Source organism: Felis catus, chromosome B1 (assembly GCF_018350175.1).
Source record: "Felis catus isolate Fca126 chromosome B1, F.catus_Fca126_mat1.0, whole genome shotgun sequence".
Taxonomy (NCBI): domain Eukaryota; kingdom Metazoa; phylum Chordata; class Mammalia; order Carnivora; family Felidae; genus Felis; species Felis catus.
In genome coordinates, this window is record NC_058371.1 from 114,417,146 (window position 1) to 114,539,041 (window position 121,896).

The 121,896-nt window shown below is 41.9% G+C and overlaps 5 long non-coding RNA genes across 5 annotated transcripts; 2 read left to right on the top strand and 3 right to left on the bottom strand.

Moving 5' to 3' along the window:
- Nucleotides 1-19,852: 19,852 nt before the first annotated feature.
- Nucleotides 19,853-22,317, top strand: LOC109499034. The gene is made up of 3 exons (XR_002156142.3): nt 19,853-19,972; nt 21,365-21,485; nt 21,852-22,317. It is a non-coding gene; the product is annotated as an uncharacterized LOC109499034 (long non-coding RNA).
- Nucleotides 19,967-32,043, bottom strand: LOC123384989. Its single transcript, XR_006596879.1, has 3 exons — nt 29,679-32,043; nt 21,294-21,519; nt 19,967-20,211 (listed from the first exon to the last, which is right to left on the bottom strand). It is a non-coding gene; the product is annotated as an uncharacterized LOC123384989 (long non-coding RNA).
- On the top strand, nt 28,325-28,788 carry LOC109499035. Its single transcript, XR_002156144.2, has 2 exons — nt 28,325-28,515; nt 28,640-28,788. It is a non-coding gene; the product is annotated as an uncharacterized LOC109499035 (long non-coding RNA).
- A 4,776-nt stretch (nt 32,044-36,819) lies between the features above and the next one.
- On the bottom strand, nt 36,820-48,148 carry LOC123384990. The gene is made up of 3 exons (XR_006596880.1): nt 46,191-48,148; nt 40,372-40,525; nt 36,820-36,868 (listed from the first exon to the last, which is right to left on the bottom strand). It is a non-coding gene; the product is annotated as an uncharacterized LOC123384990 (long non-coding RNA).
- A 9,780-nt stretch (nt 48,149-57,928) lies between these two features.
- On the bottom strand, nt 57,929-121,586 carry LOC123384991. The gene is made up of 6 exons (XR_006596882.1): nt 120,587-121,586; nt 119,747-119,865; nt 117,675-117,761; nt 80,810-80,869; nt 63,059-63,141; nt 57,929-58,902 (listed from the first exon to the last, which is right to left on the bottom strand). It is a non-coding gene; the product is annotated as an uncharacterized LOC123384991 (long non-coding RNA).
- Nucleotides 121,587-121,896: the final 310 nt, after the last annotated feature.

Here is a 121,896-nt window from a genome sequence, read left to right on the forward strand (position 1 = left end):
CAGGAAATTACAAGACAAGGAGCGCCTGGCTGGCTCAGTCAGTAGAGCATGTGACTCTTGGTCTCGGGGTCGTGAGTTCAAGCCCCATGTTGGGCATGGAGCCTACTAAAAATAAAATTAAAGAAAAAAAAGGAAATTGCAAGACAAGCAAAAATTCTTGAAAATTCTGAAAATATGAAAATACTTGGTACCACCCCCCACCCCCCCGCCCCGCCATGTAAGACTTTATATCTATCAGCACTAAAGAAATTTGGTCTTGCAATTACTAAATCTAGGGAGGGAAATATATATAGAGATAGAAAAATAGATAGATGAATATGAATACATATATAGGATATACTATATTTAATATATATAATCACAAACACATTATCTGTATAAGCATTCAGTATTTTGCACCTTTATAACAGTAAATGTTAATTTGTCCTAAGAGTCAGCTCAGCCGTTGATTGTTTGATGGCAGAATCATCAACCATTTTAAAAATTATATGTAACAAACAGCTGCGAAAACAAAACAAACAAAAAATATTTTTGCCAGTTAGTGTCTGTGTGTGTGGAGGGGTGCTCTTTCACTGTAAGAAGCATTTGCTTGCAAATGTAGAAAAGTCACCGGTTGAAGATCCTAAGCAGCGAGCAAATTTATTTAAACTTTTAAAAAAATGTATTTAAAAGGCAGACTTTTAATTTTTCAATTTACTCAGAGATGTATGCAAGACTTGCAAGGCTTTGAAATTAGACATGCAGGGAGATTTCTTTCCCAGTCATTTTAGCTCCTTTCACGGATCCTTGGGCAAGCCGACTCTTAAATAACCTTAAGTTCCTCAGTTGAGGGTATTTGATTGCCCGACACAGATGGGCATTGATAACCTCAGAAGCTGTTACCGATCGCAGATGTGGCTCCTTGGAGGCTTGAAGACCCTTGGGTTAGCTGATGCCGTAGGGTGCTTTGATGAACGCTTTGCCATGTGGTGTGAGACGACAAGAGGGCAGCCCCTGAAAATGTCCGGGCCTCGAGTCCAGAAGGGAGAGGGGGTCTGGGAGCCATGTGCATCCAGTTAAGAATAGGAATAAGCACAAAACAATATTAACTTTAGAAATGAGATGAAAGCCCATGTGTGCTAGCTTTCACACAGAAGGGAGACCCAACCAACCTCCCACCCCCTTCAGCACTGCTTTTAGATGGAAATGATTTTGTTGAATACTGACACAAAAGGAAGATACAAACGCAGTGAAGAGCCTTAGCGAAGAACAATTACATGCAAGTAGGTTACATGAAAATACAGTCTCAAGTGTATGATATCTTGTGAATATTAATTAAGGAAATTATTCTCAGAGCAGCTAGTGTTTAAAACAAGATCTAATCTCTGCTGAGTGGGCCCGCCATCCTCTCTCTCAGTGTTTAACTTCAAAGGGCTTCAGAGTTGGGGCAAATGAGATTATTATTACTTCAATCTAGAGAGGAAACCTAGTCTAACCAATTTGAGAGTAAATTCTAGAATTATACAGAGTAGTTAATACAAAGAAGTAAAATATGTATATATATATGTATATGTATATATATATGCAACATTCTCACCAATGTCTACGTGCTAAAATATTTCTTAACCTTTTTCAACTGATCTATTCCATCCACCTACAAAAACTGCACATTTCAAATATAGAGCTGGAGAAGCGTATGGATCAGCTGAAGATAGAGTTTTGTTATTATACTGTTCTTCGACTTTGGGCCATTAGAAATAATAACATTGCTATTAACAATAGCTAATGTTTATATACATCTGTGATTCGGGTACTGAGTGGTTTTCTTATGTTAGCTCATTTAATCTTTATAAAAGCCCTGTGGGGGGTTACATGTAAACATATTAGTTTCCCAAAACAAAATACCACAGACAAGGTGGCATAAACAACCAAGATGTATTTTCTCACAGTTCTGGAGGCTGGAAGGTCAAGAACAAGATCAGGTTCTCCTGAAGCCTCTTTTCTCGCCTTGCAGATAGATAGCTACCTTCTTTCTGTGTCCTCACACAGTCTTTCCTTGTGTATGCACATCCCTGGTGTCCCTTTGTATGTCCAGATTTCCTCCTTTTATAAGGACACCAGTCATGCTAGAAAAGGGCCCGCCCTACTGGCTTCATTTTAAGTTAATCACCCTCTTTATGGGCCCACCTCCAAATACAGTCACAGTCTTAGGCACCAGGGATTAGAACTTCAACGTAAGGACTTTTCGGGGAGGGACGGGGGAACACAATTCAACCTGTGACAGTAAAGTAACCACACCATGCTGTCACAACATCAGACGTGGACCTGGGATTTGAACCCAGGCCCCAAAGTTAGATGACTAATCATCATGCTGCATTATCCCGTAGTTACAGCTGGTGTGAAAACAGGCAATACCTATATGTTTATTTCCTACAATGACCTGTACAAGTCAGGTAGGAAGATACAGGCAAGACATTGAAAAAACCAACAACAACCATCTTAGTAGACAGGGCCAGAAAAATTGAATCATAGTCAAAGATCATTAAAGCTATCCATAGAAATGTGCAGATGTGTATTAAAAACAAAGTCTGGAGGAAGATAACCAATTACCTAATATTGGAAGTTTCGCTGATGGTGAAATCAGTGTGGCTGCCATTCAGCTCTGGTACACAACTATAAACAGATGCCGGGTATGGATGGGCATTGAAGTGTGCACATGCTGAATGGATAGAGTTACAATGGGACCAGAAGTGCAGATGGTGAATAGAGACAGAATGGCTACAGATGTGGGCTGGATGTGGATAAAGGCAAACATATCCACGTGGGCTCCCCGACAGTCCCGCAGGCTGCTGTGGTGCCCCAGGGAGTGTTGGAGTACGTGGAAGTGTGTTCTGCCATTTTTTGATCAACCTGAGACCCAGAAAAGTTAGACCGCGCTGGCCAGAGCCAACCTCCTCGCCTGCCATCTGCCCTGCACACCAGCCCAGCAAACCCACTCGTGACTTTTCACATGTGCTGTGCAGGGTCTCGCCTACATGCCTCTGGCAATGCTTTTCCCTCTGCCACGAATGCCCTTATCACCACCACCACCCTCCGCCGTGTCTCTGGTGAGTAAAACCTCCCTTGTGATTTCTGACGACCTCCAACCTCAGAAACTCAGTTGATCTTTATCATCTCACTCTCCATTCCAGCACTTGTTATGTATTGTATCTACTTCTGCATCTCTCCCCTTCATTTCACAAAATATCTGAAAACAGGAACCATGTCTTTTGCATGTTTATATCTGCCAGCTCCCCGTAGAGCCAGGCTCACTGTAGGTAATCGGCAAATGACTGTAGAATGAATGTTCGTCTCCGAGAAATCTGAAGTCCAAGATACATGTTTGCTTTCTTAGGCACACCGCTTAAAAATAATAATAAAAATGTTGTTCATGTTGACCGCTTCAGATTTTTCACAGAAGAAAAAATGAAGGACTTGTGGCTGTCCCCACGGGGCAAGGCCTCCACTTTGCAGTTTGTCCCGGTCTCTGCCCCTCCCTCAGTGCTTGTGCCTCATGTTCTGCCCACCGCACTCACTTACGAAACCCACGTCACCCTTGTTAGGCATATTGCACCCCCGATCACCAGGGGACGGGTCCTCCTGGACTTGTGATCGCCATTCCCAGCACATGTGTGCTCCCGTGGTTTTCCATCGGCCAGTTTATACCATACCCGTGGTCTCTTCTGAAAGGTCCAAGGAGGTGGGAGACGGATGTTTCTTTTGTTTCACGGAAAGGGAGCTGAAGGAAAGATGCGTCGTCTTCTGGCATGCCATGTGTGGGCACTGGTGAGAGGCAGGAGACTGGCCAGGAGGGGCTAACCAGCCAGCTGGGAAGGGCAGCCCCTATATTTCAGCCAGCAAACACCTTTTCAAAGCCTACTTTGCATAAGACGGTTCCGCTGACCACATTCGAGTCACAGGGGAATAGTTACCTCTGGAACTTCCTTTCTGCAACAGTAGCACCCTGTTCAGGGGAACCAAGAATGGAATATGATCGTCTCATATATATGCTGCCATGAGGTTTCAGACGACGGCACTGGCATGAGCTTTCAACATTGAAAAAATAAATGAACGCTCTCTGGAAATAATAGGAGCACTGTGTCCTGGAAGCTGAAGAATAATAATTCCAGGCCATCAGTCATCCAAGCTTAAAACAGTTTCTTCCTCTCTCTTTGCTGTGCCTGGGATGGCATGACATAGACCCTTAGCCCGTGAGTGATATGAGCCCTGGTCAGGGACACAGGAGAGCTGCTCCCACCATTGCTGAAACGCCAAGAAGACAGGGGACCGGGTGAAGGTTATTTCCTATGTGCTTAGGTAAAGCATAGTTTGGGAAGACAGACTGTGCTTTATGACCCCCAAATATCTGGACTCAAGACGGACCTTCAGACCCTGTTCTGGACCAGAATAAGAATATGAACCAAGTATCGAGAATTTACATATTCAGAAGCCTACGAAGTCTTCCATGCATGGCCTCCCAACAGTCCAAAGAGGTAGGCACTATCCTTATGCCCATTTTACAGATAGGAATGCTGCAGCCAAGCAGGCTGAGCAAAGCCACCAAGCTCATGAGCAGCAGGTTACAATTTGAACCCAGGTCTGACCCTAAAGCCCTGGCCCCCAGCTATCACTATGTTACTTCCCCATTCATTCACTTCACAAACATTTGCTGAGCACCCACTATAAACCAGGCACTGGTCCTGAGTGCTTGGGATACAACAATGAACAAATCACATAAGAATCCCCACCCTCAAAGAAGTTACATTTGACCCAGTGTTATACTGCAGTGTTGTTGGGCCTGTATTCCACAGTTGTGAAGACAAATATGTAAATTTGGGGGTGAGGTATGAGCTTAGTTGCTATACATGCATTTTTTTTTAATTTTTTTTTTTTAACGTTTATTTATTTTTGAGACAGAGAGAGACAGAGCATGAACAGGGGAGGGGCAGAGGGAGAGGGAGACACAGAATCTGAAACAGGCTCCAGGCTCTGAGCTGTCAGCACAGAGCCCGACGCGGGGCTCGAACTCATGGACTGCGAGATCATGACCTGAGCCGAAGTCAGACGCTCAACCGACCAAGCCACCCAGGTGCCCCTACATGCATTTTTAAAGTAAAGTCAAGGGGCTAAAAAAAGTTCCCGCTGAACTTGAAAATGCGGTTGGGGTGTGTTCTATCAGTTTTTCCTGGAGGGAAAAAAATCCCCCAATTTTAATTCCCTTCTGAACTCAGCCACATGTTGAGATAAGGAGGGTGGGGTTATAAATCAACTCAACTCCCTTGGGAGAAAAATTAGAGTAATAAGCTTTTAAAAAACGATGATCATAATAAGCTATATGATTTCAAAGTGACTCACCACCCCCCTCCCCTTTCTTGACAACTGAAATTGATTTTGAAAGGAAAGGCTGTGGAGATTTTCATAGAATACAATCCAGACGTTCTAAATCTAAACCCTCGCACCAAAAAGACTGCGGATCTGGAGAGCCTGGGCTCTGTTGATAATGCCCTACTCTGTGCCCGACATCCTATACCCACCACCACCCGTCACTCACCAGGCCTGAGCGCTCCGAGATGAAGGAAGTAGAGATGGAGTGATATTAAGACTGAAATCAATACAGCTTTCTTTTACATCTCCCAATAGTCTCAATCACTTCAAAGAAGCAGATATGAATATAATTAATGAGCAGAACAAACAGCAAGTGGAAAATAAATCTGGACCTTGTTTTATGGGCGCTGCTAGAATGAAGGATTTAGAATTGCAGACATGTCTGTTGGCGAATGTGACTGCTCGCTCGTTTCCAAGTGGTATAGCATTTTCGAGCGATAGAAGTTACGTCAGGCCGGGTGCCCCGGAGGAAAAATACTCGTTGGAACTACTTGGTACCCAACTAAACAGAGCCCTTGTGCTGGAGGCATTCGGCTGCGTTAAAATTTACGTTTGAATCAGTATTAGAACGAATCCTTCGACCAGCTCTCCATCTGGCTGCTTCTGCAAACTAATCCTGTTTTAAAATATGTATATTCTTGGGAAACTGACCACACTGAATAACAACAATGCTCAGAGGAAATTCACAATTCTATTTGGAAAAGAAATAAGAGCTCTAGCTAGAGAATGGACACGAAAGCTATGATAAAACATGGTCTTGAGGCACCTGGGTGGCTCAGTCAGTTAAAGGTCTGACTCTTGATTTTGGCTGAGGTTATGATCTCACGGTTCATGAGATCGAGCCTCCCGTTGGGCTCTGCTGAGAGCGCGGAGCCAGCTTGGGATTCCTTCTCTCCGTCTCTCTTTCTCTGCCCCTCCCCAACTCATGCGCAAAGCACGTACATGCTCTATCTCCTTCTCTCTCTCATAAAGTAAATAAACAAACGTTTCAAAAAGGCCTTGGCTCTGGTCCTAACTCCGTCTCTAATTGTGTGGTCTGATCCTTGGTTTCCTCATCAATAGTAGTAGTAATGATAATAATAATACAAGTACATTTATTGGTATTCACTATGTATTATTAGACTGACTGTGTTCTAACAAGTTCATACACTTATCTCTTTTAACTCTGACTGTGTTCTAACAAGCTCATACACTTATCTCTTTGAAACTCTCACAACAGCCCTGAGGTGGTTCTATTATGCCCCTTTTTATAGATGGGGAAACTGAGGCTCAGAGAGGTGTAGTGACTCACCTGTGTTTCTAAGAATGTGAAAGCTGGCATTTTCAGTGAAGCGTGCTGATTCCAGAGTCATCATACTTTTTTTTCTTTTTTTTAATGTTTATTTTTGAGAGAAGGAGAGAGAGCAGGAGTGGGGGAGGGGCAGAGAGAGAGGGGGCACAGAAGATCTGAAGCGGGCTCCACGCTGACAGCAGAGCACCCAGGGTGGGGCTTGAACTCATAAACCGTGAGATCATGACCTCAGTCAAAGTCAGATGCTTAACCAACCGAGCTACCAAGGCACCATTCTTAACCATGATTTTCTTAGGACTGATAGGAGTTCTCAGGTATAACTTCATTTATACAACCCTGGCTAAGTTGATTCACTCTACGTTTCAGCTTTCTGGTCTCTAAAATAGTAATAATAATAGTACCTGCCCACCTTATATCCTGAACTTAGTATATCTGGCACATAAAAGTCAAGAGAAGAGGAAGAAATGAATGGCAAATTGTAATTGTCTTTCTATATGTGGTGGAACCAGAGGGAACTGGACAAAGTGGCCCTTCTAATTTCTTCAGCATCATGCATTACAAAGACCTGGGTATACTGGTTCCTTTGCTCCTAAACCCTCGTAGTCCGTTGTGGTCAATTTAAAAAACTCGTCATTCAGGTTTAGTGTAACAGGTCTACCTAGCAAAAATAGAAAAATTCTGGTAATTTTTCATGAGTATAAACCGTGTGGAATCAAACCAAAGTATTTAGTTGTCAGAGCAACAGTTAAAAAGTTAGGTTATTAACATCGACTTTCTATTCGGGGGTCACACTCACTAGTTGGTGCTCCACGGTTCTGGTCCAATATTTGGTCCCAGTGATGACCCTATTTCTAACATGTCTGCCCTGTAAGGGCTACAGACACATGCATTTAGCCGGAGAATGTCCCAGAAGCAAAGAAGTCTTATTACAAGACCTAACCAGAAAGAAGGAGAAATAACAATTGTTCTTTGTGATTGTTCTTTGTGAGACACCGATGTCTTAGTAGTCTTCCTTTAAACCAGCTGGAAAAAAGAGAAATTATTTGCACCCTTAACTAAGAGGAGGACAAAGCTGTGTGACTTGTGATCAGGTTGGCTGCTCAGTCTCCACGGGGCAGGAAGTGAGAGCGAGCTCCAGTTGAGTGAGGGCCCTGTCTGAGGGGGACTGGCTGTAATTCCCTCAATTCACAGGCAGAGACAAAACGTGTGCACGTCATGCTACAGCTGATCCTCGAACAACAGAAGTTTGGACTGTGCCATCCACATGCATGCAGATTTTGTTCAATCGATACAGCATAGTGCTATCCTGATTTTCCTCACACGTTCTCTCTAGCTTACTTCATTGGAAGAGTGCGTGATATGTGTATAGAGCAGTATGAAATACGTGTAACATACAAAATGTGTGCTAATCGACCGTTTATGTTATCAGTCAGTCCTACCGTCAACAGTAGGCTGTTAGTAGTTAAGTCTAGGGGAGTCTAAGTTACACCTGGATTGCCGACGGTGCAGGGGGTTCCTAACCCATGAGTTGTTCAGAGGTCAAGTGTCCTTGGCGGACCCAACTGAGGAGCCGGGCCCCAGAGGGAAGGCTCATCCTGAAAGCCCTGCATATGCTTCAGCAGCAGCTGAGCAGCGACACTTGGCCATGCAGCCCGGCAAAATTAAAAACATCAGGCAGGGCCAAGTATTGGGGGGGATGTGGGGGACAACCGCTCGTGTGAGCGAACCCTCACTCCTTTTTATGTGGTAAGGAAATCGAGGATCTAATCAGTAGCCTTAATTGAAAGGCTCAGTGAAGGGGATCTTGAAGCTCCTCTTCCTGCCACTAATTGTAATTTTAGCTCTCTCGCCGTGTATTGACAGGAGTGACGGGGATGGGTGAGGTGCCCTGGAACCCACCGAAACCTGAAAAACCCCCTGTGGAGCCAGGTCCACAAATGTACGTGGAGGTTCCGTCCCCTCCAGCCTGTTTCTCTCAAGGCCCTTAAGTCTGCCACCTATGCGTGCTCGCTGCCACACCGAGCCTCCTTCTGCCAGAGGAGGAAGACTTGGCCTGTGGCACCCCCTCTGCCACCTTCCCTGAAAAAGCCACATTCATAAAGCACGGGTAGGAGTGGGGAGTGGGGGAGGGGAGTGGGGGAGGGGCGCAGAGAAAGCAGTGGGGGGGTGGGGAAGGTTCGACAAGATTGGGAGGTGGGGAGGAAATGAACCAGCAGAGGGGTTGCAAGGAATGCCATTTAGGACCTTCAACGGGCTTCTCACGAAGGCCGCCCACCCCCCACCCCCCCGCCTTGGTTTTTGCGGTGTTGAATGCCCCTACTAAGTGCTAAATTAAAGTCTGCCATAGTGCTAAGTGTGGGACCACTGTGGTACACACGGCTTGCTCTTATACAGGATGAGCTTCCCCTTGCAGGAATTAAGGCTTTAATGGTGCCTCTTTTGTGCTTTCACCAATTGAGAGCCAGAGCAAAACACAATCATGCCAAAGGCTGTTGATGGATTAGGTGGTGGCTTTTGCCTCCTTACTGTGTGCCCGCCTTTTCCTCCGACCGGCTCTGTGCTGGCTCCTATCGTCTTCTAATGATCTGTGCCTCTTTTTGCTTGACAGCGTTAGAAGTTATAAGGGTATTATCTGAATCCAAATTAAATTTTTCTTTTCTTTTTTTTTTTTTTTTTTAAGAAAATGCAAAGAAGAGAAAGTTCTTTTTAGGGGCAGCACAATTCACTCCAGACGAATCAAACAGGAAAGACATGGAAAAGCAGCTGTGGTTTTCAAAATCTATGAAGCCGAAGAAACCCCCAATCAACTGTAGTCCTGCCTGGATACAGCGGGCATAGCCTCTTCTCTACCTCAGGATCAGGATTCCCACCTGAAAAAAGTGAAAGACTCACACTTACTAATCTCAGGGTGGCAATTGGTGGATTTAACAGTGCCCTGAAAACGAGACGCCCCTGTTTAATGAAGCATCCCATTCAAAGGTTCATTTGGCTAATAAAACCCCGCATTTCACTGGTGTTTGAAGCTGGCCCATTATTCTCCTGCGTGTGGTTTGAACCAGTTTTCCGTGAGCTGTGGTGGCTCCCGAGGATGGATGTGAATGGCACTTATTAGAAAGGGAAGAGCTCATGAATTCAGATCATCCTTAATGCTGAAATGAGCTGTAATGAAGGCCTGAGATCAAAGTGCTTGAGGAGTAACGGCAGATGAATGGGCCCCAGCGCTCCGGTCTGGGTTGCTGCAGAAAAGGATTAGGAAACTTCACTTAAGTAGCCAGAAAGGTTTCCACCGGCTAGCCTGCTCTGCAGTTAATTGTTTATGGGATTCGTGGGTGCAAGATACTTTTAACAGATATACAGAGAGTCTCCCTCAGAGAAAACCGTGTTATCACAAGCTTTCCGAGAGGGAAAGGACAGGCTTTAAGTTAGTAGCAAGAGGAACAGAAGCAAGGCCATTCTTACCTCACCGGGAGTGGGGAGGGAGGGAGAGAGCCCAGGGAAGAGCACAGAGCCAGAAAAGGGGGGCAGAAAGGGAAAGGAGGAAGGAGGGGCAACCATCAACACCCGCCACCTTCCCCTAGCCTGCAGAAGAGCACAGAACCTCCTTCCAGGGAGAAACACATCCCTGAGTGTTTTCTCAATCCTGCACGTGAAGTAAATAAAGCAGGGTGCTGGAATCTCAGCCAGGGTCCCTCCCTGCCACACATTAGAGCAGCAAGACGCAGGGGAATCGAAAGCAGATGCAGCCTAAGTGCTCCAACATTGCACTCTCCTCCTTGAAAAGATGTCAAGGATTATTTGTGTTACCTCTCTGCAAGAAGCAGAGACGTTCTCTTAAAGGATGAATGAAAGATGAGTACAAAGAGTTAATTTGAAGCCAATCAAGCCCTGTGTTCGTCTACCGCCTCAGAAATCCTTCTGTTTTAATGATGAATTTATTTTCAAAGCCGTGCCGGTCCTTTTGAGGTGAATTCCACCTCTCACAGCTGCACAATGTGCCCTGCAGTGTTGGGCTTTCTCGCCCACCTGCTCTTTGTAAACCAGCGTGGACTTCCCAGAGCTGAGAGCGTGCCAAGCTGGCTGAGCCCACAGAAGAGCCATCCTCAGCCCGCAGCCACCTAAGTGTCAGTGAATACACCACAAACCCCTGCAAAACAGGCAGAGCACCTCGGGGGGAGCCGCACGACCACATGGTAAAGCCACAGACTCCCTCTCACCTTGCAAAGGACCCTCTTGAATTTTCTATGGTCGATCTGTTAACCTAACTTGGCTTCCCCCACTGCCCTGTTCAAAGGCAACTGCGTTGAAAATATTATTTGCAAAAATTTTTTAAAACATCACACCTGGAGAACCCTAAACAAAATTCCTCTTTCATATTCCAAGTACAACTCCTGAAGAGACTAGAGGGTTCTATCTACTTTAACTGGGATAGACTTGACATGTTTGTTTTGAAATAGCACCTACCCATGACTTTAAAAGTTCCACTTAATAGCTTTTGGTTCCCTTTTTTCCTTCTTCATTCAAACACATCTAATTGTAGTGTTCTGAAATTTAAATGTGGTTGCTACACATTTGGTTATCAACAAAGAGTTTCTAGGTTAATGCAGAACCACATTTAATAGGCAGAATGCTATATCCCTTTGTGCCTTTGAGGGCATCCATAGTTCTCTTAACTAAAGGATTATGAGATCTGACCCTCACAGTGAAATGCACCCTATTGCCCTCCGTAAGAAGATTTATCTTTTAGCTCACTGAGTCATCTGAGATCCAAAATTACCTACCCACTCCCGACGTTACGGCGGACAGAGAAAAAGGGAAACATTGTTCCACGTTACCTATTTTATAATTATGGTTCCTTGGGAAAATGTACAATTTGTTCTCAACCGAGCTCAATGAAATGTATATAGCTTAAACTTTTATTCTTTTCTTGCAACCTCAACACCTAATTTTTCACATTCCTGCAGTTCTCTCAAAGTTGACCAAGAATCTCAACATAAGGTAATGGAACAATTGGTGTGTGTCTCGTTAGTGATATTGATTGTAACAGTAGTAGGCTGAAGTCAGAGGACTGGATTGTACTGAGCTTCATCGAATAAGGTTTGATATTAGCATCCTAGCTTTCTCTGGGTCTTAGCTAAAACTGTGAATAAGACAAAGATCACTGTTTATGTTACAGCATCATGTAATTTCAAAATCTATAAAATACAGCTCACAAGTCTTACTCAGATAGCAATTTAAAGATTTGCAGAGAGAGAGATCGCGCTTCAGGGAAGTATACAATTCGTTCCTGTTGAAGAGAGAGAATTTGCATACCCCCAAGTATGAAGAACGAAACTTGTAGGATACCTCCGTTAACTCTCATCCCCACTTCCAGCCTCAGTGTCACGGTGCACCCACGAGTGACTGTCCTATCACACGTGTAGGCTGCTAGGCCAGCAAACTCTGTAGAGGCGGCTAAAAATATTTGCAGACAACTTTCCTTCTCCTCTTTCCCACACACCATCTTGCTTAAGACTTGGGTTGAGCACACAGTGTAATCACCCAGATCGGTTATTTCAGTTCACTTTACCTAAATACTTAAATATATTCTTCCGATTGTGGGAGCTTCGTTGCTTCCCCCTGAAAATCTAAAGCAGAGTCTAATAAGAAGGCTATAAATCCTCGTTGCGAACGTACTGGTTGCTCTTCCCCTGATTCTGGATTTCTTACACAAAATTGACTTGTTGGGGATGTAAATGAATGAGCCCTCTGACTCCTGATGCAGTTCCTTCACTGTGCACTGTAGACTAGGCAATCCCTAGAAATATCAGGACAGTAGTTTGGAGTTTGGGCCCACCTCATATTTTAAGAATCTCAAAGCTGTGCTATGAAGGTTTTAAAGATCTGCTGATGGGTGTTTGGCTAGACTGGACGGTTCGCGGTGAAACCCTCAAAGCCCAGCACAGCGTATGCACAGTACATGGTAGGTTGAAGCAAAACTGAGCTGCCTTGCGGCATCCCTCCTGCCTCTCCTCCGTTGGGTAGCAGCTGTGCAGTTTGTATGGGATTGTCTATCTCTCCTCCAACTCCAGGGGCAGACGCTAAATAGCCTAGACCAATTTCCTATCCACGGTGATTAGTTTAGAGAAGTTTAGAGAAGGCACGTGACCCAAGTTAGTCTAATGAGTGAAGCCCAGACTTTTGTTTGCTAATTAGGAGAGAAATTCTTTTTTTACTCAAGACACAGTGCTGAGCCTTAAAGTAAGACAGGCATTTTTCTACTAGGAGAAAAACCAGTCTGAGAATAAAGACAGTACCCAGAGGGGAGCCAGCACTGAGAGAAGGTTTAAAGAACCGGAGCCCCGATCAGCCCATCCTGAAGCTTGAAATAACCCTTTGTGAGTCATATAATCCAACAACTTATCTTTATTGCTTAAGCTACCTTGAGCTTCAGTTATGTACAATCAGAAGCTTCCAATTTAACACAAGATGGCTCAATAAATATTTGCTGAATGATTGCATAGTTACATATACTATCATTTTGTCCACATAAAAATATAACATTATTAACCACCACATTTCTGTTACTAAAGTTCCTATCATCCGCAAGCTCTAGAAATGATTTGAGAATTCCGAAGTATTGTATTTTTCATCCATGGAATAGACCACTGCCTGACGAGTTAGTAGACAGAAAAAGATGCTATGGGTTCCTGAAAGGTTTCTATTTGCTTCCATAGACATAAAAGATGTTACATGTGCTCACTATAGAAATATGAAGTGAGCCACAGAGCTTAAAATTGTTAAGGTAGAAATCTTTTAAACAAACCCCCTAATGGTTCACCGTGAGGAAAACAAGAACATCTCAGAAATAGTGATGGATTTGTTCTAGACCATCCGTCCTCTCGCCTGGTCTTCCAGTGACCGATGGCTCACGGCCATAAGACAACTGGCTCTAAGCCCTCCAAATACCATCGCCATGCAAAGTTAATTCGTGCCCCCACCAATCCTAGAAGTGAGGCCTAACAGGGCAGGAACTTGACTTATTCTCCACTGTCTCCACACCTAGTATGCGACATACGATATACGCCTACATGTGATCAGTCCATGACACGTAATAGGCTCTCAGTCATTATTTGTGGAGTAAATGAATGATGACAGTTTATGACTTGCATCTCATTTTCTCTCACGTCTCATCTTCCTTCATCTTATTCTGGGCTTCGTGTAAGTAGGAGGACGTGAAAGACACAATTTAATTAATTTAGGTTTTTCCCCAAGCTGCTCTTTGATCATTTTGATTCTCATCAGGTTCCTTCATCCATCTAAACTCTCTTCAAGATACTCTCACATGCACTCAAGGCATTTTTCTCAATGGAAAATGCGCCAAGTGTGCCTCTAAGGAGAAAATCTAGTGAATCTTTAGCATGGAGAAGAGGATGTAAGTGACCATTCGTTTGCCGGCAGTGAGATCGTAGGAAAGTCACTTTCCCTCTCTGGGATTCAATTTACTCATCCCTAAAAGAAGAGAGTTCTCTTCTCTTTACAGTTTCCTGTATGAGCAGCTTTTGGAGCTGGGTTTCATAGAGCCCAAGGAATTTTGTAGAGAAGAAAGAGAAAGGGAGAAGGCCAGAGCCCGGACAGTCCTCCACTCCCACATGAGCACGAGACGATTCTGAAGCAGACTGTCCAAGTTCAAATAGCAGCCCTACTAATTACCGGCTGTGTGATCTTAGACAAGTTACTTTCCTTTTCTGTGCCTCAGTTTCCTCGCCTGTAAATAGGGATGACAATAATATTTCTTTATAGGGTATTATGAGGATTAAATAGATCAATATATAAAACTTGGTACATGAAAAATGCTATATAAATTCTAACTTTTATTTATTTATTTATTTATTTATTTAAAAAAATTTTTTTTCAACGTTTATTTATTTTTGGGACAGAGAGAGACAGAGCATGAACGGGGGAGGGGCAGAGAGAGAGGGAGACACAGAATCGGAAACAGGCTCCAGGCTCCGAGCCATCAGCCCAGAGCCCGACGCGGGGCTCGAACTCACGGACCCCGAGATCGTGACCTGGCTGAAGTCGGACGCTTAACCGACTGCGCCACCCAGGCGCCCCTATTTATTTATTTTTGAGAGAGAGAGAGAGAGAGAGAGAGCACAAGCAGAGGAGGGACAGAGAGAGACAGGGGCGGGGAGAGAAAGAGGGGGAGAATCCCAAGCAGGCTGTTCACTGTCAGTGCAGAACCTGATGCGGGGCTTGAACTCATGAACCATGAGGTCATGACCAGAGCCGGAATCGAGAGTCAGACACTTAACTGACTGAGACACGCAGGGGCACCCAAAAATGCTATATAAATTTTAGATATTATTGTCTGTTTCATATAATGGAGTTCCCCATAATGTTTAGGTTTAAAGGGTTTAAAGGTCTTCTGCCAACAAAACAAAAACTACTTAAAAATTTTAAAGCACTCAGGGTATTTAATTAGGATGCAACAGGGAATACTAATTACCAGGGCTCCAGTAGACTGATACCAATGTCTCGGCCACTGCCACTGCCCCACCATTGTCAGTAACACCACGCCGCCCCGCTGCCAGACTCCGTCCGGTGTGTTTAACTCAGCACAATGAGCCGCCGCTACTCACGTGAGCTTGCTTTTTCTTCTGAAGATTATTCTGTGGTTCCATTCAAATGGCCTCTGCGTGGCTGGGCGACTGATCCCGGGTGCTAGACAGAGAAGGGCTCCGTGGCTAATCGCCTGCATTCCTGCGAAGACTGAGGAAAAGATAAATTTCCTTAACAGGCAACATTTCAGGGAAGGCATTTTCTTAACAGAAAATGGTGAATATCTGAAAAGATAGAAACCTCAGGCAGTTTAAAATTTGCAAGGAAGAAGTGCCTGGCAGTTCAACTGCTTTAAAATTCCTTTACCAAAGATACCATATGAATCTAAATAAAACCTGAATGATTATGGTAATTATCCACACTAATAACCTTGCTCAGAAACTTCTTTATCTGGGGTTTCACTTCCTGAACGTTGTAAAGACTGCCAGGCATCTCCTTCTTTCCCTTACCTGGGGAAGAAGGTTTAAGTTAATTGACATCATTCTCCAGAACTGAGATTATGGTACAATCAGTTTTTGGACTCACCCAATCCCTTCACACCCTGACCTGGGCATTGATCCCATCTTTCAGCAAGCCCCACTTTCCTAGTTTGCTCCCCAAATGTTCAGCCCTCATCTCCTTTGATATTTGGCCTGCATTTAGAAATGTTTAATATTTGCTTTCCATCCGTCTCCCTCCCTTCTTCTCCTTCTCTCCTTGAACTCACTCAGTGTAAAGAAATTTTAAAAATCCTTCAGCCTGTTCCTCAGTCCCAAGGCTGGACAGGGGCGTCTCTGTCCCAGAAATATGCTAAGATTAATCCAATTTGCAAGGGCATGTGGGAGCTGTAAATATTTATGGGCAACAGAGAAGAAATTGACCCAAGCACACAAAGTAAAGGAACTGGGCAGAGGAATGGCCAAACATCAGTGACCCCAGATGTCGCTCCCTGGGCGCCAGGTGCAATTAGCCACCAGTGCCTCTCTTTGGGGGTGGGAAGTGGCAGGAAGGTGGGAAGTCTATCCTGGCATCAGAAGCATTCTCTCTCCCTTTCCTCTACCCCCAGCCCATTTCTAACTAGCAGTCTGCTGGAGGTTTTAGGGACCAATCTAGTAGTCAGAAACTTCCCACCCTCCAGCCCGCCTGTGCCTGGCTTCCATGACTGACTTACACTTGTGCGGAAGGAGGAAACAGATGCTCACCCTCTGCTCCCCCAACCCCCAGCCTCCAAATTTGTTAGAAGATGTCAAGGGGTTCATAGCTTTTTCCACACCTGTACCCAAGCACATGTGAATTGTTTCGAGGTCTAGGGTTTAAGACTGGAAATGTCAAAATCCACAGGAGAGTTTCGACAGTATTCTCCGTCTTTATTACAGTGTAGACAGAATAATTTAGAAATGAATACATTGGCTTATGACTAGATGACTTATTACTAGACATTTATTATTTACAGCAGAAAACTTCTACTGAAGGGGCCACGAGCCCCTTCTTGCCCTCTGCCAGGAATGGGGAACTCACTACCACCAAAGGCAACTCTGTCATGTTGGCCCAGTTTTGTTCATTAGCAATATATCTTGAAATATTTTGAATTGCTTCTTAATGGCGTATATTTACTGATCTTTGCCCTACATCTTAGGGTTTTATAATTTTTTTTAATGTTGTATTTACTTTTGAGCAAGCACAAGCAGGGGAGGGACAGGGAGAGAGGGAGACAGGGGATCCAAAGTAGGCTCTGTGCGGACAGCAGCGAGCCCAGTGTGGGGCTTGAACTCAGGAACCATGAGACCATGACCTGAGCTGAGTTGGGACCCTTAACTGACTGAGCCGTCCAGGTGCCCCTTAGGGTTTTATGTGAGTAATCACACATTGCTACTTTGTAGTGTCCATTTGCTTGTTTTACTTTTTGTTTGCTCATGCCTGCCCAGGACCTCAAGTCTTTTTTGGGAATTATTCTCCATTGTGTGCATCTTAGAGGGAGGCAGGGCCGTCCATCCCACCGTGGATGTGGAGGGGACTGCGCATTCCCTCTACTCATCCCCAGACAGCCAACATACAGTCAGATAGCCAATCGGAAGCTCTGAGTAGGATTTTTAATAAGAGAGAGGATGGGAGGGGCCGGCGTGGGCCAGAACCATCGGTGGAAGGAGGCAGGTCCAGCAGCAGTGGCCACAGCGTGCGGTGCTGGTACCAGGTGGCACCCTCGCTAGATGGCTCTGACAGCGTGACCGTGGCTCAGTCCTCTGCTGCCAGCCTCACTTGGCTCCTGAGTGTTTTCCCCACCAGGCTTTCCGGTCTTCTGATGATCCTACAGGTCACCCAGTAAACTTCCAACAAATTCCTTTTTTTGACTAAGACAGCCAGAGGCATTTTCTGTTGTTAGCAACCACCAGCCCTGACTGAGACAGTCTTTCAAATATTTGAGGATATAGTTATCATGCACTTTTTTTCCCTTTGAAGCCTCCCTACTTCCTCCAACAATTTTCTAGATGGCTCTCTTTCCTGTCCCCTCACCACCCTTATTGCTCACCTATTGACATGCCCGGTTGTCTCCACACACCCCAGGGAGGCAGGACTAGAAGCGCTATTCTCCCTCTTTCTAGATCTAGACAGGATCGTCTATTAATGTTAATGCTACCTCGAATCCTAGCCACATTACAGTGTTCACCTGTGCTGAGTCAGATAAAATCCCCAATTCTTTTTCTACATGTTATAGTTAGCCATATCTCCCTCATTTCATAGTTGAGTGTGTATGGTGGGGGGAGGATTAATTCGCAAGTCCTGGTCATTCACAGGGTCAGAATTGCTCCGCTCAGGGGATTTCAAATTCCCAATAGTTAGGTCCCTGCCCCTTTTCTCCTATGAATGAGTCCTCCTTCATGCCCCATGTCCCCAGTGAGTTTCTGGCTGTCCCCATTTCCAAATCCACCCTCTTCCCAGTGGACTGGAGAGCGTGCCCTGAACATCACATTCTCCAACACTGAGTCGTCAGGTTGTGCAGCTGAGCATCCCCCATGAAAACCACCTGTTAGTGAGGCCACCGCGCAGTCACTTGCTCAGCCCCTGTTTCACACGCACACACGCTGGGTGTCAGGCCCGGGACGTAATTGGGTGGCTTTAGGTATGGCACCCGTTCTTTTCCTCTCAAACTGGTCTTCCAGTTCATCTTGAACTTTAGGTTTATGTCTCAAATGACTGAAACGTGTGTCAGCGCCTTTTCTTAATTGGTCTTGGGCATGGGGGAATAAGGAATAAAAAGGGGGAGATTACACTTATTGGGTGCTTATCATATACCCAGCATGGTGCTAGATACCTTACAAGCTTTGTCTAATTTGTCTTACGCACCAGCTCTCTGTGATAGACGTGATTGTCACAATTTTACAGACCAGGCAACTGCGCCTCAGGAGAGATAAACAACACCCGTCGAGTGGCAAGTCTAGAATTCAAATGCAGGTTTATTTCCCTCTAAACTCTCCTGGCCCAGTGCTGCCGTGGCCCATGGAGCTGAAGCGTGGGAGGGAGAGATTAGAGCACGGAGCCCACTGAAGCCCACAGTCCCCTTCTGAATTCACTTCACCATGTCCATAGGGTATGGGGCTCCAGGATGACACATAGTCTGCGGGGGCATCCAAGAAACAGCCTGGCAGCCTCGTCAATCCCTTGTATAAAAAATGGAGTCAACACGTTCAGACGGTCATATACCCTGGGGGGTCCTAATCCTCAACCTACCTCTTAACTCTAAAGGTTATTTCACCAAGAGCATCCCACCAATCCATCATGCTGCCCGGAGCTTTGAGAGAGGACCCACGATCCCCCTGGGGACCAAAAATGCTAAAATAGGAACAGGCCTAATCCTCCTCTTGGCCTCACCGTGACTTAAGCTGAAAGGAGTGGGGAGACCTGGGACCTGGTTGGTCAAGGCTTTCCATCCCCCTCAGACTTCCTTTCAAAAGGGCAAAGCCACTCACAGGCACCCACACTCTGAAAACTCAATTTTGGTAAGTGGCCTGAATCATTACCGCAACCAAACCTTCTCTATGAAGTGTTTACAAATAGAAAAATTGTCCGGTTCTAATTCTGTTTGATTGATTCTGCCAAAGGAGAAGGGAAGAATGAAAGTCTGGGTAATCCACAAACTAGAAAATTGGTGTCTGATGAGAGCCGACGGTATCTTCTTGGAGGCCATGCAAGGCCAACAGCACTGGCCTACTTTTGTTTTGAAACCTCCCATCCCGGAGCCACAATTGCTACCACTTTGGTGGCAGAAGGAAGATGTTTATCCTTCACAAAGACAGCAAGCTTTCCAGCCCCTTCTGTAATCTCCCAGGCCACTAAGGGGCCAGCCACATGGTGTCGGCAGATGCAGAGAGGGGCTGGCAATTCTCATACCAGGAATTCCTCCGCTGTCCTTCCAGCATCAATTACAGATCGCCTCCCTTCCTTCCAGCGGCAGAGAACCTGAGGCTTCGCTCCTGACTCCCAGCTTCCCACCCAGGCCTGACAGCAATTTGTAACCCCCGCTTACACAGGCTCTCTTACTGTCTGCATTTTTGTTTGGAAAATGAGCAATTTGCTGTCGGTCGCTTGGCTCCTCTGTGAAGTCGGCAGAAAGGACGGCTCACCGAGGGGGACAGATGGTCAGTGAAAGCAAGAGTCAGACCGTCAAGCTCATCGCCCAAGCCTTGCCCCCGCCTGGATCCCGTAAGTAGTTTTGTTACACAGGGTTGCTCTCCAGAAGCCGAGCGCCAGCTCTCCGTGTGTGGTATTTGCAGCGACAGAGAAACCAACCCAGAAGGAAGCGTTTTTTGTTGTCGTTGTTTTTTTTTTTTGTTTTGTTTTGTTTTTTTGGCGAGATGTCTGGGAGGTCTGGGCAAATGCAGCGCCCTTCCGGCCAGCCACTTTCTTCTGAAAGACTGTTTTCTTCTTTGGAGGGATGAGACCTGCGAGTGAGGGAAAAGAGGTGGCAAAAATTTGTCCTAGCTCACACTCCAGGGATGAAACAAACCAACGCACTTGTCAAGTGATAAAGACACGGTGAGGAAATCAAAAACCACAGCCGAAGCTTATTGCCTCAACGGCTGCGACATTATCTCACCACTCATTTGGAACATATGTTCAACAGCAGGGTGAGGATTTGGGGTCTCAACTGTGCTCTGAACGCAGAGGGGAAGAGGAGAGAAACATTGCGTGGGAGAGGCCCCTGTGACAAATCCTGCAGAAATGCTGAGACCCGCCTTCCCCTCCCTTCTTCCTCCCGGTGCCCTCACCACCATCCCTACCAGATGCGAACTGTTTTGTCCTCGGGACCCATAGTCGACACATGGGGCACTTCCAGCTACCTGTGTTCCACGTTTGCAGAGAGGATGTAGTCTCCTCTCTGCCCCCCTCCCCCCACCTACCCCCGTCAGGGAGAAAAGGTGCAGACTCACACTCTTATCAAGCATTCAAACGATTTCATGGGAACACCACACTTTGTTCTATTCTGGCTTCCCTCACAAGGGGTGGGGGGCGGCACATCTTCAAACGCCCGCTGGCTTAAATGGTGACAGCTGCATGCAACGGGCTTGCTCACAGCCCGCCTGGTGCAATGAGAGATATAACTGGAGGGTAGGACTTCAAAGGCAGACCCACTGTGGCCATTCCAGCAGCCCGGGGGGCTGCCGCCTCCAGTTGGTGGCTCTCCGCATGCAACAAGTGAGCCAAGGGAAACTAAGAAATTAGACCTTTCCCACGTGCACTGTGAGTTATGATGCAAGGAGGCAAGAATGAGGCAGGAGAGGTGTCGAGGGCTTTCTGCAAAGTCCTAAACACATTTGTCCTAGACAGATGTTTTTGTCCTAGGTAGACAGATAGTGGAGAAGGCAGGCTCATCATAGATAGCATGTTAGTCTGGCCAACACTCTTCCTTTTATAACAGGTTATGCATCACATTTTAGAAGACAGAATTGACCTAAAATGTTTGTGTGTGTGTGTGTGTGTGTGTGTGTGTATCCCTTTCTCTGATGTCACCTAAATTACCCACCTTTGCAGAAATCACTTATTAAAAGTTGGTTTTATGTTAAAATGTCTGGTGGCCGTTGATCTTTGACTTAGGAGCCGTTACGGGAGAACTGTCACACAGAAGATTCCAGAGGTGACTTGAAATCTTCGGTTCCTTGCAATGGGTAGCACAGATGGCTGTTTAAGGAACCACATGAAAGAGCCACCGTGAAAGGTAGTCATTTCCTGTCTTCTCCATCTGGCAGGTCCTAACGAAATACACCCCAAGGAACAGACTCACTATGACATTATACGGATATATGTGGCTATTGATGCTTTGGCAAGGCTATTTATTTTGGTAAATTGCCTCCCTTGGCCCCACCACCCGGCTTAGCCCCATTACTCCTTTGTGCGTGTCAAAATCCTGACAGAACGTGGGCAAGTTTACATAAGCTCTCCGAGCCTCGGTTTTCTCATCTGTGAAATGGGAATGAAAATACTTTATGATAAATGCGATACGTTTGCTTTGCTTCAGTGAGGTTGAGTTGGTTCTGCAACTTAAAAGGAGCCTGATGATGAATAAATTATGATGTCTTCACAGGATGGAATGCACAGAATTCAAATGTGGGAATACGATGCAACCGAAAATGTCTTAAGACACCAGGAAAATATTACACTGTGATTGTTAAGTGGAAAGAGCAAAGTTTCAGAAGAATAAATGACGTAAAATTTATGTAAAATTATTAACATAATGTATGTTTTTTTAACATAATGTATGTATGTTTTTATGTATGTTTACATAAAATGTATGTAAAATTATTAACATAATGTATCACACGGTCAGTACTTAAAGTATGTAAGTCATTATCACTCTTACCTCTCCTTGGAGCCCAGATCCAAAACCATTCCCCTTATCTGATTGTCCAGACGGAGATAATCCCTCCTTACAGCTCCGTATAGCCAGCCCGACTTTAGCATGTACGACTATATACCTTGGATTATTTTCATTTATGGTATGTTTTAAATGTCACCTGATAATAAATATTCCTCCTTCTCGTTTTGCTTCAGTTAGGTTGAGTTGACCCTGCAACTTGAAAGCGAGTCTAAATAATAAATTATGGCATAGGGGCGCCTGCATGGCTCAGTGGGTTAAGTGTCCGACTTCGGCTCGGGTCATGATCTCGCAGTTTGTGAGTTCAAGCCCTCCATCGGGCTCCCTGCTGTCAGCAAGCCTGGAGCCTGCTTTGGATCCTCTGTCTCTCTCTCTCTCTCTCTCTCTCTCTGTCTCTCTATCCCTCCCCAACTCTCTCTTTCTCTCTCTCTCTCTCTCAAAAATAAGCATTAATAAATTATGGTATATTCTTATGATGGAATATAATATAACCAAGAATGTCTTAAGACATGGGGAAAATGTTAATTTGTGACTAAGTGAAAAAAGTGACATGAAAACTGTTAAAGCAATAAAACAGACTGCCCCCCCCAAAACAAGTGTGTACCACACACACACACACACACACACATAGAGAAAGCACTACTAGGAAATATACCAAATAATAACAGTGAAGGTTATTGGGGCATAAGTCTGTACCTGATATTTTATTGCTTCTCTTCATTTTTAAAAAAATTTTCCCCTTTTTACTAATTAAGAAAACAAAAATTAGTATGCTCTTTTTTAAAGGGCAGATTGTGAGGTATGAATAGGGGTAAAAAATAAAAATCAAGGGGTGAAGGAGAATTTCATGAGTTTCCAACTACTTTTACTCACCCAGCAGACATTTTTAGAACGACTAAATAAAAACGAGGAGGTTGTGATAAATACTACAGGAGAAAACAGATATAAACCAGGTCCTGCCCTCAGGAGACTTAATATTTACTTGGGGAGATGAGAGTAGTGGTACAGGGGAGCGGCAGAGGGGCAGAGGAGGGGAGTGATTTCCACAGCCAGAGCTGCCTGTAGGGTTCTGGCGTGGCCACCATGCTGGGGAATGGGTTCACAAAGAGGCGGGCCTGAGTGTTCCTTAAAGGCAAGATGGCTTCCTGGCTATGCTGATTCTCATGTGATTTTGGAAGTCGGGGATGGAAGGATTAAATTAAACCCATTCAATCCAACATTTTTATTTAAATCATTGATTTCCAATGTTTTCCCCACCCACTCTTTGTCCGGAGTTGCCAGCAAGTAGCAAAATAGCTTGAGTGTGAATTCCAACAACTTTTGGTTGCCTAACAGTAAAATGTCAAAAAGGCAAGTCGCAGAAGGCAAAAGGACGTAGGTCTGAACATCCTCAACCGGATTTTTCCCCTCACAGACCATTAAGGGTTACAAAATTTGATTTTTTTTAATGCTAAAATATTTTCAATTCTGGGTAAATTTTATGGAAATTAAGCTTTTCCTGTATTGTTTCTAACTAGGAAATTTATCTGATTTTCTCAAAGCTAATATAAGTAATTTAATCCTCTACTTTGTTCTAACCAAAAATTCCTATAGTCTCAGCAAAGCATCTTAGTGGAATTTAGTGTCAAGATATTCAAATTTACCTCATTTACAATGCAAAAAAAACACACCAATTTGACCCAGATGGAAATTTTATTTGTGTCCGAAATTTCTAGATTCTCCATTCTACTAATTAATGGAAAAGTTGATAATCTCAAACCATGGCAAATCCAAATAGTTGCTTATTCCTTTGTAACACATGTAGGAACGGTGACAAGAAAGAGGAGTGGTATCCTTTTTTCCTTTTTTTTTTTTTAAGTTTTATTTATTTTTGAGAGAGAGAGAGAGAGCTAGCATGAGAGGGGGAGGGGCAGAGAGAGAGGAGGACAGAGGATCCAAAGTGGGCTCAGTGCTGACAGCAGTGAGCCTGACATGGAGCTCGAACTCACAAACCATGAGATCATGACCTGAGCCGAAGTCAGACACCTAACCCACTGGGCCACCCAGCACCCTGAGGAGTGGTATCCTAACGATCCTTTAAAAAAGAAATCATATCAATGCTATCAGAGGTGGTCACATAGAAGCAGAGCAAGAATGTCAGTTGGTTGGAAACCCTAACTAACACAACCTACTGTATCAACTTAATCAAAGGTGGCATTTAGGCCACAGATTCACTTTCAAGATAGTAAGAGGCTACTTTGGTCAAGGCCAGAACTTTTTGATACTTCCCACTAACTCTCAAAACAGAGATTTGGGCTCTCATATGCTTTGAGAAGGTTCTCCACATCAAAAAGTTTACTACGGAAATACATATTTCTGGGTTCTGGAGAAAAACCAAAATATCAAACATAAATGAAGACATTGATGCCACCGTTAGCCACATTTTGATCAGGGTTTGATATGTAATATTTGAAGGCAAGCACTCTTGATTAATTCTCATCTTCGTGTATAGTCAGGGTCAACAATGACATTCCAGTGCTGAATTCATCCCAGCCCACAGTGCCAAATGGCCTCCAAACTGATCCAGTCTGTGGAGGCCAATACCCATAGCGACTGAATCCTGGTGGCAGTTCGGGACTAGTCCAGCCCTTCCCCCACCTCTGGGGCTTCCCCCAAATTTCTGTTTCAAAGACAAGGCCAGAGGCTGCCTAGCACTCAGCCAGAATCTTGGGCAGATGCTGGAGGTATCCCAGCCCAAGAAGGCATAGATTTACACGGCTTAATCTTATCACCCCTTGATTTACAGAACTGAAACTAGAGCCTTCAAGGCAGCTTTCCGAAAACACTTTTTCAAGTCATTAAAAATATGCATAATATTATCAGTTGCCATTTATAGCTTCTGTATTTCTAGTAACTGGCATTGTTGCTACTCGAGGCAAGCCAGAAAATAAGCGTGCCAGGAACTGACATGGTGTGTTATGTCACCAAAACAAAAGAGCTCATACTGATAAATGTCAGGTTGGCTTCTTTGTGGGTTTCCCCCTTCCTTCTGCAAGTTGTAGCTTTTGTCTTCTTTTCCACTCTCAATATGGGGTGAGGCATTGAGCAATACAAGAATCTGGAGTCTCTTTCGGAGATCTCTGCATGCTAAAGGTAGTAGGTGTATCACAACGTAAGCAGATCCAAGAACTCTACCCATTCTTTCCTTTGTCTTAGATGGAGTAATCTAGTGAGGCTTTGAAACAGCTGATATTCCTGGGAATTGTGCTCATCTGGTATATTCATCATGTGGAGAGGAAAAGACATGATCTTTTCTTGCCATTAAAGCCCTGGGTGGTCAGGGCCTCCTGAAGGAGGGGGAGACAGGAGAGACTTTCTCAAGTAGCAATGGACCAACAGAAATAGATGTTAGGAGGGCACATGAAAGCGGAGAGAGGACGGTGATAAAACTCGGAAAGATGAGGTTGCGGAAAGCCTCCCACCTACCATTCTCTCCCTCTTGGCGTCCATCTCTTTCAACGGCTGATTCAGTGCCATGACATACAAAATAGGAAAAGACATTCTCTGCTGGGGCCATTTTCCCTGGTTTTCATCTTTCCTAAACCCAATACGCATTGCTGTTTTTGTAAAAGAGGAGCTTTTATTATTCTTGTTTGTACTGATTTCTGCTCTGGGTAGACGTCCACACGCTTCTTGAAGTGTGCACATATATTAGACGTAGGCATCTACCCACAGTGATAAACACTGCTGGACGTTTACCCCGAATCTCTTTCCTTTTCTTTTCGGATACACAGCCAGAAACACTTTGGAGGAAAGCCACTCGCTGACCAGGAACACTGGCCTTGGACCCTCACATGAGTGTGAAGTTAACTCCTATTGTGTGAAACCATAATACATATTTGGGTCTACTTTCGACAACAGTTTAACCTAACTTAACAAACACAGCCTCAGTCACACTTTATATAAACACACACACACACACACACACACACACACACACACACACACCCATCATATAAGCACAGTTATCTTCAAAGATCTTTTGAAAGTTAGAAAAGCATTCAGTGGGGGCGCCTGGGGGGCGCAGTCGGTTAAGTGTCCGACTTCAGCCAGGTCATGATCTCGCGGTCCGTGAGTTCGAGCCCCGCGTCAGGCTCTGGGCTGATGGCTCAGAGCCTGGAGCCTGTTTCCGATTCTGTGTCTCCCTCTCTCTCTGCCCCTCCCCCGTTCATGCTCTGTCTCTCTCTGTCCCAAAAATAAATAAACGTTGAAAAAAAAAATTTTTTTTAAAAAGAAAAGCATTCAGTGCCCTAAGAATATATTACATCTGAAGACTATTTTCCAGTTGTCAAAGCACTTTGCCGTATAGCTCTCATATAATCTTTCTGGCAATTTTGCAAGACAGGTATTACGGTTTACAGGTGAGAAAATTTGGCCAAAATGGTAAAGTGGCTCTTACAAAGTCACACGGCCAGTAAGAGAAAGAGTTTTATGTAGGGCCTAGATCCAGATCTCTCTCTCTCTAAAGCTCTTTCCCTCTGCTTACCGGTGAACATCTACGTATCTTCCCAAAGCTCAGCTCAAGCCTCACCTCCTACAGACCTTCCTGGTCATCTCCAGCCCAGTTAACACTGACTGTTCTTTTGTGACCCACGTAGCCCTATACATACATACTCTAAGGTACTTTCCACATTTTATTCTACTTATTTATTCATGTGGATTCAGGGTCCTGAGTGAAGGAAGCAGCTTCTATTACTTCTTAAACCTACCACGATACGTGACTCTAAGTCCGACTGTCAGTATAGTACAATGGTGACTAATATGGCTCCAAAAGTATGAGAACAATTTGAAAGGAGGCTTATAATGGTGCAAAAGCAATGTTTCCTTTGATAGAATTTAAGCATGATTAACAAGCCAAACAAAATTTTAGAAGTTACATATGAATCAAGTAGGCCTTCCTAATTCTGAAAGCTAGCTGGAACACAGATGATTCCCGTTTAGGCCACAATTGTTTTCATCTGCTTAGACTAAGACAGTTTTGACAATGGGAGTGATATTAAGTGGTCCTAAATAATTCCAAAATGCAACCCTGTAAGTGAGCCTTGACATGAATATGCACACAAACACATCTAACCACGTATTAATGGGAAAAATATATATATATATATACTATGGTCTCTCCATTTTTAAAAATCTCACTCTTTAAATATGTATATCTCTGCCAAAGAGTCAAATGAAGATACCTGAAATTGAATGAGTCACATGGCCCCACAACCTGCACAAATTCGGAGCAATGATATCAACCTAGTGTCCACCTGATGGTAAACAACGCACTTTGTGGGTAGAGACTCGTTTCATCTCCATGAGCCATGTAAACAGTCAGGCTTAAATCTTGTAGGCTTAAATCCTGGCAGCAAAATGATCAGAAACGACTCCCACCTCTTTCTATCAGAGATTTAAGCCTTTGAAGTAATGCTCCAGCTTCAAGAAGGGAGCTGAAGGTAGAAGGGTACTTGTCTGCTGGAACTACATGGGAAATTCTCAAAGACCCACCATTTGTCATTCCCAGGAATAACACTGGGAAGCGTGAACAGAACTCCTGCCAATGTTAGTTTTCTAGAACGTGCCTTGGGCATAGTTAGTGATAAAGAAAGGGGGAAAATCAACTGGTGAGCATTCCTGGATGAAAGACAAGATTCAAATAAGCTGTTTACCCTTTGGTTCCAGCGTTCCCAAACATCATAAAGATTTCAGCTCTTGTAAAAGGGGAGCCATTTGTTTACAATAGACTATTCGGGGGGGGGGGGAGTAGGTGTGTCTCATGAGGCAAATATTTGACCATAGGAGGTAATAAAATTGTATTAAGCTCTCACCCCACTGCTGTACGTGGTCATCAATGTGATTAGCTCATTCGAGTCTATTTTAAGAGCCTGTCAGGCACAAACATTAACAAGAACCTGGCATTTCTCCTTAAGAATATATAATCGACCTTTCAAGTCCATAATCTCCTTTATCAAAGCGGATGGCAGGGATTTATGCAGAAGAGTTTGCACACCTCTTTGATTTCAGCCCCCTGAGAACCCAAACATGCATCCCACCCAATCCTGTTTTATTTTCGCCATATCCTGTGTTGTTGAATGGGCCTCTTGTACAAATGCAGTGCGACCCCCCCCCTCCAGTTTTTTTTTCCCTTAAGTTCTACACAAATCTTACATCAGCTTCGTGAAATGTGCAGTTCTTTTACATTCCTCGGGCAGACTTTAAAGGTCATAGTTCTTAGAGTTGGGGAAATCCGTTTGCATAGACAAGAACCCACACAGGGAAAGCACGAAAGCAGTCGCGGGACAGTTAAGCTGTGCTGGCAAACCCACGTTCCAGAAAATGATGGCGGGAGGTGAGTGAGAGTCTACAGATCTGGAGTTTCCTTAATCAATCACTCTACTTGTGTTACCTCTTTTAACTAAACCTTCTGGCAAAACAAACGCACTGGCCAACAGTAGTACTCTTTCTTCCTAAAGGCAACAGGGAAATGGAACCAGAGGACTGCTGGCTACTCGGAGGGAGGAAGCAAGAGGACAGTGGAAACGCTGGAAAATGCAAGCAGACCACGGCCCTCCTGCCCCCATCAGAGCTAATCCAGCCATTAAAACTCCTCTTAGCATTTTCACTTCTGTGCTTTTACTGTTGAGCTCAACCCCTCTCATCTCGTACTAATTCCAAACACCAGCATGTGAAATCGTTTTCTCTTTTCACATTCACAGAACAATGTTTCTCATAAACATCCACGTTTTAACTCTAAATTATCCTTCAAGTCAGTTCAGGTGCTAACAAGAATCCAAACCACTCTTTGCATGGGGCCGACTGATGCGCACAATCCAAAGAAAGACACCAAAGAAGCACTCCGGCTCTGTTGCCATAAAACGAATAAATAGTACAATGAACACCAGAATGCATTCCAGAGAAAGCCTGCGCTCAGAGGTTAGATGCATGACTCAAAGCAGCAGGCTCCCAATATCAAGAGTCGTCGGAAGATTGGGGTGTTAGGCTAGGAAAGGGATTACATGTCATAAGAAAAAGGAAATTATGTTGATAATGATTCCTGGAGTCACTGCCAGCAACTTCAGCCAACTTGCCTGCAGCTTCATCAAAATGTGCCAAATGTAGTCCAACGCTGTCAGGATTAAGAACATTCTTCACGCAGATCAAAGGAAGACCCTCAGAATGATTTTTTTTTATTACTCAATACAAATATTGTCCCCTAAATAGGAGATCTCCAGGCTGCTAGGCTTGACACATATTAGAACAACATCCCAGGTTACTGTTTTCATGTGAACCTGGGGCTAATCCTTAATATCACCTGAGACTTTGGTTCACTCATTCATTGACTCTATTTGTTGGGCACCTACAGTGTGCAAATGCATTTTGCTATTTCTGTGCAGGAGCCAAAGCTGGGACACACGATGGCATCGTGTTTAAAAATACAGACTCTGATGGAATTCGAATCTCGGGCTGGTCACTTACTAGATGTGCTACTTACCCTCTCCAGGCCACACCTACCTACTTCAGGGGATGGTTGTAAAGATGAAAAGATAATGCTGATGCACAGAAGACACTTGGCAGAGCCCCTGGCACACAGAAGTGCCCAGTCCCTGTTAGCCAGCATTTAAAACCAAGACTTCTGGAGTATGGGCAGGTCTCTGAAGAAGAAGTTAGATAAGGTGTCCATCCAAGATCCTTAACACTCAGCACCTATTCGCTCTTCATACACACACAATCCTCATAGGACTCTCAGACCTTCTTGACGTAAATATTTGCAATTAAGTTTATTTACACATTTGTGCTCAGAATGTGTTTTACTTAAACAATCTGGGAAAGGAGCGAGCAGGGTGGGAGGTTATGTGAGGCCCGCTCTGGACTGGCATTTGAGCCCCAACAAATACCATATTGTCCGTGCGGAAAAGAAACGGCCACTGGCATCTCCAGGAGAGTGTTTACTTGCCTGCAAATTAGGCCATTGTCCATCTGAGGAGAGAGTCAATCAGCTTTCAAGGGGGAAACAGAGGATAGGAAAATAGTTCTCTGTTACAGCCGAGAGGGTTCTTCCGCGCTCACCGGTGTGGTGTCCTAAGACAAATAGGAGCCCGTGGCTCTGTCCAGTAACCGATTTTCTCGACAAAGCCCTGGGCTCCCGCGCTGTGTCCTCGAGGAGCTACCTGCAAAACCTTCTCCTGAAGTGACGGACTTGTCTTTTGCAACCAGTTAGCACCTGCTCTTAAAACTTGATCCCTCCCTGGTTTGTTTCAAGTGGAGCCAGGGGATCAGGACTTAATTAGCAGTGATATATCTCGTACTGATCGGTTCCATCCAGCTTCCCCCCGGGGGCCCCAGATTTGTCTCTATTTGGAATTCCCGTGCTCGCTGGGCGGCTTGTGTTAGCAGTTATCTGGCAGGCGCGTCCCAGTGCGGCGGGGCGGTGGGAGGCAAGTCCCGGCCGGCGGCCGCCACTCAGCCTGGAGCCCTCCGCCCGGAGCCCCGCCCCTCCCCGGCTTCCACCCGCCCCGGGCCAGGCCCCCCGCCGCGAGACGGCGACCCGAGCCCAGCCACCGTCTTCCGCTAGAGGAAGGGCCAAGGAGTTTGTGCGTTTGCGAATGGCCCTTGGGCTGCTGCTGAAGAAGGGTGTTTTTTGGTGGGTTTTTTTTTTTTTTTTCCATAAGGAGAAAACGCCTCTTGCTCTGTACCAGCTTGAAGCCAAATAACATGTTTTGGCAACCATTATTTGGCAATTAGGGCTTCAGCTCACTGAAAGCATTCTTCCGTGCAAAATATGGCTTGGAAAGAAAACACTAAACCACATCTGAGTGAAAATATAGGAAGTGAACAAAGGGGTGACAGAGCAGTGAGAGTCAGGGATGGTGAGCGGCGAGGAGGTTGGGGGCCGGGCACACTTGGCAGAGGCCAGGCAATGACTGGGCGCCTGGATGTTTCCACAGCGCTAGCTCCCACTATGGCCCGGTCCAGGAAAGGCCAGGGCCAAGCATGTGGGATCCCGTATCTTCGCGGTGGGCTTGCACTTCTTTGGCCCTCAAAGGAGCCCTGGAGCAGGATTTAGGCAAAGGTAGAGTAGAGCAGTGGAGCTGGGCGTGCGGCCATGTTGTCTGGTGGGCTCACACGGGCACCTTCGCCTCCGCCTCCTAAAGGGTGTGCATCCGAGCCGACAAGGTGTGGGCACTTCCAGAATTGAAGCATCCTCCAGGGATGATAGCTCTTTTCTCCCCTTGAGCCTGGCATCCCCCCACTTGAGAGAAGGACATGGCCAGAAAAGGAGGACTCCTCTTCCCACCTTTCCAGGACACCCACATCCTTTGATAAAAACAGAGAGGGCAATTAAGCAGAATATACTCCTTAATGGTGCAATTTGACAGAAATAAAGGGAGGTTGTAACATATGGCACATTGTTTCAGATCAACGCACAGCTGTTTTCTCTGTTAATTGAGATGTCACAAACATACCGTTCTTTCTTCTCTTCCTCTGCCTAACTCCCCAATTTTTCTGGTGGAGAGGTTTAGACAGGGTAAGATCTTGGATGGGGGGAAACTGTGCCCAGCCAACCCTCCCACGTGAAAGCACAGGCTCCAGAGTGTGTTAAACAAACCCTATACTCAGGAGCAGCAGCAGCAGAGGGTGACAGAGTGAGGGCCAGCATGTCTGGTCTCACCTTCCTTATAACCCCAAAATGCCATCCGAAATTACACCAAAAGAAGTGTAAGTGAATTTCATTGGTGACTCTGACATTACCAAATAGGTTATTATGCATTACCCTATGAGTGTGCAGATATCCTATGAGCACTGTTTGGCTTAATTTTACCAGTGTAAATTACTTTTCCCTCACTCCTGGTTAATTTTCTGATAAGTTTCCTAAGAACACTGAATGTTAGCGTAGGAATTTGTTAATCCTGGGTTTTTATGCATAGCGGGTTTTTATGCATAGCCATTGGATGAGCCATTTTTAGTTTAATCAGAAAGATTTGTCCATTTCTACATGACCGGTTTCTGTACATTCACTTGATAAATATGATTTACTCATTACAATGGCATTTCTGAATTCACCTTTCATTATATATAGTGTTGGCATTTTCTTTTTTTTTTAATGTTTTATTTATTTTTGAGACAGAGAGAGAGACAGAGCATGAACGGGGGAGGAGCAGAGAGATAGACACAGAATGGGAAGCAGGCTCCAGGCTCTGAGCCATCAGCCCAGAGCCCGACGCGGGGCTCGAACTCACGGACCGCGAGATCCTGACCTGAGCTGAAGTCGGACGCTTAACCAACTGACCCACCTAGGCGCCCCAATGTGTTGGCGTTTTCAAATCAAGGTATTAGTTATTTTGGTTAGCATATCAAATTAAAGTTTCTAATGGTCATAGACTAAGATTTGAAAAAAAATTTTTAATTTTTATTTATGTATTTTTGAGAGAGAGAGCACTAGCAAGGAAAGGAAAGGAGAGAGAGAGAGAGAGAGAGAGAGAGAGAGAGAGAGAGAAAGGCACAGACTCTGAAGCAGGCTCCAGGCTCTGAGCTATCAGCACGGAGCTCAATGCAGAGCTCAAACCACAAACCGTAAGATCAGGACCTGAGCTGAAGTTGGATGCTTAACCAACTAAGCCACCCAGGCACCCCAGATAGACTAAGATATTTAAATAAAATATGAATAAGAGCCTGTGAGCTATCTTATAAATCTCATCTGATTTATAATTTTGCACAGACAATATCCTCACCTGTGTTTAAGTGTATGAAATCAGAATATTATCAGCTTTTTATCATTTGTGTATTATCCTTTCAACTTACTTAAATACAGGGTGGCAAGGTGAACCAGAGCATGCAGTCTTGGAAGAAAAATCTAGTCAGTTCAGCACTGGCCTTGCCAACTCTCTGTCCCTCTTTCTGTGGGCCCCCTTTGCTCTGTCTCAATGCCCATAACGTGGAAAAGTTAGAGACACTTGATGGTGTGCCTGCACATTTTGGCTTGCCTTTCTGTTGAAACTTTTAGAAGGAGTTCTGCCTGCAACTGAGTAGGGATCCTGAACAAAGTAAAATACGTAACATTTTCCCTCTGGGCACTTAGGAGGAAAAATATTTATCTCCAGTATTGAAATCTCAAGGTTCTAAAAGGGTTAGTGTCTTTTAAAGGCACCTATCAGGACTCTATCCCTTTTTAAGCCAGAGACCTGCACTCGCGTGGGTGTATTCTCACATAGGTGCAGTTCGCTCTTGTATCTATTGCCAGGAGTAATAGGAAAAACATATGACAGATCTAGGAATTTACTACCTGTGTGTTTTCATATAAATCTTTCTTGCCTTTAGAGATGGTAGCTATAATATCATGGTAGAATGCTGCTCTACCCCAGCAGAAATAGAAGTTGTGTCCTTTTTGCCAATATTTGAAAGGATCACAGGAGTCAAATAGACAGTCTAGATTCCTTTCAGAATCATTTTTGAAAATTCATCACTCTTTGGAATGTCAAGAGCCATATAAACCCATATTGCATAGTGTAGGAGCTAAATAAATAATTGTTAAATGAATAGATGAGTTTTAGAGTCTGACAGACCTCACATACACACCTTCCAACCAAAACTTTTGAGGTACTAGCTTTTTGTAGGAACAGAATTTCACCGTATTATTGAATACCGTTCTAATGTATTCACCATTAAATAATTCAATACATGAGTCTGAAGAAAAATGTCCCTAAGATGTCCGTCTTCTTAATTGGTTTAAATGCAGTCAGGATAGTCTAAGTTCAAGGTGCCTTTTTCTTTTTAATTTTTTTTAAGTTTATTTATTCACCTTGAGAGACAGAGCACAAGTGGGGGAGGGGCAGAGAGAGAAGGAGAGAGAATCCCAAGCAGGCCCTGCACCCTCAGCACAAAGCCCAATGCGGGGCTCAAACTCATGAACCATGAGATCATGACCTGAGCCCAAGCCAGAAACTCAACCGACTGAGCCACCCAAGCGCCCCCAAGGTGCCTTTTTCTTAACATGCTTGTTGGTGGGTTACCTGCTAGGATGTTCCTTTGTCCACATCTCACAATTAAGAACATTACTACAATCACGCGTAGCATGGATGTCATTCATCTTCAACATTCTTCCTTGTCTGAAGTCACTCTGCCTCAGGATGATGCTGTCAAACACTTTGCTAATGAGGTATTATTGTTTATATTAGGCTAGCAAAAGGGTGCAGCAGTTTAAAAAATTAAGCTAACGAAAGGAATGAAGGATGTATGCAAGACGCATCCCGAGACACATGGCGGCGGGGGGGTGGGGGGTGGGGGGGGTGGGCAGCCTTTGTCGTCTGGTAAAACTGTCTGAAGCGCAGTCAGGAAAGATTTCAGTAAAAGAGGAATCTCACTTGGAAAAGTGTCTTATCAGAACAGTCTTGGAATTTAGCTTCCAAGACTGGGAACTGAATTCCTTCTTAGGAAGGGCCACCGGAACAACGTGAGCAGAGGTGGGGATCTCTTGAAAAAATGTAATATCTCTGCTTTGCCCGGGGAAGAGCGTATTTTGCTGATCTTGGGTAAATCATTGAAACCTTTGTGGTTTGACGTCTGGATCCGTAAAGACTAATAATTCTATAGCCCTTCCCAGAGACAGAGAATGATAAGTGAGTTATCATTAAAGGCCCTGCAGTGCCTCGGGTGAGGCTGTTTGTTTGATTGGGAGGTGAGATTATTGTTTCTTTGATTGCAATCCACTTGTATGAGGAACCAAAACTGCATCTCAGTGTTGTTCTCAATTCAAAGAGGTTTGTGCACATAGTGTGTTAGAGTAGTGTTTTTAAATTTTTTATTCACTGAAAATAAATGTCTTTAATAGCGACCCATAGTGTCTTTGTGCACTACCCGAGCTTGTAAGAAGCTAGGCAGTCTCCACTCCTAAAAGCAAGGGCTTGTCTATGTCTGTATGTAGGAACAGTAGCATTTTAATTCTCTACACAGTTTGAGAGTTGTCTCCTTTATTTCCTGTTGACTCAGCTATCTTCTTCCCACATTTTGGGGTTTGTGGTAAATGAAGAATTTGTATTTGGCCACTGGAAATGAGCCTTTGAATAAGCTGAGAATCATGTGGATCCTGTGATTTTTCTAAATGACCTGAAATTCTCCTTTTCTCGCAGATTCATCAACTTTAATAAGAATTATGTACGCATCTGCTAAAAGTGGGACCGGAGTGACAGGAGAAAGCTTAGCTAAATCCTATATAAAACACAGTTTTAAGAATCCTCATTTCCTTGAAATTCCTTCAAAAACAAATCAGCCCTTGTGAATGATACACAAAGCCTTGTTTTGTTTCTATAACTTTTCTCTCTCTTGACAGGCAATAGGCCTCCGCCAAGGGAAGAAATACTTAAACTCATAACAATAAAAGTAGAAGTTGTCTGTGAAAATCCAAGGATACACTGCCAAAGGACTCAATGTACATCTACCCCAATCCACCTATTAATTCTGACAGATTTTACAAATACTTCCTTATTTATCTTCCTATGTTCTATTTCTCTCCTTAATCTTTATGCAGTTACAAAAAACTCTTTGAAATTATGTAAATGTTTACAATTTTCACTTTAAACATCCTGAATTGAAAGAATTAACTCATTTACATCATTTGCTTGCTTTCTTTCTTTTTCCTTTTCTTTTCTTTCTTTTCTTTCTTTCTTTTTTCTTTCTTTTCTTTTTACTTCAACCATTTTTAAGCACTTGGTTCAGTGTTATGCAACAATCACCACCATCCATCTCGAGCATGCCATTTTCTTTTAAACATCAAATTTCAAAACTATAACCCAAAAGAATTGTTCCTACTCCCGGTACAAGACTGGGAGTTACTGGATCTAGGAGGCTTGGTGGAGGGCCGGGACTGGTTGGGGCTGGTTGGACTCTGGGCCCTGCTGGCAGAAACCTGTCTTGGGCAAAGGGAAGAGACATGTGGGCAGACCCAGCCAAGTCTCTCTACCTAGCAGATGGATAAAATGTGTTACGTCCCAAGGACACAGCAAACCGTAATGGGAGAATAGATGGTGGAGCCAGTGGCAAAAATCTCTAGGGAGATGAAGATGTGTGCGGTACAATAGGATCAGGAAGTTCTGAAGGTAGCTTCAGCAACTCGGTACCCAGGAGTCCCACTGTCATGCTTTGTGGAGCTGCGGGACACGGGGATCTTTCAATAGGTGGTGTTTCTTATTTTCCTGCTTCACCCTTTTGACTCCCATTTCTTCCTATGTTTACTAGGGAGGGAATAAACTCCTTTTCCACCAGTCGTGATTCTATATCTCACCATATTCAAAGTATTTTGGGTTTTTTTGTTTTTCTTTTTGTTTTTTAATGTTTATTTTTATCTTTGAGAGAGAGAGAGAGAGAGACAAAGTGCGAGTGGGGGAGGAGCAGAGGAAGAGGGAGACACAGAATCCAAAGGAGGCTCCAGGCTCTGAACTGTCAGCACAGAGCCTGACATGGGATTAAAATTCATGAACCACAAGATCATGATCTGAGCCAAGGTCAGATGCTTAACTGACTGAGCCACCCGGGTACCCCCCAAAGCATTTTGAAAACAGAGCATTTGGGATTGGAAGAACTGGTACCTCAATTCCTCAGAGGCAGACAGAACTCTCCTTTCTTCTTTCTCTCCCCTGTTCCATTAAACTCATCTTTTTGCTCCTGTTATTATACACTAGTGTCTCAACGTTGCTGTTGTTGCTCGATTCCTGGAAAAGAGACAGGAGTTTTGGTGAGGGCTTGGCCAAAAAGGGGTGTGAAAGGGTGGGGTAGTGTTTGTTTCCCACCTTTTCCATGAAGCTCTTTTTCATGAAAGGAGATAACACTTTTATAAGTGTGAGGCCACAGGCATAGGAGCCCAGTGATCAAATGGGGCCCAGAACTACGAAGAAAGCTATTCTGTCTGCTTTTGCACAGGATCTAGCATTGCTGTGATATCCCAAACATGGAACATTTCGTGGCTTTGTCATGAGTGTTGCCGTCCCCATCATGGGCAGTGGCAGAAGCACTCTTTCAAAATGGCTTCGTGGTCAGCAGGTGTGGACACTTTGGAGCCAAATGCAGAGAAGAGTGGAGTGGGTATTACGAAGAAACAATATCTGACAGCCTGACCTGTGGGCACAAGTAAGGCATCCCCTAGGGATTTCCACAAATACCCTATGGACACTCCAAGGAAGGGCTAGAAACCTACTGTCACAAGGGTGGGGGCTTTGAGCTAACTGACATTTGAGTTACGTTGTATTACCCCAAAAAACTATATTACTTATTCCTCAATTTCCTCCGCCAGATGGAAAATATAGTAGTTATTGTCTAAAATATAAAATGTAACTATTCTGGGGTGCCTGGGTGGCTCAGTTGGTTAAGCATCCAACTTCGGCTCAGGTCATGATCTCCAGGTCTGTGGGTTGGTTGGAGCCCGCATCAGACTCTGTGCTGACAGCTTGGAGCCTGGAGCCTCCTTTGGATTCTGTGTCTCCCTCTCTCTCTCTGCCCCTCCCCGGCTCACGCTCTGTCTCTCTCTGTCTCAAAAATAAATAAACATTGAAAAAAAATTTTTTTTAATGTACTATTCTATGGGACAATAATATCCCAACAAAGGTGCAGAGATACTTCCAAGTAGAAGTATCTTGTAAAGACTTCCAAGCCAAAGATACAGGACACTGTGTAATCTTTTTTTTTTTTTTAATGTTTATTTATTTTTGAGAGAGACAGAGACAGAGCATGGGCAGGGGAGGGGCAGAGAGAGGGGGAGACCCAGAATCCAAAGCAGGCTCCAGGCTCTCAGCTGCGAGCAGAGTCCGACACGGGGCTCGAACTCACAGAGTGCGAGATCATGACCTGAGCTGAAGTCAGACAGTCAACCGGCTGAGCCACCCAGGTGCCCCAAGACACTGTGTCATCTTAAAGTGGCACAGATGCTGCAAAAGTTCAATTCAGTGCAGGACCCACAGAAGTGAATTCATTCAACTGAGAAACATATTCAGAGATTCAATTACGAGTCAGGCTGTGGGGGTAAAATGATAAAGCAGTCTATTCTCTCAACTCAGAACACATATATGAGGTTGATCTGTGTCAGACATGAGCAGGGCCAGGAGAGCGAGGCCTGGAGAAAACACAGGTGTTCAAGGACTGTGCACGGGAGTGCCCCCAGAACTGCAAAAGTAACTGGAGAAGAGTGTCCTTCACATCCTGCCTCCAGCTACCCTCTGCCCTTCATCTTCCCAGTGGGGGCACGTGGGCCATCGGGATATCTTCCATGCATGGGGAGGGAACAAGGCAGGGACCCAGGCTGTGTCAGGGCTCCTCTCTACTTAAAGATGGCATCTTTTCTTGACTGTGGCCACTTCATTCTGCCAGGACCACTGTGCCAGGAACAGGCTTCTTTCAGAGTCCTGGTTGAGAAGGATTACGCAAATTATTTCACTTCAGGGTTCCCAAATCTCCCCAAGGAAATCTCCACTCGCCCTCCCTTGGCCTCCGCCCCTCCCCCACTTGGGTTCAGTCCATACTCCGGTCTCAGCTCCCAGGGGTTCCTCTGCCTCTCTCACCAGGTCATACCCCACAGCCCAGAATGGGTTTCTGTTTTGTTTTGCTTTGCTTTTTCTCGTTGCCCTCTGGTATGACAGGAAACCACCATACATCAGAGTATAACAGTCATCCTCCTTACTCTATGGTTATCTCTATCAACTATGCTCTAGTTCTCTATTTTGTTTCCTTGGAACCCACAAATCCTCTCTTCTCTCAACAAAGCCTGCTCTTTCAGATGAAAATCTTGGCTCTCATGTCTATTTTCCCTGAAATGAGCTTCAAGAGCCTATTTTGGAGAAGCTCAACACTGACTCCTTTGTTATGGCTGGTTACTACCGCCTTCCCCCTGAAACAAGGGATGCCCCGGCTTCAGTGTGTGGCAGCAGGAATTACAGGGAAGGAAAAATACATCCAATAATATTTTTAAATATTGTTCTGTTATAGAAGACCATTTGGCAGCAGCTGAGGTTAGACACCCTGAATGTGTAGTATTGCTAATCTCACAGCCGTATGCGTTCCTCTAGCGACATTCAAAAGACTGACTTTAAGCAGACAGGTGGACAGACTTAGGCTGCGTTGTGGAGAGACAAGTTCTTTGAAAAGACAAGGGACAAACAGTTGACACTATTGACAAGACAGCGATCACTGGATAACGGGAAAAGTGAAGTCAGAAAGGGGCTGGAGGAGACGTAAGGGTCAAGGGGCTGGAAGCTTAGGTAAATTTGGAGATAACTTGATTGTAGTTGAGTAGGAGTGAGTGACATACTTGTATTTATCATTTTAGAGATGACACAGTTTATGGAAGTTCAGCTCCAATAGGGACATGCCCAAGTGTACAGAAAAACATTTTGCTGCTCTCCAAACTAGGTTACAAATACTAGAAGTCACCTAAAACCTAGTGCCTTATTCCTCTTGCATTCCTGTTAGAACTCCTCTGTAAACGACCCTGGCTGATCGCTGCCAGCCCGAAAAGGCTATACCTCAGGTTCCATGTCCCCGGCCTTCTGACAGCTCCCCACCAGAACTCCTTGTCCTCACCGCAAGAAGGGATCTTGAAAACAAAGCTGGGGGGCGGAGCCTGGGTGGCTCAGTCAGTTAAGCGTGACTTCCACTCAGGTCATGATCTCCTGGTTCATGAGTTCGAGCCCCAGCGTGGAGCTCTGGGCTGACAGCTTGGAGCCTGGAGCCTGCTTCGGATTCTGTGTCTCCCTCTTTCTCGCTGCTCTTCCCCTGCTTGTGCTCTCTCTCTCAGAAAAAAATAAATAAGTAAACATTAAAAATAATTAAATAATTTTTTATTTAAAAAATAATTTTTTAATTAAAAAATAATTAAAACCCAGTCAGGAGAAGAATAAAATGTTGGCAACATTGCATCAGCCCTTGCGTGTCCTACATACCACATCCTCGCTGCCTACCTTATGGAAGACAGCTGGAAGATACAAGTAATAATATATATAAAGCATTTTATATTTTGCGAAATTGCTTTATTCAACTATTTTATCAACCCCCATGTCATTACCGTACCTATTTTACAGGTGAGGAAAATAGAGGCTCGGTGAAGTCAAGTCCACATTCACCAAGCTAGTCTATCCTCTTTATCCCTCACACCTGACCCAGGTACCATCTCCTCTGCCTCGGCTCCCCATCTATGTGCCCTCTTGACCTGCACATACTCTGTCCTCACCTCTTTCTGTTGGACGTATGACACTCCATCGTGATATATTAACTCACTTGCGCGTGCATCACACCAAGCCATCACAGAAGGCCCAGCACCTGGCGCAGAGCATGGCTCCCGACAAGCCCTCCTAAGCATTTCTTCAGTGAAGAAATGGATAACTCTGGAAAGAACAGGGAAGGTAAAGAGCATCTATGAAGAACCAGTGCTTTCCTTGGCCCATTTGCTGACACCCCTCAAGCTGTTAGGGTTTTCCAGTCTGCATGCTCACAAATTGTTTTGTGAAAAGGGAAGGCCTGAGGGCTTGGGTCGACCAGCCCAGATACCCTACAGGTAGGACTCCAGGGAGGCTGGCATTTAGGAAATGGAAGTTTCATAGGCAGATAATCTCTCCTGGACCTCTGGGTTTGAGAAAGAAAAGGGCAGGAAGGAGAACAGAATTTTTACAGCCTTGTATATAAAGATCTCCTTGTAAAACCAAACTTCAAAGGGAGAGAGAATATCACTCCTTTGCAAGGAGCCTCATTAATTATCGCAGCATCTCTGCAAGGGAAGCACATTGGAAGGAATATTTCTCAAATGAGGAAACTGAGTGTGAAATAGCTTGATTACCGGTAAGCCAGAAAAATAAAACCCCATGTATTTCCAGACTCCTCTTCTACAGGGCCCGCGACCTCCACCAGGCCATTTAACCACTTATTAAAGAAACATTCATGGAGACCCTGCCTTCTGCCCAGCACCATGTCAGGACCCAGCCAATACGTCCTTAAACTAGAGGATTTCGTATTTCACCTGATCACCAGTAATGTTTGCAAATAGTCGAAAGAGGCAAACAAATACCTGTGACGCAATGTGCTAAGCGTGAGGACAGAAGTATGAACAAAAAGCAAAGACATCACAGGGAGGAGAGTGATTACTTTTGCCCGGGATGATTAAAAAATACTTCAACTGAAATCTTTAGTTCATCACAAGATTTTGAGAGCTGGCATTAGCAAAGTTCTGGATTAATACTTGCAATGAGGCGGTAAAGTGAGGACAAGCCCCCCTCCACAGTACTATGTTTGCATCATCTTACAGAAATAGTTATCCACACCCCCACCCTACCAGCTAGGGAAAGGAACTATGGAGAGTGTCCGTAATCCCTAATATTTATTCAGCACTCGCCATTTACTTTGCCAGTGTTGTTACACGAATCATCGCATTCATTTCTCACAACAAAATCTACAAGTCAACAATACTTATATGCCCATTTTACAGATGAAGGTGTTTAGAGGAATAAAGTAACTTGCCCAAGAGTTCACACAGACAGAATACGGTGTTATTTTGAGAGCAATCCATGATTGAATTAATGAGGGTATTAGTCATTTTGGTCACATTTATGTTGAGTTATACATTAGCTTTCATTTTGTGGCTCAGAATTAACAATGTTCATTTAATTAAATAAAATTACCATTGACCTTTCCTGTAAATTTTTCCCTTCTCTCTCAGCAACCCCTAAACTTCCCCTCTCCCCATACTCTCTGAATATAAATGTAGATAAAAATAACTTTCTGCATGCCATGTTATGGGCTCCGTAGTCGAGACGATGGACGATGGTCCCACAAGTTCAGAATACCTCTCATCCAAGCATTAATGGTGATTTATACTTAAAGAGGCAGCATTTCTTTTAAAGCTTCAGCTCAAAATATCCTTGACTGGGTGTGTTAAACCAAAGCACTTAATTAGAGATGACTTAGAGTAATACCTTTCTTTGTCACTTAATATCCTCTAACCACGAAAATCCAGAGGTTTTTACCTGTACCACAGAAACCTCACTTCCAAGGGCAGGATAATCACTCTGTAGGCTTTAGCCTTCTGAACTCAGACAATGGAAACTTCAGGACTCATCCCCACTTTTCTCATAATGAGAAATTCTTGATTACCTCACTCTTCCAGGAGAATAAAGTAGAGTCCGCACAACAGATATTCACTTAAAGAAAAATGACTTGCCATTGAATTAGTTATTCTGGATAGCCACCAGCAAGGATGATACTTAACTGTTCAACTTTTAGCCTCAAACTGCCTGAGTTTGTATCCCATTGCCTCTACTTAGTAAGAATGTGACATTGGGAGGGTTATTTCAACTTGCTGAGTCTGACTTGCCTCATTAGTAATATATAGATGATAACTGGTAGAGACTGCAAGTTGCCCAGGGACCCAGTGGGTTTAGTTTAGTTAGGATTTCAAAGAAGGCTGAACATCTGTAAATAAAATACTATTGTCAGTGCTGAAATCCTTTCTCCTCTTTTCCCACAGTAGTAGAATAATAGCTGAGAACATGACTACCAGCTTGACTGTATTTCCTTGTTTCCCCTGTAACCAGGTGTGGCCATAACTAAGTTATCTTAATGGAATATGAATGGAAATTAGGTGGGTCACTTCTAGGTCAGGACACAGGGATACTGAAGGAACACTCCTCCATTCATTCCTTCCCCTTCCTCCTGCTAGAAATGCTAACAGCTGCAACAATCATGAGGAGCCACCCCACTATCCTGGGACCTTAGATGACTATACGGAACATAAGTATATATTTACGGGATATATGAGAGAGACTTCTATCCTGTTAGAGTCATTACGTTTTGGGGTATTTGTAGAATAACAGTACCTAAATCGTAAAACAGTTATAGGATTGGAAAAGATAATGCATGTGCCTTTAGCATTACTGAGCATCAGCTACTAATGTGAGAAGACAGTATAGTGGTTAAAAATGGAAGTTTTTCCCCCAGAGTGTGTATTCAAGTTCTGGCTGTATTTCTTTAAAACCTCTTTAAACTGAGAGATGTTTGGGGTGGCCGGGTGGCTCAGTCAGTTAAGCGTCCAACTTCGGCTCAGGTCATGGTCTCGCAGCTCATGAGCTTGAGCCCCGCATTGAGCTCTGTGCTAACAGCTCAGAACCTGAAGCCTGCTTCAGATTCTGTGTCTCCCTTTCTCTCTGCTCCTCCCCCACTCATGCGCTCTCTCTCTCTCTCTCTCTCTCTCTCTGTCTCTCAAAAATAAATATTTAAAAATGTTTAAAAAAAAACACATTTAAACTGAGAGATGTTTTATAGTGGGGAGAGAAAGAAATGAGAAGTCTCCTTCCTATTCAGGATCTGCCTGAGAAAACTGGAGGGCAAAGCTAGGAATTCTCTGCGCTATCACTATGAGGCTGGTTCCTTTCTTGCAGGGAAAGAAAGCTATCGCAGAGTGCTAAGTCCAGTGACTCAGAGCCCTCATTTGACCCAGAAAACCTCCAGCCAGATTATAGAAGGCACAAGGTCAAATAGATAAGAATCTAAAAGCCAAACAGAAGTCTTTAATTAATGCCAGCAATCTGCCCTTTACAGCTTCAGTTTGGTCACTAGTTGACAGTCAAATTAACTATAGTTCATTTCCTAGTACAGTCAACTTACAATTAGGCATAATAATGAAGGGAAGTAATGGCACTCATGGTTTAAAATAGCGAGTACTGAGAAAATAATTTTATTTGGCTTTGGCACTGTGTGCACGTAGCATCTACACGTATACCCACCATTTTGTCATCTACACGGAGACTTGCCCCCTCCCCAAAGAACTGAGAGCAAATGGTCCATATCTCTTTTTTGTTGCTGATCTTCTATTCCTATGATAACTTGACACAGAACTAAAATAAAATCATTTGCTTCCTTGCCAGCGTTAATTTGACAAAATAATTTCTGGACTGGTATTTTATTTGCAGTTCAACCATCTTTTAAATCTTAACCAAGCCAGCAGGTTTCTGTAAAATGTTATCCCCTACAGCACCATAACAAGCTCTGCAGTGACTGTGGGTAAAAATAGTGTCCAGGATGCCGTGTTGTCCATCTACTCCTGTCTACCCCATTGGCCTCTGTATTTGTGCCCTATTGTAAAGGGAGCTTAGTCTAGAGACCTGAAATTCTTTAATGAACCCCTTTCAGTTTGGCTGTTGTATTTTTAGGAGCTTCATTTTAGTGGGGCTCTGCAGGAAGAAGAGTATTTAAAGACTCCAGGAGACTATTTGTTTCCTAACCTTTTGACCCATGTTGAGTGTCTGGTTTTCTCCAGACACATTCTATTATCAACAATGGCTATACCAGGACCATGGTACAGAGGGGTTAATTAGACCTGGGAAGGGAAAAGAAAAAAAGAATAACTTGCACTCCATAGCTACTGATAAGAAAGGAGCAATATCACCTCCTAAATCAGTTCCTGGAAACTCAAAGAAAGTTGGCTAGTAAATGTTATTTAGTATATTCCCTTCCATTTACATGCCATTGCAAAGCCTTATGTTCTGATAGTGTTAAAAGCAAGCTGGTGATATCTAGTGAGGATGAAGATGTACATCTCCAAGGACCTAGTAATTCTACTCCTAAATATACTCCACAGAGGAGCACTCACATATACACACAAGAACACGTACAGAGGTATGTTCATTGCAGAATCATTTAAGAAGGGAAAACTGGAAGTAGCCTACAGGTCTACCAACAAGAGAATGAAAACAAAAACAAAAAAACAAAACCTCATGCAATGGAAGGCTGTACTGGAGTAAAAATCTATCCATTTTGATTTATAGAAATATATAAGCATGATAAATATTAAAACATAATCTTGAATGAAAAAGTCAGTGGTAGACTTATGTGTTCAATATACCATTTATATAAAAACCAAGATGTACAAAACTAAGTATTGCTTAGGAATATTATAGCATTTTTATAGCTATACATAAGTTTTGAAATGTGTCTGGAAATAATTAAAGCTCAAATTCAGAATAGTGCTTATTGTGGAGCAGAGATGGGAAGGCAGGAAGAAGAATGGGCTCAAGGAGGGCACTGGGTAACTCAAGCAAATCTTTCATGTCTCACTTCTTTTTTTTTTTTTTAATTTTTTTTTCAACATTTATTTATTTTTGGGACAGAGAGACAGAGCATGAATGGGGGAGGGGCAGAGAGAGAGGGAGACACAGAATCGGAAACAGGCTCCAGGCTCCGAGCCATCAGCCCAGAGCCTGACGCGGGGCTCGAACTCACGGACCGCGAGATCGTGACCTGGCTGAAGTCGGACGCTTAACCAACTGCGCCACCCAGGCGCCCCTTTCATGTCTCACTTCTTACAAAACCATCTGGGTAACTAATATTAAATTATTAATTTGAAATTTAATTTTAAGTTTAAATTAATTAAATTAATATATTAATTTAAATTTAAGAGAATATTAGTATGTGTCAAGCTCCGTGCAACATCCATGAGTGTTGATGGATGGCTGTGACTGGATGTCATTGCATCATTAATGTTTACAACAGAGAATGTTGGTCATTACTTTTCCAGACAGCAATTGCTACGAATAAGCCAGCATGCGGTGGAGATAAAGTTGCAAACCATCCTCAACTGCCATGGATCTCTAAGGAGCAGCTGACAACATTATGTATTAAACATTTATTATGGGTTAAATTGAGTGCTTAACATGCTTAACCATCCCCTGCACTGCTTGTAACAACTCTAGGGAGAAGATACTCTGGCTATTCCCATTTTATAGGTGAGAAAACCAAATCATAGAGAGTAATCTGGCCAAGGTCGCATGGTGAGTGGAGAAGCCAAGAATCAAACAAGCCCTCTTGGGCTATCACCACCACTCTATACCTCCTCCTCATAATTGGTATCTATTGTCTTTACAAAGAGCTATTTTCCAGAATTGTCAGGTTCAAAGTCCCATGAAGTCGCCAGTAGAGGAGGTGTGCGAATAGCTGTGTACCAAGAGCCCTCTGATACTAGATAAGGCTCTGTGTGGAACCATCTCTCTGGCACCCCTGCCTCACCCAGATCCCACTGCATGCTCAGGACAACGCCGTGGTGAATTTGAAAGCTGTCCCATCAACAAGACCTTGACTTGAGAGGTAGGGTGGCTGGGGCCTCTCCTCAGGACAGCCCTGGAAGCAGCAACGTTCATTCACAGTGTAGATGTATTCAGCAGCAGGCCTGAAACAGAGACGTCGTAAATCCCATCAAAATCTCCCCCATTATGTGACACACTTTGTTAGAACAGAATAAGGGGTTCGGCTCTGTTGGACCAAATCAAGTTGGTCTATGTGGAGTATCACATTTTAGATTCAAATCCCTGTTAAACCCTCTGCTTAGGCTCGTGGTTAACAATATTTTTATATCTGTCTGCAGAGATGACAGGCAGCCCGGCTCTCGAGCAGGCCCAGCGGCCTCTGCGTGGCTGCTTTTAGAGGCAGGCTCCATAGATGAAAGGCAGAAATCCCACCACCCCAGTGTCTCCTGATTAGCCCGGAGAAAAGCTGAATGACAAACATGTTTCCAATCTGCCTGGCCCATGCAGGGAAATGGGGCAATCTGGACTGAAAAGGGATTTAGACTTTTGTTGTGTGCAAGGGAGGGGGGACGGAGAAAAAAGCTGATTGAAATCCATCCACAATGCTTTCCCACTTGGTGATCTCTCAGATAAGAAACAGGCTGGCTGTGGTTCAGACCCCTACCATGCCCGTGCATCTTCCCTCTGCCCGCCTAGCCGCTAGGTAATCTTGGCCCTCTCAGACAAAGTCAAATACTGTAGAGACTATTGCAATGGGTGGTTTCAGAGCACGTGCTCTTTTGGCCAGAGTGTTATGTTTGTTGATTAGTAAAATTGGCCTACAGTAAAATTCTCTATAGAACACCTATGTTAAAATAGCATCAGTAACAGTGTTGATAGGTCACCTAGTCAGCTGTTCAGTTACTTACACTAATCATATTACCCTACACTAGTTTCTTAGTCATCTAAAATGCTACACAAAACGATGGCAAAGCTCAGGTGGTAAATGCTAAGTGTTAAATATGTGACTTATTTATTGGACACACTGAATAAGACAGAATACCTTCATTTCTCTCTTCCCAATGGAGAGAAGAGCCCCACAGATATTGAAAGTATACATACTTGATGCAGGGCTTCTCTTAACTACGTTAGTCGATGCATCATTCATCACTTTCTATTACATAATTATATGTGCAGGTGGGCAGGGTTTGGGTGCTAAATATTTTTGAAAAATCCACCAACCACGCAGATGGAAATACTATCTTCTAAGAGCATACATTCTGGCTTCAAGAAAATAATCTTTTTCCTTTTACAGTGCATACACTTGGGCATTGCTAGCATTATGCTGATGGAGTGAAGGGCAGGGTTCAGGGAAATCTGTCCCCTCCAAGCGTCCCTTCGCCAGGGCGTGGGTATGAGAAGAGCACCTATAATATAAGATGGCTGCCTTCTACCTCTCCTGGCCGCCTCGGGAAGTCCAGGAAGTATCGCTCTGTTGGCATCAGTACAGTGCTTCTTCAAACACAATTATCAAGACAGTCCTCAGTGACCTCTTATTGCTGCTGTATTTGGGAAACTGCATTCAGATGCAGATTGACCTAAATCCTATCAACCCATTCAACCATGTGTGTGAGTGTGCGTGTATGCGTGCGTGCCCGCGCACGTTTGTGAACACACATCACACATGTATTTGCACTTCTATAAATTCCCCCTAGAGCATTTAAACTACCCCAATCTAAAATTTCCAAATGAGGAGAAATGCTTATTTTCCCAGGCAACTGTGTCCATTGCTCCTGTGCTCTTCTTATAAATATTTCATCACAAATATTTAACACGATTCTTTCCCCAATCGGATCAGCTTTGAAATGCTCCTCAAAGTGAATTCTCCCCTAACAATAGCTTGATGCAAAAGCTTTTTTTTTCTTCTCTTAAGCACAGGGTCTGCTGCCATAGCAGCACGAATAGTTCTTATTTAATGGAAAAGAAAAGATACTTTACATTGATTCAGTAGTCCACAAAGGTGGGGGCGGCGGGAGGCGCGGCACATGCGCACCTTACGCATCCAGTGTGGAGGCCCAGCCTACCTTGACCTCCCCTCCCCCAGCACGCCTGCGATTATTACCCAGCCTACATTAGAACTGTAATGGGAAGTGACAAGTTTATGTAAATGATCCACACACGGATTTTGCTCTTGTAAAACAGAGCAGTTACTTTGGGCTTTCTAATTATTTCATGCCTTGTGGTTCTCTGATGGGGCAGAGATGACTATACTTGAAAAGTACCTTGTGATTGACAGACTTCTGTCCCCCTGGAGCTCATTAGGGCTCTGGCTTTGGAAGATGGGAAATAACCCTACCAGGCACCAAGAAAGAAAAGAAGAATTCACCCAGCACCAGTGATTCTGTAGATTCATTTGTTCAGATTTATGTTTTGTTGGGGAAACAGTGTAATCAGAAAAGTGCACTCTTGCCTTCCTGATCCAAACAGACTCTCTGCTTTGGCGCTTTTGATTTTTAAAGCCTGCATTTAGAGTCACACAGGCTGTATGATGTAGAACTTGAAGGGTATGAAATGCCAGTAGGGTTCCTCACAAAGAAGCGGGGAAGAGAGTCAGATGAGAGAGGCAGTGTGCCATATGGGGCAGCCACAGACTCTAGGCGGATGCTGACCACAGTTGTCACTTTGCAGGCCCAGCATGACCTGTTCCAAAGTCAAATCGGCAGAGAAATCAATGAAGGGAGCAAATAAGATGGAATGATTGATTAAGAAGTTCTGTCTGCCCAGTTTAAATATGCCCTGGTGAGAAGAAGTGCTGGGATGGGGCCGGGATTGTAGAAAAATAAAATCATAAAGCTGGAAAGACTTTAAGGTTTCTTTTGTCTTCCCATTTTACGGATTAGAAAATTCAGAGAGAGGACAACCATATAGCTGGCTAGCAGTACAGCCAGAACCAGACTGTAGCTTTCTATCTAAAATCCATTTCTCTGGGGCCGAACCTGGAAGGGGCTAGGATTGGGGGAAGACCAGCTGCTAATGGATGAGGTTCCAAGAACAAGCGAAAATCTGTTAGTCTAAATACAGTAGGGTCAGGTTTTGTACGCACTACGCTTAAATGTGTAAAAGATGGACCATTCGTTGTTTGTGTAACTGACCATGCTTTCAAGCTACAGATGCCTGTGTAGTAAGGGAAACAAATACAGCTAATTAAAGTTAAGTGCAGTGTTTCTCAGTTTAAAAGTTTCATTCAGGTTCGTTTATTTTCTTTCGGATGAATGTTCAGTCAAATTCAGTGTCCACACTTCCTACCAGGGCCTTTTGTCTTCTTTCAAAAATCCCCCAGTCCCGTGCCCACTTCCCCAAGAAGGCATCTGGGCGTGCTGCGTCTTTGTAATGACTGGAGGGGTAGACTGGTTTGAGCACAGGTGGGCTTTTCTCTGGTTCTTTGATGTCTTTCCAGCTACAGGTAGCTGTGCATGCCAGTAAGCAGCCTCCCTTCCCCCCCTTCACCACACATACAGTTAAGTTCCTTTGAACCCAGGAAGTCATCTTGGAGCCTAAGAGGAAGACAGAAGGATATTTCTTCAAAATGAGATTGTATTAATCTAGAAGCTCCTCTGATGCTTTTTTTTATATTTGGCAAATTTTAGTGCCACCACGTGCCCTTATAATGCCCTTCTCCACGTCTGTCATTGTCAGTGCAGTGTCCAAGAGGAAGTCTGAGCCAGTTAGGAAAAATAAAGGAGCTACCATTAATTGCACATCTGAGCCATGCAGTATAAATGTTGGCCCCCTGCTAGATATGGAACACAGAGCCCCCAATGGAGGCATGAACCCTGTACTGGAGATGAAGCAGTAAGTCAGGAGCTAGAGGAGCAAGTAAACCAAACCAGGTAAAAGTAGATGGACATACGGGAAGGAAAAGAAGGTCAGCCTCTAACAGAAGCATGCTGCAAAACTTCTTAGTTAACGAGAAGAATAGAAAGGGAAGAAAGCTGCCCAACTCATTTCAGGAGGCTTATAAAGAAACGTTGATTCTAAAACCACTATGGACAGCACAAGAAAAAAAGTACAGGCCTCTTTAACCTATGAATGCAAATGGGAAAATCCTGTATAACTTACTTTCTATGTGAATCTAATAACATTTGAAAAACAAACCTATGGGCGCCTGGGTGGCTCCGTCGTTTAAGCCTCCAACTCTTGGTTTCAGTTCAGGTCATGGTCTCATAGTTTGTGAGTTCGAGCCCTGCACCAGACTCTGTGCAGTGCGGTGCCTGCTTGAGATTGTCTGTCTCTTTCTCTCTCTCTGTCTGCCTCTCCCCCTCTCACTCTCTATCTCTGTCAAAATAAATAAATAAGCAATTAAAAAAAAAAAACCCAAGTGAGATTTATCTCAGGAATTTAACAGTGGTGTAATACCAGGAAGCCTCTCTTAAAAGAGAAAACAAAAGAAAAATAAAGGAAAGAAAAATCTCTGAATGTGAAAGTATTTCAGGAAGTTTAGTATTTACTTATGATAAAATAATAGTCTCAGTAGCCAGGACTACAAGGGAACTGCTCTAATCTGAGGTAGCATTTTGCCAGAAGACTCAGGGCAACATGGTAGTTGATGGAGAAGCCTTAGAAACGCTCAGTTCTTTTAAGGTCTGGAACAAAACAAAGTTCTCATGATCCCTGCCCTACTTAACTTTTTCTTAGATGTCCTCACCAATAAAAATTTCCAAATACAAAATAAGAAAAAAAAGTAGATTATAAGATGCGATGATTTAAAAGTTGTCCATAAGCTGCTTTGGATTCTGTGTCTCCCTCTCTCTCTCTACTGCTCCCCCACTCTCACTCTGTCTCTCTCTCTCTCAAAAATAAATAATAAACATTAAAAAATTAAAAAAAAAGATGTCCATAAATTCTCAAAAAGTGGACCCTAGTTTCTCACTCCTTGAGTTTGGACTGGATTTAGTGAGTTGCTTCTAACAAATAGAATAAGGTGAATTAATGCTATGTGATTTCTAACACTAAGTCAGATTCCTGGATTCCTGACTTTAGAGATTATTTGCTAATAAATCTGCTCTTGTAAGCTGATAAATTTGGGGATAATTTGTTTGTTCCAATTGATAACTGCTACACAAGCATTGGAATAAAAGATATTAAGTTGTCGTTTATTGCTGACAATATGATTGTGTGCATAGAAAATCCAACAGCATTTACAAAACCATTAAAACTAGTGAGAGTTCAGCAAGTTTGCCTTAATTTAAGATCATCTTACAAAAGTCAATAGTGTTTTCTATCCCAGCAATAACTAACTAGAGAATAAGTATCATAAGTATCATTCAGAATAGCAGCCAAACTGTAATGTATCTGTGACTTAATTTTACATGGAATATACAAGACATTTTTATGGAAAAATACTAAAAGTTTATTAAAATACAGAAGATTGAATAAAAGAAACATGTACTGTATTGATGGTTACTGACTTCATATTAAAGATATTTTAATTCTTGGGGCGCATGGGTGGCTCAGTTGGTTAAGCATCCAACTCTTGATTTCAGATCAGGTCATGATCTCACAGTCTGTGAGTTTGAGCCCCACGCGGGCGCTCTGCACTGCCAGCAGTGAGCCTGCTTTGGATTCTGTCTCTCCCGCTCTCTCTGCCCCTTTCCTGCTCAAGCGCATTCTCTCTCTCTCTCTCTCTCTCTCTCTCTCTCTCTCTCAAAGATAAATAAACCTTTTTAAAAAATATATATTTCAATTCTCTCAATTAATATATAATTTCAATGCAAAGACAATAAAAATTCCAGCCAGATTTCGCACCTGCCTAGATGGCTTACCATCATCTATCACTGTGTCTTCTAAGCACCGAATACTTTAAATACCATGCTCTGCCCTTATCACTAGAATTCCTTGGGTTGCCTTCGGCTGGGTCTGTATCAAGGGCCTACCTCACCCCAGTGGCCATGTCTCTTTTCCAAGTCTCAGCCTTATGTGTTCTAGCTCACATTATTTACTGAGCTCCAAGCTTCTGTTGTGAGTTGGGCTGTGATAAGAGAGGCAAAAGAGGAAGGAGCAGCGGAAGGGGGGCACAATAACAATAATAACAACATTTGGATCCTCTGTAGGTAGGACCCCTTTCTTTGAAGGCAGTTTCATTATGAAGCCAAAAGACCATAAGACAGGAGTCTGATTATCAATGCATTTGAGCAAACCCATGAGGCATGTTTACCTGCATTAATGAAAACTATAAAAAGTGTAGACTTCTATGCAAAGTTTAGAAGACATATCAGGAGAAAAGATGCCAGAACTGTGTGGTTACTCTAATTAGCAGGTCAATACAAACAACGTTCTTATTGGCTTCATGAATGAAAAAGTAGGTTAAAACGTTATAAACTCATTTAGATTTGGTGTAGCAGAGAGCAAAGATTTGGGGCTCTATCAAAAAGAACAAAGGACCACCAAACCAGAAGTTCTTTTCATTCTTAACCCCCATTCTTGTTGGGGAATGCAGTTTTAAAAAAAAAAAAAGGACATCCTGTAGCTATGGTTTAAGAAATCATCTGAATGCACTGAACAGTGAAGTGATTCAACTGTAAAGGATTAGACTCCATGCAAAAGCAAATATTGCCCCTTTAGCTCGAATCTGCACTCTCTCTAACATATCCATACCCCACTTCTCCTGACTTATTCCTATTTGTGCTTCAGAACTCAGTTCTGAGGTCAACATCTGTGGGAGGCTTTCCTTTATACCTCTTCCTTCCACCTCAGTTCCTGCTAACTGCCCCTTCTGAGTCCACCCTGCATCACGCCTTTCATGGACTTGTCACCCCAAATTGGGTTTGTTGTGTCATCTCTTTACCCACTAGACTTTGAGTCCTTTAAGGGTAGAGACTGTTTCTTCAATTTCTATCTTCCAAAGATCCAATCCAGCACCTTAAAGATACTAGGCTCTCAATAACATTCACTCAATGAATAAATGAGTGAATGAATGTCATTGCTCTCTAGGAAAAGAGAATTAGATGTAATCTCTACAGAGGTAAAGGGAGTATGTATGCATAACAGAATAGCATCACTGAGTCAGATGTGAAGGACAAGTAAGAAGGAGAAATAACAAAAGTGCCTAAAGGCATGGAGAAAAGACTGGAAGAGAAGGAAGAGGTGGTGAGTAGGAATTTACATATAAACAACAGAGAAAACTAAAGAAGATACAGTTCAGGCTGTAATAGGGGGAAGGCAATGAAAAATATTTCCAAACGCTACAGCTAAACAAGAGGGTGCAGTGAGAAGATAGGAAGAATGAAACTTTTTTTTTAATGTTTTTATTTATTTTTGAGACAGAGAGAGACAGAGCATGAGCAGGGGAGGGGCAGAGAGAGAGGGAGACACAGAATCTGAAGCAGGCTCCAGGCTCCGAGCTGTCAGCACAGAGCCCGACGCGGGGCTCGAACTCACACACCGCAAGATCATGACCTGAGCCGAAGTTGGATGTTCAACCGACTGAGCCACCCAGGGGCCCCGAGAATGAAACTTTTTAAGAAGCAAAGATAAGGAGGGCAGGTTACAGAAGATTTCACCTTTTTTTAAAATAAAATTTATTTATTTGTTTTTTATAAAGTTTGTTTTGAGGGAGAGAGAGAGAGGGAATGTGAGTGGGGGAGGGGCAGAGAGAGAGAACCCAAGTGGGCTCCTTACTGCCAGCGCAGAGCCCGATGCAGGGCTTGAACTCACGAAGCACGAGATCATGACCTGAGCCAAAATCAAGAGTCAGAGGCTTAATGGACTGAGCCGCCCAGGGGCCCTCAGAAGACTTCATCTCATCAGGTGTTCCTACAGAGGGAAGGTGAAGGATGAAGAAATTAGTGAAACTAAGGAATGGAAAGCATGAAGAAACAGAAGACAATGAATGCCCAAGAAGCCATGTAAAGAGCAGAAATGCCACATGGAAGAATAGAATAATAACATTTAACATTTGTTGAGCATCACCTCAGCCACTGCGCTAATTTACGTCTTATTTCATTTACTCCTCATGACAGTAGGCACTATTTTACAGCTGAGGAAAACAATGACCCAGGAAAGTGAAGTATCCTATGTAAATTCACAGTTAGTAAGTGGTGGAAATGGGACTCCAATCCAGATCTTTCACCTCTGAAGCTCAGAACCTGAGACTAAAAGGAGGAAGACAAATAAACCAATGGAGGAATGACAGGAAGAAAAGACTTCTGGAGAAAGCCCAAGCGTACCAAGTACACACATCAAATACATGTGACACACAACTCCAAGTGGAATTGCACAATACACATAGTGAGAGAATGTTGGAATTAGGCCTTCTGTGCTCTGAGGGAGTAACTTAAGAAAAAAACAAAACAAAACTCAAGAAGGAATGTTTTCTTTTATGCATTAGAGTCTGAGAATTTCTCTGTAGGAAGAGACACAAACTTGTTGAGACTTACACAAGAAAATATAAGCTAAAAGCAAACTCCTGAGTCTCTATATGGGGGCCCAGTTTTATAAGGAAGTAGAATAGTTCTCTACATGATACAGTGGGGAAGAAACTTTAGTTTGGGGGGTATAAATGCATGAAAGAGGAAAAAGAAATGAGTAGGTAAGGATGCAGATCTATGGAGTGAGGGCTGGAGGAAAAAAGGTCATCCAGCCAAGAGTGCCTGAGAGAGAGAAATGAAATGGAGAACTCAAATGGCTCATTGGGTTTATGAAGGGCTGTTGTGGGGTTGTGTTAAAATTTGGGTTAGGGACCCCCACATAATCTTCAGCAAAGGCAATGAAGAATAAACCATTCTGAATATGTTTGGATTTCTTATATAAAATGTTGAGGTGTGTCAGGTTATGGCTTAGATGGCTTTATATGGAGTAGAAAAAGCCTATTGGACACAAAGAGAGCTAAATCTGAATTTCATGTATAATGATACTTGTAAAACAAACCATGAAGCATCACATATCAAAAGCCTGGAAAACTACAAGTGCTTCCTGTGTGTCCGCAAACTATACTACTTGTAATTCATCTTAAGGAAATAATAGATGATATAGGTGAAGACTTTGCCTGCCATTATTTCACTGGAGAAAGAATGTGAGGAAAATGAACTGCCCAGCAATAAGCGACTGATTTAATAAATGATGATGCATACGTACAATGGAATACTACCCGCCCACAAAAAATTACATCGTAGAGTCATTCATTTGGCAAATGTGTATTGAGTGCCTTCCATGTGGCCAGTGCTGACCTCGGCACTGATGACTCAGATGGGAATAAGTAAATGTCTCTGCCCTCCTGGAATTTACATTCTAGTGGAGGAGAGAGAAAGACAACACTCAAGTAAACCTAATAAAGAAGCAATATAATTCAAATGATGGTGATAAATGCTGGGCAGAGTAAAAAAGGAAAGAAGGTAGAGATCGACTCAAGTATGTAAGCTTATAAAGGTGTTCAAGGGAAGTCCCATTGAGCATAGAATTGGCTTCATAACAGGGCGATGTACCCTCTGGCCAGAAGTATTCCTCTTTTGGGAACCAGGATCTCTGTACCTGCACAGATCAGAGCGAGAGGACAGGAAGCACAAAATCCTCAGCATGTACCTGGGAGGGATGGTAAGCAGGACCACTCCTACTTCCATCCATTCATTACTAGATTTTGTATTTGACCTATTGAGATACTCATCATTTGGGTTTGTTGATTTACGGTGAACACGGTAATCTCAATGATGATCTCCATCCTCAAAAGCACCTCCAAGCAGACACTGCAGTTGTGACTTGAACTTGTTCCACCATTCTACCAGACTTTCTGGGTAGTGTGGTATGTGATATGACTGTGAGTCTGTAAAAGTGGGTTCCTTGGTCTAATGTGATGTTATTTGGGATCCTGTAGAGGTGGGTCAAATGTACTTTCAGCTTCCAGGAGATGGTATTGACTGAGGACCTGAAGGCAAAGTCATACTCCAAACACGTGTCTCTTCCACTCAAGATGCCCTTTCTAGGGATGAAAAGGCAACTTGCCACAAGCAGCAGGCGCTGTGGCCAGGATTCAGAGTTGGCCTCTGTTACAGAGAGCTTGGACATTTGGCAACAGGGGCTATATCATCTTTGGTTGGTGAGATTTTGTAGGGATACCTAACCCTAAGCCAGGTCCACAGTAAAACACTTTATAAATTTCAGTTCATTTCAGTTCAGTTCAATAGACATTTCAGTTCTAACATCCCTCTAAGGCTGCTCTCTTGGCTGGGGAACGCTTTCTCCCGCAGCCCTCTCTCCACTCGGCCTTATTCTTGCTTGCCCACTCCTCCTTCCCATTCTTAGCCTCCTGCTTCCAAGACTATTTGGTTCATTGTGCCAGCATCAGGTGGTGACAGACACTGGCTGGTATACTGCCTACTTAGTTCCTCTTCCATGGTGGGAGATCCCTGCTGGGATTTAGACATGCGACCTGAACGTCTTCACACTGTATGCTCATTCCCATGTCGATCCACATGCCTCGAATCCTCATCTCCTATCTTTTAATCTTTTTTTCTTCTGGGGTCTTGACCAGGCTGCCTAAGCTATTCGGTGCTGCATCCAAGTCTGTATGTTCTGACACCAGGCCATTCTCTGCACAGAGTGGGTGACCAGGAGCGCCACCCCAATATTTGCCATTGGGAGAATTTTCTGCTATCCCTGGTAGGGCAGCCATCCCTTTGCAGGTTGCACACACATATAAGGCTGGTGTATCCATAATTCAGGGAAGGCTTTTTCCTCCTCTGTTGGTCACAAAGTACCCCCAGAGGACTGTGAAGGTGAGCTGTGGGAGAAGGAGCATGGTGGATGGAGGGAGGAGAACAGTGGTGGATGACACAGGGCCTAGGCCACCTTGTGCAGCTTGCTTGTTCTCTCCAGCTTTACTCATGCTTGTTCCGGTATGTGCCACTTACGTCATATGATGGTTTGTGCTGGGCCCATGTGACCATATCACTTGGTGGTATGAAAGGGGTCAGCTCAAGATGCACCATTCTGGGGGTCTGGTCGCTTGGTACCCTATGGTCAAGCACTCCATCTCTACCAGGCATAATACCGGGAGCTGTTTCTCAAAAGGTGTGTAATTCTCCACTGCAGATGGCATACTCCTGCTCTAGAAATCCAGGGGCCTGTGTTATAATTCTCCTACTAAGACCTTCCATCAACTCCACATGGTGTCTTTCCCACCGTGACATCTCTAAAACCATAGCGTCTGCTGGATTGTAAGACCTCAGTGGCAGGGTCACTTGTACCATAGCCCGGGCCTGCTACAGAACTTATCTTGATTTCTACTCAGAGCCACTAGCCTTTTGTGTCATCTGATATATGCATCAGAGCTGTGTTTGCAGGTATGTAATATGCTACCTTCAGAACCCAAGGCAAGTGTGAAGTGTTATGAGGTGGGACATGCAAGTTGCAGTCATTTGTTCTTTACTCTGGAGAGGATGAAGGGGTTTCCCTCCCATGTCCAGACCACTAGATCCTCAAACACTTCACTAATGTGAATAGCTCTGAATCTTTGTAAGGTTTATTCCTCAGCTTTGGGAGGGCATGTGTCTCACCAAAGTCCAGCCAGTTTTTTTTTTTTTAATTTTTTTTAATCTTTATTTTTGAGAGAGAGACAGAGTGTGAGTGGGGGAGGAGCAGAGAGAGAGGGAGACACAGAATCCGAAGCAGGCTCCGGGCTCTGAGCTGTCAGCACAGAGCCCGACACGGGGCCCGAACCCACGAACCGTGAGATCATGACCTGAGCCGAAGTCGGATACTTACCAACTGAGCCACCCAGGCGCCCCTTAGCCATTTTTTGCTCATTATCTGATTAGCATAATGTCATCATTCTAGTGGAACAGTGTGACGTTTGGCATAAAGTCCCCTCAGACTCCTCAGACTATATTGTGATAGAGGACAGGGGAGTTGATATAATCCTAGGTCAAGATTGTAAATGTAATCTGTTGCCCATTCCAGATGGATGCGAATTGTTTTTTATCCTCTTACCTTATGGAGATGGGAAAAAAATATATGTGCCAGACCAATGGCCACATATCATGTACTTGAGGCCTTGTTAATCTGCTGTAGCAAAGACACCACATCTGGTACGCCATCTGTAATTGTGGCTTCTACACAGTTGAGTTTGCAGTAGTAGGTCCTTATCTGCCAGCATCCATCTGGTTTTTTCAAGGGTCAAACCGATGAATTAAATAAAGATATCATGAGGCCTACCATCTCAGCATCCTTTAGACTATAAAGGTGGCTGGAAAGTGATTTTATTTTCAATTTATTGTTTTGGCTGGGAGTGGGGGGTGGGTTGGAAGGTTCAGAGCTTCTACTTGGCCTTCCCACTATGACTGGTCTTATTCCAAAAGTGAGGAAACCAATACGGGGATTATGCCACATACAAAGTATATCTTCTCCCATGGTACATTTGGAGACAGGGAAATGACCACTGAGTGGGTCCATGGACCCACTAGACCCATGATGAACCACAGCTGGATCAGGATTGTATTTATTGCTTGGCCTCCATATGCTGTCATGATGATGCTTCAGGTCTCTGGGTTAACTTTTACCCTATGATTGGGTACCCCCCCCCATCTCCCTAGTCTGTGGTCACCAAAGTAAATGGCTGTAAGTCTCTTTGCGGGACAACCAGGCAACCATTACCATGTATACTTGCCATGATACTGTGGAATCCTTCATCCTGGGAATCGCACTGTCTTTAGTCAGATTTCTCAGAGCTAGAAAAGGAGGCAAGAGACTGTGACTATTTATTAAAGTGACTGTCCTCAACTGCCTTATCACCCACCCTTGATTTCTTTTGATTGCACAGCTTAAGTAGCACCCTTCTTGGTTACCAATCTATTTTGTCCCTAGGCATACTATGTGCTATTACTCAACTTTATAACTTTCTGTGGGGCAGGCCCCCCTGAATGCCCTCTGAGCTTGTCACTCAACACTTGGCCAAGAGGCCCATGGAAGAGGGGCCCCCCGGAAGCGGATCACCGAAGGAAAAGCGAGCTGAGCCTGCCCCTCCTGCCCCTGTGCACCTTGCTGATCCACCCCAGCTAATACACCCTTGGCCAGTTCCCATCGAAGCAGCACCACAAGCCTGGCAGTGTGCAAGTATCCCAGACAGGGACACCACCACCCCACAGTGAATCCCACCCCTAGGAGAGGGGAAGAGAAGGCACACACCGATCTGACTGTGGCCCCAGCGGTGGGCTGGGGGCAGACATCAGGTCTGACTGCGGCCCTGCCCACCAACGCAAGTTATTCAAGACAGCACAGGGGAAGTGCCCTGCAGTTCCGCACCACTCCAGGGACTATCCAAAATGTCGAAACGGAAGAATTCCCCTCAAAAGAAACACTTGGCCTCTGATGGTCGAGCCTCATCCCATTACTATCGGTGAGTCCAGTTTGGTAAGCATTTTCTACCATGAGCCTCACCTGATCGGAGAACCACCACTGAATTTTGTAGTGGTGATGGTACCCTCTCGCCAGCACATTCCTTACTGCTTTGGTAAGTGGTAAATCCTCTGAACTCTTCCATGAACTATAGTCACTTTTCATAGTCAAGGCGCTGTAACATACCCACTTTTCTGATCTTTTTAATCTCTCCTTCTAGCATCTGCCATGGCAATTGTGCCATTTCTCTCTCCGGGTGGGCCTCTCTTTTCCCATACTTCCAGGAGCCCACTTAACAGCTCATTTGCACCATCACTCAGTGTCCTTGCCAGAGTGTTAAATCCTGTATCTTGGGGAAGTACTCTCAAACCAGTAAGCTTTCCCTTATCCAACTTTATGTTTCCTTATCCCACCCCATCCACACCCAATCTAGCATACCCAGAAGCCATTTTCCTGTATACTCTTCTGATGGTACATGTTAGATAGATTCTATAGCTCCTTTGGGGTAAAGTCCCTTCTCTCCTTTATCAGACTCAGAATGTCCCTAGCCAGGTTATACTGTAACTTAACTCTTGTTGTCCTGATGACAGGGAAGTGGGGACAGATCCCAAGGAAGGAGTATGTTCTCTTGTAGGAGAAAGGCCTCTGCAGCATCTTTAAACAAGGAGGCAGTGTGTACCTTGAAGAGTGAAGAGTAGACTCCTTCTGCTATTTCAGAGTTCAGAGGAATCTAAGATCCAAGATTTTGGACATCATCAACCCAAACATCCTCATCCCATGTGTCAGGGACTCATTCTTCCCTAGCTTACCTGCCTCTGTTGCTAACCTTTCTTTAGCACTCTGAATTTTATGATTAATTCCTGGACTTGGTCTTTACCTGGACTTGGTCTTTAGCTTTTTGTAGCCTCTAGCTAGTGAAGACTAAAGTATTTTATAAGCGACCAAGGAAGTCCTCTGGCTATCACTCTTGGCATTTAACTGTCAAATAATTACTCTCAACCTTTTATTATCTTTTTTCCAAAGTAATCAGTTGAGCTTCACAATAGCCACCCATCGAACTGCCCTTATGTTATTTCTCGCATATTTATTAATACCTGATACATCTCATTAGCTAGTGCGTTTTCTTCCACCAGTATCACATCCTAGCTCACCATCAGTGAAAGCTTTAACAACGCTCTGCTGCCTTGGGCCAGGGGTTATCTATGCTCTACCTCCAGCCACTGATGGGAGCCTCACCGCCAGCTAGGGGAGTGACCCATCTCTAAACTTCTTAGTGACTGCTTTCTCAGACCACTCCCAATAGCAACTGTTGTATGTTGGGTTCCCTGAAAGAAAACCCTGAGACAGAGATGAGCATAGGGGAGGTTGATAAGAAAGTACTCCTGGGATCATGCCTCTGGAAGAGAAGTGATGGGTTGGGTAGGATTGAAGGGAGAAGTGGGGCTGCTATGTGGTCCCAACTGTAGGCCCTGATCTACCCCTCAGGAAATTCTGAAGCTGGAATAGCCCTTCAAAATTGTCTACAGACAAGTGCCCGGCTGTGTTGCGCAATGGATAGTACATTGGACTTCCAGACAGAATTGTTTACAGTCAAGGTAAGGGAGCCTGGCCTTTATCTCCTGGCACCTTCCAGTTGCTGGAGGCCAGCAGCTGATGCAAAAGGCTATGCCCTGGGGCAAGGTGAATACCTTCATCCAACAGTTCTAAGAATTGCTCCTGGCTGAGGGCTATCTGCCAGTAGCAGACAGCTGGGTAAATAGGTCTTTGGTCCTAAAGCAGAATCTGGGTAGTACCTCACAGCAGCATCTGTTACGGTTGCTTTGGATGAACCAGATTAATAATAGATTAATAAATGGAAAAGATTAATAAATAGATTAATAAATGGAAAAGAAAAATCAGGTTATAAAAGGATATATCTAAATGATCCTTTCTGCAAGGACATACCCAAGGTATTGACAACGGCCCTGTCTTGATGATGAAGGAATTCTGATTGTCTTTCCTCTTATTTATCTACATTTTCTAATATTCCTTTAATTGATTACTTATAAAATAAGAGGTTACTTTTAGCTTTAAAATTTTCTGGGGACAAAATTGGACATTATATGAGAAATTAGAAACAAAGTATTTTAAATTTTATTTAATTAATTTAATCAAATTTTTTATTTTAATTTTATTTTAATTTAATTACATTTTTATTTAATTAATTTAATTAAATTTTAAATTATTATTTTAAATTTTAAATTTTAAATTATCATTTTAAGCCATTTAATTAAAAAGATTTAAGTTGTGGCTTTTGTTGATTCAAGTAGGTGAAAGTGTAAAAGTGAGCCCAAGAAAATATATTGGATTTTATAATCAGTAAAAATATTCATATTGCCTAGTTCCCAAATTAGAAGTTATATTGCTACCATATTGTGGCTTTTTTCATCTGTCCACTCAAAAACTCTTAATGAGAAATTATTATAAGTCCTATTTAGCTGATGGACAAAATAAAATATAGAGAGGTAAAGAGATCCAGCCAAAGCTACACAAATTACTGGCAGAAGAGACACGCTCGGCTTCTGATTTGGAATCCCATTTTCTCATTATTCAGCTATCCTTTCTCCAAGTAAAGTTTAGGTCAAGGGCATTGAATACCCAACTCACTTGTTCTAAAATGGTCCTCTTAATTACCAGTGCTCATTAACTTTATATGTCATTATTAGCGCAGGGAGGTGGGGAGGGAAGTGAGAGATGTAAAGGAAACAGGAAGTAATAAATTAATTTCTAACCAAGGTCAGCCATTCCCCAGAGCACAAAGCAATGCATGGTGGATTGCTCCGGGGGCTTATATTGGCAGAAAAGTTATTTGGACAAAGTTCTTAGGAAGTAGACAGAAAATTCTGTCAAAGATACAAAATATTCATCAGCTAAAAACTACGGCGAAAAAGAGATTTGAGTTTAAACGTTTCTTCACAAGTGCCTTCTTCTATATGTCTCCTCTTTACAAAATAACTTGTAACTGAAGTAACCTACAGGGAAATGAAATGAGACAGTGTTACATGAAAGGAATCTAAAAGAGAAAGAGACAGGGAGAAACAGAGAGAAAGAAAAATGACCAAGCACCCTTTCAGTTTCCTAGGCAGTTCAGACAAGCATTGCGACGTTTGTAGTCTTCCTAAAGCAGTGTTCAATCTTTTGGAGAGTCACATATCGCTAAAGACATCAGTAAATCGGTGATTCATCATTCTTCAGTTGAAATGTAAATAAAACCTGCTTGACACAAGCTAATAATAGTTTGGATACGAGATTTTAATTACACTCAAGACTTATAAGGTTTTTCTATGTAGTCAGATGCAGAAACTTCACAGATTTGTGCACAAGGACAGAAACCACTTTCAAAAACTCACGTTGCTAAGAATGGACTTAAAATATTTTAAACAAGTGATCAAGCTTAACATCACCCCGACATGAAAAATCTCCTGATGTGACTCCGAGGAGACCTCTTACCTGGATAGAATTCTCACCAAAAGGTTTCACCTGGATCTGGTAGCAAGCCAAGTCCAAAATGTTGGTCTGGACCCTCCCAGTGTCTGTGTCATGAAAAACAAAACAAAAGAAAACAAAGAAATCAGAAATGGGGACGTGGGACTGTTCTAGATTAAATGTGACTTCAGAGACAGGACCACTAAATCTAATGAATGATATTTGAGAGGGTCCTAGATTTGTTTAAAGAGTTACAAAGAATATTTTTAATTGGGAAACCTGGAATACTGACTACATAGTAGATAATAATATTATTATTATAACAATATTTTATTACTTATCGGTGATGATGGTGTTTTGGTTATCTACAAGAATTGCTTTGTTCTGAGGGGACATGTGCTGATGTATTTAGGGGGGAAATGTCATGATATTCACAACTCTAAGTGGTTAGGAAATAAAAAAAATGTTCATATATGTATGTTTATATATAGGTACGATATATAGAAACTCTTGGTTTCAGCTCAGATCGTGATCTCACGGTTTGTGAGATCAAGCCCTGCATTGGGCTCTGCACTGACAGCATGGAGTCTGCTTGGGATTCTCTCCCTCTCTCTCTGCCCCTCCCTGGCTTGCACTCTCTTTGTCTCTCAAAATTGAAAAAAAAAAAAAAAAGAAAGAAAGAAAGAAAATATGACAAATGTGAACAATTGGCGAGGCTAGGTAATGTACTATTCTTTCAAGTTTTATATAGGTTTGACTTTTTTTTCTTTTTCAAAAAGAAATGATGAATGAACTCAAAATGGAGGCAATTACTGACCCGTGAAAAGTAATCTATCCAGCAAAGGAAGTGCAGGTAGTTTTTACACACTGAGCATTCTGCATCACCTTCTCCAGGCTTTATGTCCTTGAGTCACAGGCAAAGGGCAAAGGTTCAGCTCCTAAAAGGGTTGGAGCCCTTTTCAAAGAATGAATGTTCAAAGTGATAAATCTAACCTTCATCTTCACTCTTTGGTCGAGGAGGTATATTCTATTATTATTATTATTATTATTATTATTATTACTATTGCTATTATTATTTTAATGTTTATTTTTGAGAGAGAGAGAGCACTCTCACAAGCAGGGGAGGGGCAGAGACGGAGGACCACAGAGACTCCCAAACAGACTCTGAGCTGTCATGGGACTCCTACATGGGGCTCCAACAGACCATGAAACCATGAGATTGTGACCTGAGTCAAAGTTGGAAGCTCAATCGACTGAGCCACCCAGGTGCCCCAAGATACATTTTAAAACAACTTTTTAATCCATATGAAGTCCTCTCTGTCAGATACATTCTTAAAATTTCTTTTTATTTTAAAGAAACTAACAAAGTTTTAGCTTCACTTGTTTCCTCTAGGGACTATACAAGGAGGCTTTAGAAATACATGGCTTAGCATCAAAAGCAACTTATAATCTGGCTGTTGAAATTACTTAAAGTTTGAACCTTGAAACAAATATCTCAGACCAGCACTGTATTTAAATACATTTTTCTAATTCATGATGTTACAAAAAAAATAATCGAAATAGGATGATCATACAAACCTGATATTTTCATAGATCAAAAACAGTTGAGTACAGGCAATTTTGTATAGTTCAACTATGCATTTTCTATTTACTGTACTGTCCAATTATAATATGAGGTGCTTTTGTTTGTTCAAAAAATTACTCTTTTAAAAAGAAAGAGTTTATTCAAGTCATTGAAAATCCTCTCAATTTATAGGGAGCTCTTTAATTACTTTATTTTGAATAACAAAATATTTTGAGGGAAAGACACATTCGCCTGAATTGACCTCAAATGGTGCCTACTTTGGGTGTTTTTACTGGTTACCTGGCAGAATCAGATTTCTTTTTAATCAAAAAAATATTACATAGATCTAGTAATTACTGCAAAGGGGTTGATCCTACAATTGTAAATGTTTGATTTTGTTTCATTCCATTTTATTTTTTTATTTTTTATTTTTTTGAGAAATAGCGCACACAGGCTAGCAGGGAGGGGTAAAGAGAGAGGCAGAATGAATCTTAAGCAGGCTCCACACCCATCTCAGAGCCTGACTCGGGGCTCGATCTCATGACCATGAGATCATGACCTGAGCTGAAATCAAGGGTCAGATGCCCAACTGACTGAGCCACCCAGGCGCCTCTATTTTTATTTATTTAATCAAGGTGAAATATACCTAAGCACCCGCATTCACTTTGTTGTGCAACCATCATCATATCCATCTCCAGAACGATTTTCATCTTGTAAAACTGGAACTCTACAACTGTTTAAATCATAGCTCTTCATTCCCCACTCCCTTGATCCCTGACAATCAGCATTCTTTGTGTCTCTATGAATATGACTATCCTAAGTACCTCATATAAGTGGAATCATACAGTATTTGTTCTTTTATGACTGGTTTAGTTCACTTACCATAATGCCCTCAAGTTTCATCTATTATAGCACATGTCAAAATTTCCAATCTTTTAAAGGCAAAATAATATTCCCTGTATGTATATACCACATTTTGTTTACCCATTCACCCATCAGTGGACATTTCGGTTGTTTCCACCTTTTGGCTACTGTGAATAATGCTGCTATGAACTTGGGTACACAAATATCTCTTTGCGACCCTGCTTTTGATTCTTTTGTATATATACCGGGAAGTGGGATTGCTGGATTATATGGTAATTTTATTTTAAGTTTTTGAGGAACCACCATGGTGTTTTCACACTGTCTCTACCATTTTCTATTCCCACCAACAGCACATGATGGTTCTAATTTCCTCACCAACATTTGTTATTTTATGGGTTCATTTTTTTTAATAGTAATCATGCTAAGGGTTGTGAGGTGGTCAATTTTATTTTGAAAAGATTTTTATTTTTATTTATTTTTTAATGTTTATTTACTTATTCTTGAGAGAAAGCACAAGTGGGGGAGGGGCAGAGAGAGAAGGAGACACAGAATCTGAAGCAGGCTCCAGGCTCCGAGCTGTCAGCATCTCAGAGCCCGATGCAGGGCTCAAACCTGCGAACCGTGAGATCATGACCTGAGTTGAAGTCAGACGCTTAACCTGCCGACCTACCCAGGCTCCCCATGAACAAGATTTTTAAAGCATAACCTAGATGGTTACTTTACAAGACCACAAATATATATCTTTGAAAAGATTTGAGGAAAAAATATTATTAAATAAACAAGTACCTATGGCTTATAATAAAATATACAATGACAGCATCAATCCTGAATTTTAAAATCGACAGAAGATGATCTGCCTTGAAAACTGTATTTGAGGAATTAAAAGATGTTTTGGTGAAGAAAACACCACTGATGTCAAAGTTGCCCATGAGGAATCTGAATCAAATTGTGTCATGAAATGAGTAAGTGGAAAAAAGCAATATTTCTAAATTAATATTTTATGCACCTAATTTTAAATATGTATGTGTATCTAAATTAATAAATTATAAGTAGGCAATTGCCTGTTTTAATTATATCCCAAAAGTTTATATATTTAAATAGGCGAAAAAATTGACTGAAAAGTTTATGTATCCAAAACAGCCAAAAATATGAGCTCAACTTATACTGGGGGCCACCTTCTACCCACGTGTACGGTATGTGATGTTTATTGGTATTTGATGCATTTATGACTTTCTCTCTTTGCAGAAAGAAACTGGCAGCCTGGGCATATCCTCTGAGCAGAGATCAGAGATGATATTTGAAAAAGGTGAATTTGAAAATGACTGACTAAATTTTTAATGGAAGATAGCATGAAGAGATCCCCATGTTAGGTCCTAGGAGTCAGACTATGAGAGTATCACAATGTCATTATTCTAACCATACAATATGTAGAGTGGTAGTCGTCCTATACAGACCACAGGTCGTGGTAGACCACATCACAAGCCTCTGGGCACACCTGGGCTGGACTAGGCACGAGAAAGAATCAGTTAACCAGACGTGGTTCTTTGTTCTCCAAGAGCTCGTTAACCTTGAAATCGGTACCCACAGAGTTTCCAGAGTTTGCTGCATACTAAAAACCACACACACAACAGTGCAATAACTAAGAATGTATGTGTTTCGTTCACACAGCAAGAACTGATGGCATACTATATACCAGGGCTTGTGTCAGATGCAAGGAACACACAGCTAAACAAGACATGGTCACCAAGAGCAATGGCGCTGATGGCAGCAACTTCTCTGAGCACTGACCACGTGCTGCGCACACTCCTTTACAGTCTGTGAAACACCTTGCATGATCTGGTCCAAGGCTCCATCCTAACTTCATTTCCTGGTACTCTCTACTGCTCTTTCCTCTTCAGCCACATGGGTCTTGGATCCACTGACCACATCAGGATCTTAGTACTGCCTGGTCCCTTTGCCCGGTGAGCTCTTTCCCACGACGTCTTCAAGGCTCAACCCTTACTTCCTCTCCTCAAATGTCACCATGTCAGAGGAAGCTTCCTTCATCACTGTATATAAAATAGCACAGCCCTTCCCACTCATAGTGGATGTGGTGATGCACCACCTATACCCCCCTTCAAGACTGAAGCACTCATTCCCCCAGGTGCTGGAGGTGATGGCAGTGGGCAACGCTAAGCTCTCAGCTCTCTGGAAATTGCCCTGAGCTGAGGAGAACCACCTTTCATGTTTGGCTGCTCAAAGCATGGGTATAAGCGCCCAAACCCCTTGCCCTAACTGGGGTCAATTCTGAAAGGCCTTCTCAGCTTCAGAGCTCCCCATGGGGTCAACTGAGGCCTTTTACCCTCCTGTGCCTTTCTGCTCCCACAGGTGTTGATCCTGAGAGTACTCTCTCTTTTTTTTTTTAAATTAAATATAATTTATTATATCAAATTGGTTTCTATACAACACCCAATGCTCATCCCAACAGGTGCCCTCCTCAATGCCCATCACCCACTGTCCCCTCTCTCCCACCCCCATCAGCCTTCAGTTTGTTCTCAGTATTTAAGAGTTCCTGAGAGCACTCTCTAATGAGCCCCTTTGGTTCTAGTCTCTGTCCCAGAATCTGCTCCCTGGGGAACCAATCTGCCACACCCCCTATCATTCTCTTTCTCTTTACTCCGCTTTGTTCATCTTCAAATAACTTAGCATGTCTGAACTGATTGCATATTTATTTGTTTATGTTTCTCTAGCCCTCTATATGTTAGCTCCATGAAGGCAGAGACTTTGTGTTGTTCACTGTGGTGTCCCTAGAGTAACTAGGCACATCGTAGGTGTTCAAGAAATATTTATTGAATAAATGGATGGACAGAAGAGTTAATAAACTTCACTAGGAAATAATACATGTTGTTGTTTTTGTTGTTGTTTGCATTTTACAGTTGAGGAGACCAAGTCTCAGAAAAGTTAAGTAACTTGTCCAAAGTCTCTTTGCTGATGATTGGTGAAGTCAGTAGAAAGATATAAATGGGATATTTCAAGAGAATGTAGACAGTATGACATGTGCATTACATGCTAAGGCAGCTGGAAGCAAGCCAAATAAAAAGATACATTGGTGGGGCAAAGTAGTTTTTTCTGCATCATAACTTAGAAAGAATACTTTTTTTTTTTAATTCAAGTAAGACAAGGGGGGGCGCCTGAGTGGCTCAGGCAGTTAAGCATCTGATTCAGCTCAGGCCATGATCTCATGGTTCTTGAGTATGAGCCTGTTATTCGGTTCTGTGCTGCCAGTGTGGAGCCTGCTTGGAATTCTCTCTCTCTCTCTCTCTCTCTCTCTCTCTCTCTCTCTCTCTCTGGCTCTCTCTCTGTCTCTCTCAAAATAAATACATAAACTTTTTTTAAAAACATTAAAAATTCAGGTAAGCATAGGAGTGACTGGGTGGCTCAGTCCGTTAAGCGCCCATGTCATGATATCCACTCAGGTCATGATCTCGTGGTTGTGAGACTAAGCCCTGGGTCAGGCTCCATGCTAAGTGTGGAGCCTGCCTGGGATTCTCTCTCTCCCTTTCTCTCTGCCTCTCTACTGCTCACACTCCCTCCCTCTCTCAAAATAAATAAATAAACATTTTTTTTTAAAGTCAAGTAAGCATAAAGAAGCATTTTACCACCCTGGTGAAATGGCTAAATATTCTTGACTTCAAGTAAGACCAATCAGTGCCCAACCCAGCCCTTTACTGAGACCCAAAGCCATCTGAAAATTGGTATTTCTATCACATTTTCATTTTTTCCTCAAGCATCAGTTACTTATCATTTAGCTAAGATTTAGATCTAAATGGATTAATAAATAGTAAAATTTATGTCATTTCCCATATTCCTGGCTGTCCCAATGAGGCAGGGGCTCAGTGGGGATGAGGGAAGAGAACAATCCCTTTTCATATTGAGGATTTCAGTGATGCCAATAGCTGATTGACAACAAGCTATGAAAAATGGATCCTTAGAGAAACCTCTATATTTTGATTATAAAACTCTATCTTTAGACAACTGAATAGTTGCTTAGAAAAGTGATCAATTATTTGTCTTTTTTTCCCCTCTTGTAAGAAGATTAAAAAAAAAAAAATGTCCTGAGTTCCTGTCACAGAGAGAAATGGTAGAAAGTCACACTATTTTTTGGAAGCAAAACAAGAAGCATTGAGGACCTGAGAGAATAAGATGCTGGGGGTGGGGATGGGAATGGGGGTGTGAAGGAAGATTGGGAGTCCGAAAGCTAAAACGGAGGCCTGACTTCCTTTTTCCCAACAAAGAAACAAGTAGCCGTCACTTTGACCTTGTGGGGGATATTTCAAAGATCACAAGCGAAGAGATTTACAATACAGGAATGTGGAACCATAGAAGAAAATCAAAGAAGAGCACGTGACTTTCAGTGGCTTGCAAAAGAAAAGATAAAGGAAGCAAGGAGACAGAGGGAGCTATACCACAGAGTTGGAAAAAAAATAATGCTTTTACAAGTCTATCAAAGGGAATAAAACCACCAAAGGGAAATGTACCACTAAATAAAGAAGGAAGAGAGGAGATGAAACCCCAAACTATTAAAAATACTTAACAGACCACACTGCAAACTGAAATTCCTGTGCTCATTAGAAATGTCGGACACGATGTATTTTTCTCTAATTATTGCAATCTCAAGGTTGACCATCAGGGAATTGAATTCGACACAGTTAAACTTCACTCACTCACCATCTCCCTTCACTAAACCCTGGTTTGGAGCTGAGCTAACTTCAGATCGGAAGCACTGGGTGTTGACAGTCTGGAGCTGTCTGGAACAGTCTGGAACCAACTTTGCTCCAGTTCCTTCCAGAGGTTACTACCGCCCTTCAGCCCACCTCCCACCTCCACCTTTCCCCTCCTTCCCCACACACATATCCCAGCCAGGATTACCCTGGGCCTCCTTATCCTTCCATTTCACAGCTATTTACAGAGTGCCTGCTAAGTGCTGGCACCACGCTGGGCCTTGAACCTGCAAATGTGAGCAGAACAAACAAAGGTACCTGCTAAACATGGAATCACATGGAAACAGAGAGCTTAATCAGATGATCTCACACAGACTGTATTGCGAATCATGGCAAATGCTAATGGAGCACTGTGAGAATGTACAATGTAGGGCTCAATCCAGCCTGCTGGGTCAGGGGAACTTCCCCGAGGAATTCAAGTTTGTGCTTAAATTTATTTTTTTAATGCTTCTATTTATTTTTGAAGGAAAGAGAGACAGAGCGTGAACAGGGGAGGGGCAGACAAAGAGGGAGACACAGAACCCAAAACGGGCTCCAGGCTCTGAGCTGTCAGCTCAGAGCCCAACGCGGGTCTCGAACCCACAAACTGCAAGATCGTGACCCGAGCTGAAGTCGGTCGCTTAACCGACTGAGACACCCAGGCGCCCCTCAAGTTTGTGCTTAGAACTGAAGGATGGGCAGTAGTGAATTTGGGGGTGGGGGTGGGGCTTGGAAAGAGATTCCTGGCAAAGGGGGAGACAGCCATTCCGAAGGCACTGAGGCAACATGGAATGTGGCGCAGTTAAGGGCCACCAGAAGGCAGTGTGGATAGTGAGGAAGAAAGTGACACAATACAGGGTCAGAGAGGTGAATTGAGGCCCACCAAGTTGGGTTTTGTAGGTTATTTCGGGGGCAGTGTGTCTACTCCAAGAGTGGTCAGCAAGGCTTTTAAAGGCGTGGGGAGGGGGCTTCACATACCAGGTATTTTTTTTATCTATTCTGTTATGTAGAGCCAAGACCAGCTGGGACTCATTGCAAAATTAAAATGTGGGGCTCCTTGTTAAAAAATTATTAAGAACCTCAAGGCTGTGACAGCAGAGCATTAAACTGAGCAAGGGGCCCTCCTATGGGGTGGAGTAGACCCTGAGTATCCAGGTCATTTTGGTCATGGGTGAGTCAGGACAGCTCCGTGATGGGTCTCAGCCTCTGTGTTAGTCAGGCCTTCTCTGAGCTCCATGAGAAAGCAAGGTGGTCCCCTCACTGTGTAATACAAAATATCACCCACAGTTTCATTTCTGGTCACGCATAGTCTTTAACCAGTAAAAAGAAAGACAAGTTTAGCTGAGGTAAATCTATGAGAAGAGCAATCAAGCTGAATGAGAGACCTGGCTTGAGGTTTTTTTAAACTAACAGGATGCATCAATCTCTCTCCAGGGCACTGGGCATCTCTCTCCAGGTCAGAGCCCAGACTACAGGGAGGCAAGTGAGGCTCCTGGGAGCAAAATTTAAAGAGGCACTTATTCTCAAGGTCATGCAAGTTCAGGGTCAGTACCTGAGACTGAGCGCCTCCTTAAAGCTTTCTGCCCTCAGCCTGGCGTGCCTCGCCCCACTCCAGGCAGGTGTCAGGGCCTTTCACCAGGATGTGTGAATCTAAAGAGTCTTTGTGAGACCAGGAGGCACCAAGTCACTTCATGCCAGGGCTAGACAGAGGCCTAAAGAGTAGGAGAATAGGCCGTCTCTGGGTTGGGAACACTTTCTGGAATCCGGTGACAGGGAGCAGGCCCTCTGGACGCATAAGCTCGAGCCAAGTGAAGGCTTGGGGATCCCATTGGTATCTTCCTGGTGTTACATTCTGCACACTGGAGTGACCTGTGTAGGCTCGGGTCAGTCAGAAACAGTTGAGCTGACTTACTTGTCTAGGAATTCAGACAGTCAACTGCTGATATGCAAACAGCTCCCCACCTGTGCTAGCCCGGCCTAGCTTCGTCAACGCTGTATTCATTTCAGTCAAACCTCAACAACACACAGGCTCTCGCTCCTTTATGCGAAGAGGAACAAAAGCGATTCTGTTGATCCTGTCTTCTTTTTTCATTCCCCGGGCGTCTGGCCACTCCTATCCTCCTACCTTCCTCTTACTTCCTCTCACCGGCCCCTAATGTAGCTTCTGCACGCCCCAGTGACTGGGACAAAAGCCTCAAAAGTAATCTCATTTGTGGCCAAGTAAAGCCCTCTGCAGGTCCCACCGCCAGAGGCCTAGCTGGGCGCACAGATAGCAGCTTCCCAAGGTGCAGACCATCTTCACAGAGCAGTTTGACCCTGGAACCCTGCCTGATTTCATCTTCCTTCTGTCTATTGCTTTGTCTGGATTTTTGGTCCCCTTTTGCCTTGAAAAGTGCAATGACTCCACAGTGACCGATTTTCCTGGTAGAGGATGGAAAGGCCGTTATTAATTTGTCCTCGTGTTAATATACTTCACTTCTTTTCATCTTTATTACCCATCTGTATCTTCCTCAGAGGTCTTGTTTACATAAAACAGGACTCTTGGATGCAGAAAGTGCTTAACGAGTCTCAGCACCACCACTACAGAGCAAACACGATACACTCACCCTGTATAATTACGAATCATTTGACAGTATTAAAAAATGTCTTCAGCAAATGGTGCCAGGCAGCTTCTTTCTAGATTTTTTTTTTAAATTACTATAAAGATTAGCCATAAACTAAATTATGAGCTTGGTCTATGACATTCTGACATTAAGCTCCAACAGTAAGGGCATAGATCTTGAACTGCTGCTCAGATTACAGGCTCAGATTAATTTGACTCTTCTTCCTCTCACAAATCCCTCCCTCCCCTCCTCTCTTCCTTCTTGTTTTAACCATTTGCACATAGAGCGCTACACACAGAGAAATAAGACTTCAGGGTTCTTAGCCTCCTCGATTCTGCTCATGTCCTATTTCCTCACCAAAAGATTTCCACTTGAGCAAGACTGATATGAGAGCCTGAGTTGCTCATCAGTGGATTTGCCTCTGACTGAGACTGTATCACGAACAAAGAGCTGGGAGCAAACGGTTTCAACAATTATTTATTGAGCACCTGCTATGCACCTGTCATGGTTTTAAGTGTTGATGAAAACCATATGTGGGAGCAATTAGTTCTATCTTGGTCTGATGAGAAAGCCTATAGAGTTCAGGAGATATTTGATCTGGGCTCTGAAGGATGAGTAGGAGTTTGCTGTATACATAAGGAGGAATGACATGTCGGGCAAATGGCCCAGGATAATGAAGACATGGAAATGTGAAAGTACGCCAGGGTTTGGGGAAGCCTACCATATCCTGGTAGAACTGGTTTATGGGGATTCTAGGAAGGCATGACTGGATTGGAAGATGAAAGTGGGACTGAGGGATGGATGGCTTGTGAAGGGACTTAGGTCTGTATAGTAACAAGTTGCTCAGTCACACAGTGGTGACCTCCCTTAGTTCTTGTGAATCATAAGCATAGTTTCATGGGAAAATTCAAGGGTGAATAATGCAGGATAATTCATTCTTTTACACAGACATTTTTTGAATGCCTCCTACATGCATAGCACTGAACTAGGCACTAGAACGGAATAGAAAAAAAATGTGATTCTTCCTCTTCAGGGCTCATAATCTGCCCGAGAACACAGAGGTACATAAACAACTACATCTCAGGGCAAAATGAGACAAGGGAGTGATCAGAAATGTATAAAGAAAGCATATGAATGGGAGTAATGAATGCCATCTGGAAAGACTTCAAGAGTGTGTCTGGGAGGTACAAGGAATAACATAAGCCAAAGGCAAGGCATTCTAGGCAGAAGGAATGATCTGAGCAAAATGAATAGTATTTGAGAGATCAGTTTATGTTCAGAAAAAGGTAGAGTATAGAGACTAGTTTTGAGTAAGAACGTGATGGTAGAAAGATAGGCTGGGTGAGTTTAGGGAAGGCCTTGAATACCATAACAAGAAGTCTAGGCTTTACCCACTAGAAAATGGAGGTCAATATAAGGTTACTTAACAGTGATATTATATCAAAGGCATAGTGTAGGCATATATATTCCATCTTGAAAACCTACTTCTTTTGATTTAGTAATAGCTGCCAGGAATATTGTCTTGAGAAGGATTCTGGGCTTAGTGAGGAAAAAATAGATTCATTTATCCATTCAGTTATATAACCAGCCTAAAGAGTACTCCTTCTGTTTGAATAGTAGAGCAACTCTGGGAAAACAATGGTTTAATTGTCTTTGGACATATCTCCCTTTTATTTACCTCAATAAGATTTCAGGAATAGTGGAGCAACGTCCATCAGGCACTTTTATAAGAAAGCAATACTACCTTAATCAACTCAACAGCAGAACTGAGACATCGTTAGTTAATCCTGGCCAAGTCCTTTGAAGTCCTTTGAAACACACTACAAATTGTTATTAGTAACCAATGGAGGAGAGACATCTTTCCAGCACCCAACATAAAAGACCAACTAGCAAGTTTGAAGATCCCCTCCCTCTTTCTCATTCACGACAGCTTCTCACGGTGTTGCGTCAGCTGATGTTAAGAGCATCTCTGCCTTTCCTGAATATCAGAGGATAGAGGGAATAAGCGGGGGCAGCTGGCTGTAGAAAACGCTAGCGTTATTTGCCAAAAACAAAGAGAAAACAACCCAAGTCAGCTGGGAAACCTTCGAAGAAGATAATAATGGGACACAGCCCCAGAATCTTTGAGATGGGAGATTGAACTGAGTGTGTTCTAGAGTCTGGATAAGGAATCCTTAATCAGGGACCATAGGATCTCCTCTCCCTAAAGGATTCCATGGACAAAATTTGAGGGGAGGAACCTTTTATCTCGGATGGAAAGTAATTTACATCTTTATTTTCAGTGACCTACAATTGAAATTTAGCATTTCCTTTAATTATGAATGTAATCAAACTATAGTAGCATTAGCAGTACCTGTGACGTTTTCACTAATAGAAATCAGAGTAATTTTCATGTCATATTACAGTAGCTGCAAGTATCTCGAAATATTGTTTATGGTCATCAATATTTTGAATTATGGTAGTTAGACTCAGTACTAGATCTCATTAAGTGTTAATAAACAAGTGCATATATCACTATATCACGAATATAGCTATAGATAGATAGATTGGGTCTATTTTTCAGAGCAGTTTTAGGTTCACAAAATTGAACAGGAAGAACAGAGTTCCTGGGGTGCCTGGCTGGCTCAGTCCGGACAGCATGCAACTCTTGATCTTGCAACTCTTGATCTTTAGGGTCATGAGTTCGAGACCCACGCTAGGTGTAGAGATTACTTAAATAAATAATTTTTAAATAAATTTTAATAAATAATTTTCTTTTAAAGAAAAAGAAAGTGCAGAGTTCCCATATACCCTTGTCTTCCACCCCAACACCTATATAGCCTCCCCTACTGTCAGCATTCCCCACCTGAGTGATACATTTCTTACCATCAATAAACCTACAGTGATATATCATTGCCATCCAATATCTATAGTTTAAATCAGAGTTTACTTTTGGTGGTATTACATTCCACAAGTTTTGACAATTGTATAATGACATGTGTCCATCATTACAATATCGTACAGGGTAGTTTCACTCTCCTAAAAGTCCCCTGTGCTCCTCCTATTCATTCCTCCCCACCCCCAAACAAATCTGTGGTTTTAAAAAATATGTTTATAACTATTGTTCTATAATTGTTTTCTTTCTTTCTTTCTTTCTTTTTGATCCTATCTATTTTATGTCTTTAAAAATTCTGAGAGGGGGTCATTTGACTTCACTCGACTCCCAGAGTGTATAAGGCAGAACTCAGCTAAAGAGCCCTGTGCTCTTTCTCTCTGTTTCCATGATTTCAGGAATGGGGTTCCCTCTTTGTTTCTCCTCCAGCAAGCAGGCTTTCTTCTTAGTATCTACCCCTTAGTATGCCTCCATATTTCCATTTTTATGTAAAGCAATTTAACTTTGTCCCAGTCATTCTATCTAAACTTGCGGACTTTATACTGAGACTGAGGAACTTGTTTGTGATTAGCAAACAACAAACCCTCTGGTTACCAAGATCCACTGTCCTTAAAAGTAGTGGGGTTATACCTAATAATTCTTCTTTTGTCATATGTTCAAGTTAAAAACTAGAGATTTATTATATGTCCAGGGCAGGAGTCAGACCATTGTACATTTCACTAACTCTATAAAGAGTACAGTGAGGAAACAGCAGTTCAAGGAAGGGCACCATCTTTCTAATTTTTCCAGGGATGTTTTTGTATTCTTTGTAGAAAGGCACCTGGAAGGGCACCTGGGTGGCTCAGTTGGTTAAGCGTATGACTCTTGATTTGGCTCAGGTCATGATCTCATAGTTTGTGAGTTTGAGCCCCATACCAGGCTCTGCCATGATAGTGCAGAACTTAAGATTCTCTCTCTCTGCTCTCTCTCTCCCCTTACCCTGCTCATTCTCTCTCTCTCAATAAATAAATAAATTTTAAAAATTTTTAGAAAGGCTCCTGGAAAGTGGCAGCACCCCTTTTCTTTCCTACTGGTCTTGTCCATCTGTCTCATAAATAACATCTCTTCAAAAAGGTATTTGTTGCCTAACCCTCCAGGGACCATCTCCTCTCTCCAGACCTAACCTTACTCTATCGTATTACAACTGATTGTTCAATATTAATGGGTGAGAGTTTTCAAGTATCCATCTACCATGTGCCAGGCACTTTTTCTTCACCATCTCAAAAGTGGTTTTTTAAGTGTTTAACATGCACTGCATTATAGTAGGACTTTACAAATCTGATGTTCACAACAACCCTAATAATTTTACAATCATCCCTAGTTCACAGATGAGAAATGTGTGACCCAGAAAGTTTCCATAATATTTCAGAGGTCACACAAAGGTGATCACTTTGACTTTCTGCATCAAAATCTAAAAATTGAATACTGACCGAGCATTTACTGACATTACAGAATTATTGTTAACTGTTCTTTTAGGTGTGATAATGATACTATTACAATTTTTGCAGATAAGGACTGCAAAAGATATATGCAGCCCTTATATAAAGATATATAAAGATACACTTAGAGATATATAAAGATATATAAAGTCTTATATAAAGATATATTTAGAGATATATGCAGAAATATTTATTGATTAAAAAAGTCAAAACCAAAGTCGATATTCCACATCAGGCCCCAGTATTCCATCAGAGCACATCCCCAGGATCTCTACAGTTTAGAAAGAACCTCACTCAGTGGCCAGTGCAGGGTCTCTCCCTAACAGGTTTTGTGACTTTGGGTGAGTCATGTCACGCCTTCCTTTTAGAAATGAAGACCTGGGCATGATGCTCTCCAATGCTCTTCTCAAACAAGGTGGTAGTTATTTACCACCTTGTCCTTGTAGGACAGTTCCATAGTTAATAGTGGTTCTTTAATGGAGTATGGACTGTAACCAGAAAGGATCCAATCTGCCTAGGTTTAGACATAATCTTCACCAAGAAAATCTTCTTATTCTACACCAAAGGTCTTGAGAGTCAAACTTCTTACTTCATTTGTGTTTGTTTTAGAAGCAGTAGAACCCTTTTTTCAAATGAAATATATAGCTGCCTAATTTATAAAACCTCTAAAGAGAGCTGCTCTCACTTAAATGACAGCTAAGAATCCCCTAAAATAGGCCCCTCTAAAAACCCACTCATCTGTACCACCCAGAAACTGTTTTAATGATTTATGTTTATTTATTAACTTACTTAATTCTCCTACCATCCAAATAAGATGGATATCATTTGAAGACGAGATGAGGAAACTGAGGCACAGAGAGATTAAGAAACTTGTCCAGTGTCACAAACGTAGAAAGTATCCAAGCTGGGATTCAAACCTGGGCAGCCTGGTTATAGGACCTGTACTCTTAGTGGCTATACTATGCCCTCTCAAAGCAGTTACACACTTACCTTCCATTGTACTGTAAGTTTCTTGGGAAAGGGTAGGAGTGGGGGTGTGTGATTTTGTATTCCTAGTGCCCAACTTAGTGTCTAGTCAAGAATAGGTATTCCGTAAGCATTTGCAGAGTGAATGAAATTTATTGGACACTTTTCAGGGGATAAATCAAAGCCCAATAAACTTTAGAGATATGAATGGGTGGTAGAGATCAAGCTAAATTCTTTATTTTAAAAATAAAAAACTCGAGGCCATGAAAAGTTAAATGATTTGCCCAAGACCAGCTAATTAGCAGCAGAACCAGAATTAGGTCTCTTAACTAGTAAATCACTAAAAGAATCAAAATGATAAAGGGACTGAATTAGCCAATGCCTATGTCTCTTTTTATGTTGAAGCTGTTCTTTTTCTAACCATGAGGTATTGACAATTAGGAGAGTGGAAAACTTTGTCCTGGTCACTGTAGCACTGGAAGGGACCCTAAAGGTGGGCTTTAGGGGAGTTTCTTCGCATTCAAGTTGCCCTTAAGTGGCATCTTAAACCACAAAGTGTCTACTAGCCAATGTCATCACTAAAAATATCGCCTACTTATCCCAAGTTACCTCTTTATAGAACTAGGAAACAAGTTATCTCGTTTCTTTATAGAACTACCTCCTTTGAGGTAGGAGACAACAAATTACAGCTTTAGCCCCCATTCCAGGCCCAAGAACAATCAAAATGTAATTAAAGAGTCTCAGTTCAATATTTGGATGGCTCAAGTCAATATGTATGTCTAGTCCTTTTCTAACCTGGTTTCAGTAACTGGGGTCCTTAACTTTTGAGACCAAGCCCTCACATATAACCCAGTTCTTATTAAACTCTTAGTTTCCCCCTATTGGGCCTAAGATACATTTTTGATAATCAGCTTACAGCAAAATGCAGGAATAGAAAACACCTGCCTGGCAGGCTGCCACTCTAACCACTCCACTTCTGTAGACATCACTAATGGATCACAGCATTCCTTCCTGTAGATCCTAGAAACAGATGCAGGATCTTACTCTGGGAAGCCACTGCATTCAAGAGGAAACCTATTTGCCACAAGCTTTATTCCCTTAAAGATCTGTCATTTGCTTCATTCTCATGTTTCTCTCTTGAAGGAACTAGAGGTCTATCAGCGCACAGGTCTTGCAGCCTATCAAATGGCCTTTCTGATGCTGAGCACTGCCCCCATGCCTAAGATCAACCACACAGAAGATGTAAATTGTCCTCCCTTCCCTGAAGGAGTGGTTTAATGGACATCACTCGGGATGAAAGCCAGAGGAGAAGAGGTATCTCATTTAGAATTCAAGGAAAGTTAGAGGTGTGTATGGAGTTTAAGAATAAAAAGAGGAAGTATTAGCTGATTAATGTCAGAAGAGGAATTTGAAGAAAACCATAAGCAGAAATTGAGGGCCAATATACAGAGAAAGGGAATTAGAAAGCAGAGAAAACAAGACTATGATGTAACAGATCAAGAAAGTGGATGGGGGGGTGTCTAAGTGGTGCAGTCAGTTTAGTGTCCGACTCTTGATCTTGGCTCAGGTCATGATCTCACAGTTAGTGAGTTCAAGTCACGCATCAGGCTCTGCATTGATGGCGGGGATCCTGCTTGGGATTCTGTCTCTCCTTCTCTCTGCCCCTCACCTGCTTATGTGCTCTCTCTCTCTCTCTCAAAATAAATAAATAAACTTTAAAAAAAGGATGTTAATGGGTAGTGAATAATTAATAATTATTAATAATAATTAATAATAATAAGAGAATTAGTAATCCATCATACTTGTCCTATTACTGCCAGGAAGCTCAACTTTGCTATCTGATAACAGTAACTATATTAGCTCTTATAACTAGACCATTCTGTGCTCATCTCCTTTTGGAGGCTTAATTTTTTGTTTTGTTTAAAAAATATGAAGTGTGTTTAAATATACACACATTATATATGTGACAATTTTTGCATTTTCCTTTTACAATAAGAATTTTGAAAACCCTAGCTGATGAGGAGGGCACTTGGGATGAGCACTGGGTGTTGTATGTAAGGGATGAATCATGGGAATCTACCCCTGAAACCTGTATACAGTATATGTCAGCTAACTTGACAATAAATTACATTAAAAAAAAATACCCTAGCTGAAAGCCTATAAGACCTTAGGCACCCATCTGGAAGGAGAATTTTAAAAAATAGCAAGAAATGAAAGGTGAGAAGTCTCCTATTAACCCTCCTCAGTACAGCTAAACAAGTCTTTGTTGGGTATTGAGCGTGTATTGAGCTCTGAAATGGGTGACATGAAGGACACGAAATTGAAGAGGTGACCCATCTCCTATAGAAGGTTATCATCTTAGGGAGACTGACTATACAGAAATACAATTGTTTGTAAGAAACAAAACAAAACAAACAAACAAACAAAAAACACCAACGTGTGACTCATAATGGATATATAGTCTGAGCGCAAGGTTATACTAACCCAGTGTGGGGCCCGGGCCAGCAGCATCTGCATCACCGAAGTATGTGTTAGTAATGCAAATTCTCAGGATCCCCTCCAGACATACTGAATCAGAAACTCTGAGATCGGGCCCAGGAATCTGTGTTTTCACAAGCACTCCAGGTGATTCTGGTGTGCTAAAGTGTGAGAAACTCCACCCACAATATTCTTTGCCCGGGATACTTACACATTTCCTCCTTGTCTTCCTCCTATAGCATAGGGCCAGACCATGCAATCCGACATAGTCCTGAAGAACAGAATTCAAAACAAAGCCACTTTGCTGAAGCTCTACACTAATAGTTCCATTTACAAAAGTTTTAGACTCAAATATCTAAGCAAGAGGCCTTGTTTAAAATGACATCAGCTCAGGGCGTCTGGGTGGCTCAGTTCAGCATCCGTCTTCGGCTCAGGTCATGATCTCACAGTTTGTGAGGTTGAGCCCCGCATGGGGATCTCTGCTGTTAGCAAGGAGCCCGCTAAGGATTGTTTGTCCCCCGCTCTCTCTCTGCCCCTCCCCTGCTTGCACTCTCTCTCTCTCTCTCTCTCTCTCTCTCTCAAAAATAAAAATAAACCTTTAAAAGAAAATGGCATCAGCTCAAGTGAAGATGGCCTATGCATCCTGAAAGAGGTGAATTTCAAATGTAAAAATGACCACAGTTATTGATCATTTCCTATGTGTTAGTTGACCCACTATCCTCCAACCCCTCTATTCCCCCTCCTAAAAAAAAAAAAAAAAAAAAAAAAACTCTATAAAGAAGACAAAATTATCACTCCCAATTTACAGAGGAAAACACGGAAGCTGGGAGCAGTCAAGTAACTTTCCTAAGACTCAACAGTTTGTAAATGGTAGATCCAGATTTGAACCCAAATCTGTCTGACCCCAGACTCTATGCTCTTTGCCACCCGCCTTTATTAAAGAAATGAGCAATTTTCTGAGAGTGCCTGAGAACGTGAAGGCCCAAGCAATACATCAACCCATCATTATGTTACCAACCCCACCACCAATTTGTTGAGGTCACTTCACCATTAAGCCTTGTGTGTTTACTTGCAAAAGGAGAGATTCTGCTACTTGACCACCTACTTCCCTGTGAGCTGGAATGAACTGCGGTATGTAAAACTTTAGAGAACTAAGGACGAAAAGTGTTATAAATAGTATTATTACAAGTAGCAATAAATCAGGTAAAGAATGTAATGTGCAAGTTGGAACATAAACTGGAATTAAGCCTCGTAAATATAAAAGAACCCAAGGCATGCAGTTCTTTGAATTCTAACAGTAAAATGCTTAACTTAAATTTTAGATTAACAAGGCACCCAAATAGCCACCTCAGAAAGGTATAATTTGAGAAGGTTGGGGCAGGATAATCATCAGGAACTTTTTTTGAAAAGGTGGTTAATCTGATGTATATCTTTAATGTTTTTTAGGAAAAATTACAGTAATAAAATTTGACAGTTTATTATATGCCAGTTAGAGTTTCTAAGCTCTTTACGTTACTAAATTATTTACTCTTCACAACAGTCTTACAAAGTAAGTCATATTATTATCTCCCATTTTAAAGAGTGGGAAGCTGATAGACCGCCTGGGTGGCTCAGAAGGTTAAGTGGCCAACTTTGTCTCAGGTCATGATCTGGTGGCCCGTGGGTTCAAGCCCCACGTCGGGCTCAGTGCTGACAGCTTGGAGCCTGGAGCCTGCCACGGATACTGTGTCTCTCTCTTTCTGCTCCTCCCCCGCTCGCACTCTGTCTTTGTCTCTGTCTCTGTCTCAAAAAAATAAGTAAACATTAAAGAGGGGAGAGCTGAGAAAAAGAGTTTAATACAACTTGTAAGTGGCAAAGCCAGAATAAGAATTGAGGCAGTCTGGTTCCAGATTGTATAGTCTTAGCCGCAACGTTATGTACCAGTACTTATAGGTTGATAAATTACTATTTTTAAAATCTCTTCTTCTTCTCCCATTAGCTTGTTGTATTTATCTATCTTCTCTGTGTTTTTTACCATCATTATCTCTAGCTGGGTCATGACTCAGAATTCTACCAGTAGGTCAATGAATGTTGCAATAAACTATAATAAAACAAAACACCACAATGACCATGACCTTTTCATTCTTTTCCAGTGAAGCCATCTAGACAAGAATGTTAACCAAGCAGGTTTTTGTCAAGGAATCTCAAAACAAGTAGTGAGCACTTCTTGGAGCACCTGGATGGCTCAGTCGGTTGAGTGTCCGACTTCAGCTCAGGTCATGGTCTCACGGTTCGTGAGTTTGAGCCCCACATTGGGCTCTGTGCTGACAGCTCAGAGCCCGGAGCCTGCTTTGGATTCTGTGTCGCCCTCTCTCTCTGCCCCTCCCCGCTCATGCTCTGTCTGTCTCTCTCAAAAATAAATAAACATTTAAAAACTTGAAAAAACAAACAAACAAAAAAACAGAAGTGAACCTTCTTCTCTGGCACATAAGAACACTGAGTATGTGTGTGTATGTGTGTGCATATAGACATATATATATATCAATCATATACACACATATACAATTGATATATATCTCAATTCTTTGCATTCAGTGATAACAGTTGCTCTTCACAACCTCACATGGTTACTTCCTCTGGCAATTTCTCTTATCTAAAAACTGTGCCAAATTGATGCCTTTCAGATAACTTTCTCAAAGTAATTCTATTTCAAAGTATTTTAGAGTTGGTCAAATTCTTAGAAATCAACTGAGTTGATCCTATGAAGCCCCAAGGAGGAAGCAACTTGCCCAGTGTTACACAGCGGGTTAGTGCATAGCATGACTCTAAACCCGGCCCTGTTAACCAAGGGGCCCTGAGGCCTGGGAAACATCTCTAAATCTGAACAGGAAGTAGCACATGGGCTCTCCAACAGACCCTACTGCCAGCCCCAGTTTTACCACTTACTAGATATGCTGAAGAATAATTTAATCAGACAGTACTATCAGAAAGAGATTAAGGGGCTCCTGGCTCAGTCAGAAAACCACGTGACTCTTGACCTCAGGGTTGTGAGTTCAAGCCCCACACAGGGTATAGAGATTACTGAAAAATAAAATCTTTTAAAAAAGAGAGATTAAAATATAGTTACTTGTAAAAGGTATACGCCTATACACTTAGAAAAGCCAAAGAAATTCACTAAAATGCTATTTATATTCATGAGTAATCTTTAAATTTCCTGATGCATTATAAACATGCAAAACCTAATAAATATTCCTGTTTACCATTAATAACCAACATAATGTTTAATTGTAACTACAATGTTTAACTTCTTCTCAAATAACTACCAAAACTATAAAATACTTACAGATTTAGCAAGCGATATACATTACTTATATGTTGAGAGATTTAACTTACTTGGTTTGGTACAAGGAGAAATATTTCCGCTTCTAAATGGAAAAATTAGATATATAAAAGGTACCTGATTCTTTTCACACATGCACACACACATACTCTATAAATACATCTTCAATTCAACCCAGTCAAAAGCTCAGTAAGATTCTTACTAATATTCTGAAAAATTAAAATGAAATTCATCTGGAAAAACAAATAGGTGAAACTATAAGTAATATTTTCAAAGAGATGAGTAAGAATAAAAGACTTACTTTTATCAGAGAGTAAAATACAGTATACAGCAAAATCAAAACAGTGTGTTAGTTCTACTACAAAACTAGACATACGCACTAATGGACCTATATAGGATGTTTGTTACACCTAAGAATGCAATATATGATATGGAAATTTAAAATATTTTTACAAATGATATTGTACTGTCTTGTTAGAAACCGGGGAGAGAAATAAATTTAAGTCTATACCTCACTCAAACTCAAAAGAGTTCCAACTGCTATTAAGAATTAAAGAAAAATAAAAAACTAGCACAGAAGATCTAATAATAATCAAATATCAAGAGAAGTAATAACTTTGTAAGTTTGAGAATAAAATAGACACAGTTTCCCTATACAAAGACAACTTCCCTTAAAAAAAGCTTTAACCCATGGGGGCATCTCGCTGGCTCAGTTGGTAGAACATGCAACTCTTGATCTCAGGGTCACGAGTTCAAGCCCCATGTGGGGCATAGAGCTTAATTTAAAAAAAAAAAAAAAACTTAAAAAAACTTTAAGCTATAAATATTAAAATAAAAAGACAAATAGACTAAGAAAAATTTTCAGTAAAAATGGCAAATGCTCATTTTTGTATCATCTTCACAATATAAAAAGTCTGTTCAAATCAATTTTTGAATGATGTGGAAATAAAACTAAAATAAATTACATAAAGAACTCCCACACATAGACAAGAAAATCGTAAGACCCTCATAGAGAATTAGGCAAAAGACAAAACAGAGACAATTCATACAAAAAGAAATATGATTAATAAGCAAGTCAATGGAAAAATATTAATATTGCTATTAACCAAAGAAATGCAAATTAAAGCAACAATGGAGCACCATATTCCAACTATAAAATTAACAAACATTGTTTTTCAATAAAAATAGTCTGTGTTGGTGAGGTCATAATGAAACCATACACTTATATATTTCTGGTATTAAGGTAGAGAAACAAATACTTAAGCCATAAAAATGGAATGTCCTTGCGTAAAAAAAACTTAAAAATTTTTTTAATGTTTATTTATTTTTGAAAGAGAGAGGGAGAGAGAGACAGAGTGTGAGCTGGGGAAGGGGCAGAGAGAGGGAGACACAGAATCTGAAGCAGGCTCCAGGCTCTGAGCTGTCCACACAGAGCCAGGCGTGGGGCATGAACCTGCAAACCACGAGATAATGACCTGAGCCGAACTCGGACACTTAACCCACTGAGCCACCCAGGCGCCCCCCCCCCCAAAAAAAACTTTAAAAAATAGAAAACCTGTAAGCGCAGTGTTTAGAGCTGTGTTATAAATTTAAATTTCAACGATTATCTAAATGTCTCAGCATACACTTCTTACAGGAAGCTTTGCCTTACTCCCTGACATGCTGCTTCCTCGCCTTCAGGCACCTCAGTGTTTCTCCTGAGTATATGCCTATCACTGACATGTCCCTTGCCTTTAGCACAGGGCCAGGCACATAGTAGGGGTTTAGTAATTAGTGAATGAGTGAGTGAATGAATGAATGAATGAATGAGTGAATAAATGGATCAAATGAATCCATGTTAAAAAGCAGCAGATTGCATTAGTATGGGTCTTGATGAAATATGAACCTATTAATTTGCTAATTATGAAAATTATGTTGCAACTCGGAAAATGCTTCAGGATAGCAGTGCAAAGTGGGGGAAAAAACAGAATACATAATTGCACATATATTATGATTGTAACTAGATAATAGTTGTAGGCACATGGACAAACGCTGGAAGATAATATGTAAATTTAATAATGTTTTTTGTTGGAGTCATGGGATTATGGATGTTTTGGTCTTTTTCTTTTTTTTAAAGGCATATTAATTTTTCTCTTTTTATAATTATAAAAAGGCAGGGGGGAGTGGGGAATGCACAAGCCTTGAGTCAGAATACTTGGGTATCAGTACCAAGTCTACTACTTAATAGCTTTCTGACCTTGGATAAGTTACTGGAACTCTTTGAGCCTCAGTTTCCTCATCCATTAAATGGGACTATAATAGCTACCTCTCAAAACTGTTTGTAAGGTATAAATGACCTAATGCATGTGAAAGGATTTTATAAACTATAAAGTGCTATATAAAAGTGACACCATTATTATTAAAGTAGCCTCTCTTTCCTAAGAGAATTAAGCTTTTTATTTCCTCCAAATTGTTCACATTTAGTCGTTTACATACAATGCAAAAACAATTCCTATGTTATTGAAACACACACCATCCTAACCGTGTCTCACAAGCTAATCCTGAACAAGCCCTAAACTCTGGCCTATCGGGCACTATTGCATTTCCAATCTGGTAGAGGAGACCTATGAGATGCTAGGAATAAATTGAGACCTAAACCCAAAGTGCAAAGCTTTCCTCAGGTAATCAAATAAGGAAGGTCAGAGAAAATCCATCACCAACTTTTGAAGGTTAATTATTTAATTTTCCAAATACCAAAAAAATATAAAAGGGGAAAGTCTCCCTCCCATTTCTGTCCCTGGTGGCCCAGTCCTTTGCTCCCACATGGTGACTATTATTATTTTATTATGTGTCCTCCTAGGATATTTTATGCACATTTAAGCAAACATAAACGTCTTAATTTTTTCCTTAAAAAATGTAACTATACATCTTGGTGCTGTTTACATATTGGTGCATAAAGAGTTTCCTTATTTCATTCTTTTGCAGCTGTGCTCTATTCCATTGAATGGATGAGCCTTTATTTATGTATCAGTCCCCTTTGAAAGAACATCCAGGTTGTTTCCAATCATTTGCTCTGCCCTCTGAAAAAGGAAGATTTCATTCTGCCGTGAGCAGTGACAATGAGACATGCCGGGGAATGTGTGCTGAGTGACCCCAATCTAGAAAGCCCATTTGCTTGCTTCTCTTTTGAACAGTTAGACAGGCCTTTGGAATCTGCTCGGTTATTTTTCTTGCCTTGGATCAAAACTACATGATTGGGAGAATCTATTTCAGTTTGCCCTTTTCCTAAAAGACAGTATGATGCTGTAGTTAAGTATCTAAAGCCAGACAATCTGGGTTCAAGGGCTGGCTCTTCCCACTTACTATTCAAATGCTCTCTATCTCAAAATAGAGATAATAATAGTATACACCTGACAATGTTTTATAAGGCTTAAGTGAGTCAATATACATATCAGTGGCTCTTATTATGTCCAGCATCTTTCAGAGGGTATTTGGTAAGGAGCAACCAAAACAATAAGAGGTATCATTATCTCAAGAAATTACGCCCTAAGTCAGCGGTTCTCAAAATGTGGTCTGTGGACCAATAGTAACACCTGGAAACGTGTGAGAAATGCAAACCTACTGAATCAGAAACTCTGAGGGTGGGACCTAGCAATCTAGGTTTTAATAAGCCCTCTAGGTAATTCTGATGCATGCTATGGTTTAAAACCCATTGTTCTAAAATGTCAGGCTTGGCATCTGAGGGTAGTTTAAAAACATTCAGATCATGGAACACCTAAGAAATCATGTTCTTTGTGGGGCACCATGAATTGGTGACATAGAATTCCATGCATTTTACCGGTGGAAAATATGCCCATATTATTTGTATGCCATTTTTTTCTTCTCAAAATATATACATATAATTGTTTCCCTTTTTCTCCCCTTTTTTTATTTGAGACAGAGAGAGAGAGAGCCTGCTCGAGCAGGGGAGAAGGGCAGAGGGAGAGAGAGAATCTTAAGCAGGCTCCATGGAGTCTGACATGGGGCTTGATCCCATGACCTTGGGATCACGACCTGAGCCAAAATCTAAAGTCAGACACTCAACCAACTGAGCCACCCAGGAACCCCTAGAATTCTTTTCTTTTTAATCACATTTCCAAAGTTTTCTTTTAGCATTTGTTTGCTACTAGTTTTCTTTTAGCATTTGTTTGCTACTGATAGATTAAATGGTAGCAGGTATTAATATTTAATTAAAATACAGGGGAAACAAATTCAAAATTGAAAAAAATTTCTAACTTTTGAACTCACTCTATAATTGCAAAATGAGACTTGGCCACTGTGATTTAACTTTCGCCATTTTTTTTCATCTATGTATTCATTCAGCGAACATTTACTAAGCATTGACTACATTGTCAAAAATGTGCTGAGTACTTGGAATTCTAGTGAATAAGACAGGCAGGAGGAGGATATGGCCTATCCATTGATCTGTCATATGATCTATCTGCAGAAAATCACAGTCCCATTTGTATTATACCCATATTTTTATGCCGTTGGGGAGAGTTTCTAGAATGAAACAAACCGTTAATGTCCCTATCCATTAACGGTTGTGGACCAGCACAATGGTTTCTTCAATGAAGAAATGTTACTGTCCTACAGCAAAGACCAAGGGCATCAAATAGGTCTGAGGTCAATTCCAGCCAGTTGTCAAGGCTTCCCTGGAGCATTATCTTGAGAAAGATTCTGAGGTATTATGGCCGGGCAGGAAACAGTGCTGTGCACAAAAATGAACCCTTGGAGAGTGTAGCCTTCCTTTTCCCTTGGGATATGGGAGGCTATTTCTCAGCATTTCTTGCATTATAAAATGGTACCTTTTGCCTTGTCTCCCCCTGAGGCTACTAATAATGTTGGGTTTCTCCTTTCCCCTTGTAGTTTCCTTCTCCAAGAGCCATTGGGAATGCCCTGGTCAACTTCAGAGACAGTGAACAGTGTTTCCGATGTCAAATATATGAGCATGGGATGATTTTCTCTGTGGTGTTTGGGCTGAGGCTCAAGTGCCCAGCCCTATTGCTTTCTTCCATTGGCTTTAAGACACCTGGCTTGCTTGTGAAGCAGCGTGAAGCAGCAGGATTTGTTTTCCTGAATAAGAGAGCATACACTTTCCCCTTTGCTACTTGGTTGGCGTTACACAGATGTCAACAAATGGCCCTTCACCTTCCACCTCCATGTCAATCAGCCACTTGGAATAAACACAAAGAAGATTCCCACTACAAGCTTCGTGTTTCATGCAAGAGAATACAGAGGAGATAAAGTGGGCATTAGAGTCAGGAATTCAGTGGTTAGGCTGGTTCTCCATTTGCTCTACAATTAAAAAGGTGTGTATGGAATTTCTAGATTACTCTTTATTTGCTTACATGCCTCTCTTACCAAAAAAAAAAAAAAATCATGAATCCCTATTTAGGATCCATTAGGATCATAGCTCTAGGGAAGTCTGAACCAGATCAATCTGGTTCATTTGGTCTGCTGGAGCTATACTTTGGAATGTGTGGTTCAGAAAAACCTGTTCCATGCTTTAGGAAATGACAACGACCCTGGAACTGCAAAGATTTGTTTTTCCCCCATTCAATTTCCTTCAAGAAGGGTCAATATGGAAATATTCCCAGGAGATTTCTCCATTAGCTCTGTTGAGAATATCTGGAGATTATATTTGTCCTGATTTGCTGAAGACATTAGAAATCATTGTTCTCTTCCCCTAAAAATGTTTTTTCCTTCTCTTTCCTAATATTTTGCTTCTTTATTCAAATCCAACCAACTTCACAATGCTTGCTCATCACTGGACTCTTTGCAGGTATTATTTGGGTCTCCTTTTGTTGGCTCTCCTTTCTGAGTACTTCTGTTTTCTATGTAAGTTTATGAGTGCCTCAGACACTGTTTTTAAGCTCTTGTTTTTTTCTTTATACTCATGAAAAATATATTCTGGGGTTATCTCATTTTACCCTACCACAAAATGATGATTTTACAACCTTCATAAAGTTGCAAACTGGAAATAAAACCAATGTTTCCCATAAGATAACCAACTGTAAAAACTATTAGTTGTCCACCTGATTGATTCAAATTTTAGACCACTGGCACATCTGATTCGCAGGTGGCTGTCAACCAACCCTAATCATAATGGAGACAGGAAGAGAATTGTGTGTTAAGTTAAATCATAGATAACTGTTCTTATAGGAATATCAATTTCCTTCCCTTACCAGAAGTGACACTGAAGAGTAAAATTGACCGGCTTACTCTCATATTGTTTTTCTTCCAATCTTATTTTGGAAAACAGTGAGCAAAGACAAGAGGGGAAAAGAGAGTAAAGGAGATGTGAAAATGCCACGAACTATCCCTAGAGTAAACAAAACAAAACAAAACAAAACAAACCTGGATTTTGTTGGGACTTCCAAGACTGTGGACATAATATGCCATGTCCATTCACTGGCTCTAAGCACAGTTTTTACAGCCAGTCATAAAATGGAAAGTAAAGGTTCATTGTGAAACAGTTGGCACACATTTAACAAAGGTAAGACAAGCTGGCACCACTATAATTTATACCCATTAGCATGGGGTTCGGTGGTGATCTTATGGTAGAGGGCACAGCTAATAAAGAACTTCAAAAGAAGACAGAACAAATTATGAAATGTTGATTAGTGTAAGCAGTTTACATTTCCAGCTATGGTGAAACTAAATTTAAATCGCAAAGATCCGCAAATATCACTATTAGTTCATATAAACAACCCAGCCATTCTATAAATGGATACAGATTTCACACAATGAGTTTTGCCATAAAAAGGAATCAGTTATCATATCTGAAATCGACACTATTTAACTTTGCAAAGGAATGAAATGATAGCTCTTGAGAGTACTCAAGAGAGGTTATCTGTCAAATCTACACTGGGAAAGATTTTCCTTGTGAAGACAGAAAATAACTGGATCCCTTTGCCTTGTAATAACCCTCCAGATTTCTAAAAATGGGAACTGACTCCTTAATCCTTATTTTTACAGGTAAAACAATTCCATCCCCATCAGTTTTTTCTTAAAAAACTCATTTTCCATATCCTTTGTTACTTGGTTATTTTCCTCTGGTTCTTTTCCTCATTCCCACTTTTCTCTTAAAAAAGAAAAGGAGGGGGGTGCCTGGGTGGCTCAGTCCATTAAGCATCCAACTTCAGCTCAGGTCATGATCTCATGGTTCCTGAGTTAGAGCCCCCCCTCGGGCTCTGTGCTGACAGCAGGAGCCTGGAGCTGCTTTGAATTCTGGGTCTCTCTCTCCTCTGCCTCTCACCGGCTCGTGCTCTCTCTCAAAAATAAATAAACATTAAAAAAAAATTTTTTTTAAAGAAAAGTAGGTAGGTCTCAGGAAAGATTCTTCCAAACCTCACCCAGAAGCATTCCCACTTCTTCTAACTCGTGTGGGTTTTTGTCATTAGTTTTGATGGCAATTTCATCAAAAACATAACCAGATACTTTTAAATTCCTAAGAGAAGAGATTTGAACACAAATCAAAGATGACAACTAAACCTCTAAAATTATAATAGCCCTAATCCCTCTGTTAAGTGTACAGAGGGTCTGCAGACCACATGAGCTCACCCTGGAGAACATGCTGTATTTACCTGGGAACCAACTGCTGTACTATGACATGGGCTCTGTGCCTGTCTTCAGTCTTACACCAAGAACTTATACTCTGATGCACAGTAGAGAAAGGGGTACTCAGAATGCTGTGCTGAGGCTACTGAAATCGGTTGCTTTTTAGTACATTACTTTAGTCGTGAGAACGTTGGATAAGTCAAGCTCTTTCTGAGACCCCAGACATCAAAGAGAATTCAGTTAAGGGCAATGCTTTGAAGAGCAACAACTATACTATTCTTTACCAGAAGTTATGTGAAATGTAGGTTTGGCCCATTTATTTGTGTAATTCTTTTTTTTTTTAACGTTTATTTTTGAGAGACAGAGAAAGAGAGGGAGAGAGAGAGAGAGAGCGATTGGGGGAGGATCAGAGAGAGGCAGACACAGAATCCAAAGCAGCCTCCAGGCTCCGAGCTGTCAGCACAGGGCCAATGTGGAGCTCGAACCCATGATCCTCGAGATCATGACCTGAGCTGAAGTTGGACGCTTAACCGACTGAGCCATGCAGGTGCCCCTATTAGTGTGATTCTTATGCACATTTCAAATGCCAAGGAAATCTGTTGAAAAACGTAGATTTGACCATTTAAAACTTGTATGTCCTGGCATTTTGTTTGTGGACAGCAGATTGCACCATGGTATAAACTGAAGCATCATGTTAGTTGCATCACGATGGCAGCACCAGCCATGCTCCTCAAAAGTTATGGAATAAATACACACAACTGTAAAATTCTTGGTAGTCAAACCAAAGCAGAGACTTGACTTTGTCTAACCAGAGAGACAATACTTCAGAACTGAAAGGAGTGCTATAAATCCAAAGTTCACAAACTCCTATTTCTTTATCACATGTCTTTCAAGTACCTTACTGCTCCAAGTGTGGTGCCCATACCAGCAGCATGGACATCACTTGGGAGCTCGTTAGAAATGCTACCTCATTTTGTATACACAATGGAGTACTATGTGGCAATGAGAAAGAATGAAATACGGTCTTTTGTAGCAACGTGGATGGAACTGGAGAGTGTTATGCTAAGTGAAATAAGTCATACGGAGAAAGACAGATACCATATGTTTTCACTCTTATGTGGATCCTGAGAAACTTAACAGAAACCCATGGGGGAGGGGAAGGAAAAAAAAAAGGTTAGAGAGGGAGGGAGCCAAAACATAAGAGACTCTTAAAAACTGAGAACAAACTGAGGGTTGATGGGGGGTGGGAGGGAGGGGAAAGTGGGTAATGGGTATTGAGGAGGGCACCTGTTGGGATGAGTACTGGGTGTTGTATGGAAACCAATTTGACAATAACTTTCATATTAAAAAAAAAAAAAGAGATGCTACCTCAGATTTACTATATTTGCATTTTAACAAGATTTCCAAGAGATCTGGACATACATTAAAGTTTGGGGAATACTACTTCATAGATGACTTTCTAAAGTAAATTTTACCTGCAAAATGATTTTATCCTCTTAAGCTCCCTTTCCAGGAAGTTAAAAGCACTAATTTAACAAAAAATATAGCAATGAAAAATCTCTCATAGAGTCATCAGCAAAGCTTTCTGTCTTTAGAATCATAGGATGGCCTACTTCACCCAAGGGCTAAGATCAGGTGGAAAAAAGAGTTTAAAAAATAGCTCTTGGCAAAACATCAGATATTCCCTTCCATGTCTTACCTTGTCTAGTGAGGAATCTCCCTAGAATCAGCTTCTTTATTTCACACACCTTCTACCATTGAGAGTCTAGAAAAACTTCAAAGGAGGACCAGGTGCTCTAAGACTAACAGGTGTTTATTATTATAATTTAATTTACTGAAAGAATTTAGTTCCATAGCAGTCCTAAGGAGATTGTGAACCCAACTGGAAGAGTAAGGAGCCTACATGCATACTCACCAAAGATCAACTCTACCCTACAACTCATAGCACATTGACCTTAAAAAGGTGAATGGAGGGGAGAAGATTCTATCACCAAGAGTTGTGCAGGGTTCTAACTTGAGCCCCTTCCTTTGAAGTGCTCAATGGCTTCCAAGCCAGCTTGTGGTTTAGTTCTCTTCTGTGGATAGAACATTTTACGAATAGTGGCATAGTTTCTTATGGTAAAGGGCAGATATCTACAGACTAGGTTTCAAAGGATATGGAAAATAACTTCTCACAATTCTAGGTTATTTTCACTGGGGACCCTGCAGCAATTGGTGGCCATTCTTGCTAGTTCCCCAGCCCATCCCTTTCTGGAAAGTACTTAGGCATTTTAAGGAAATGTGCTCTTAAATCCTTCTGGATTTTTCTGCCCAGCATATGTCATGTGTCAATGTCTGCAGAGAATAGTCTGACGATGAGTACTATACATGATTCCTTAGAGTAGTGCTTCCTGAAAAGTGGACCAGAGGACAACCGTATCTGAATCATCTGGAGTGCTTGTTCAAATGCAAGCTCATGAATCTCCAGATCTAGTAAATCAGAATCCATGGAAGCTGGGTCTTAGAATCCACATTTTGAACACACTCCTGGAGGATTTTTTTTTTCATGTAAACTACTACTCATAGTTTGAAATGTGCTGAATTTTGGACTATGAGAGTGCTTCAGTCTGCATAGTATTCTATAACTATCTCCAACATTTCATTCGTGGTTTGAATGAGCCTGAGGTGTCTCACTATCTTAAGGAATCTCAACCCAGTCTAGGTTATTTCTCCATGTAGAAGTGTTAGAAGAAGAAACAAAGTATATCAGTGGATACCCTAAAATACTGAAATGCTTCCCTGGTGATTTAAAGTTTATTTTTATTTATTTTGAGAGAGACAGAGAAAGCACATGCATGCACGTGTTGGGGAGGGGCAGAGAGAGAGGGAGAGAGAGAATCCCAAGCAGGCTCCATGCTGCCAGCATAGAGCCCAACATGGGGCTTGATCAAACCCACCAACTACGAGATAATGACCTGAGCCAAAATCAAGAGTTGGACCCTTAACCGACTGAGCCACCCAGGTGCCCCTGCTTCCCTGGTGATTTAAATTGTGGCTTGGTGTATCTCCAACCCAGGTTCTCTCTCCCCAGCCAAAGGATGTTTCCACAGGCAGGTTCTCTTGAACTGTGGGATTAGAACAATCACTGCAAGACAGAAGTGATATGTCAGCTAGATGGATTGAAGAAACCCCTGAACTTTCATCTATACTATCTACAAACATACAGTATTTCAGTTAGGTAACTAGTTGGTCCGTGCCTGGACTCACTTTGTAACTGATTGATCATATCTTGGGTTGTTTCAGAATTTGCACCAGAATTATGCTTTCATTTCTTAATTTCTACACTGAGAAATGAGTAGGTTTGAATTTTCCATCAGTTCTGGTCAAGAGTGCCTATTTACCAAGCTCTAAACTCACTGTGTTCTCATCACATTATTGGTGTGTGTTTTTGTTTTTTTGTTTTTGTTTTTTTTTTTTTTTTGTCTTTCCCTGGTAGAAAGGGAACATTTAAATGAATAGTAGAATAAAAAGGTTATCCAGAAAGAGAGCCATTGCAATCATTGTTTAGAAGTGAGTGTTAATGCACATTTTCATTTAAGCTCCAAAAACAACAAATCAACTAGCACACATTTTAAACCACTTGTATAGTAAAAGAGTTCTTTTTAAATTCTCTGATTCTTATCAACATAAGTTCAGTTTTCCACTGAAATCAGCAATGAGGTAACAAATTTCTGGCAGGGTTTTCCCATCAACCTATACACCCAGCCCAGATTCATAAGCCATTATCTGGACACCTACATATTATGATCAATAGTTAACTGCCTCATTTTTACTTAAGGTGAGATTTCCTCTTTGAGAGCTTGCATTTTTTTAAAAAAATCCACAAAGAATTGGGGCGCCTGGGTGGCTCAGTCAGTTAAGTGTCTGACTCTTGGTTTTGGCTCAGGTCATGATCTCATGGCTCATGAGTTCGGGCTCTATGCTGACAGCGTGGAGCCCAGTTGGTATTCTATCTGACCCCTTTCTTTCTCTCTCTCTCTCTCTCTCTCTCTCTCTCTCTCTCTCTTTCTCTCTCTCAATATATAAACATTAAAAAATTTATTTAAAAAATACATAAAGAATTAAGTTTCACTTCAAAGGAGTAATATAAAGAATGCTATGCTTGGCCCAAGAACTAAATCATTTCCATCCTCATGAAAAGCAGACAACCATAGGTATATGTCCAGCTCCTAATAAGTAGCCATCAATTCTTTTCCCCTAAAATGACTAATTTTTGTCCCTATAAACTACTGAGAACTAACTATACTCAGAATGAGACAAGCTTGGTATTTGCATGACAGGAAGTAAACACATGAACTTTGAGGGTAATGTAGCCACTGTCACATCTTAACCCTTTGTTCTTTGTGCTCTCAATATCATTGATATGTAAACAGAAATTTATTCTGGATGAGGCGAGAAAGATTTTAGTCACCTCAACGAGCTACTTACTTAGTATTGTTGTTTCTGGGTCTGAAGTGTTACTGGCCAATTCATTTAGAATGTTTTAACACAACTTTGTGTGTTCAAATGACAAAAGGGTAAATGGTGCGTGATAGCTAGTCAGAGGTAGGGAAAAAATGGCTCCTTTCAATATAAGCTTTGTGAAGCACACGTTTACAGTCGGATGGGAGTGAAGAAGTTGCTGCCTGAGCATTAGTGACGCTACATGGAGACAAAGCGAGTGCTTAGTCCAAGTTCACAGTACTCCCAGCAAAGGTGGGCAGTTCTCACTGGTCATCAGTTTATGAAATTACTAAGGACTTCTTTGCCCTTAATTTCCTAAAGGAATGGCAGGAAATGAAATCAAGAACCCTCACTATGTAATAAATCAAAAATACACCTTTGCAAGTAAGTTGAGCAATTTGCCTCAAGTGATGTAATTATTCCGTGCTGAGCCTAGATTAAAAGTCAGAACGTAGAGAGGCCTGGGAAGAGAGCATAGCGTGTGTTCTCTGGGTCCACACTTCATCAAACAGGATCTCACACCATTCTTGCAAGAATCCTATGAGGTAAGTTTTCTTACGTCCGTTTTACAGGTGAGGAAATAGGGACTCGGTGTGGGTCATTTGGCCACCTTCACACAGTGGGAAAACTTCAGAACCAGGAATCGAACACAGCCTTCTCTCTTTAAAGCCCGAATCTCGTGTTTCCCCAAGTGTAATGCACACTCCGCTCCTTCAGGCGGTACAAGGAATCAAACCAGTGCAGTTCTCCACTATACCCTGAGTGAGAATCACCTGTGAAGCTCGTTAAACTGTAGAACCCCCACACCCTTCCCCAGAGCTTCTGAGTCAGCACCACCCAGGTGATTCTGAAGCAAGTGTTCTGATGGTCTCACCGTGAGAAACACGCACTAGGGATGAAAATGTAATTAGCACTACGAACCCACTTCACAGGCATTTTCCTTTTCAAATAAACTTAAAAAAAAAAAGTGAGGAGGTGGATTTTAAACTCACGCGTTATTGTTTAAATCTCACTGTATGTAAAAAGAAGAAATGATAGCGGAGGTGGGGGCAGATCTGACAAAGATCCTAGAGGTGGTACTCGAAACACTGGGTTAGCGGGTGAACAGCCTATGACCGCTACTCAGGTTTACGAACAGAACTCTGCTGGCCACCCAGCAGCCCCTCAGAGTGCCTCGGCCCATCGTAGACTGCTCCCTCCCTCCAAAAATAACCACTACCTGAGATCAAAAGCAATCATTTCCTTGTAATTCTTTCTAGTTTTATCGCCCAAGTGTCCATCCTGAGATACTGTCATTTAATCTTGCCCATTCTTTAAAATAATCTTGCCTAGGGGCGCCTGGGTGGCGCAGTCGGTTAAGCGTCCGACTTCAGCCAGGTCACGCTCTCGCGGTCCGTGATTTCGAGCCCCGCGTCAGGCTCTGGGCTGATGGCTCGGAGCCTGGAGCCTGTTTCCGATTCTGTGTCTCCCTCTCTCTCTGCCCCTCCCCCGTTCATGCTCTGTCTCTCTCTGTCCCAAAAATAAATAAACGTTGAAAAAAAAATTAAAAAAAAAATAAAATAATCTTGCCTATTCTTTAAAATCTGGCATATATTTTCAATCTCTTTTAATCTACTGGTTATCCTTTTTCTTTCCCCTTACAATTTATCTTTTGAAAAAAAAATCTCAGACTAACTGAAGTTTCCCACTTCAGTTTCCCACTGCAGTTCATTTTGTTCCTGTCCTTGATATCTCCTGCAAATTGGTAGCTGGGCCCAGAGACTGATCAGATTCAAGTTTGGCAAAGCTCTAGGTAGTGTATTCTTCCAACAAGTGGCATATAATGTCTGATGTTCTCTCCTTTTTGATGTAAGCAGCCATTGATTCAATGCCTGGATCTATTAATTCATTAGATGTTACAAAATTGTGAAATTCTGATTGTATCATTTTCTTTTCATTTGTTAGCTCTAACAATCTTATAAGGAGATATGTGGTGGTATGGTTCACAAAGGAAAGGTAGATAAATGCTTGATTTTGTTTTCTTTTACCTACCCAGTTTTTAAAGCAACAAATCAGTCCCTGTTATCTTCAGAATGGGCTTCAAGCCTTCGCAATTCTTACCAAATTTGAAGCTCAAATTGATCGTTGGGAGCCATGTCTTCAAGGTGGTGCCCAAGTCCATTAGACATGACCCTACTGGTCTTTGATAGCTTCTTGGCTACCTGGCATTACAAGATCTTCCAGGCTCATCTTGTGTGTCCCCTGCCCCAGACTTGGAATCAGTCATTTGCCAATAAATCCTGGTTTCTTTTAGAGGAGAATAGTATTTCTAGACCACATCCAGACCTTAGGAAAACTCATTGTTTCAGAGGTGGCTATTATTTCTAGAGCTTTTCAGTGAACCGAGCTAAGAAACACACACACCAAATATGCACATATGTTTTTTAAAAATACAATACCTCAGGGGCGCCTGGGTGGCACAGTCGGTTAAGCGTCCAACTTCAGCCAGGTCACAATCTTGCGGTCCGTGAGTTCGAGCCCCGCGTCGGGCTCTGGGCTGATGGCTCGGAGCCTGGAGCCTGTTTCCGATTCTGTGTCTCCCTCTCTCTCTGCCCCTCCCCCATTCATGCTCTGCCTCTCTCTGTCCCAAAAATAAAAAAAAAACGTTGAGGAAAAATGAAAAAAAAAATACAATACCTCATAGATTCATACTATAGTGCATACCTAGGACAACAAGATTTTCACAGGGTTCATGGGACAATAGTTCTCGAGTTCTTCCATGTTGATTATAAACTTCATGCCCTTTTTTACTTGAAAGTCAGTTTTGCTAGATATAAAATCTTGGCACACATTTTCTTTCCTTGAGTGTCTTTCTTTATTTTATACCATTTCCTTCTGGCACAAAGAATTGTTGTGCCACAAAGTCTGATGGAAACCTAATTGATTTTCCTTATATGTCATATGCTTTCTTTGTCCACATACACAAAGGATTAGGATTATTTTTTTAAGCTCAGTGATTTTGTGAGAATTTTTCTTTACAGTTCAGTAATTTTACAAGAATTTTTCTTCGTGTTGGCCATTCTGGGTTGATACTCCAAGGTTCACCGTGTGCTTTTTAAAATGTTGTTTCTTTTTTTTTTTTCTCTTTCAGAAACATTTTCTGGAATTTTTGTATTTGTTCTCTTCTTGCACATTGGTTGTCTTCTTTAGGAATTCCTAGTATCTTCAGGTTTTGTTTTCTTTGCCTGTCTTCAAATGTCTGCCTTATTATCTTGAATCCTTTTTATTTCTTTCATCCTTTATTTTTAAACTTTAAAATTGTCCTCCATTTCACCTTCTGCTCCTTCACTGGCATTTCCTCTAATTTAGTGTTCATTTTTACTCTTATTAAAAAATTTTGACACCTATCCTCCATCCTATGACTTTTTTAAAGTGCAACTGTTGTTGTTCTTTCGTGTTCTGAATAATTTTCTTAAAACATTTAGCTTGCCTTTGAAATAGTACATTGTAGATTTTATCTTTTTTTTTTTTACTTCTTTCCGGTATGATTTATTACCTGTAGAAGTGTTATTCTGCTCTCAATACTCTTTTTTCTTTTGATAACTGTGTGTAGAATTTGACCTTAAAATTTCTGCTACCAATTCTTATGTAAAATTAGCTTCCTGAACTTTTAGGAAGGGTTTTGGTTCATACAAATTTTCTAACTTCACAGAGATCTCTCTTCTGTTGTTTTTGTAGATCGTTTGAAATATAGACACATATGGCAGCTTCAAGTACCTGACCACTACTCCTCAAAACTGCCAAGATCATAACAAACAAGGAAAGTTTCAGAAACTGTTACAGCCCAGAGGAGCCTAAGGAGGCGTAATAAGTAAATGTAATGTGGTATCCTGGATGGGATGAAACAGAAAAAGGACATTAGGTAAAAACAAAGGAAATATGAATAAAGTACAGACTTCAGTCAATAATAATGTATTATTATTGCTTCATTAATTGTAATAACTGTTAAAGATGTTAATAATAGGGGAAACTGGGTGGGAAGTATATGGGAACTCTGTACTGTCTTCTCAATTTTTCTGTATCTAAAACTTTATTTCTAAAAAATGAAGTCTAGTTTTCAGGCACACATGTGCATTCACACACACACACACACACACACACACACACACACAGGGCAGCTTGCTTTCTAAGATTTCCTGGCTCTGTTTTCCCCACCCATCCACTTTTATCTGAACCCTCTCTTTTCTGCACCTCTTCACTGTGAGGTCCTGCACTGGGAGAGAGCCCTGGAGGGTCAGTCTTAAGAGCTCACAGAGGCTATATTGCTCCGGTTACTGTAAGCCTTAACATGAGAAATTTGTACCACCAGCAATTGTCCTGACAAAGTCAGCTGTTATCAAAATGACCTGCCTTTAGTTCCCAGTTTCATCTTTTTGGGGGCTCATCCATTATTCTCATATTTATCAAATCCAGCCCCATTACTTCCCTCTGTTTTCTTTTACACAGATGTCAGAAAGATACCGATCTTGCAGCTCATGTTCTAGGGGTCACTGGTTTACCTTGTTCCCCGGATTTTTCATAGTTGTCCATGGATTTTTAGTTTTATGATCTAGTTGCTGTGTTTTTTTTCCTAATAGTTTCTGATCTTGAGTTTCCATGTATATATTCATTCATATAGCATACAATTCAGCCTGTGTTTTTTTTGTGGGGAATTTAGGAAGACCCCCAAATCGTGCTGCCACCATTTTCCCAGCATTCCAAAAACAAACTTTAAGGCCATCATCAACATTACAGAACTGAGATAATGAGGATTTTTATTATGGTAGAAGATCCAGTGGCTTGTTTAACTATAGACAGGCTAGAATGTGCTGTGGGTGGTAAAGATATGGTCCTGTGTTTTTCCACGTGTTTCAAAGCAGAAACTCAAGGACTTCCTGTCACCTGTGGCATATAACCAGTTCACAATTACTGACGGTGCTGTCTACGAAGGCAGCGGCAAGGACATTTGAAACGCATCAGTCGTCCCGATGATCTCATTCATGTTACTTTACTGAATTTCTCCTGGTTGATCGGTCTTTGAGGAGTACAAAGAAAATCCAAAACACACGTGAGTGTGAGTTCATCACCTTCTGCCGGGACATGATGCCTGTGTGGAATTTTCCTCCTGTCACCCAGGAAACACAGTTTTACACTGGAGATCCTCTCAATGAGGCAAAGCTTAGGTGACGTCAGAACGGTTGACGTACTGGGAAATAATATACCTTATTTCCAGGGGCCAGTTTTTTTAAATTTCTTAAAAAACAAAACAAAACACTCTCAAGGTCTTTTTTGAGGTTATTTCTCTCTTTCATAATTTGGGGGGGGGGGGGGCGGGGGAGGTGCATAGAGGCTGTGTTATCATCTTGAAGAAAATTTTCCAGGCCTATCTGACAAGAAGGCTGTATTTTCAGCCCAGACCCCATGAACCTGATTTTACTACTATCTTAGATAGACACTTTTAACAGGGCCTGCTCACATAACAGTCTATAAACTACTAACTTAGCAAAATTAAACTTGTTAGAAAGAATCCACTCAACTTCCAACAATTTCTTCCCTAAAGTATTAATAAGTCTCAACATAAACTTATACAAATTACACTCTTCTGTCTGCCCTTGACCTCTCTTTAGGCAAAGTGCTAAAAAAAGGCAGCCAAGAAGAGGAAGTAACAGGGACCCTCACTTAATCCACAGCCTGGATAATCAAACCCTAAATAAAGGATATAATATTTTATTTTAAAGCTGCAACTAGACCTTGTTGGAATTAGACAGGGCCTCTTTCTCCCCAGAACATTCTAAGGACGAGAGGCCACCCTCAGAATGCCACCCTAACACAAACTGATCCCCATACACATCACTAGTCATGGTTTGTTTTCTTATATGGCAAAAGTTTGTTTTATTTCGCTGCTCCATCAAAATTTTTTATCTCATTTATCATACAGTTCCTGCCTGGTGTGTTTTGCCAGAACTAACATGCATGAAAATTATGTTAATGGGCCTTGGACTGGTTTTAATGTACTTCATATAATCAAGAAACTAAACAAACAGAAAGGGCTCTGAAAGGTGCTCATTCTACTCAGAAGAACTGCTTGCTCTTGTAAGACACGTTTTTGAGGAGAGTACCTGCCAAGGATCAAACCACCAGCAATTCCCTTAGAAAAGACCTGTTTATTGAAAGAAGAAAATAGACTAAGGGACTTATCATTGTATCCCACCCCATCAAGTACCCTAGGTTTCCATTAACCAGTGGCGGTTTCATGGAGAGAGACTGGGAAGTGATTTGGAACGGATTCTTAACACGAAAACTGACCAAAAGAAAAATTAAGTTTCGATTTTTGAGGAGAAGCCAGCTTGGTGAAAATCGTCCATTGCTTGAGGAATTCAATGTGTGTGTACACAAGGATGTCACTATAATGCTGGCCCGGTGGTCTACTTCCAAAGCACACTGACGTTGGGAAAAGCGATATTATAAAGAGGTCTTTCTGCTACTTTTGAGAATTGAATATCCTAGGATTTAGTACAAGATGGACCCGCATTATCATAAATTTTCCTCCATAAATAAGTTTTATAGAAAAAATTCCATTAAGCTTGCTGAAGAACTGAAGCTTTGAGGATGAGTTTCAAATAGCTTTGTGATATTGCTTTGAATATTTATATCTACATACTAATTTTTTGTAAACAACTGCCAAAAAATTTCTTGAGAGCCAAGAGTTGGGCTAGTCTCTGGGATACAACAACAACCGCATACACACAACTCCTTTATTAGCAATATAAAAAGAATGCTAAAACCAGATAGAATCTATGTGTCTGAAATGAAAATAAAGACATTGGTCTGCAATTTTTAGTCATTTAAATGATAGTATCAGATAGACTGGTTGCCCAATCAAACCTATAGAGTTGGACTGTGGTTAAAAATGGCTGAAGTATGTGATCTCTGAATGATTGCGATACGTAAAATATGTAACCCTTATTCTTATTTTGGATAGCATCCAGGACGTTGAGGTCATTTCTGCCCCAGTGACAGGAGGACCTCTGCGCTTTTCACAGGAGAAATGTCTGTTTTGTTTTTGTCTAATCTGTTTTCCATTGAGAAGAAGAACTATTTTGCTTCATGAAGAATAAGAAGGCAAAAACACAGCTGGACATCACCAAGCTCAGAGGGGCCGGCTGTAAATGTGAGAGCTGGCAGTGGGGGCGGGTTGCCAAAGCAGGACCCTGGAGATTGAAGGCTGGCAAAGAGTCTGTAAGCAAAGGGGGCTGAAACATGATATCATTTCAATAAAGCACCCTGTCAATATGGCTCACCAACAGCTAAAACTCCACAATTGGAACTTTTGTTCTTTGACTCAATTAAACAAGGCTTTGTCTATGGAAATAAAAACACCCTTGAAGAAAGATAGCACATGAAACTTACCGTTTATTTGGCACTTCAACTCAATATATGAGTCAAAGTCTTTCTTTACTGTTTGTTTAATACGAGTAGCGGGCAGGGGTGCAGGGGTGGAAGCAGGGCAACAGTGGTGAGATAGAAAGAGAAGGGATAAAGGCTGAGAAGACCCCTGGGATCGAAAGGGAAAATAAACCCTGAAGGGGTGAAATAATAGAAATAGAAGTATAAGTAAAAATAGAAATGGAAGCCAGATCTTAACCATACACTCTCCCCCTTAGGCATCTCGCTAATAGTTCTCCAGGTAGAACAAGGTAATAATCCCTTTCTACAATGTTCAACCATGCGACAAATAGCAGTCTATAAGTACGCCATGTTTTTAAAAAGATGTTGACCAATTGTACCTCTGCAAGAGTATGACTAGGGAGATGAGAATCACGCAGGATCTTTGAGGAGACTAAGTATGGTTGGCTAGCGAAGATTTAGCAGAAGCATGATAATTAAGTTTGTGAAGGACAGGAAGGTGGATAAAGATGTATACTGAGAAGTGTTGCCCTTGATAACACATGTAAGACCAATGAAAGGAGCTAGATTTGGGATCAGTGTAGAATTTTCAAATCCTCAAAAAAGGAAATGAACTCCTTCACAAAATAGTGAGGGCCTTATCTCTAGATGTACTCAAAAGTCAGTTGCTGAGTATTCATTAAAGTTATTATAGAAAGGATTTATATTAGTGAGAGCTCTCAGTTGAAAGTGACAAAAACTAATTTAATTTAGGTGGCTTAAGCAAAAAGGAAATTAATTGCTTCAATATAATTCTAGATTCAGCATAGATGGATTCAGAAGCTCACATAGTATCATCAGGAATCTCTATCACTTGGTTCTCCCTGCCTTTGTGTTGGCTTCATACTCAGGCAGGTCATTCCTCAAATGGTGGCAAAGAGGACAACCTACAGCTTCAGTCTTACACTACATCAGCTAAACAACAGGAATGGAAGGAGTCTCTTCTTTCTTGATGGCACCAGCAATTGCTGGAATTCACTCTAGCTACAGCTAAGTGCCTCCTCTGAACCTATTTTTATGGAAATGGGAAAGCAGCAGTCTCACGAGCCAGAACTAAGTCACGTGCTTGCCCTTGCACAATTCTTGGTGGCCATGGGCATGGAGCACCCTCTTTGGCCAGGCCTGGGTCATGTCCACACCCTTAGAGCAGGAGAGGAGGGTGGGCTGGAGTCAACAATCCCTCCCTCCTAAACCATGTGGACTGAGAGTTGCCAAAGGAAAATCAAGATGCTATTATCAGAAAAGAGGGAGGAGTTTCAGGATAGACAAAAATAACAGCTATCCTGTAGCAAGGATAGGAGACAGGCCTACAAAACTTTTATAGCCTTTTCCAGTTAAAATTGGGTTGACTGCTAAATACCATTTGCTAAATTAAGAACTAGGTACTCATTCTATAATTTAAAGCCAAACTGTTGACTTTTAGTTACATAATCCCTTAGATATACAGTTACATCAACTCAGAAAGCAAATTATTCCAGCAATAGCCTGTTAATCACCTCCCTTTGTAAGATGTAAGACAGAAACCAGTGGTGTGCTAGCCAAATGACTGTTGGAAAATAAAGCCCCGATGTATAGTATTTGCCAATTTCCATGGTGTAAATACTCCCAGAAAGGCCAGTTTCAAACTATCAACATGAAGTCACTAAAAACAGAGTTGGGAAGAGATGCACACATTCATCACTCCCGAGTTGGTGCCGTCCCCTCCAGCACACGACCTGACAAGACCAAATAAGTGTTCTAAGCTCATGAAAAATGATCTCAGATGATGGAGTCCAGTTTTTTTGTTTTTCGGGGTTTTTTTTTACATTTCATTTGAGGATACGGTAAGAGACTGAATTTAAAATATGGCCTAAAATATGCAAATTAAGTCTATCAATGTCCCTACAGCAGCTACTATTAACTATTACAGTAGATATTTTCAACACAATATGGAATTTCCCAGTAAGCTCTTCATAAAATAGTTCTCTTTTTTTTTTTTATGATTTAACCTGAAGAATAATTAAAAAAAAAAAAAACAGAGGCATTGCTAGTTGGTGACTAATTATGATGCCTCCAGACTTGTTTGAAAAACCTAAGACCCTTCTCCACCTAACAAAAACCGGGATACTTTTTGGCAAAAAGAACCAAATCTAATGGGAAATAAAACACATGTCTGCAATATTTTATCAATGACTTGATTGGTTCTGTGACAAATGCAAAAATCCCACAAAAACAAATACAACTATGTATCAATGTACATGGCAGGCATTCGGCAAGAGGGGAAGAGACCATAGGAGCTGGCACAGAAACTCAATAGGAGAGTCATTCCTTACAGGATGAGAACACATTAAAGGGACCTCTAGCAAAGCTTTTTATTATGTTTCCTCCCAGAAGGTCTCGGTTCAAACTTCAAGCATCCCACATTCCAAATAGACCACTGCAGTTATTTTAAAAGGAATTACTTATAATTTAACCTTTTCAAATATTGCAAAACAGAGTATGGGTAAATATATATTTCTTAGTTTGTTTATAGTATCCTGTTGGAATTTTAGAAATTGATTTTGTCCTCACTGTCAGCAGCCTCAACTATTTAACCATTCTGAACTGTGAAAAAGGCAATTTCAGGTCAACCCTTGGAAACAGTAGTAGTTAACAATTATGTAACCCTTACTTTGTCCCAGATGCTGTTCTATTTAATACAGGCCCTTTGATGCACTCACTCAACAAAGAGTGTTGCACCAGACTGAGGTCCATAGCCCCAGAGAGTGGGTTCCAAGAGGCCATCCAAACCAGTAAGGACTGACTTCAGGGGTCAGGAGCTGAAGCCAAAACCAAGTGGTGCACAGATAGAATGGAGTGAGAGAAGTAGGGGGCCGCCGAGCGAGGCCAGGCACAGGATCTTCCCTTTTCTCCTGAAGGTGCTCATGTGGCTTGTCCCACTTATCATGCCATAGATGGAACAAATACAGAATCCCTTTTTGAAAAGTAGAAATCTGAATTTTAAAATGGGTAGATTAAAAAAAATCTGTGGGGAAGGTATTTTTATGGAAACCATAAAACCCAAAAACTGTACAAGGAAAGATTGATCTATTGAATTTGTCTCAAAATTTAAACTTCTGTAGGAAAAAAATACCATGAAGAAAGTAAAAAAGACACACTTGAATTAAACTTTTGTAATACATACTGCTTGTACAGAAAGATATAAATCAGTAGAGAGAAAGAAAGAAAGAAAGAAAGAAAGAAAGAAAGAGAGGGAAGGAGGAAAGGAAAAAGAAAGAAAGGCAAAAAAGAAAAATAAGCAAAGGACAAATGTGAAAATCTTCTAATAATTTTATATACACCACTCATAATTTTAAAATATAAACATTAGGGGCACCTGGGTGGCTCAGTGGGTTAAGTGTCCAACTCTTGATTTTCAGCTCAGGTTGTGATCTCATGGTTCTGTGCCATAAGCACAGAGCCTGCTGGGGATTCTCTCTCTCTCCCTCTTTCTCTACCCTCCCCCCACCCCTGTTCACATGCACACATTCTCTCTCTGTCTCTCTCTCTCAAAATAAATAAACATTAAAAATATTTTAAAATAAAAACACCACTCATAATTTTAACAATGCAAATTAATACAACAATGAAGTATTCTTTTGACCTACACATTTAAAATTAAAGCAAGAATGTCAGCAAGTGTGTAGTAAGAGATAAATTACGAAACTTTTCTCGAGGACAATTTGGCAAAACATCAAAATTCTAAATGCATATATCCTTTGACTTTGCAATTTGGTTGAAATCCAGAATCCAGAATAATAATAAATCAATAAAATCAGGATTTTGACTAATAAAGAAGCAAGCCACCTAAAAATGAACACTATTGTTCCTAGACGATTGATGATGTAATTTATAATACGAGAGAATGTGAGCCTTCTTGGACTGGCCTGATGGATAGCAGGTCAACTTAGAAGAATATTTATGAGCAGAGGTAATAACAAATTCTGAGCCTACTTTGATCTGTGATGTGGTTGAATTGGTTTTTCCTTTGCCCTCCCTTAGGCTGATTATTCGGAAGAAACCAAGGCCACTCAACACCCATAGGTTAGCAAGCTAAGAGCAGCACTGTATCAGAGGTCGAGGAGGACAGAGAGAATGTGATGCAGGGTAACAGAAACAGCAAATGCTATGTGACTGCATGGGTGGGAATTTGGCTTCACAGAAGCATATTACCTGACAGGGGCCTTGAACAGAAAGAGTAGAGATTTGGAAAAGCCAGTCCAAGGGTGGGGAAGAGCAAGATCAAGAGTCAGGAATGGGCAGAAAAATGTGAGACTTAAAGACAAATCTAGGAGATATTGGACCAGGAGCAAGAAAATTCTTAGCATTTATCTATAACCATCAATACATCAAGGAAAACAGAGACCCTGGGTCTTAAGATATCCTATATGAGTGGGTCCCAAACTTTATCCATTCGTGACCTTCCCTCCAACTTCTTGCCATATTGGACAACAGGTGTACTTGCTCTAAATTTTTCCTTTGGGTCACTCCTTTTGTATTTAGCCTTGTCTCAAGGAATAATACCCATGAAATAATACGTTTGCATATTAAAAATAGTTCTTCAAATACGTGTTAAGTAAATATACAGCTGAGAAAATGGTTTTCATTTTTTTTAACGTTTATTCATTTTTGAGAGACAGAGAGAGATGGAGCGTGAGTGGGGGAGGAGCAGAGAGAAAGGGAGACACAGAATCCGAAGCAGGCTCCAGGTTCCGAGCTGTGAGCACACAGTCTGATGCAGGGCTTGAACTCACGGACTGTGAGATCATGACCTGAGCTGAAGTTGGATGCTTAACTGACTGAGCCACCCAGGCGCCCCCGCTAATAGAGTGTTTTAAAAAGCTCACTGTATACCACCTAATATACTGACATGTGAACCAGCAGAGTGACACATATCCCACCTTGAGAAATGCTGGTCTTCAGATAGAGTCACTTAGGAACTGATGTGAAAGCTGTCATTTGTTCCTGTTTACATCAAATATGACAACCTAGGCCAAACATGAAGTGTGAAAGTGAGGATACCAGATGGCATTTTTAAACCATGCTGAAGCATAACTTAACATACTATGGTACGATGAGAAACTAACATTTTGGGGGCAGCTACTGTGGGTAGTACACGTGCTGGTTATTTAAAATATCTTCTGAATGGACATGGAAGTTTCACAAAATCAAGTAATATAACCAAGCAAGCGACCTCCATGTACAAACACCTTCATATTCCCAACCCCTGACAGCCTGATATTAAATATCATTTCAAAGTAGTTTGGGCTCAGTTTTACTCCCAACCTTTGAGGAAGGTTGTTGGATCTCACTTGAAAGGATGGCCATCCTTTAAGGAGGAAGACCACAATACCACAAGAAACGAGGAAAGAAAAATATATAACCTTCAATTACCTTACAACATTTACTAAAGGCGGGAGAGGTTTCAAAACAGTGTGACAGCCGGTTGGAGTCATGGCGTGGTTTCTCCTTTATCTGTTTATTTGCTTAAGGTACATGTATTCACATCTCCCACCAGTCCTATCATTTTCTGAGCGACCAAAGATTTTTAACCAGGCTTGTAATTGTGGCAGTATGGACCCCTCTTCATGGAAAACGAAATGACTTATCTTCCATGGGTCAGAGAAAGGAATCAGGGAAGCATGGTTGTCTTAGCCTCCTGGTTAAATGAGCTCTGATTTGGGGGATTGGGGCAGAGTGTGATTTTATTCTCCTGTTTGTCCCTACACCATACAAAAGCCCTCCTCTTTATGTGTCCAGCGAGGATGAGGTAGGTCAGGGCTGAAGGTGCCAGGGGAAGCATGTTGTGGGGCACTTGGAGAGAACAACCAAAATGATTAAACATTTCGGAAGCTGTCCTCACGATGAAAGAAGCAAAAGAATTTAGATCGATTGTGCCTTCAGAGAAGAAGGTTGTGAGGACAGGGATATGACTCTCCATCCTAAGGGATAGGGATGGTTATTGACAGGCACATGGCAAGGATCCGTCAACCACATGCACACGAGTGGAGCAACACTGAACTTGATGGGAGGTGTTTCTTGTGAGCTGCAATTCCCTGACTGCTTTCTAGAACATCACCAGTATACGAGAGGCAGGGCAGCAAACAGTGTAGGCACACAGACTCTGGAGCCAGACTTAGTCTCAGTTCCCTTGCCTGTAAAATAACAACAATAAAAGTGCCCACTTCGTTAAGCTTCCGTGAGGATTAGATCTGTTACTATATGTAAAATGCTTGAACCACTGCCTGGCACATAGTTAGTGTTACGTGTTTGTGATTGTTGTTTTGTTAGTGTAATATTAACTGTAAGTACTTGCTCCATTTCCATCAATATTAACAAGTTTGGGGATTGGTCCTGAAATAATACTATCGTATGGTGACAGATGATAGCTATACTTGTGGTGAGCATAGCATGAAAAAAGTTTGGAGATTCAATTAAAGGGCATGAATTGGAGGTAAGATGTTGAATAAAACAAAATGTGTTACTGCGGGGGGAGTGGGGATTTTATCCTTTAGGGTTGACCTATGTTTGTTGTTTCAGACAGCTTTTCTGAGCTGGTGTGAACATAGTCCTTCCTAGCAGGTAAAGTGTATACAAGATGACCCATTGAGTTCTTCACAGCCAGCTGGTTTGGTATCAACAATGTGATCACAGCAGCTCTGGACAGAGAAAACTTTTCCTAAATGCAGCTACAAGAACATCTCCTGTCAGGGTCTATGTTGTTTTATGCACAGGCATATGGCCAACAGATCTCTGCTATCTACCAGTCAATAAACATGTGTGATGGCGTCTCTCCCTATGGCAGGAGGGGAGTGAAGAAGTGTCTTCGAATCCAGACTTTACAAAGGATGTGAGCAGGCTGTGTGTGTCTCTGCTGTCCATGTCAGTCAATAAAATTAGGTCCTTACATCTCCCTTTTCTTGAAGGCATTTAATTAGTTACATATTCATTGTTTTAAGAAGCACACTCGAGTAACAATAGAGCTTGAGAGCAGAAAAAAGAACTACTCAGGCTGGGTTCTGACGCCATAAAAACTTGGTGATAGGAAGTAACCTCAAACACTGGTGAAATCTTCTGAACGAAGTGGGAGTCTGCCTGCTGAAAGATGCCCCATCCCATCTGCTTAGTGGTACACAGATGTGGCTCAGTGGGAGTTGAAATCCTGGAGATCCTTGACATTTGCAGATTCAGCTATTCATAGAAGACCATTGGGAAGCCACCTCAATGGGCTATGCCATGTAATCATTTGTAATTCTGCTGCAATGCCGGAGCTCCCGAGGGACCACATAGGTAGTGATGGGAGCATGGTGTACTATACTAGGCCAGTCCACCATACTGTCCAAACTGGGACTTTTTTTTTTTAATTTTAAATGTTTATTTATTTTTGAGAGGCAGAGACAGAGACAGACAGAGTGCGAGTGGGGAAGGGGCAGAGAGAGAGGGAGACACAGAATCTGAAGCAGGCTCCAGGCTCTGAGCTGTCAGCACAGAGCCCGACATAGGACTTGAACTCACAAACCGTGAGATCGTGACCTGAGCCGAAGTCAGATGCTTAACTGCCTGAGCCACCCAGGCGCCCCTGGACAACTTTTAAGAGTAAGAGGGGGGTGCTATTAATAATTACAGTAGGATAACAGGCATAAACTGCATCTGTACTAGACAAATTAAAACATATGATCACCCCACCCAAGGTCTAGCTTTTGGATCTTCTGTTAGTGTAAGTCACATCTGTGATTAATTAAAAAAATTTTTTTAATGTTTATTCATTTTTGAGAGAGGAAGAGAGAGCACAAGTCGGGGAGGGGCAGAGAGAGAGAAAGAAGGAGACACAGAATCCAAAGCAGGCTCCAGGATCTGAGCTGTCAGCACAGAGCCTGATGCAGGGCTCGAACTCAGGAACCTCGAGATCATGACCTGAGCCGAAGTCAGTCACTTAAGTGACTAAGCCACCCAGGTACCCTTCTGATTAAATTTTTTTAATATATTTATTCAAAATAGCAATACAGTAAGAAATAAATTTTTATTTCAGGTTGGTTAGCTTATATGAAGATTTGCAGCCGAAACTGTTAACTGTAGAAAAGCTGGGGAACTACAGAAACATGTCCATTTTGGAGATTCATCAAAATCTTGCCCTAGAACTTTGTGGAACTCCCAAGAACTTACCGACTTGTCAAGCATGGCATAAATCTGAACCCTGTGTGTCTACCAAATTGGGTCAGGCCACTTAAAGAGTGAGTCGACCACCTGAGCACAACTCCAAACAACATCACCAGGGCTTGTTATTCAGATCACTAAAGTGAATGATCAAGTGGGCCACTGGTGATACTGATGTCTTAGGAGGCACTTACTGACAGCTGAAATTAATTATTTAACTTGGGAAATTTGGAATCAGGAGCATCATTAAAAAACAGCCCCACTAAGTCTTCTGGGTAAAAGGAAATCATTGCAATGCGCCATATACCCAGAATGAACCAGGCTCTTCACTACACTCTCTATATATGTTCTGATGTAATCTTCATAATGCCATGAAGAAGATACCATCCCCATTTAGCAACTTGAGGAATTAGAAAGTTGGCATGACTTGCACAAGGAAGCGATATAAAATATAAAAGTTATAAAAAAATATAAAACCAGTGAATGCTTTTACACAATCATGGTCAGGAGCCATGTTGGCAGCAGAAAGTCAACTTTCATCTCCTGCTCCGCTGGGAAGGGGAAGAGGAATTAATTTTTTGCTGCCTCCAAGAAACCACTACTATTCAGTCCATCATGCGCCAACAAAATTTAGAGACTAATTAGACTAAGATTGGTACCTGCCTACAAACTAACCTGTTTCTGGCTGTGAGTTTATTGCTCTGTACAATTCCCAGGGGAAGTGCAGGCATTCTGGGGCAGCCAAAGTGACATAAACAGGGCAGTGGTTTGCAAATAGTTTGCCACCAATGGGTAAGAGAGCCCATCTCTTTCTGAGTCTTCAATTCAACATGAGTGTTGAGTCATTAAAATGAAGAGGAAGAAACCGGCACTAAGGGTTGCAACAGGGAGAGAGAGTAACTGCAAACTGCAGCCGGGAAGTGGCCAAAAAGCATTCTGCAACAAATGCAATGATAACTAAGTGTGGAGAGCACCAGTCTGTTTAAAAACAAGGCACCCATCTGCAGTATGTGACTCCCACATGAACTCGCTTTAGGGTAGAAGGGGAACAGACTGAGGCTTAACACTGTAGTAATTACCTATAATTATCATTTTGGATTTTTTCTTTTTACATAAAAGGAAATACGTATAGTTATGCTGCAATAATCCACTTATGTATAGTTTTTACTAATTCTATGATAGGAGATAGGAGTTTGTGTAGGAGAGTACTTTCAGGTCAAGCTCTAAATTTTTTTTTAATGTTGATTTATTTTTGAGAGACAGAGAGAGAGAGAGTGCAAGCAGGGGAGGGGCAGAGAGACAGCGAGACACAGAATCCAAAGCAGGCTCCAGGCTCCAGGCTCCAGGCTCTGAGCTGTCAGCACAGAGCCCGACGTGGGGCTCAAACTCATGAACCGTGAGATCATGACCTGAGCCAAAGTCGGATGCTCCACCGACTGAGCCACCCAGGCACCCCTCCAGTCAAGTTTTAAGTGAAAATGTGTTTCAAGTCACCATAAGCTGGGTAAATACAAAGATCTGGGATTTTTAACGCATGTATGAAGCATTGGAAGATTAGCAGATTGGCAGATTTCTAAAGTAAGAGAACAACTCAATTCATCTAGCAAAGATTGCCTGGATCTGTGTGTCCAGCTGGGCAGTGTGTTCAAAGTTGAAAAAAAAAAAGTGGTTTGGGCTGACTTTCTTCTTTCTTAGAAAACTCCTTGGGCTTAGAAAACAGCCTCCCAAACCCCCCAAGAAGACAAACACCTACTCATCATTCAAAAAGCACCTCCCATGTCACAGTGAAGTTTTCCATCAGCTCTGCTGCAAAGCCTTCCCTCAGCCCCAAGGCAAAGGTTTGTGATCTCTTAGCAGGCTCCTTTGTCCCCTTGTGGAGACATCCCTTTCCCCTGCTCACCATACACCATGTTAGCATTCAAGAGTGGTCTGCCTCCAGCTCATCATCCCACTGACCTCCAGGGCTGATTCTCGTGACCTGGATGATTAGACACGGGATCTCTTCCTCATTCAGTACTCAAGAAAATGACATGCGCACCTAGTAAAAAGCTTCCATTTGGTACAGGGCAAAGAAGTAACTCACAAACAAGTGTCTGTCCATGTGTGTATATTGTCCACTGGCCTGTGGTTTTTAGGTCTTGTTGATTTTTGTAATCTGTGCTTATGTAGCACAGATTATATGTACCTCATACATCGATGTGTGTTCTTGCGATAACTTCAGGGAAAATAATGCAACAATTTTCCTTTCCTTTTCCTAGGTTTTTGTTTTCTAGGACCCATCTAGATCTTAAAATGTTTTCATTTTCACTGTAAATGAGGTAGCCTCAAATTTGTAAAAGGAGTCCAAATTTTTATATTTCCAGCCCTGAGATCCAGACACACAGAAGCAACTTCCAACATGACTCTCCACTTCTACATCTAATAAGCATCTCAAGACTATCATGGCCAAAACAGAACAATGGATTTTACCCGCAACCCCTTCCTAAAAGTGACCCTCCCCACTCTTCCCATCTCCATGTCTTCAACATGCACCTGGTACCCTGGATCTCAAATCTGCCTCCTGCTATTTCCCTGGACCAAGCCATCACCATCTCACCTCCAGCTAGTCTCCTGTTCCCATCCCTGTCCTCTACACACAGCAACAGCTAAAGCACCCTTCTTAAAATATTAATCATATCATGTTATTCCTGCCCTCAAAAGTCTTCAGAGATTTCTCCAGATACTTAGAACAAAACCCAACTCCTTCCTAGGAGCCTCCAATGTTCAACACCAAATGTGGCCTGCCCACCTCTGATCTCACTTCCTACCTCTCTCCACCATATTTTTAGGGTCCAAATTCCCTTGTGTTCTAGGAACCTGCCACATTTTTCTCCTCTTAGAACTTTGTGTTTGTTCTTCTCTTTGCCCACGAGGCACTACCAGGTCTTTCGGCCGGCTCCGTCATGTCCTTCTGGTCTCAGCCTAACTATTAGCTCCTCAGAGAAGCCTTCCCCAACCAGCCCTCTCAAGTCACTCTCCAAGCACCCTCTAAAACAATCCCCTATTTTGTGTGCTTTGAACATTATTTTGTTCATTGTCTATCTCCCCCACCAGAATGCGAACCCTGTGGGAGCAGGGATCTTGCCTGTCCCATTCACTGCTATATCCCCAACTCCTAGAACAGGGCGGGTGCGCACTTGTGGAATGAAGAGGGAGGAATTCTGGGGGGGGGGAGGAAAGTTGTCAACAAGAAATTTGAATTTTAGTACAGTCACCAGGAAGTAGCTGTTCTGTAGACACATGATGCTTACTTTGTTGTCAGCCACAGGAGTAAGTGAGGACTACGTACAAAGAACTATCCAGTGACAAATGTGCAACAGTTTGCTCCATGACAGCTTCCAAACTGCATGCAAGTATGTCAATGTGCTCGTAAAACAGATGTTATCCAAATTGCCTGTAGGGCCAACACAGCTGTGTCGGACAGGTGGCTGCTTAGAGAGTAGGCAGGACTGTCACCTCACAGAATAGATTCTCACTGACTGAAAGCATCATAGTAGATCCAAAACATGCCATACCAAACGAACACCCCAACCTTTCGGTACAATGGAAAGAGGATGAAGAAGTGATCTATTTTATAAATTGCAAAACTTGATCTTACCCTGACCCAAATCCTGGTCACTGACTAATTAGCTCCCTCTTTGGGTACATATATTTGCCTCCTTCTGTGATTCTGTCCTCCCGATACCAATCTCACACCCTCAATCCCCTTATCACCCAGCTAAAATGGTGTTTATAAACTGAAAGTACCCCAGAGGCCATCCCAGAATGAATTCCATTACTGTTGGCCATGTCGGTGGCCAATATGAAATATAATGGAATCTGTGTAATGAATATGTGATAAAGAGCTCATCATTGTCAAGCTGAGCCACCAGCATGGTACTAACCATATGGAGCTTAATGTGGCTATAACTCCTTACAGACTCGCCCAACCTCCTCTGTACTCTTAGGAGCGTGCGATGTGCTCTTAGCTGAGAATTTAGAGAACTTCCTACTCTCTCCCTCCCTCCCCACCCATCTAAAGATATTTAATTTTTTGCTTCCTAGTCATATCTTAGAGAACAAGGTGGGGTGGGTGAGGGAATCAGAAGTCCTCATTTTGCTCTGGTTGAGTCCTTGCTTTCATGTGGCATGGAGGAAGCACATGGGCTTTGAAATCATGCATATCATGTGACCCAGGCAATTAGTGAATTCCTGTCTTCCGTGACTTCCTCTGATGTTTAAATCCCTGTTTCAGGCCTTTTGTGATCAACAAGTCACAATTTGGCCATCACCTATCACCAGCAAGAAATGTTGTGCATCTGAAGAAATACCTCTCTGTGATGTTTCTTATGTCACACAGCATACCCGCTGTGACAGGTGCCATGGTGAGAGAGCCACCTCAAGGTTCTGTGATGAGGTTCTTAGAGAAGGGAAACAGAGGGCCTACCCCATTGCTTTAGTGGCTGTGAAAGAAATAAAGGACAACATCCAATAGAGCTGGTTTTTTAGAGGAGGTAGTTATGTATTCAAGCTCTGGGATAAAAAAAATACAATGCTTTGCCACTTACTGGCCATATGATATCAGGTGACTAACAACCTCTTTAGCCTCAGTTTCTGAAAATGAGACAAAATACAGCACCTATGCTGCAGGCTGCTGAAGGATTAAATTAGGTAATATATATGAAGACTTTAATATAGCTCCCAGCAGGTGGGAAGTATGTCAATAGATCTTAGCTGTTACTTTGGCAGTATGGAGAGTTTGAGTTTCCAGATGCATGGTGATCAAATGCATCTTTAGCTATCCTTATTGTTTGATGATTTTGTTGGAAGCACTCATGCATGACAGAGGCTCTTCCCGACCTGCATTTCCAATATTCCTGGAAGGGTGAGAGAAGGGGGTCGGGGGGAGTGTGCCAACAGAGACATTATTCCACAAAACTAATTGCCTGGGAGTCTAGGGCACAGGTGCCTTGGCATGGGTACTAGATGACAAGGCAATGATAGAAATAACCAACTCATGGGATAAGGGTGAGAATTAAATGAGCTAACGTATATGTAACTACTAACAGTCTAAGAAGTCATTGCCTTTTCCTCTTTCCTTTGCATGGTTTGGAAAATGCTTCAGGTCTTTATTTAGTAACTTGCCAAATAAATTTTTACACCCCCCTCCCCCGGGCAAATCTTAAGAGACCATTTCGTTCCATGATAAATTCTTGAAATGCTATGTGTTTCTTAAACATTTTTTTTTAATCATCTCGCCTTCCTTTCTCACCCTTTGATCCTTTCGTTCCCTTGTAGTCTATTTCTCACATTCCTTTAATTTACATTTTGTTGTAGAATCCTGGTACAAGAGCTTTATTGTGGCACCAATCATAGAATGACTTTTTTAAATGGTCAGTTTCTACAGAAGAGTAGAATCCTAGCAGGATGCATCCTGCCACACTCTGATAGATATCCTTTTTTTTTTTCCGAATAAAAAAAGAAATGGCTCTTATGGTATTCTATGCAAATGAATGCTGACTATAAGTTGGAAACACATTCAGCTGCCTCCTCAAACAAAGATGTCTTTTCAATGTCAGAATTCTTGAAAGTCCTTGAATAAAAATTCACTTCCCTCTAGAGTCGTATTGATGTATTTTTAATATTGCTATTTTTCTTTTATTGTTGCATTGAGATGCATTCTCATTTTGTTTGTAGTTTATAATCAAAAGGAACCAAGGGAAAAACTAGTAAGGGTCTATTGAAAGAGTTAAATCATTTCCCTACAGCTTTCCTAAGCGGAACTGATAGTCTTAGTCTGACTTAGAGAGCTGGAATAGAAAGGCTGCCAACATCTGTTTTGGTCAGAGACAGATAAAAGAGACTAATTCATAGTGGGAATAACCCATGTGTGGCATTCTGTATTCCATTACCCTTTTCACAAAAAAAAAAAAAAAATACGCATGATACAGATAGACAGATATATTTCTACCTAAACTTTTCCACAGTGAAAATAAAAGAAACGTGAAAGGCTCAAAAGAGTAATTATTGATTTATTTACCTAGAATGAAGCCAGGAGCACATCATCATCACCACCACTACCTTGTAAGGTTGGGTCTCAGCCATCTGACAGAACTGGTCTTGAAATCTAAAAATACAGAAGTGAAAATAACTTTTCAAATACCTGTAGAAACATGAGTTAGGGTTGACAGAAACAACTGAAATACAGGAATAATGTAAAATCTTTATTGTATCCATTAGTTTCAACCTTCTCTCCATTAAAACTAATTCAAGAACCGTTAATATATAGCCAAATAAAGTTACCTGAGATCCTCTTCTCTCATTATTGGTAAAGATGCTAACAGGTAGGCAAGAGAAGTAGTAAGCTATCTGGATAATTGATGAAATGAGTAAGCCACATAGAAATAATCAGGGCATGGCTGTATCAAAAGATCAACACTAGAAAAAAAATGTTTTGCATTTAACAGGAATGCAGCTGTGGAGATAGAGAGAGAGATTTGGTTTCTTTGGTTGGTTAGTTGGTTGGTTGGTTGGTTGGTTGGTTGGTTGGCTGTGAATGAACACTGTCAGCTTCCTTTCTTACCTAATAATATACAAAAAGCCTCCAACATCCAGGATCATCAAGAAACTTGTTTAATTCTGAATTACGTCAGGTAACTAGCTCAATGCTTAGTAGCTTGGCGCTTTCTTTTTTGACACTAATCCTTGCATGACTGAAACAGCATTGTGATCAGAACAGAGTTTTATGATATACTTTTGACAGTGAACAGGAAAATCTTGAGTCAGTGCAGCCCAGTAGATGAACTATATGCCACAGTTTTGACACCCAGAGCCCGTGATTCCCATGAGAGGAAAAGATCCACCCTGGCTACTCCAAAAGTGGAGGGCACAAGCACTCTTGTTCTTCTTATTGAGATTTGGATGCTCTTCTCCTACTTAAAAATTAAGCAAGAGCTCTTCATGACTAATCCTAGTCTTTTGTTTCTTCTATCTCTTTCCTTCTTTGTTTTTCTTCTTTGTCATCTTTTTCACGGTCCCTTTCTCTTCCATGGCCATGGAAATTGGTCGCGGTCTAGGTGGGGGTTATGCCTTATACCTGAATACTAGAATACAAGCTCACTGGGGTCTAAGACTGTACAAAGAAGGGGCTCAAACATGCACTTTAAATAGAATAAAGCCAGACTACCCCAAGGTCCTATACTGAAGAAGTAACCATGTCAGAAGGGGAGCGGTTCCTACCCAAGGAAGGTCAGGCTGGTCTGGCGCATTGTTTCTTCTATCTCAGCATCTGAAAACATTTGCTTCTGAGCAACTGTCTTGTTAAATAACAACTGTAGTCTTTGATATTCAGAACATAGTACAAATGTTTTATGTTTCTGAATTCTTTAAACATCTCAGAGTCTTAATTAATCAGAACTCAATGAAATGGAACACTAACTACCACTACTCTCCAAAAAATATTTTAAATTTTTTTCATCATTTTACTTTTATGAAAAAGATCCAAACTTTAAGTGACTCACAGAGACCACAGATACAATTGATAAAAAGGTCTCCATGTACACCTAAGACAGTATATATTCAGGCCAATCTCTTAAATCTTCTACAGGCAGAGCATGTAATACTGAATGCATAATGATCATACGTATTGAGATTTTAATGCTGAAGCAGAACAGAGCCATGATAATGGAAGAAATATTGCTATGTTCTCTGTTCTTACTAAAGCAAGAAAAACTGCTACTGCCCTTCAGAAAGATTTTCAACAAGAGAGAATATTCTTTTTTTCTTTGCATTCCAGATAATTGAATTTCTTTTTTCATCTGCCAAAGAATGTCAGTGCTCTGATCCTTCTAAGAAATCTGGGAGTAGTAGCCTGGAATTATTTATGATTTATGCCTACTGCCATAAAGGATTTGAGGCCCGTATTCAAAGGATTGATATGACCAATATGCTAGACTCTGCCCTTGACTTTTTGACCAAAGTTGTGTGCTTCTTTTACTCTAACTGTAAAACAAAAGACAAAGAGTCATAGGATGACAGAGTTAGAAGGGACCTTTGCTACTAGAAACTGTAGATCATTTTATAGAAAACCAAGTTCCAGAAAAGTAAAATAACCTGTCCAAGGCCAAAGGGCTCATCAGTAGCAGCGCTGAGAGAAGAACCAGGTCCCCTGACCGCAAGTCTTTTCCCATTGGCCCAGACAGTCTCCCTGCTGTGCAGCTCTCCAGAGGATACTGCAATAAGGATGAGACAGACCGTTTTGTAAAGTCAGAATACTGGAGCATGCCCTGAAAGTATAAAGTACTAAGGCCAGTTTTCCTCTAAACACCAACCTCTACCCTCTTACTGAGATAACCCAAGAGGCACCTCAAATGGGTCACAAACTAGCATCTCAGCCGCCACGTGGCCACCAACATGTGCCTCCTTTGCCCTGCCCGTGTTCCTCGGATTACTGTCCCTGGCAGAGCCACTGATCTAATGGAGTCCAAGAAGAACCTGCCTCTGAAAGCACCAGTGCCCACCATTAGGCTTCCAGATTGCTTTCCCTGGATGGTGTCAGTGGGGAGTGCTGGTGGTAGAGGCCAGCTCACTTGTTGTGGACCAGAGCTTGTAGCATCAGGAGATACCAGACCATTAAGCCGGGAGTGGGGATGCATACAAGGGAAGGAGGTATAGTAGGTCAGTGAACTAAAGAGGGTCTGAAGCATGTATCGGGAGATGGAAAATGGCTCCATGGGTTCAGAGTCCCAGAGAAAAAGAATGTCATGGGAATGCAGTCCAAAGAAATAACTGGATTTTTTGTTTTTCACATGTAGTCTTTTGATGAATCAGGTCCACATTTAGGGCCTGGGGGCAGGAGCAGGTACAGGCATAACTTTTTCCTTCTCTTCTGGCAAAGCTGTAGTTAATTGTTCGGGTGGGGGTTCCAAGAGCCATCTCAAGTGGACCAAGTACCTTTCTCCTCCACTGGCTCCATAGCTCTTCCTCCAATATCTCACATGGAAGAGGCTTTGGCTCTGGAAAAATAGAGGTATATTCTAAGTAAGAGTAGGAAACTCAACTTTATGGGCAGTGGTGTGCTAGGAAAAGTTTGACAATCGGCTCTCTACGAAAAACATGCACACATAAATACATGTGTACGTGTAATATAAATTTCCTGACATAAATAACGTTTGACTATAATATATAACTGTAAGAAAATATTCAAGCCTCTGCATTAGAAATTCCATATAGTCAGTTGATTTCTCACAGAACACTTTCCTTGATTCTTATCTTACTGTTGTATCCTTAGCCACCCATGGTTGCAATGATCAAACAAGTATAATTCCAACATGAATACTGGTGAATATCTTCATTTATATTAAGGAGTAATAAACAACAAAGACATGCGTCAGAACAACACCTGTTCATGGATGATGTAAGCAGCTTCGTTGCTGAATCAGATAACAGTTTCTGAATATCAAAGGAATATTTCCTCAATTTGAGGGGGCTGTCCACAAGGTAACGAATATCGGCACAAAACAGATTTAAACTTAATGCTACTCATGTTATTACTATTTTCTCCATCATTTTCTTACGTCTAGATAGTCAACAAAAGGATAAATCAAGCCATGACTTCTAGCCAATTTCTGTGGTGTAAATTCTCCCATCGTGCAGATTTCAAACTATCATTGTGACTCACTGACTATGCGGTCGTGAAGAGCGAGGCAGCACGGCACTATCTTTTCTGTTCACGGTACAGGTAGGATGGATGTAAATCAGCTCAAGAGCATGGGTCATGTTAAAATGTAGCAAAATAATTTAAAAGTGGTGAGTGGGGGGTTTTGTTACCTTTGTTTTTAAATATAACTGTTGTAATTGTAAGTTTATGAAATTGAATTCTTTTTTTTTTAATTTTTTTTTAATTTTTTTTTCAATGTTTATTTATTATTTTTGGGACAGAGAGAGACAGAGCATGAACGGGGGAGGGGCAGAGAGAGAGGGAGACACAGAATCGGAAACAGGCTCCAGGCTCTGAGCCATCAGCCCAGAGCCCGACGCGGGGCTCGAACTCACGGACCGCGAGGTCGTGACCTGGCTGAAGTCGGACGCTTAACCGACTGCGCCACCCAGGCACCCCTGAAATTGAATTCTTAAATAGTGGCTATGTTTAACCAGGGGCTCACAGAATTCCTAAAAACTTCACAATCAGCTCTCATAAACTGGCACAGGCCGGCTCTAGCACTCCACTGGAGGGAAAAGACATTCTTTGGAAAATGAGTATC